Genomic DNA, 144,179 nt, shown 5'->3' with positions numbered 1-144,179 from the left:
ACAAAGAAACCAACCCATCCCAGAGGAGTAGATGCCAGGAAATTATCAAATTGAGGACTGAAATCAATAAAGTAGAAACTAGGAAAACAATACAAATAATCAATATAACGAAGAGTTGGTTCTTTGAGAAAATTAACAAGATAGACAAACGTTTATCCAAACTTGCCAAACAGCAGAGAGTGAATGTGCAAATTAATAAAATTAGAAATGAAAAGGGGGGTATAAAAACAGACACTGAGTAAATCCAGAGAATCATCAGGTCATACTTTGAAAACCTGTGTTCATCAAAATTTGAAAATCCAAAGGAAATGGACAATTTTCTGGAAAGATTTCACTTAGCAAAATTAAATCAAGAACAGATAATCGATTTAAATAGACCTATTTAAACCCCTAATGAAGTAGGTTAGGATAACTTTTAACAGATAGATGCCAGCCAACAGCAAGCCAGAGTGTGCCAAATGTAGCAAGGCAAGAGAGTGACCATGTGCCTTGTCTGTCCCTTTAAACATCTCCCACGTCACCCTGACATCACCTTGACCATACCCTGATGGGTGTGGTAGGGCACACCTGTAGCCTGTCCTTAGGAGACAGGGTTACGGTGTCTCCCTACAGTCATCAAAAGCCTCCCAAGCAAAGAAAGCACAGGTCTAGATGGCTTCAGTGCAGAATTCTACCAGAAATTCAAGGAACAGCTAGTAACAATTCTCCTCAAAGTATTCCACACAATAGAAGCAGAAAGAAGGGTCATTGCCAAACTCTTTTTACATGGCTTCAACAGCCTTGGTACCTAAGCCACACAAAGACAAAACTAAGAAAGAGAACTACAGACCAATATCCCTCATGAATATTAATGCAAAAATATTCAATAAAATACTGGCAAATCAGAAAGGATATGTGACAGGTAGGGTTTTATTGGGGGGATGGTATCGGAGGAGGGGAGGGAGAGGGAACTGCGATTGACATGTAAAACAATCTTTTTTCTAATTCAAATAAAAAATCTGCAAAAAAAAAAAATACTGGCAAATTGAATCCAAGAACACATCAGAAAAATCATCCACCATGATCAAGAAGGCTTCATCACAGGCATGCAAGGATGGCTCATCATATGAAAATCCATCAATGTAATCCACCATCTAAAAAGACTGAGAAAGAAAAACCACATGATCATCTCACTAGATGCAGAAAAAGCCTTTGACAAAATCCAACACCCCTTCATGATAAAGGTCTTGGAGAGATCAGGGATAATAGGAACATGCCTAAACATAATAAAAGCAATATACAGTAAGCCAACAGCCAACATCAAACTAAATGGAGAGAAACTCAATGAGATTCCCCTAAAATCAGGAACAAGACAAGACTGCCCACTCTATCCATATCTCGTCGGTATTGTCCTTGAATTTCTAGCTAGGGCAATAAGACAACAAAAGGAGTTCAAGGGGATACAAATTGGAAAGGAAGAAGTTGAACTTTCACTATTTGCAGATGATATGATCTATGTAAGTGACCCAAAAACTTTACCAGGGAACTCCAACAGCTGATAAACACCTTCCACAAAGTGGCAGGATACAAGATTAACTCAAAAAATTCGGTAGCCCTACTATACACAGATGATAAACGGGCTGAGGAAGAAATCAGAGAAACATTACCCTTTACAATTGCCACAAACAACATAAAATACCTTGGGGTAACACTAACCAAACAAGTGAAAGACCTGTATCTTAAGAATTTTGAGTCTTTATAGAAAGAAATTAAAGAAGATACCAGAAAATGGAAGAATCTCCCATGTTCTTGGATAGGTAGGATCAACACAGTAAAAATGGTTATCTTGCCAAAAGCAATCTATAGATTCAATACAATCCCCATCAAAATCCCAACACAATTCTTCACAGACCTTGAAAGAACAATTCTCAACTTTATATGGAAAAACAAAAGACCCAGGATAGCCAAAACAACACTGTACAATAATCAAACTTACCAGAGGCATCACCATCCCTGACTTTAAGCTCTACTATAGAGCTATAGTCCTGAAAACAGCTTGGTATTGGCACAAAAATAGACAGGCAGACCAATGGAATTGAGTTTAAAACCCCGATATTAACCCACACACCTATGAAAACCTGATTTTTGACAAAGAAGCTAAAGTTATGCAATGGAATAAAGAAAGCATCTTCAACAAATGGTGCTGGCATAACTGGATGCTGGCATGTAGAAGACTGCAGATAGATCCATGTTTATTGCCATGCACAAAACTTAAGTCCAAATGCATCAAAGACCTCAACATAAATCCAGCCACACTGAACCTACTAGAAGAAAAAGTGGGAAATACCCTTGATTAAATTGGTACAGGAGACCGATTCCTGAACAGAACATCAGTAGCACAGACACTGAGATCAACAATTAATAAATTGGACCTACTGAAACTGAGAAGCTTCCTCAGGAAAATGGGAACCAGTTTACCACAAGACCCAGCAATTCCACTCTTAGTCATATACCCAAAAGAAGCACATTCATACAACAAGGGCATCTGTTCAACAATCTTCATAGCATCATTATTTGTAATAGCCAGAACCTGGAAACAACCTAGATGCCCCTCAACTGAAGAATGGATAGAGAAAACGTGGTACATTTACACAATGGAGTAATACTCAGTGGGAAAAAAAATGGAATAGTCAAATTTGCAGGCAAATGGATGGAACTAAAAGAAACCATTCTGAGCAAGGTAACCCAGTAACAAAATGACAAACATGGTATGTACTCACTCATATATGGATTTTAGACATAGAGCAAAGGATTGCCAACCTACAATCCAGAAAAGCTAGGAAACAAGGACTCTAATAGAGACATACATGGTTACCCTGAGAAGGGGAAACAGACAAGCTCTCCTGAGTAAACTGGGAGCATGTGGGGAGGGGAAAGGGAGCTAGGAGAATGAAAAGGGGAGAAGAGGAGGGGTGTGGAGGACCTGAAATGGCAGGAAGTTTGAGTTGGGGGAAGAATAGAGGAAAGCAAGATAAGAGATACCATAATAGAGGAACACATTATAGGTTTAAAGAGAAATCAGACACTAGGGAAATGTCTGGAGATCTACAAGGATGACACCAACTAACAATCTAAGCATCAGAGGAGAGGCTACCTTAAATGCCCTTTCCCTGATAATGAGATTGATGACTAACTTATATGCCATCCTAGAGCCTTCATCCAGCAGCTGATGGAAATGGAAGCAGGTACCCACAGCTAAACACTGAACTGAACTGGAATCCAGTTGCAGAGAAGGAGTGATGAGCAAAGGGGTCCACACCAGGCTGGTGAAACCAACAGAAACAGCTGACCTGAACAATGGGGAGCTCTTGGTCCCAGACTCATAGCTGGGAAACCAGCATGGAACTGATCCAGACCCCATGAATGTGGGTGTGAGTCAGGAGACCTGGGAAATCTATGGGGCCTCTTGTAGTAGATCAGTACTTATCCCTAGCATAGGAATTGGCTTTGGGAGCCTATTCCACATATAGGGATACTCACTGAGCCTAGACCCATGGGGGAGGGCCTAGTCCCTATCCCAAACAATATGACAGGCTCTGAAGACCCCCTGTGGAAGTCTTCACCCTCCCTGGGGAGCAGAAATTGTATGGGATAGGTATGGTGTTAGTTAGGGGTGGGCGGGGGTTGAGGGAAGGAGAGGGAACTGGGATACACATGTAAAACAATCTTGTTTCTAATTTAAATTTTTTTAAAAAAATGGAGAAATAAAAAGCTGGCAAGAAACAAGCCAGGCTAAGGCTGGGTATTCATAAGTAAGAATAAGACTCCATGTGCATATTTATTTTGGAGCTGGGTAGTAGACCCCCACAAAGACTAAAAAAGTAAAAACAACCAACTACACTTTGGTGTACCAGCATGGGGCTTACATATCCATCTAGAGCCTTAGGAAGCTGGAAAGAGAGAGAGAGACCAAGAGAGAGAGAGAGAGAGAGAGAGAGAGAGAGAGAGAGAGAGAGAGAGAGAGAATAAGAGAGAGAATAAAAGAGAGAGAGATAGTTCCTTTACAAAACCCTCTTGTACAGCAGAGCACTTAAACAGAATTTTTCACATTAAACAGAAACAAAACCTAAGTAAGATAGATCTGCCACAACTCAGGGCACTGGCCTTCTGTAGCTGGGGGTAAAATGCCATTCATAGTCAAAGGCACCTCCCATCAGCCCTTGAGATTTAAGCTTGGCTTTCAGGGACTGTGAGGCTGGTAGAGCCACCAAATATAGCTGCACAGAGGACCCAGCTGTAGCTTATCAGTTTAAAGTTTGCTCACATAGGTGGGCCTGACCTCTCCCGAGGTGAGTGTACCCTCTGCTCCTGCCTGACTCCTGCCCAAGGCCCCCATCACCCCCTGATCTCTCTGGACCTGCAGCGAGCATAGAGAGTACCCGCCCAGACAGGGAGGACCTCCCTGAGTCCAGAAACACCTCACCCGTCCTGACCCCTGCTGAGTGAGGAGACTACCAGGAAAGGCAAGACCATCCAGAGCTGCAGACATTGAAGTCTTGGCCCACACATGGCACTGGGTGACAAGAAGAGATTGAGAGACCTCACCTGCACCCACTGGAAGAAGAGATGGGAAGAAGGCAGAATAAGAACACACTCAACAACAGAAAGACCAATGAGACACCACAGAATCTAGGGACTTCACACCAACAAAATCTGAAAAGCACAACACAGAGGAAGAAGAGACAGACCTAAAAATATAATTTATGAAGGTGTTCGAGACCCTTAAAGAGGAAACAAGAAAATATCTTAAAGAAATAGAAGAAAAAAACAAAAAAAATTCAAGGAATAAGTAATTCTCTTAAAGAATCTAAAGAAAGCCCCCCCCCCAAAAAAAAAAAACAGAAAGGAAAAGAAAAGAAAGCAACCAAACAAGTGAAGGAAGAACTGGAAACAGTTCAAGGCATGAAAGTGGAAATAGAAACAATAAAGAAAACACAGAATGAGGGGATGCCAGAAATAGAAAGGCTGGATAAATGATTAGGAACTAAGGATGTGAGTATAGCCAATAGAATACAAGAGATGGAAGAGAGAATCTCAGTTGTAGAAGACTCACTAGAGGATATACAGTCTTCACCAAAGAAAATCTCAAGTCCAACAAATCCCTAACACAAAATATCCAAGAAATATGGGACACCTTGAAAAGGCCAGACCTAAGAATAATAGTTATAGATGAAGGTGAAGAAATACAGCTCAAAGGAAAACATATTCAACAAAATCATAGAAGAAAACTTCCCCCACCTACAGAAGGATATGCCTATGAAAGTACAAGAAGCTTACAAAACACCAAACAGACTGGACCACAAAAAGAAGTCCCCTTGACACATAATAATCAAAACACCAAACCTACAGAATAAAGAGACTATATTAAGAGTAGCAAAGGAAAAAGGCCAAGTAATATATAAAGGCAGACCTATAGAATCACACCAGAGTTCTCAATAGAAACTTTGAAATCCTGAAGGTCCTGGATAGATGTCCTACAAACACTAAGGGAACGTGGATGCCAACTCAGACTACTGTACCCAGCAAAGCTTTCAATCACTATAGATGTTTGCTCAGGAAAATGGGAATCAGTCTACCTCAATTCCTCTCTTGGGCTTATACCCAAATAATGCATGTTCATACAACAAGGACATATGTTCAACCATTTTCATAGCAGTGTTGTTTGTAATAGCCAGAACCTGGAAGCAATCTAGATGCCCCTCAACTGAAGAATGGATAGAGAAAATGTGGTACATTTACACAATGGAGTACTTCTCAGCAGAAAAAAAAAATGGAATCTTGAAATTCACAGGCAGATGGATGGAACTAGAAGAAACCCTCCTGAGTGAGGTAACCCAGTCACAAAAAGACAAACATGGTATGTACTAGCTCACATATGAATTTTAGACATAGAGCAAAGGATTACCAGCCTGCAATCCTCATCACCAAAGGAACTAGGAAACAAGAAGGACTCTAAGAGAAAAACGCACGGATCCCGGAGAATGGGAATGGGCAGGATCTCCTGAGCTAATTGGGAGCATGAGAGTAGAGGAGAGGGAGCTGACAGAATGAGGGAGGAGGAGGAGAAGAGTGGAGAGGAGGAAATGGAGGAGCAGAAAGGTTGAGTCAGAGAAAGAATAGAGGAGAGCAGAATGAGAGATACCATAACAGGGAACCATTATAGGTTGGAGGAGAGATCTGGCACTAGGGAAATTTCCACAGATCTACAAGGATGACACCAACTGACAATCTAGGCAGTGGTGGAGAGGCTACCCTAAAATGCCCTTCCCCTATAATGAAACTGATAACTGCTTTATATGCCATTCCTAGAGCCACATCCAGTGGCTGATGGAAGCAGAGGCAGACACCCACAGCTGTACACTGAACTGAACTCTGGAACCCAGTTGCAAAGAGGGAGGAATGAAGATCAAAGTGGTTGGGACCAGGCCGGTGAAACCCACAGAAACAGCTAGCCTGAACAAGGGGGAGCACATGGACCCCAGACTGCTGTCTGGGAGGCCAGCACGGGATGGATCAGACCCCTGAACATGGATGTCAATGAGGAGGCTCGGCACTCTATGGGGCCCCTGGAAGTAGATCAGTATTTTTCCCTCGTGTAAGAAAGGACTTTGAGAGCCCATCCCACGTGAAGGAATGCTCTCTAGACCTGAACACATGGGGGAGGGCCTAGGCACACCCCAGGATGATGTGGTGGACTTTGGGGAGCCCCCATGGAGGGCTCTACCCTCCCTGGGGAGCCAAAGGGCAATGGAGTGGGTGGGGGTATGGTGGGATGTTGGGGAGGGAGGAGAAGGAGAGGGAGAAGGGATTGACATCTGAAGCAAGCTTCTTCCTAATTTGAAAAAAAAAAAAAGCTTGCTCACATAGACAAAAAGGCTAAGAGATATGCCTTAGATCCAGACAGAAAAAAAAAACCCTCTAAACAGATTACAGTGTGTTTAACAATGTCTATAGGCTTACAAAAAGAAAAAGGGTATAAGTCATAGAAAACATAGTTTAAAAATAATAAAGTCTTTAAAGAGAGAGTGAAAGAATATAAAAGAGAAAAGGCATGCAAGATTGGAAATATACAGGGAATCTTGATCCTATAAGTTATTGTGTTGACTTTTAGTTTTTGGATGCTGATAAGCAAACAACAGCTGCTAAGAGACATGGGATTGAAAGAAGGAATGATGAAATAAACCAGCTTAGATATTTTAAAAATATCTTAACTTTAAAATGGAAGGAAAAAATGCATTTGTCAAATGGAAGTCAAAAATTCTTTGGAGAAGAGGTTTTGCTTTTGTTTCCACAGGAAACCAGAGGCTATGGAGTCTTCCAGGGTAATATGGATCATGTCTGATCCAGGAGGCTTCCTGAAATTTGACAGGTGATGTCTATCAACAAAGGTTATAGCTGATCTTCCCAGGACTTGGCGAATATCTCAAATTTTCTCAGGGACTCTTAAAGATGTCTTTGCCCACAGATAACAGGAAGCAATCAAGAGAACATGATGCCTACATTTCCAAGAGGTGGATGGGTGGTATCTAGTTGTTTGGTTATGATTGTTTGTTATCATTTAGGGAAATACAAAAATATTGGATATTTGTGCCCATGCAGCTCATTTAAAAATATAAGATAAAGTTCTTGTTTTTGAAAGCTATCATTATAAGCTATTTAGGATAATCAAGAAACACAGATTAGTAGTCAGTCATTTATAACAATCAGATTTATAGATATGTTAGTTATGTTTTCAAGATCATACAGAGATATATTTTGGATAGATAGATGGTCTTTAAACACTTCAGAGCCCTGTAGAATCCCAATCCTGTGAGCCAAAAATGAACTTTCATTCTTGTACATTGTCTATTATAGTTGGTTGTTGTTACTCTTGTTCCTTCCCCTAGTACCTATGACCTGCTAATAGCTCATCTGGTCATAGCTACTAGGGGAGGGAACATTATTTTTTTGAGGGTGTTCCCACTGGTAGGTATCCTGTGTTCCAGTGGATGGCTCCTTTTTTTTTTTTTTTTTTTTTTTTTTGCACATAGGGACTTCGTTAACCAGATTTAGTGATTACTTTTTAAATACAAAGTTCTTATAAACACCCTCTCCCCCTACAAAAAAAAAAACCCTCTCCTAAAGGAGGAAGTCTTCAACCACAGAGTGGGCCATGTGTACAAAGAAAAGGAAACTAGGCTTCTTGATAAGCATGGTAGTGAGGCTGGCAGACAGCAGACAGCCGGGACCAGACTTGTCCAGCACAATGGTAAGTCTGGCAAGAGAAAGCTGTGGAAAGAACCCAGGCGGCCCTGAGGGTAAGTGACCAAAGGACCTATTTTTAAAGCATCTGCATCAAGGTGAGGGACACCATAAAAGGCTGGAAGGCTTGAGAAAGGGGAGACTAAGATGGTGACTAGAATGGTGGTAAAAAGTTTCAGTGCAGTCAGGATGCTACAATGAAATGCATAAGCAACAAAAATTCACTTCTCACACTGAGGAGAGTGACAACCTCAGATGCAGGCAGATTAAGCATCTGGTGAAGGCTGGTGAGCCAGTTCATAGATACCATCTGCAAAGGCACTGCTCTCATGACCTAACCATTCTCCAAAAGCTCTACGAGGCAGAATCTGCCTGCTACTGACATCACTAGGAGCAGGGGTGTCAGCATATTAAGGTACACACATATTCATCTCTGACATGCATGATATTCCAGGCCCTTCATGAGGCAGGGGACTTAGGAGTGGGTGTATGCCTTGTGGCGTGCATTATAGCTCCTGTCTCAAATGTGATCTTAAAAGTTGCTTGGCCCAACAGATAAATCTAGGGATAGTGAGATTTCCAGTGCTCTGTGTGGACTGCTTCCAAAACCAGGCAGAATGCTTCAGTCTTGCCAAGAGATGAACTGCCCTATCCCAAGGGAGGAGAGAATAATCCTTTATTCTCTCACCGAGAAATGAAAGCATACCCAAGGCCATGAAGACCTGTTTGCTAGGACGCCATGACCCCTTCACATTCCGGTCCCAGCCAAGGAATGGGGCAAAATCTGCTGCTTAGCTTTCTCATAGTTTGTAAAGTAGTTTTGCATTCAGATTTTGAGAGAAATGCCAGACATTGCACTTGTATTTATTTCTTAAATTGTCTTCTTGTTTAAGATTTGACTAATGCAAACATTAGTACTGAGAGAAAACTGTGCTAAATGATGAAATCTGAGGAACAGTGTCACTTTGCAAAATAAATTAGTATGTTCTCAGTGACTTATCAAAAATGAAGATTCAGATTTGTTACCTTTCTCAAAACCCATTTTCATGTCAAACTCCAGCTAAAGATGGTTATACCATTCTAGAAGACTTACCATGTTTGAGATTACTCTTGCTGTTGTCAAGATGAATTTCAGGACATGCCCACGCAAATGTCTGAGCAGCAGAGAAGCCAGTTTAACATCAGCAAGAGTCCATGGCTGCTTCTTGTCAATGGTGACACAAGACAAAACTGTGAGGACAGGCAACACCTAGATTGAAGCTGACACCACAGCCTCTATACTCTGCACCATCTGAAGCCTTAGGTTAATGTAAATAGTGAAACCCCTCATTTTGAAAGCATCCCAAAGAGGGAAAATATTATTATAGTCTTACATTATCTATTGGATTAAAAATATGATTCAAATATTAATTAAGTGAAATTGCCACAGGCACTGTAAGATACAGTGAAATATTTCTGCTGCTGAAGAATCCCATTCTCATGACACTGGGAAGCTTTGGCCTCCATGCTCTACCTGCTGTGGGTTAGAAGTGAAACTTCCCCACAGGCCCATGTGTTCCAATACCAGGTCTCCAGGACATGGTGCTATTGGGAAGGTTTTGGAGCATTAAAGTAGTTCACCTGGAGGTGGGCTTTGGGGCTCATAGCCTAGCCACACTTCCTTCCCCATCTCTGCTCTCTGCTCTACAAACATGTGAGAAGCAGCCTCACAGTCCCACCGCCATTCACTCAACTATAAAGAAATACACCTTCAAATTCAACCCTTCTCCCTCAAATTGTTAGGTGTTTAAATTACTTTTCTATTACTGTGAAGAGACACCATGACTAAGGCAAGTTAGAAAGAAGACGTTTAATTGGGGGCTTGCTTACAGTTCCAGAGGGTAAGCCTGTGACTCTCATGATGGGAGGCAGACAGGCCTGGTGCTGGAGCAGTAGTCAAAACTTAATTTTGAGACGACAAGAAGGCAGATAAACAGAGAGACACATAGAGAAATGGGGGACATAGACACAGAAATAGAGAGAGACAGATAAGACAAAGCTATCTGGTACTGGTAGGACTCTGGAAACCTCAAAGCCCACTCCTAGTGACTCACCTCCTCCAACAAAGCCACACCTCCTAATCCTTTCCATACAGTTCCGCCAACTAGGGACCAATTGTTCATATATGTGAGCCTATGGAAGCCATTCTTGTTCGAACCACCACATTAGGTATCAGGTCACAGAAAGGAGAAGAGCAGTCAAATACATGTATGGGTTATTGTTACAACTGGAGTCTAAGGAGGCCAAGACCTAGGAAAATGAAGCATGAGATGTAACAAAAAAGCAGCTGGACATGCTGAAACAAACCCCGTGTCTCACGTCACCAGTTAGTTCTGCTAAATAACACATCTTCCCAAAGCCATTCATCACCAGCACCAACTTGAACAATGTCCTAAGAAATATGTTAACAATGCTGACAAGTTTACAGTTTGAAATTCCTCCCATCAATGTTTATAACAGGCTCTATACTATCATGATATATGTGGGATTGGGGCTTGGTTTTCTCATACTGAATCATATAATTTCCCACCAATTTTTCATAGACCAAGATTTCATTTCACCCTCCATCTGAGGGTAGTTGTAGATAAGCAGGATTTTCATACATCCAAGGACAGTTTGGCAACGTCTAGAGGTTTGTTTGTTGTCACAATAAAGGGGATTTTCCCAGGAGGCAGCAGGTAGACACTAGGATTCTTCTAAACACCCTACAGTACACCAAAAGACCCCAGACTAGTAACTATAGACCCTAAACGTTACCAGTGGTGAAACTAGAAACAATGAATTTAAAACCATGGTTGTTAAGTCATGAGAATATGTCTTAAGTCAATTGCAGCCAAAGGAATCTAAAACAAAAGAACAAGGCTTATTTCAACTACATATCAGTTTGATTTGTTTTTAGAATTTTGTGCACAAGTACAATGTATTTACATCATTTATACCCCTAACTCCTCTCATGTCCTCTCTTATCCCTTCTGGAATTCATGGCCTCTATACTTATTTTAGTGTGTGTGTGTGTGTGTGTGTGTGTGTGTGTGTGTGTGTGTGTGTGTGTGTAGCCTACTGAGTTCATCTATGCATATGTTTAGGGTTAGTCACTTAGGAACAGATAACCTAATGGGGTTTGTCCTACAGAAAACTGCTTTTCCACCGTGCCATGGCCATTGGTTCAGAAACTCTTCATCTAGGGATGGGGACAAATATAGTTTTCCCCATCCACTTAGTCATTTCAACCAATGTGATCTTTATACAGGAGACCATATTGTTGAGATTTCATAGACATGGCATTCCTGTCGTTTTAGCTCATCCATGTTCTTATAATTTAAGACTGTATTTTTCCTAACATTAAGTATATATTTCCACTCACTAAATATTTTTATAACGTTAATGTGCCAGGTACATTGATACAGACATAAAATTAAAGGACGTGGAGGCTACCCAGAGGATGTACAGACCCAGAGAGGGGGAGTCTGGGCAAAACCCCAGTCATTTTTGTGCAATGTGTAAGTGTTACAACAGATTCCCAGAGAGGGTCAAGAAACCGGCTGGGCCAGTCAGAGGAGGCTTTCATGACAAAGAATAAATAAGTAGAACATTTTGAATATTTAGGAATTGTGACTACAGTTTCAGATGTATGGTATGCTGGGAGAGTTCCAGCTCACCAGATTTCTAATGTGTTTAAGGGTTGAGGTTTTTTCTAATATGTTCTTATGATCCTAGAATTCATTCCACAGTCATTCACATGAACATGGGCTTTTATCAAACATGAACAAATTGGGTGTTCTCTATAGTCCTTGTGACTAGGGTCAAAAGTTTGACTTAATGCCTTTTTTTCCTTAGGAAAATGTCCACTCCCATGTCACTCATACTATGTGAGTTCAGAGAACTATGGTGATACATCTGCTAATCCCATTTTAATAAAAATAAAGATCATAGTTTATTAAAATGTCTTTATTCCCCAAGGAATTTCTCTATCTAGATAAGTTATGTAACCTTTATTTTCTAAATAGCAACACTTGGCAAGTGTACATATATTTCTTCAGGATCAGTCCATAATGAAACAGTTCACAAAATATCTGTTAAAAAAAAGATAAACATGGTATGTACTCACTCATATATGATTTTTAGACACGGAGCAAAGGATTACCAGTCTATAATCCACACTGCCAGAGGAGCTAGGAAACAAGGAGGACCCCAGGAGAAGATTGCAAAGATTGCATAGTCCATCGAAGAAGGGGAGGAGGTCAAGAAACCCTGAGCAAAGTGGGAGCACGGGGGAGGGGGCATGAGGAAGGAGGTGGGAAGGGAAGAAGGGGAGGGGGGAGGAGAACAAGAGGACTGAGACAGGGGAGGAATGGAGGAGGGCAAGAAAGGAAATGCCTTGATAGTGAGAGACAGTACAGGAATGGAGAAAAGTCTGACACAGGGGAAATGTTAGGGGATCCACAGGGATGACCCCAACTAAGAATCCAAGCAGTGGTGAAGAAAATGCCATTGATGCCCTTCCCCTATAATGGGATTGGTGTCTACCTTGGTTACCATTCCTAGAACCTTCATCCAGTAGCTGTTCCAAGCAGAAACAGGCACCAACAGCTAACCACTGAACCATACTCCTGGAATCCAATTGTGGAGAGGGAGGAGGGATGAGCAAAAGAGCCAAGATGGTGCTGCAGAAACCCGTACAAACAGTTGACCTGACCTACTGAGAGCATGGAGACTCTAATCATAAAGCTAGGGAAACAGCATTGTACTGAACCAAGCCCTCTGAATGTGGGTGCCAGCTAGGAGGCCAAGACAGTCTATGGGACCTCTAACAGTGGAGCACAAATGGACTTTGGGAGCCCATTCCCTTTGGAGGGATACTATTCCAGATGCAGCAAGGAGGCCCTAAGCCCTCCCCCAAAGGATATGATGGACATTGAGGCCTGTGGAGGGCCTCACTATCCCTGGGGAGGAGTTGGGGGATGGGTTGGGGGGTTGGTGGGGAACATGGGAGGATGGGAGGGTGAGGGAATGGGGGGATGGATATGTAAATATGAGTAGTAATTAAAGAATAAAAAAGAAAAAGAAAAAAATCTGTTAAGTAATAGGGGTCAGGCCTGGTACAGAATCCTTGAAGACAAAGGAAAGAGATCTCCCCTCCAACCCCCTCCCTTCCTTTTTCCCTCTCTCCCTCCCTCCTTCCCTTTCTTCTTTCTTCTCTCCCTTCCATTCAGCTGATTCTATTCAACACTTTGGAACATGTGCATCTTTCTAAGTTTCCAACCACTACCTTAGCAAGGCCACTAACATCCTTCCTTCTTCCACCCCCTAGACAGCTTCCTGACTGGTCCTCCAGTATTCTCTATGGGTTCCGATAAGGTGGTACAGATAGATGTGCATGGTGGGTTGCTGCCCCAAGTCCCTTCACTGCTCCCATGGGACCCTGTCTCTGTCAACCATCTTATTCCCCTCTCTTTTGTCCTTACAGATGCCCCCCCCAGTAAGTTTCTTATACATGAAAACTTACTTTGGTGTCTACTTTTGGTGCTTCCAAACTAACACTGGGGAACATTCTATAAATGCCATTAAGGAGTTGGTCAGGTCTTCTCTCCTCTCCTCCCTCCCCCGAGTCCCCTTCCATACTGTTTCCCCCCTGTTCTTCTTCTCCCTCTCTTTCTGACAGAGTCTCCTCCTCCTTCTGTAGTTCAAGCTGACCTGGAACTTTGTATGAACTCAGGCTGCCCTTGAACTTTCACTTCAGCTTCTGAGTACTGAGATGCCAACCGTGTATCACCACACCCTGCAACTCCTGGTTTTCCTAAGCAAAATTTTCTGCTGGAATTTGTATTCAACTCTCTAGTAAATAACTTCAAGAAATGAGTTCTCCTTCTCCTGCTACCCCTGTATTTTTAGATGTAGAATTCTGTTTCCTAAGGCTCTTCTCATCCACAGGACAATAAACATGGAAGAATAGACTCTACCATCAGGGTTCCCACCCAAAATCAGTTTCAAAATCAACTGACAACCAGGAAAGCAAAGGGAAGCTTTCTGACCATGGTTCTGTGTGGTCTCTCTGTGCGCAAAACTGTGTCCCTCCCCTTCTTTAGTTTCAATCTTAATAGTGTTGTAAATGACCTATGAGGGAGGTGGAAGGCCTGTTCCCAAATACAGCCCACCCCAGACCAGTCTGTGTGGTCTTAACAAGGTTTTAAGGTCACTGCCCTTGCCCCCTTGGCTTTGTGATTTAACAGGAAGTGATGTTTGGGGCTTAATGGAAATACCTGTAAATGAGAGTCCCACTGTGCTAACTACTTTCTGTGTGAGCTACAATTAGATACTTGTTTTAGTAAAAATATTCTCAGTGTTAAGTAAGAAATAATTGGGGTTTGTTGTCTCAATTCCATTTCTTTATTTAAAATTGGCAGGTAAAAGCACATGTGTTTATCCTGTTCAATGTGATGTTATGAATCACATACACAAAAGGCAACCATTACCTGGTCCACCTAGCAAGCATTTAGTGTAGTCGCCACTGAGGACCCCATACCATCTAGATCATGTTTTGTTTCTAGTTCAGGCTGGCCTCTAACTACCTGTGAGCCAGGGATAACCTTTGTCTTCTGGCCTTCCTGTGTCTACTTCTGAGTACTGTGGATGGAACCCAGGGCCTTTTGCATGCCAGGCAAGCACTCCAAAACTGAACTAACCTCCAGTCCTATTGCAAGCACCCTTATACATGTCCTGCATTACCCCTCCTTACCTAGGGATAGTTATGACAGCATCAATACACTGCCTTTCCCAAAATGCCGATCATGGAAATTGGTTTTTTGAGGCTTTAGTTATGTCTATGGTTCAATACATGAAGAAAGCACTTGGATTAAAAATGTGTATGGAAGTGGATAGAAAACTAAAAATGTTTTGACATCAGAACATCTTGGGGTCTCCTAGAGAGGGCTGTGGTGTTCAAAACATACATGAGTTTATTACGTCAAAATGTATGAGGTCCATCCTATCCCTGCTAGAAACTGTCTCCCTAGTCATGCCTCAGGGATGAGCTCACATAGCCTAAAACTGATGGGGAGGACTAGTCGAGTGACCCCTCCCTGCCGAAGAATGACCTCTGGCTCCCTCCATGGAGTGTTCTGCTGCCAGAGCCCTCAAGACTGGAGATCGTTTGATTTTTAAGCACCCGCCCCTTGTATGGCTGTTTAACTCTAGCCCCTGCTTCTATGGCTACATGAGAGTGTTTACTGTTAGCTCCTGCTTCCGTGCCAAACATTGCCAGACCCAAACTGTGGGTGCAGTCCACTATTGTCATCTGCCCTCCTCCAGCGTCAGTTGTAACTCATCAGATACCGAGCTCAGGGTGGCTGTGAAAAGCAGGTCTCAGCTTGAATTCATTTCGCAAGGGAAAGGTTGGATTACATCCCTGGTGTCTCCTCTGCTAAGGCTAACACTTCCAAGTTCTTGCTAAGTGTTCCTGTTTGTGTGACACACCACAAGCCCTGAGCCCACATGGCCCTTCTCTATGAAGGCCTCCTAAGTTGTAGTTTATCTTCAAATCTATTGCATATTATCATCCAGTGGCAGCAAGTCTCTGCTGTTTACATCCCAGGGCCTCCTGGCATGTGCTGACTGCTAAGCAGAACCTAGAATGACAGGGACAGAGAGCTAGAGACACAGGAGACATCTTCCCTATTGCTCTCTGGAGTTTGGGTCTCATTTCCACATTGATGGACACAATAAACCCAAGTAGGGAAAATGACCCAAATCAAATTGAAAAGATTTCAGTGCTTGGTTGATAGCACTAATCTGGAGATCAAGGCATTTGGAGTTACTCTTGTTGGTGGTTTCCTTGCAATCTTGAGGCTCAGTGTAACACTTGTATGTAATTCACTAGCCTTCCTTTTCCATATATTCCAAGTCAGTTCCATAAGATTGACCACAAGAGGTTGTCTGGGAACATAAAGGGAATTGTCTCCATACTATAGAATATGTATTTGTTGCATAAAGTTTCTTTTAAAAGTTTCTGTTCATTTTCTTCATGGGCCATTGCAGCTTGGCCTCAATATTTACTTATATTTAAGTATTTATCACTCATTTCCCTCTACTAAGGATCTGAGGCCATGGCTTCATTCCAAGAACATGAGGTGTCTCAGGGCACACAGGGCTTATTTTCTCTGCAGATGTTGCTCATTCTTTATGTGTTCCCCAAAACTGAAGTGTGTGGTTATTCTGAAGAAACCGCCAGCCCTTCTTCTTTTGCCACTTGTGGGCACATGCTGACAGAGCTCTTGCTAGGGTGTAACAGGGAGTCAAGGAAAGGGCCTATAAAAGGGCCTATGCAGACATTGGCAAAGTTAAGATAAGTGTTCATGGGGCTGGAGAGATGACTCTGGTGCTAAGAGCACTTACAGCTTTTAAAGAGAACCTAGGTTCAGTCCCTAGCACCCATCAGGTGCCTCATAACTTGCTGTAACTCCAGTTCTAGGGAGATCTAATGCCCTCTTCTGGCCTCTGCCAGCAGCAGGAACACACTTGTATACATACATGCAGGCAAATACTCATACACATAAAATACAAACAAAATAAATACTTTCAAAAAGAAAAGATTGCCAGAAAACAAAGACTGACTGAACAAGCATGTTAAGAACTAGAATATATCCGCTCTATCCACATTCATTTACCCGTCACTTGGATGCTCAGTGCTCTTCAATGTTCCTTTTCCCTAAGGAAACATTGACATTCCTAGCCTGCAAAGACAAGGGCATTCTGGCTTATTGCATTTCCTAGGATATCTTTCTATTCAAGGGAAATATTATAAACTATAGAAAACCTTACAACCCTAAATAATAGCAACAATAAAAGTGAAATAAAGTTGTGCATGCAAACCCTAATGTCACAGTGAGTCTGAGAGAGTCCTTGAGAGCACAAGAGTGTGACAGCAATGGGGGAGACCCACAAAGCAGGCAGGCTCACCTCCTGGTACTAGAGTTTCAAGGCATATGAAGCATCCATCTTACCCATCAATACTCTTAAAATTGGTTCACAGGTGGGAGAAATTGCACCTATTTGCTGAAAATCCACTTACATTCCTCACTATGGCGTTATCTCCTTCAGTTATAATTTGCCTTATCCATCAGCTAGAGAGCAAATCCCACTCTTACACTCCATGCTGCAACCTTGTGTATAGACCTGTAATTACCATCCACCTTAATCAACCATCTATTTGCTGTCTTAAGCTAATTGTGAAGGGGCAGGCAGCATGTCATATCCCACTCAGCTCTCAGTGCCAAACACAGAGCTGGACGCTTGATAAGAGCTCTTGGGATACTGCTTTGATGTAATTGAATTAAAGGTGGCCACAGTGGCAGTGGAGAGAGTGAGAAAGGTGCCAACCCTCCTTTGTTTTCCTTTCTCTATCCTTTGAAGAAAATTCAGACCGGGGTTCTTAGAATCATTAACCTTCATTTTCCCATTGGCAGTCAGAGCTAATGCCAGTTAAGTTTGCAGAGATGTGAATATATTAGCCACAAACATGGACTCCTTACAGTTCACACAGGAAAACCAAGGCTCTGTCCTGGTCATCACAGCTTGAATGAGCCACTCTGGGTTTGTACCAGTCACCAACTGCTCCTTGTCCCTTCAGACAGAAAAAATAGATACATGGCCTATAGCTGTCACAAATTACAGTGCTCATGCTACCAAGAATAGTACAAGATGTTCCTTCTTTGCTTAACAGCCAATCAGCCTAGATATGGAAAAGCCATTAGACATCTCTGCTGAGTTTCCTTCTGTCTGCTTTGCCCCTCACCCTACTTCTGCAGGAAGATCTCTAAGTCTCACTAGTTCTTTTCCTGAGTTAATTATGGCAGAGGGCAGACACTGCAGCTGATAGGAGACAATGGTGCACTTGAGCAGATCTTGCCATTAATGTCTTCTCAAAACTCTTCCATCCTCAGTCTTCCATAGCTTAGTTTCACCTATAAGCCTAATTAGAGCCAGCTACTACTTGCTTTATTCACGGGATATTTCTGAAGCAGCCACTCACTGCAAAGATGAAGCTGCACCTGTAGCCACTGCAAGCAAGGGGGGAGTGTTAGTATTCAGGCATCTGCACTGGCCTGTCCTTGGGTTCTGACAGGGTATGCCCTCAGCTGCAGCCACTAAAAGAACCACCTGTGCATTTTCACCATGTTCCCTTTTAAAAGGGCCCTGCCCACCTCCCAGCCTTCTCTCTCTGGTTCTTTCTCTCCCTTTGTTACCCTCTCCCCTCCCCTCTCTCTCCCCTCTCTTTCCTCTCTCCTCTCTCCTGCTACTCCTGTCTCTGGAGGTCAGTCTCTTTCCTTCCTTTTCCCCCTTTTACAATCGCTTTCCCCAATTTAAAAAAAAAAAAAAAAAACCTCTTCTCTCAAGCCACTTTTCTTACATTACAACAGGAAGCAAACATTGTCCATGCCTCCTCTTCACTGTGCTCATTCGTTCCTGTTTCCTAGGCACAGAGAAGTAGAAGATCATGGCAAAAGGGTTGAGGTGGTTCCAGAGGGCCCCTTGCTACTGATAAGTAGGAACAGCACCTGCCTAGTCGCTTACACGCTGTTTTGTAAGTGCTCCCTTGGCTCAATGCTCCTGTATTGTCCACCACTTCATTTCCATATCCAGTAAGGTCTTTGGATTAGAATTTAGAATGGGGGGGATGGGAATGGGATCAGAGATCATTTTCTATCAGTGAGTCTCCATTCTTGCAGCAGAACTGGGCAAAGCTGATTTCCTACAGGCTAATATTTTCTTCCTAGATTAAATAAAATCTTTTCCAAGATCAATGTCTTGATTTTGCTGTTGCATCTCATTGTAGCATTCTTCTAGCAACTCGCTTTCTAGAGAATTTACAAAAGAAAAACAAAACCCTGCACACTTAAAGATAACTAAGCATCTGTAGTAAAGCCTGTAGCCTGCAGGAAAATTTTCCTACTGATGTCCTAAATTCCATGCAGAGTTTTATGGTCTTGGAACTCCAGGACCTTGCACCTGTCTATCTTCAGGGGCCATAGGCTGATATCCTGGGCAAGGAATGTACCTGCAAGGATGGACAATGGCGCCCTCTAGTGACTCACTTTGTCATGGTGCCGTTTGTTCCTGTTCTCGCTAGGTAGAAAGACAATTTGTTCTTTTCCTAACTTCATTGCAGATAGACAGGAGCAACTTGACCTGAGTCTGAGGATGACTTCAACACTCTCCCATTTAGAGAGACTCTTCTTCTGTCATTACATTCTGGCATTCAGAAAGTACTAGTCTTTGCTTTAAATGAGCTGGGCTTTCAGTCTGGTTTTAAGAACAATGGTTCGCCTTCTTTTCTCTCAGCCTCGATGAGGGGACCTCTGTGAGAATGAAGTAAAACTGTGTGTGAAGAAGAATGGCACATCAGAGAAAACAGGATCCAGTCGGCGGGCATTCAGTGCCCGGCCAGTCTTTTTGTTCCTTGCTCTAGATAAAGGGACAATTTAATAGTCAAATAGGACACAGATGGTGAGGGGACACAGTGACTTTAATAATTCTGTTTCATATTGATTCAAAAGTTTGTCAAGGAAAGCTGAACATTCACTTTGCACATTTATCAGATTCTCTGTGTGTCTTTAACTGGACCAGACAGTGACGGGTCAATGGTGGGTGTGGCCACACCTTGCCCAGGACTGCTTGATGTGCATAACCTTGGCCCTATATGCAAGCTCCAGTCTCACTTCAGAACCCAAAAGATGGATCCATGAGGAAATGGATGGGGTGTCACTAAATCTCTTTGTTTTTCCCAGTGTCACCTCATTGGATAAATCTTTTTCTGCTTTCCACCATTAATTTGTCCCTACTTGGATGTTGAGGATGGGAGTTAAACCTGCCTTGGGTTACAGGCTATGAGCCCCAAGTTCTGTGGTCAGTGGCAAGCTGTTAAGCCCCTTTCAATAGTGAAGAGAAGAGAATCCACAATAGACCAGACTCAGCCTAAGGCATCTCTCAGGGAACAGGGCCAGGCTGTTCTTTGTGTATCAGCATTATGTTTAGGTGTTTATGTCCAACCATAACAACATATTGTCTATTTAGTCCTAGGCAAAGTGATACAAAGCCAGGCTTCTGTCTGGGGCTCATGCTTCTGTGGCTTCAGGATGTCATGGCCCCTCCAAGCTACAGGTTTCCACCAGGGGCTGTAAAATTATGTGTGAGGGATGAACTGCTTTTCTTGCCCAGGTAGAAGCTGAAGATATCACAGTAGTTTTGCAATGCTGCAAAGACCTGCCTCAACACCATTAAACATGCACCGGTCCTTCTCCAGCAAGAAAGGCAACTGCAGCCATATGGCAGTAGCATTCTGATTCCCACACTTGCTCGCTCTCTCTCTCTCCAAGCCTCTGCTCTTTTCAATGGGGCCTGCATTTCAATTCCAAAGTTACCACATATTCTCTGTGTGGCTTTGATCTGATCAAACTTGACTGTTGTCTTCTCTTCTAGAAAAATAACATCCACGTGATGGAGTTCTCATGAAGATTTGAATAAATAATGCAGATGGAGGAAGACCTACCACAGACTCTGCCTGTTCCCTGTGTTTAACAGATGACAACTGTTATTATTTCTAAATATTATGTAACTTAAAACAACTTTTTAATGGCAACAATTAAGTGATTAAAATAAACTAGTTAAAAACATCAGGTCTGTGGAGTAGAGTGCTGTTATGTAAGTGTAAAAAACCCAAGTCTGAATCCCAGACACACAGGTAAAGAAATCTGGGTGTGGCCATGTGCGTACCTGTAGCCTCAGTGCTGTGGAAGGCAGAGAGACGATTGCTGGGGCTGACAGAGTGCCAGCTCGACTCCAGGTTCAGTGAGAGACCTCTTCAACAGGACAGAGAGTGACAGAGGAGGACATCTGATGTCTGGTGTGCCCCTCTGTCCTCTCAATACCCGCACACTGATGAATGCCTCTGCACCTCTATAACACACACACACACACACACACACACACACACACACACACACGCGCGCACACACACACACACACACACACACACATTAAATCTGAGCACACAAGCCTTCACAAATTATCTTGGTGCCATCCAACCCATTAGTGGGAAAACATACCATGAAGAAATGATGGGTGGATGGCCATTGCTCAAGTCAGGCCTTAACTATATTTGCTGTTCACACAGTTGTCAGAGACTCATCTCAAATCCCAGGATTATGAGCATTGAAAACCTGAGGGTGACCTCAGACAGTTACAGAGCCAGTCTATGTCACAATGCCCTGAACTGCTAGACAGACTGTACCAGGGCACACCCTGCTGCTCAACTGCCCACCCAGGCCCTCTTCTTGCCCAGATCCAGCTAGATGGACGGCTGCAGTCATCACCCATGCATTACCACATGGTGGTGCTAGAGAGTAAATTGGAATGCAGCCTATCACTGTAGTGGGTTCTCATTAGTCTAACCACAGCTGTATACCCTGAAATGTTGGCTTAAGACAATTTCTGTAAGTAAACCGAAGATATTTTAACCATTATTTCATTTAAAAAAACAGTTTTCTTGGCCTGGCGTAATGACTCGGTGAGTAAAAGGCCCTTGCCATCGAGCCTGGCAACCTGGATTCCCACAAACGGAAGGAAGGAGCGAACCAACTTTGTCCTCGAACCACCCACTTACCGCGGCACATGGACACAGTGTATGCACGCATTCAGTAAATAAACTAATGTCATAAGAATTGAATCCGTTTTCTTTTTGACAGAGGGATTCTGAGGTGGGTTCTCTGCTGGTTTTATTCTCTGACAGAACAAGCAGGACGATGAGGCATGGAGGTTTCTCATTCGGCACAGAGCTGTCCCCTAACTGCTCTAGTGCTGCTTTCTAACAGTTAATCAGAAAATCAATCCCTCAGTTAGGTCCAATTTCATGGCCTGCTAGTGGCCAAAGCGCCCGTGTCAAAGGAAACACAGGAAAGGGGTCAAGGGAAAAGGGGGCAGATTCAGCCAGTCATTTGAAAGAACTTGAAAGGGAGATGAGATCACAGAGTGTGAGCAGGGCCATGGGGGACGCAGGGACCTCACTGTGAGTGGGAGATCCGGCAAGCTGGCTCTCCCTGTATCACACAGAGCTGCACTGGGGTGCAGGGGTGGTTAATGCCTACATGAGATCAGGCAAGGAGGGCTGAGCCTCCAGACAGCAGGGTAAGAAACAGCAGGCACTCAGCAGCAGAGCTGCACTGCCTTAGCTGACATCCATGTCGTGCTTTGCATGCCAGTGGAACCACAGCCTTCAGTGGCCTCCTCCTCCTCCATCGTGTCCAATGAACCGTGGCCCTCCACCCCTGGCTCTCCAGTTCCAACCCCGGCACACCTGTGCCTCTTCCTGGGAAACTTTTGCTGAGGCTTTCCCCTCCTGGAACCTCCCCACTCTGCTTCATTCATTTCTCTGCCACCGTCAGATACTTTTCTACTTAAAACTGGAACTCACTGGCCCTTCTTCATTCTTCCTTGTAGCAAAAAGTACACATTTCACTTACGGTGAGTCTTCAGCTTCCTGGCTTCCTACCCCATGGGAAGGCAGAGGTTTCCCTTGCTCTTGGTCTCACCTGGGGCAGCATCTAGCAACAAAGCACTCGAGCATATTTTGGGACCCCAACTGAGTCAGGCACTTGCCACTCACAGCCCACATCTCTGGTGGGGACAGACGCTCCAGGGAACCTTAAGTCCCAAGCCTGAGGAGTCATACAGGGGACCAAGGTAGTCAGGAACCCCAGCCTGGTGGCAGTGTCTATGTGAATTCATCATTCAGTAGTTGACTTTTACAAATAGTCCATATGGTTGTAGGAGTGATGACTAAGCTAACTGCCATTGAGACTCCAGAAACGTCAGAAATACAGCCCAAGATAGAAATAGATCCCCTCTAAAAATAGCAGCTAGATGTGGGTTGTAAGACTACTATGGACTTGGGAGATAATGACTACTCACAAAAATGGATGTGTTGTCTTCTTGTGTCTCTAGCCCTCTGCCTTGTGTCTATCTCCTTGATCAGCATGCATCTCACCCCGGCGTTTAGTAACCCACATATATGCCTCAAGTCTTGTCCTGGGATTGTTTAATAAAATATATGCAGATATATGTCTCAAACCTTGTTGTGGGATTGTTTAATAAGAAGTATACAGCATCTCAAAACTCACTTGGGATATCTTGGGGAGACAACATATAGAAGCAGATGAGGCCTGTTTCCAGGCAGTGGTGCTCCGGCGTGCAGCTCTCTGAGACAGGCCTTCATATATGCATTGTTTAATCCTCACTCCAACTACAGAGGAGGCAGGACCTCAGAGAGGTTCACCAGTTCCCCTGACTTCCCAGCAGGAGGTTAGTGGCAGCACAGGGGTTTTCCTTCCAGATCTTTCTCTCTCCTTTTCTCTGAACTACAGCAGCACAGAAACAGCAGGCCCAACCGCTTCCTGTCTGTTCCTCCAAGGCCTTGTCACAGCCCACTTGACCTGTGTCACCGTGACCTCCACATCTGGATAGGAAGTGATGTGGTCTGCCCAACAACCACATACAAAGGAAACAGCCTGCCTCTGGCCAGGGTGGTGCAGAAAGACAGAGGCAGCTGCCAGAGCATTGGAAGTACGTGCCCTTCATGAAGCTTTGGTGCCCATGAAGCCTGAGGGGGACTTACCGAGATGCCTCTGCCAAAGTATTTGGCCAGCAGGTCTTGACTTGATCCCCTTTGGAGTCTTTCTCTGCCTGGGACCTGGGATCTAGTTTCTCCTCCGAGCCTTACTGGGGTGACAAGTCACACCAGACCATTCCTTCAATAAATACATCCATTTGTTAAAAAATTTTTGCGTCTACTGGAATTTGCTGAGACCTCTGAAAGTGCCTATGAAATAACTCATAGGTCTCTTGGGGTTATGCAATGATTTTATGGTCACCATGAGAATATGGATTCAGAACCCAAGACCCTCCAAGCGTGCCTCTTGCTACCCTGTATGAAGTGTGTACACAGGCTCTTGCATAATCTTAGGCTCTCCAATACCTCCCTCCTACCCCTCAGGCCAGACACTGCTGTGATTTTATTATAAAGTGGCCAAAACAAAATGACCCGGTATTCTACTCCTTTCCTTACACTTACCCTCATTAGTTCTTACACCTAGATCTTGTTCTTCAAAGGTTCACATGACTCTTTCCAGGCCAGGGTTAGTAAGCCATTGAGTTATAATCCCTTTAAAATGGAAAGAAAATGCAGAGTGCCCAAATGGGACATGCTAACAGTAAAGCACATTCTGACGCTATCAACCAAAGGAATACAAGTAACTGTGCAGTCAGAGCAGAGTCCTTTCCAATGACCTCTTAGCCTACTGGACATATTTTTGACATGTATAAACACCTCTTCCCCTCATCCTCAAGCATATATGTAGGGTTTCTCCTGGGGGGCTCACAGTGTTTAATAAGCTGCATGTCTCAGAATTCTAGTAGCACATGAACCATCTTTATTATTGTCACGATTTTAAATGAAATGACTGAATAAGCCATGAATTCCTTGCATCAGTTTAATTAGGAGTTTTGATAAGCCTAGAATGGAAGCGAACATCAGACACTGGCCTTGCAGGCCAAGACGCTGTGAGGACAGTGCTACTGCAGTGAAGTGAACTGATCATGCATGTCTGATGGATAGTTTTGTGACCCTCCCTTAATGCTATAAAATACTCAAAGGATGTAGTCCTGATACAGGACTGCAGAAGGCGGAATTCAGAATGATTCAGATTGTGTTATTGATCACAGGCTGCACCAGACAGATTAATGTTCAAGTCTAAATTCTAACTCCCAGCATAAATTAATCTCTTTAAGAAATTGCCACAAGCACATAGTGCTACAACTTCAGACCTGAAAACCCAAGAGTTAGGGTTTTTACACAAAAACCAAACTTTGGATATTTTTGTATATGAGATACTTTTATCCATCAACATCAATATTGATTCATCCAGACTGAGGAATATTCAAAAGTCTCTGGGGACCTGGAAGAGTCACGTACAGATTTCACTATGGAGCTTCACTGAGCTAAACCATCAGGAAGATGTCAAGGTGTCAATAAAAAAACCTTAACTAGATTGCATGGTCACGCCTGACTTCCTGGAGATGAGTAAGAAACATGATGAAGTCCTGGAACAGACACCATCCCGGGGAAGTAACATGCTGAGATGGGCTATGTGAAGAACAGGCAAAATGCATAGAGCCAAGGTGTGGCCCTTCCCACTGGTGATAACAATGGAGATGGGATTGCACTGCTGAAGCAACCAGGTAGGCAGCAATCTGTGAGTTAACAACAAACATGTGACATGTGTCAGTGAATTACTGTTCTCTGGAGCTGAGGGATGGCTTTCTGACTGAACAGGAGGACAAAGTGAACAAATTAAATGATCATACTTCAAGGGGGACTTGAAAACACCCCAGAGTCAGCCCACTGGCATCTGAGCAATGTCCAGTGTGTCTTCTAAGAAAGAAGAAACCACAGACTGTAGCAGGAAATGTGAACTTAACAGAAGCTGCCCAGATCCCCTTCTCCACTGAGGGTCCAGAAGACTCTCCCTCAGAAGCACTCACAGCCTCCTCAGGGAACAAGAGCCCTGCACCTCACTGGCTGCCTCTACATCCGTTACAGAGAAACTACTTACACTTTGTCTCTGTTACTGACAGTCATACCCAGAACATTCCCAAAAATGTCACAAGCTCCCAATAAAAGTTTTATGAACAGGATGTAACATAGTCCTCATTCCAACCAACCTTCAGATGCCATTATGCATTATTGGGATGAAAATAACAAAAGCACCTTGAAATCTCCCCAAATCCTGCTCAAATGTGAGTCATCTATTTTTGAAGGATGACAGGCATGTGGCCTGAAGGCCAGTCTTGTACTCAAGAGACATGACTCCTCTGTCATTCTTCTCTACTAATTCCAGCAGGGGCCTCAGGCTCCTTCTTAACTCAGAGCTCCTGGCATGACATAGGAGTTAATCAGAGAAACGCTAAGTCAAAAATCTGAATAGCACTTGGTTTTATGAGGCTTCAAGGAATAGGCCAAGAAAGAATGGAAAGGGGAGTTTGTTGATCCCGTGTTACTTTTTTGAGGCAGGGTCTCATGTAGTTCAAGTTTGCTTGGAACTTACTGTATAGCAAGGATGACCTTTTAACTTCTGACCCTCCTTCTTCTACCTCTCAATTCTTAAATCATAGCCGTGTACCACGGCACCCAGTTATGTGATGCTGATGTTCAAATCCAGAGCCTCATGCACATTAGGTGAGCAGTATACCAATGGAGCCACCCCCAGCCCTAGAAAAAGAATTTTTTGAGCTGCATCATTTTTGTAGAATTGCTACCACTAACTGAAGACTTACTATGTCCCAAGTCTGAATCTAAAACACCCAAACTTGTCTTCCACATAATTCAGTGCAGGAGATGGTGTTAGTTCTCCATCTATACATGTGGGATGCTGTGGATCAGAAAAAATTAGGAAAATGGCAAAGAATGCACACCTGAAAATTGCCAGAGTGAGGATTTGAACCCACATATTATGGCTTTAGATCTATATTATGAACTGTTAGACCTTGATGATCTTAGAAGAGGAGATAACAGTGACTAAAGAAGGGAGTAAATTATTGAAATAATAAAAACTAAAGGGAAGGAACAAGTGTGAAGAGAAAGAAAGTATATATGATGTCACAGACAGCTTGATTGGCAAATGTCTTGGCGCACATATACATGTATGTATAGGTAGTCCTGTTTTTTATTACATATGGCAGATTATATGGATATGTGCCTGTATACTCTTCCACAGGTTAACAAATTATACCAACAAAGTGGACATAAGTGAACCCTTTTTAAGATACAAGGAAACACTCTAAAATTTGACCTTTTCCAATTATTCTAGTGGAAGTCCATCTTCTGAAGAGAAGAGGAGGGTAAATGTCAGACAGCAAATCAAAGACTACTGAAAAGGTTAAGGCATAGCGAAGGATCTCCACACTGCTTTAGACCAACACATGGTAATAAAGAACTTAATTTATTCTGATTAAAAGTTGTTCTTGTGGCAATATGAGAGTCTATTTTCATGGACAAAATTAGAATCAAATGCCAGTTAGTGAAATTCAAGACTCACTTCCTGAATGTCAACATCAAGGTTTTCTCTAGAGATTTAGACAAACAGCCATGATGTTCCTGTGTTTCCTAAAGGGCATGTTCATCCACCCACTCCTGTACACTCCCACCACAGTCTATCAACACACCAGAGCATGTCTGTCCACCCCCTTCTGTACACTCCCCTACCCCCTTCTGTACACTCCCCTAACCCCTTGGTAAACTCCCTCTACAGTCTATCAACAGATAAGGATAGCCCTTGCTCCCAGGTGTGCATGAAAACAGAGAGATTTTTGTACATACATATGAGTGGTCTGAATTTTGTGTCTGCCTCCCAAATTCACATGTCAAAATCCAAACCACAAGGCAAAGGTGTCTGTGGAGGTAATTGTGGGGGTCAATATGGATTATCAGCTTTACTAAATCTAGACACCTAGGACACAACTCTGGGCACACCTATGTTGGAGTATCAAGATAGGACTGAGGCAAAAAGACCCACATCATTTCATGTGCTGGGATCCTACGTTAAACATGGAACAAAGTGAACTGAGCATCTGACATTCATCTGGCTCTGCTTCCTGACAGCGGATGAAATGAAAACAGAGCCTATGGAAAGTATTAGTTCAAGGGTTGGTGCCCCATGAATGCAATTAAGCATCTTGTGAAAGAGACCCCAGGGAACAGCATGGCCCCACCTACCATATGAGCACACAGTGAGCAGGGGCCATTCATGAAGCAGGAAGTGGACTCTCCCTGACAGTCCAATTACCCCTCTGCAGAGTGTGGAAAATGCATCTGCTGTTTACAAGCTGTTCACCTTAATGATATCATTTAGCAGCAGCCCAAACAGAGTAAGACACACCCCATGTAATATTATAATTCCTTATGATGTATTATTTTTAATATAAATATTTGACCTCTTCCCCTTGCTATCAAGCAAGATGACCTCCAACATGCCATCTTCAAACGAATTTGTAAAATAGGAATCGCCCACTGGTTATCTACTCGCGGTAATTATCTATAGAATGACATAGTATTTAAAAAGAATGACCATAATGTTAGATAGCATAAACTTAGTTATACACAATAAAAGTTGATTACAAAAATTGGGAGCCTGTTTTATTGTTATTATGACCAGCTTCATTCTGAGTGTGTGTATGTGGCTCTTCAAAATTGGTTCTGCTGGGATCTGGAACTAAAAGGGTTTAAATAAAATTTGCAGTTGAAGATGATGAAGTTGAATAGCAAGTTACTGCTTTTGAGTATTATGTGTAGTCCATGGACATGGCTGTTTGTAACAAGACCTAAAATCCATCCAAAAATCAGTGCACTTAAAAGCTGGAAAGATTTGAAAAATGGAAAAATGATCTCTGGAAAGTTCTACAGATACAAACCCTGAATAAATGAGAAAAGTCAAACAGTCAAGTGAAGGATTTCACACATGTAGACACACACATATGTACTCACACACTCACACAGAAATGCAATGTAAATACTTATACTCATAACACACACACACACACACACACACACACACACACACACACACACACGATTCATTTGCCTTAATAATCCCAGTTTTACAGACTTCCTTGTGTGTGAGCTGAGCACACCACAATTGAAAGTAAGGACTCATGCTATGAACCTCTTTAACCATCTGTGTTCCTTCATGACTATGTGTTTTTCAGAGGCCATTGTCTACTTCTGACCTGAAAGGGACCTCAGGTGTGGGGTATGGCCCACAATCACCTCATCAAGAGATTAAACAACCCTGTCTTGAAAAACCAAAAAAAAAAATTAAACAATATGAGACTACACCAGTCAACGGAGACAACCTATAAAGGTGAGAGACATGTATGTTTTGCTCCTGACCCTATCACTTCTATTTGCAAGTTATTTATTCTTCTAAGACCTCCTGGGCTTTTTCTCATTTCCAAAATAACTATATGGTTTTTATGAGGATGAAGTTTGAGTGAATTAGATAATGATGTGGTGATTTTAGCTGTCAAATTTACAATCTTGGATCATCTTGAAAGAGAGTCTCAGTGAGGGATTGCCTAGATCAGACTAGTCTATGGGCATGTCTGTGAGAGGTTATCTTAATTATGTTTATTAATGTGGGAAGAACCAGACTACTGTGGGTGGCACCATTCCCTAGTGTGGTTCTAGACTGTAGATTAGAGAGAGTAAGCTGAGTGAGAAATGTGTGTGTGTGTGTGTGTGTGTGTGTGTGTGTGTGTGTGTGTGTGTGTATTCTCTTCTTCTGCTCTTGACTACAGATGTGGTATGACCCACAGTTTTAAGTTCCTGCAGCACTGGCTTTCCGCTGTGATGAACTGAGTCTGGAAACTGTGCACTAAGACAAACCCCATCTCCCCTTAAGTTGCTTTCTGTAGGGATGTTTTTGTCACACCAAAGGAAGTAAAACTAAGATAGATACCATGTGTGAGAGCCTAGCATAAGGTCCATGCCCAGTAAATATTTCTCTAATTGTGTGACATCACAGTTCTCCATTTAAGATCAGATACTGAGTGGTAGATTCTGGTGAATTGTTCCCCATGCCTAGTGCATGAGCTAGTTTCTTGTTGCTGTGATTTTAAGCCACTGATTTTAAGAAGCAATGTCATGGAGGAAGGATTTATTTCAGCTCATGGCTTGAGGGAGTCATTCTATCATGGCAGGAATCTCATGCTGGGAGGTGGCTTCTTGCCAGTTTCAGCATGTGGTTGAACCCTTCATGTCACATCTGAGGGGAATGAGAAGCAGATACTAGTAATAAGGGCAGACCTATACACTTCATGTCTTGCCTTCCAGTGACTCACTTCCTCCAGCAAGATCTCACCTACGAAGATTCTACAACCCCACCAGATGGCACAGTGTTTTAGTGACCAAGTATTCAAACCAACAAGCCTGTGTGGGATAGTTCACATTCAAAACACAACATGTAGTAAAATCATACTAACTGTGTGCCATTTCTCAGAGTCAGCCATGAAATGAGGGGGCAAAGTCATGCATGAATATGCAACAGCTTTTGATCTGCTCACTGGCGGTAAAGCCCCTTTACGAGGTGAGGAGAGGGCAGGGCTAGGCAGGAGGGAACAACTGTTGGTTATTTCAAACTTCACTAATCACTCCTCCAGGTGGTACCCATGTCTCCAAGTGGGATAGATACATTCCTACTTTATTTTAGCCAGTGAGTATGTCTGGGACATGAATCATGGTCTTCGGTAATGTGTGTTTATAGAAACCAGTGATCCTGAGATTTTTGCCATGTTGAGGGTCAGCCTTTCGCAATATGCCTTAAAAAAGCTACAGTTGGAATTTTAAAACTTGTCATATATTTTGGTGTCTTTGTTTTAATGTTCCAACTGAAGGGAAACTAGAACAAGTTCCTATCCAGCTACCCTCTGAGAAAACTGCTAACATTGTGACATTCATTCTGAATCATATAGCAGGAGGTGCTTACAGAGGTACCTTTTACTGGGGAGTCACAGCCATGCCACTCTCCTCCTGGGAACCCATAGCCATGCTGCCCTCCTCTTGGGAACCCACAGCCATGCCCCCCTCCTCCTGGGAACCCACAGCCATGCCGCCCTTCTCCAACGTGCCTTTTCAGATCAATCTACTTGGAGACTAGGAGTCTGAACATCTCTTCTGGAGACCTCTGCAGTCCAGCCTAGTCTTTGTTCCACAGTCCTTGGCTTGGAAGCCAATCTCTGCAACAGCGCAACACACAAAGTCTATGGATGTTGCATTACTTTAACTTGAGGATAGCACAGTTTGGTATGAGGTTGTTTTGGGGGGGGCTATTTTTCACCATTGCTAATTAAATATTGCCACACACCATTTGAATACGGACCTCTGCTTTATCAGTGTAATTTATCAATAGGAAACAACCACAAATATCAAAAGCACTGAATATAAATTTTCAACTGTGTGCTCTGAGCTGCTTCGACAGATGTCCTTTGATTCATCCACACTTGGTGCTGAGCAGATTTTCTGTCCTCTCCATCCTTTAAGGGAAGTCAGAGATGTCCTTCTGCTGAATTCAAAGCAGCATTGCAGTTAAGGGCAGGCACCCCCTGAAGTTTGAGTCTTTGGCGGTAACATGATGCTCCTTCATTGCTGTTTGTTAGTTAAAGATGCTGGATTGCAGCATGGATAAGTTCACAACAACCACTTAGTGAATGGAAATGAACACAAAAACTTTGTTCACATATTTGGGAACAGAGTAGATCACACTGGGGGTAGTGAGTGGGTGTCTGCAAATTCCCACATGGCCACTGATAGTCAAAGGCAGAATATCAGGTTTGTCTGTAATTGCCCTTGGAAATGGCACAGAATTGTGCTGTCACTGAAACAATAAATTGCAGTGTTTGGGACATTGCCACTATTGTAACAAAAAAAGTTCTTATTGAATAGTAACTTTTGGTTGCTACTTAAAATGTCGCAATTAAGAGCTTTTGAGTGTTCACATTAGCTTATGAAAGTAAGCAAGCATGTGCATGTGTACACACACAAATTCACATACATGTTCATTTGTGTGTGCATGTGCACACACACACACACACACACACACACACACGAGAGAGAGAGAGAGAGAGAGAGAGAGAGAGAGAGAGAGAGAGAGAGAGAGAGAGAGAGAGAGAACTGGACTGTGTTTCTGGCCTTAGCTGAGAAAAGATGTTTCTATTATGAAGTGTAATATTTTGAAACAGATGAGGCAGAAAATTGAACATAGGCATAAGCTTATTTTGTTTTGATTTTTAGACATGATCTCATGTAGCCCATGGAATCTCACTATGTAGCCAAGACTGACCTTGAATTCTAAACCTACCAAGTGTTGGTATACCAGGTGTTCACCACCACACAGGGCTCTAAACTCATGTGGACAGGCAGTATCAATTATATTACGTAGCTAGATGGTGGTTATGGTGCTCTTTAAATAGACGATTTTCCTCCATTTTCCAGGTTGGAAGTCTCCAACAGGGGAAAAAAGATGCCTGAATTCACTCTGTAGAGGAAGCCACACATGGAGCAACATAAACCTGCCCCCTGGCATCTGAGGCCCATCCCCAAACAGACACAAGACATTGACACCAGCACAAGAGTTACCCCCCACCCACCCACTGCAAGAAAGCTATCAAGAGAACAAGCTCCACAGAACTGAGCAGACTCCTGGACACAGCCTGTAATCTTTAGCCTCAACAGTGCAATTTAATCACCAAAAAATGTTGATAGTAGGACTCTAGATGATCCAAGTCATCATTAACATACTGTTTATCATTGGCACTTAAAAAAATATATCAGAAAATAATATGGCTTCAAGCGGAGAAATAAATATGCATTTTCCAGGGGCTTCGCATTATCTGTGGCTTTCCTCCTCTTTGGGTCCTAAGGACAATCTCTCTCCAAGTTTTCGAATAAGTTCTGCTAGATCTTCTGTATTCTGAGACTTTTCTTCCAGAAGCTCGTAACGGAGACTTGAGATGTCCTGTTTGATTTCCTTCAGTTCCCCTGTGCAGAGGGAGAGAGGAGAGAAGTCAACCATGACTACGTAAGCAAACTAGTGATTCCAGGGTGGGATAAAGAGAGTCTAGACTGTATTCAGAATCTTTTCAAGGGAAATCACTTCCTGATCAGAGAAGGCTTCTGTTGTCTCAGGTGGGAAAAGTAATTACAGCAGAATTTTAATGATCTGGAGAATATTGTGGAGGTGAGGAATAAGTCTCTTATCTTTCCCAGGCAACTTCACCAAGGATCCCGTAAAAATAAGAATATTTTATCTAGTCTGTGCCATTTGTAGACAACTTGTTCCCTAGCATTTTGTGGACTTGGTGGCTTCTATGTAGGATAATATTGTCAACTGGACAAGATCTAGAAGCACCTTGGAGACTGATTAGCATCTGGACCAGTATGGAGTAACCTGTTAGGGCTTGGGGTCACTGGTGTGGGAAGATGCACTGAAACTGTGGGCAGCACCATTCCCTGGCAAGAGTCCCAGCAGAATAAAATGGAGAGTGGGCTGAGCACAGCCATTCACTTCTTTCTGCTCCTTGGCAGCAGACAAACAGCTGCCTCCCATTCCTGCCACACCACTCATTCACCAGCATGGTGGACTGACCCCTCAAACTGTCTTTCTCCAGAAAGGTGGACTGTCCCCTCAAACAGTGAACCAGAATAGACCCTCCATTCCTTAACTTGCTTTGTCGAGCAGGTTGTCTCTGCAGTGGGAAAAGTTATTAATACAGATGGAGAAAGCTTATTCTGTATGGCCTCCTGAGGCTCATCCACCATGCCCAGTTCTCTCTCACCTCTACATCAGGACACAACCCTGGCACACACAGGAAAAGCTTTGTCCTTATGCTCAACTCACCTTCGTTCACTTCATCACTCTCCTTATCGATTTGGGCCTGCAGTACATATCTTTTAATGAGTCTTTTCATAATTTTCTAGACAGAAAAAGGAGAAATCCATTTCAGCATTATGTTCATGCAAATATCTCATTTGGAATAGGCTTCTGGTCTACCTATCTTTAGAAGTGATGGTCATCAAAGTTCAGGTTAGATTTAGTACACAAGGAGTATGTATCTCCATATTTAATTTTCTTTTTTTTTATTTAGAGAATACTTTATTAGTTTTTGTAATCAAACCCACGTAGATGAGACCTTACATATTTAATACACTGTGTTACCCCTATACAAATGGGAAAAAAATAAGTTCAACATTTCTAGACCAATATGGCTGTTAATTTCTTTTTTAGAGAGTATTTTATTAGTTTTTTTAATCAAACCCATGTAGATAAGACCTTACATATTTAATACAGTGCATTACCCCTGTACAAATGGAAAAAAAAATAAGTTGAACATTTCTAGACCAATATGGCTGTTAATTTCTTTTTTAGAGAGTATTTTATTAGTTTTTTTAATCAAACCCATGTAGATAAGACCTTACATATTTAATACAGTGCATTACCCCTGTACAAATGGAAAAAAAAATAAGTTCAACATTTCTAGACCAATATGGCTGTTAATTTCTGTACAATGCCAATCAACATGGTAAACTGGGATACTTTTTTCCAAAGTTGACAGCACAGCTAAAGTTTCCAAAAATTCAAATTATATATATATATATATATATATTTATATTTATATAAAAAGACCAATAATAGCAGTATGTTATGCATCAATAGCAGCAACAGCTTTTCCAGGTTCTGCAGTCATTTGAACAAAATTGTAGAGACATCCAGCACACTCCATTTTTAAAAAAAGTAAAAAGCAAAAGTAATTACAGAAAACAGCACAGTTATTCTTGTGGTACTTGGCACAATTTTTTTCATATTTTATTTTTCTTATGAAAGCAACTGTCACATTACTTGGGCTAATGAGCCAAAAGTTAATTCCCAAAAAGAGGAAGACCAGAGAGTCAACATCAAATATGTTGTGCCTCTTCTGGTATTATTTGAAAGTAGAGCATGGACTTCCTGTCAGATGGGTCAAAGGTCTGTGTAGAGCTCTTTGAGGAAGTAAAGAATTAAACACTGTCCAGTTGTTTATGTCTCCCACCCTTCCAAGAATTGCAGCCACTTTAGATTGTACGGTTGCTTTAAGAACCACCAGTTTCAATGTAATAAAGTTTCTCTAGTTCCTTGTTTTTGTATAACTATAAATATATATTAAATGCAATTTAAGAGATGCAGCAATTTGTAAACATTTACCATATAAACCCAAATTAAAAGCTGATTAATATAGTTCTGGTAAAGAAATTCACATAAGGATCTAGTTTAGATGTGTATGTTTTATGTTTTAAGTAGTGTTGCTTACAAAAAGCAGGAAAGGAAAGCTTGAGTGTCTATGAATGGAGAATTATTTTTAAAATTATCATTTATTTCTACAAAAGGATACATCCATTGATAGTCATAGGTGTATCTGTTGCAGAGTGAAAGCATACACTATAGAACTATTATACACCTTACTATTAATTCATTTGTATAATATGCCACACATATTATAGAATATCAGCATATATAAAATCATACACATGCATACACATATACTACCAACAGATGTAATATTCACAAGTAAGCCATCTTTATTTCACAGTGTGAGACTGTGAGGTAAATTGTGCTTTTCAGTTTTATTTTTACTGATTTATTTTTAGTTTTAATAATGCATATGTATGTATATCTGTGTTCAGGTATATACACAAGAGTGTAGGTGCCCTTGCAGGTCAAAAGAGGGGTTCAGATACCCTGGAGCTGGAGGTACAGGAGTTGTGAGCTGCCATGAGGATGATAGGAACAAGACCTGGGTACCCTGTTAGAGAATGTGTGCTCCTAAGTTGAAATATTTCTCCAGCCCTTCTTTCTTGTTTTGTAAGGTTAGGCTTTTATAAAGAACATACGCTCTAAGCTTTACTATTATCTACATACATATTCCACACTTAGCAAGTACCAGGCATATGACAGTTATACCATAAGCAGGTGTTAAGTGTATACATCCTTCTGATATTTAAAACACAGCCTGATATTTTATTTTAATTTAACGAAGTGCAGAGTTTGAGATCCTAAACATAGCAAATGGCTATCCTTGTAGCTTGAAGTTTGTGCTTACCTGATATTGTCTTGGAGGGCTACTGAAACTATTTAAGTGGAAGTCTTCTGAGCTCCTTATACTTGACTGTTTGTGTGCCAGCTACAAAAAGAATTAGAAATCCTCATTTAATTCTCACTGCAAGCAATGTGTGGGAGATTATTAGTCACATGGGTGAACTAATAGTGTGGTGCATTCAAATGAACATATCTATGCATAGAGCCATTTGTCTTAATTACTTACCATTCCGTCTTATGAGATACAAGAAATGGTCCTGCAAGGGTGTTTAATTACTCTGTTGCTACTGGAGATTGTGTGTGGAGCCTCTCAGACATGGTGGCTCTCATTCCGATGTCCTAAGGGTCATGTTTCAGCCTTCCAACAGTTAGATGTGTGGTAGAAAGAGAAGCAAATATGCTGGGGACTTTAAGGTGCTGATGTCAACAGTCTGCTGGTGAGAACCCAGCCACTGTCTGATTGCTGCCCTCACACCTGCCCTGGAGTCTCACCAGAAAACCAGAATTCAGGTGCCATGCAAGCTCTGATGAATCCCTTTCAATTTGGGGATCTGGAGAGTGTCCACTCTCAGTTGTACTCTTTGCTAAAGTGCCATTGCTGCAGCACTTTTTAAGAAAGACAATGAATTTTGATAATATGCAATACATGTGATACCCAACAACATTAGCATCCAAAGGGCTGACTGAGAACTCTTTAATGCATTGTTTCTAGAAGAAAAATGGATTTTTACAAATAAACGTAAGGACTTGAGCAAAACAGAATACTTCTAAATCTGTATATCACAGGGATAAACTGTCTTCCAATGGAATAAAAACTCTCCAACTGTTTGGGAAGGCATTCCTGGTTTACATTTCCTGGTGACATTCCAGTGCCTATCAGGAAAGTTACTTGCTTTAACTTCCATGTAATGATTCTCTCATACCAACATATTGTTTTAAAACAGCAGAGAAATTCTTATCTAGTTTGTGTTGTAAATAATGTGTGAGATTATTAGTTACATAAGTGACCTAATATGTACTGAATGTGAGTGTATCCATACACAAGGGAGCCATTTTGAGTCACATACCCTATTAAGTAGAATGCCCACACATCTATCCCTGGAGGGAACATGCACCAAGGGTCTTTTGCATGGAGGGAGCTGTCAGACTCCAGATATTGAAAGAAGAGCATAAATCACATTGGCCCAGCAAAATGCCATCAACAGGCAAATGAACACAGCAACACTGGTGAGAATCATGGAGACCATGTGCAATTTGAAAGCACTACTTTAAAAAAAAATCTCCTTTGAAATTTTCAGCAAAATATCCATACTCTTGTTGACCTTTAAAATCATTAGGATACTGTGCTACTATTTACCAAATTAAGCAAGAATATGCAGTAAGGGTAACTGAAAAGCAGACCTGGTGGGAACCTGGAGACAGGTGCTCATGTGGCTTTGTCCCCCCTCCCCCTCCACTCCCATTTGCCCCGTAACCCTAGGCAGGACTCTTAGCCTTGAAAACAAAGGGTGTGGTCAATGTGATATCCACTGTCCCTCCCTAACTTAGGAAGTCACAAAATTGTCAGGAAGCTTCAACACATTTTTGTAGTATTTTTGGACACAATGGGAAGCCTGACTTTTCAAGTGCATTTTGTTTCTGAAATCAGCACAGCATGGGCAGCTCAGGTTCAAGCCAGCTTCCACCCCTCTACCGCCCAAGTTACAAGACAGCATGGAGGTACAGGGAAGCCTCACAATCCAAGGGAAGAACCTAGATAGAAGGAATCCTTTGGATTCCTGACTTTGGTTGATTTACTGCTCAGAGAGCTTAGGGACATGGTCTTTCTTGTCTTAACCACCCAGTACAGCAAGCAGACAGGTGGAAAAGAGACAGCAAAGTGAAAACTTGTGTGGATTGGAGCCATGGTCCTGCATACTCTGGCATGTCAATCCTCTCTGTGAAGGCAGGCCAAATAGATAATCTTTTCTTTTAACCCAATATTTTGTGACTGTGAAGTGGGTCATTTTCACATTCTCTCCAAATCAATGGCCATTGTGTTTGCCATCCCAGTGCCTAAAATCTTTCCATCCTGTGCTAGCGGAATTGCTAGTCATATCACTGAGATTTTACCTCAAAGCCTAAGTTCTCTAGAAAAGCTTTCCCTGCCCACCTCATGAGAATGCACAACTGAGCTGGCCAGGCCTTTTGTTTCTTTGTAGTTCAGGACTGGCCACGATTTTCACACTGGATTGGAGGCTATTTTTGTAGGTGTCTGGTCTTGGCAGAAGTTTATTCCAGGCTCCCTTGTGCCAGTACTGGCATATAGCAGGTACTGAAATATTGTTGACTTGTGTAAAGAATGAGATGGTGGGGGCATTTTTGTCACCAATGGGATGCATTGGTGTTGTGGAGATTTTGTTAGGTTGTACATGTGCAATATGAGAGCTTAGCCAGGTAGCGGTAGCTTAGCTTCATGGTAAACATGTATTTGAAACCCAGGGAATCATTTTAAGGTGTAAGCAGACATCTTGAAGACTGTAATATAATGGTTACACAGAGATGGTAACAGTGCCAGGAGGGAATGACTACTGGTTTTTGTGTGGAAAAGCATAGACATGGCTTTCTAAGGTGCTGATCTTAAGGCCTTGGGGCCCAAAACTGTGGCACGGTCCTCTAAGTGCACACCAGAGGGACAGAGTCTTGATTTCTCAGTCACTGCAGTATCAAAATCAGTATCATAGCTTGGAAAAGTCTTCAGTGTGGGCAGTGTCCTATGTATTACATATTTAGCAGCATGCCTGGATCATAAGCCCTAGATGTTGATAGCAGCCCGTATCCCTATGTAACAAGCCCAAATATCTCCAAATCAAATGTGTCCTTTTGGAGGGTTAACAGCAAAATTATTCCTGACTAGAAACCAACTAACAGGCTGATGGTTCATGAGTAGGCAGATATTAATTCATGCCAATTGTTTTGTGGTTATTCTACTTGGAAGTATCAGGATTGGGGTACAAATATGTTATTTCAGAAAAATAATATTGCTATTTTTTCAATACATCATAGCAACTCAACAAATCATTTTGTTTTGCTTTGTTTTTAATTGAATGTAGCAATGAAATAATGTGTAAGAGGAAATGTACCCAAAGTGCAAAGAAGTATTGTCACCACTTGGTGGCACAAAATCCTAATATATCATCTGGCCTCATGGCCAGCTGCTCAGCCAGCTTAAAGTCTAGAGAGCTGGGGCAGGATGTGTTTGCCCTTTAGCTCATACAAGGGAATTCAACTGGCAATCTGAAGAATATTTAAAATTTAGAGATGTGGCCTCAAAAGAGGCACAAAGGGCTGGATGCAAACTTTATCCTTACTGTCTGTAAATAATCACTTTCTCCAGTTCAGAATGAAGCCTAGGCTGCTCTTAAAAAAAATATACTGTATTTTGTGCAATTTTTGGACAAGATGGAGATCAAATTCATATGTCTACAAATGCTAGGTAGGGGCTGTACCATGAACTACACCCCAAGTCCATTCTACAATCTTAATACCTTTTTTTTCCTTTATCTGTTTTATATTTGCATTTTTATCCTAGAGACAATACGATATCATGGGAACATTAAATAAAATATTTATTTTTAATTTGGCGATGGAAGTAAGCTCCTGTCTTCAAAATGCCTTGCCTTTCTGAACATACAGACAATTCCGGAAGTCTTTCTTGTCCTTATGAGGGTTAAATTGCCGGGACCCCAGGAAAACACACAAGGGCATAAGAAGGTGGAGGTGATGTACTCAGTCCTCATGAAATACAGGTGTGAGATGGTGAGATGGGCCACAGCGTGCACTGCTGGTGAGGCCCCTGCTTTAGAAGTAAGAGGCTGTGAACTCGGCTTCCAACTGTCACTTGTTTAAGGCTGGAATTTAGGCAAAGTACTTCACCTCTCAGAGCTCAGACACCTTGGATGCAGAACAGAGAGAATAATATTACAAAAGAAAGGGTGTATGGATTCTGCAGCTTGGAATGGTAAGCATTGTCAATATCTGTTATTATTATAGAGAGGCATAAGCATCTGCTATATAGTTTAAAACTGTTCGTAGATCTAGGGCTCCCATATCCAGCTCCCTAGAGCTTAATAAATACACACATTTTCAGGCCCTGCTATCATATTTTAATGTAGAAAGGAAGTCATATTGAGAATTCTCACAAGATCAAGAAGAAAGATTAAGCATTTTATCTGCTTGCTTCTTTGGATGATTCATTTTTAAGTACCTCCTACCCTAAGTAGTAGTAAAACCACAATTTCTCGATATATAACCATATAGTCACTGAATCTAGGGCAGAGCAAACTACCCCAAAGGCATAAAACCCACTGTGACATCAACAACTTGTTCTGGAACAGGAGCAGAGCAGGAATTTAGGACATCACTCTGAATTCATACAAGTGTAATGGTGAATGGCAGAGACTGGTTTACACTCTTCTTTTGCACTGTGTGTCTGAAAAGCTAACACTAACCTCCATCAAAGCCAGGCAGCATTGGAAATAGAGGATGTGGCAAAAGATGGGAAGGCCTGTTCAGTATTAAAAAGAACTTCTACTTGGCTCACTCTGTTGATTTTATGGTATGCCCAGAATAAATAAGCAGACAGCATTTTCATAGCTAACTAAACACTGCAGCATTCAAGAAGTCAGAAGAGGCCTTGGGTTAAACACAAACTGTCATCTTAGAGACTGACTTTATGAAAAAGTCCAAGCCAAGCTATTAGGTAGTGAAGACTGAGCTGTGGAAGTTTTAATCTGTTCCTATAGGAGAACAACATGTTCCCAGAGGAACCTCATTCAGCAACACTGGAAAAAGGTTATTCTCACTATAAGGGCTGGCTCACAACCAAAAATATTCTCACTATAAATGGCTGATTTAAAACTATTTTTCTCAAATAAAATCATTTTAAACCAGAAGCTCACATGGTAAGGAAAATGGACATTTGTGTTGATTTAAGCATCCAGGATGCAAGTGTTGAAAACAGCATTGGAAGTTTGAGATGTATCCAGAATTACATGTATGAACAAATAGTGGGCTTTATTATGACCCTGGCACATGTGTGTTATGTACTGTGCTCATTCTGTCCCTCATCACCCTCTCTCACTCTCCGTCCATACACCTCTCCCCTCGACACTGAGGGGTGGCTGGTCTGTGAAAGAGGGAAATGCATGAAGATTGTCTAAAAGAGACAGCTAGCCCAATGGAGTCCAGTCCAATTCCTGTATCAAGACTTCATGGAATGGCTGGGGGGGTGACAGAAGCACCTAAGACCTAAAGAACACAGTCACAGCAAGGGAGTAACAGGATAGCAAAGATTCTACAGCTAAAAGATTACCACAAAATGACCAGACTCTGTCATGAAGAAAGATAGGAATGCCTCATCTCTGTGGCTGCCATAGTGTACAACCTCATGAAAAGGTCTTCTAGCTGTTAAATGGACATCAGAATCAACATCTCACCCCAAACTCCACAATTGGATCAACTAAGGCAAACTTATGCTGCCCAGACACCACACCCTCTTCTTGGTCCTGGGATTGGTTACTGTGCCAGGATCAGGATGATTTCACCAGGAAAAGGAATGAGAGGAAGTCACTAACACAGAAGTAAGAAGACATACTTCCCACCATGTGCCTTGCTACATATTTCTTTTAGTCATCCCTTGAGACTGTAGTAGCTATACATAAGGGTGGTGGTGGTGGTGGTGGTGGTGGTGGTGGTGGTGGTGAGTGTGTGGTGTGGTGGTGGTGGTGTGTGTGTGTGTGTGTGTGTGTACTACCAACCATACCCAACATATGCTAATGTTGGTGTCATTTCTCAATTAATGTATGCTGGCTCCCAAATGGCATGATGATTTTCCATTATCATTACTGTTTTTCCACTTGCTAATTCACTTATTGCCAATTATTTTTTCCAGATACACCCATTTACATTACTCATCTGGACTCCTTTCATTTTCTGTTCGTACCCTTTCTCTGGGACTTTTAGGCCTAGTCCCATTTCTGATTTCCTGTGTGACGGTAACTGTGTGCTTGTGCTTGTGTTTGCAGTGGTAATTAAAATATTAAGTAGCTGCTATATTGTACTCTGCCTCAGCTATTGTCATAAGCACTTTATCTGCACTAACTGATTGGATGTTCCAAATGCCTCTGGGATAGCAGTGCATTTGATGCCTACATTCTACAAATGAGGAAGGAGCCATCAAGGTAGTATATCTAAGAATAACTCCTACAGCCATTCAGTATCATGAGGAAATCCCTTGCAAAATATTCAAATATACTGTGTCTTTAAACTGTTCTTGTCATAGCATCACCACAAGTCAAGGAGCAAGAAGCCTCTGATGAAAAGATAGTAAATACTTTGGAGTTGTGAGCCACATACTATCTCTTCCATATTCTTCCCTTGTTTTTTTCTACAACTCCTTAAAATGTAAACACACACACACACACACACACACACACACACACACACACACACACACACACATACACACACACACCTACGTCAGTCTGAACAAAAACAAGTTGGAGAGCAAGCATAGCAGAGGGGAATTCTAGGTGAGTCCTTTCACTTTCCTCCTAACCAACACACCAGTCTCTCCACAGAGAAAATGGACCTTGTCGCTCTCTTAAAAATATTATTTATTCCACTCTATGTCTCCCCTACCTATACCATTTAAAATGCCTGGTGTTTCAGTGGCAACAATTTGAATAGCAAGACTCTGCCAATTCCCCACAGTACTTAAGGGTGACTGCCTTGGGGGCTACAGGTTATTTCATTCCCAGCCCCCAAAGGCCCAAGATGCAGCAGGCCTCATGGGTTCCTAGGTGTGACACACACACACACACACACACACACACACACACACACACACACACACACACACACACCTCCTTCCACTACCATCATTCCTGCTTGGGATTCTGTTCCATGAAAATTCTTCCCGATGAAATTACTAATCAGAATAGGGCTTCTGGCCCATGTCCTCTTATTCTAGACTTGTCCATCAGGTTCTGATTTAAAGTAGGAAAGGGTTGACACACTTGTGGCTGAGATGGTAAGAAAGAAACCCGTGAGTCTGGGGACCATGGTCACACAGACCTTAAGTATATATGCATTCTGGTATGAGACATAAAATATTCAGTTAAAAACAGAGCTCAGTTGTCTCCTTTGCTTCCCTAGGGTGGTCGCACAATGCATTTCTGGGCAACTAGAATAGCAGAAGTGATAGAGGTACTTTTGGGATTCAGCTAGCAGGCCACACTTATTTGTACGAGTTCCTCTTTCAGACGTTAGCAGGGAGTGTAATGACAAGAAGTGAAGCTGTCATGACAAGAAAACTCCAGGAGAATCTCAGCCACTCACCCTTAACAAGCTCCACACACTGTCTCACTGGGGCAGGCAGGGTAAATGAGAGGAGAAACAAAAACAACGGCAGTGTGTCACCCATCATGATTTGGGGGTTTTATTATGTGCACCTGAACAGGGTGCCTTCCTGACAAACTGTTCTCCATATTCATTTTGTTGAGTTCTTTTTGGTGTCTGTGGAAACCCTGTGACTTATAACTGACAGAGAAGGGAGTAAATATCTTATCACTGAGGATTTGTTGTCTCCAAATTAGGACGCTGGTGTATCTTCAGATACCTATCTCATTACAAACTGTACTGGCTACAACATCTATTGAATCCTCAAAGTACCTTTGCAAACATCTTGATGCCTAACAGATGCCACTGGCTGTGTGCTTTGCACCTGAGCTTTGGCCCAGTGAGCATACCCTCCAACCCAATGCCTTCTTCCACTCACTAGCTTTGTACATCAGTTTGCATCAGTACCTACAAATTCATAGTTAACACACTGCTTACACGTACACTAATTTCCTTTTGCAAACGGACACAAGTGCAGTCTCAATTACAGTCTTTGAAAGTTGGTACAACAGTTTTTAATAGCATTAATATGTCTGCTACCTACTTCTTTTTGGCTTTTGAAAATGTGCATTGGTGGTTTGCCTGAATGCATGTCTATGCAAACCCATGCCTGTGGAGGCCAGAATAGGGCATCAGATTCCCTGGGAATTACAGAAGATTGTGAGCCACCATGTGGGTGCTGAGAACTGAACCTAGGTCCCCTGTAAGAGCATCCCATGCTCTTAACCACGGAGCCATCTCTCCAGTCCCTGTTACTCATCCTTAATGTTGTTTGCAAATACTGGTCTTTTTTTCTCTGACAAGGTAACTCCAATCCTTGGCAATCCAAGAATGGCTTTCTATTTTCAAGTATTATCTTACCTGATTTTTGTCAAGTGGAAATTTTGAAAGGTCTTCACGACTTCCCAAAATTCCAAATTTCTTTTCTTCGTTTCTCTTTTAAAGATAAGTATTAAAGTTAGTCCAGTGGCATGGCCAGTTTTTACTCTATTCCGTATTCCAAAAGCTACCCTGCTCTAATTCCCCAGCAAGTTTTAATGAAAGAAACATATTCTTTTTGAGTTTTCCTTTTGGCAAGTTCTTTAACATTTATTCAAACACTAAATTTCCCCAGGTTACAATTCTAATCAAATCTGACAACTGTACATTTAATTATATTGAGTAAAGGAAACTGTCTTTAACCCACTGACTCCTGTAAACTGGCCATCTGGAGGGAGGCCATAGCGGATGCTTCCCCCAAATTTCTATGCTCAATCATTTATTTTATTTAATCTCTGCAACACAGATGGAATTTTGATTCCTATTGCTAATGAGGAAACTAGAACCCGAGTAGCTTGCCCCTGACTTAAAGCCCTTCACCCTTGGTGCCAAAGACAGCACTAATTGAAACACAGTTTCCTAACATCCAATGACAGGATCTTAACCTTTCAAGTTACCTCAAATCAATCAGTCCAATGGCCCACCCAGTTTAGGGAGGAATGGCTTTGAGTTTTTAATGTCAAACATTCATAGTTTACTGATTGATATAATTTCAGGGGAACCTTGCTTCCTGAGGTTATCCACTGCTTGGCTGGGTAGATCTTATCATTATAATTTGTTCTTTCATAAAATGAAAATTGAACTATTTATGACTTTTGTTCATTGACTTACTTCTCATTTTTGAAGAGACAAAAAAAAAGCCTGTAATCTTTAACCAAAAGTGAATGTTCTCAAAAGATTCTTGTTCTCTTCAAATTCCCTTTTCAGAAGAAATTGACAGCTCCATCAATTATCCAAATACACTCAATGCATACCTGTCCCCACTCTGATCCATCTCCATTAAAAGTAGCTAGTAACACTCCTCCTTGGTTGATACTTGGCAAAGGTCTTGTGCAGGGAATGCCAGTCTCCAATCCTATGCCTACACAGCATTGTATGTGTGTTTGAAATATATGTGAACACACTGAAAGCTTCCTACCCCATCATCTGAGTGCTACTCCTCATGTGCGCTTTCTTGAGATCACTTTGCCTACTGAGATTATTACTTCCAGCCAGTAATCTTAGACCTTCCTTCATCGAGCACCTTGCTGCAGACACTGGCCTCCCACGGTGTGTGTAAGCAATCATTCCTGAACTCTGCAATGCAGATGGATGTTCCTATCAGCTATTGATAATTGTTGACACTTCCTAACAGTGAAGTGAGAAACTTGAGGCACCAGCAGCACAATAGGGTCCCAAATGCTCTCACTTTCATTGTCTTATGCCAGGCAATGCATTAGTTTGTTACATTTCATTTTTCTTATACTCTTTCAGGTAAGAAATATCCTGTGTGCCTTTTTAAAACTGTCACCAGACCAAGGACCACCATATATGCTGTTACTAGGAAGGAGAATGGAAGGGCATGATTTATCCATGGAAAGCTTCTTTAAAAGGCTATGGATCAGTGGTTACCATGATGAAAATGATTATGATCAGAGAGACAAATGATCAAGCTAATCACCTTGTTCATCTCTGCATCTTCATGGAAGCCTTTCTTATGTCCCTGGACCATCTCAGACATCCATTTCTTAAATTTCAATAGGAGATAGAGCAAGGACTTTGGACTTGGCACAAGATTGAAGGGCACAGGAAGTGTTCTTCCCTCCTCAAAGTAGGAAAACCACAATTTGGCCCTTGCAAACTTCCACTCCACATCAGCATCATCCTGTACAAATAGACACAACTGTTCAGCACAGAAATACAGAATTATCAGGTTCTTATAACACTGTGTGGATAGATAGAAGAGGCAATGGCTAAAAATACCCTGATTCTCAAGACTGAAAGCCCCACAGTACACTCAGTCCATACATTCTTTCTGAAGTCTGCTTCAGATTTTACCAGGCTTCCTGGACAATTGCTCTCAAAACTCATACCTGTCTATAAATACTATGCAAGATATCAAGTGTGTGAAACTTGTGAAAATGTATTCTTTATTCATTCAGGAGATTTCTGGAATACAAACTTACACAGTCATCACCAACTTGAGAAAGATTAATTCTGAATGGAACTCAAAAAATGATTCGAACAGTATATTATTTGTAAACAATATATTTTTCCTATGTTGTTGTTATTTTGAAATAGAGTCTTACAGTATAGTCCAGGAAGGTCTGAAACTCATGTCAATTGATTTGCCTTAGCCTCACCAGTATTGGGATTACAGGATTAGGTCACCATACCTGGCTGATAGCAATAATTGCTGACTAAATGTTAATTTATCACTAGGTACAGTGGCACATATACTTGGAAGATAGAGGCTGGGGAATCACAAGCTCAAGTGCATCCTCTTCTCGGTAGCAAGCTCTAGGCTAACTTGAACTACATGACATGCTATCTTAAAAAAAAAAAAACTAAAACAACAAAGCACCACAAACATAGATATTCATCTTGATATAGTATTTCAGGTTTTAAGAAACAGTAATAAATTAGACCCTTCTGGTCCTTATACTTTGCTGACTCGCCATACCCCATTAACACTGTTTAAAAGCAAAGTTAAGCATTCCCAGACCAACACTGATCAAGCAAGTGCAGAAAGTGCGAAATAACAAAGCAGCTAGAGTATGCTTCATTCCATTGATAGCTGATTCTTACAATACTCGATATGTGGATATGGACTATAAGAACACACAGATTTCAGCCAGGCGGTGGTGGCACACACCTTTAGTCCCAGCACTCAGGAGGCAGAGACGGGCAGATGTCTCTGAGTTTGAGGCCAGCCTGATCTACGGAATGAGTGCTAGGCTGCAAAGCTACACAAAGAAACCCTGTCTTGGGAAAAAAAAAAAAAGAACACATGACTACATAGATACATAGATTTCATACCTCAATTTCCTGGAATGAACTGTTGATCATCGCAATTAACATATTTAGCAAAACAATAACCATTGTGACATTATAGACACCGTACAGAACATAGCCAATGTTCTCAATGAACTTGTGATTGTAGTTGATGACCACTGACTTCACTTCAGAAAGCCCAAATATAGCCCAGAACAGTGTCTTAAAACTTTCCTCAACTCTGGGGGGAAATAACAGAAAGACAAGTGTGAGAAAAAGTATGAATACATGATAATAGCATTATCATAAATCTGAGTAGTTTCAGTATCCTTGTAAACTATTAGATATTCATGAGAAAATTATTTGCTTGTCTGAGTTTTCAATTTCCTGTCTGTAAAATGGGCAAAATAGCAGTTCTAGGTTCATTGCAAAGATGTGACATTGTGTATGTGAAGCACATAGCTTAAAATTTAGCATTGAATAGACACTCACTAAAAGCTATGTGATAAGTTCATAACTATAGACGTTGGCATTTAAATGATTGATGGATTTGGTGATGGAAAAGTTAACTGAATTGTTTAATAGCAAAAATACAACTTGTTGCTGGGTGATGGTGGCACATGCCTTTAGTCTCAGCACTTGGGAGACAGAGGCAGGCAGATCTCTGTGAGTTTGAGGCCATCCTGGTCTACTGATCAAGTTCCAGGACAGCCTCCAAAGCTACAGAGAAACCATGTCTCGAAAAACCAGAAAAAAAAAAAAACTTGTTAGAGTCATTTTAGTTTTTGGTTCATTTGTACTTACAGTCACACAAAAATAAGTAGGAAACAATGATATATATCAGGAAACATGGGAATATAAACATAGACAATGGCACCAAAGTACTTGGCATGACTTAGGAAGAATTGTGATGCTTTAGGCATAATTATTTGTCCAGAGTTAAGCCCATGTGTTTAATTCAGTTGGTTTAATATTCTCTTGAAAAAAATGAACTTTAGAAGAATATGAAAAATATTAGGTTCCTCTTCAGATGCGATTTGTCATATGACATAGATGCTCTGATATTTAAAACATCTATTCAGGCACATTTTATTCAAACTGTATGTACGAGTGGAAAATGTAAGTCATATTGTTGTCACTGTTGCTACTTATAATCTGCTCGATGGTAAGTTCTGGGAAACTGAAGTAGAAGAGCTTTCGTCACACCCAGTGCCCCAGCAGTCCCCATAAAAGATGAAGGCATGGGATTTAGAACAATGGATGCTGCTTAGCAAGCAATGTCAGCACTTATGCAACATCCAGAGCATTGTTTAGCTTTGTGAATTTCTTTTTTGTGCACTGTCAATAATAATTGTATGTGTAGGAGGGATTTACCATATAATATGGCTCTAAAATGTTATTTGACTTTCTATTAGGAAGGTTCCTATATGTTGGTCTTCTTACAAGTCACTCTAAAACCTTTCCATCTTGCTGAAACAGACTTAGAGACAGTGTCTGCATCAAAGCCTGGACCTATGAACCTGAGTGCTATTGAACAAATCTCCCATTAATCTGCAAATTCTATCATCAGAATACCTAGGACCACATACGTTGTAAAGGCTTCATTCTGCTTTGCACCAATGTAGTAAGAATAGAGGTTGAACATTCCAATCATAAAGGCTACAAACACCATGATGAATATGACCATGAATTTGAAGATATCTTTTACTGTTCTTCCAAGTGAAATCTGCAGAGGTCCAAAGCTTTCATTTGCTGGTAAAATGTAAGCTATTCTGGAGAAACTTAAAACCACAGCAATGGCATAAAGACCTTCAGAGATGATTTGAGGATCAGAAGGGTCCCACTTTATCCTGGCTAGAAAAAAAAATCAGAGACAAGGATTACAGTTATTCCTAGGGGTTGCTAATTTAGGTAAATTCTTTTCTGAGAATAATAAATATATAATCAAGTGAAAATCTCCATTCTGAAGAATTTCTCAAGTGTCTGCCACATCTTCTGATTTGATTGAGGTGGTTTGTTATGAATTCTCAGTAGGATATAATTCCTAACCTGTAAAATTTCCTGTTAGACCAGATGAGCAATTCTCCCTATTGATAGCTGTATCTCCAACTGAAAGAACTTAGACAAAGAACCCCTCTTAGGTTTATTACTTTCTCTCTACAATGAGATAGTACTGCTCCCATGGCTCTCATCTGCCCTTGAAAATTCAATAAATTCACATACAAACAGTGCTTAGAAACATCTGGTACTTACTAAATTATAGCATTTATCACTCAATCTTGAACTATTACTACAAAGTAATGGCATTTGGTGCTTATATGATCCTTGTTATTTAAACTGACTAGAAATACTTTTTATTGGTCAGCAAAGCAAGTCTATTTTTTGCCAAGAAATTTTCTATAATTCATTAATAATTTCTTCTAGCATTATTACATTAAGCCATCAAAAAACACTTAAGAGAACATTATGAAGAAAAATGCAAAACAGTGTGTAAGAAAGGAAAAGATTATTATAAATTTGCATTTTGTTATTTTCAGAGAAGTGGAATTGGGAAAGGATATAGCACAAAACTTATGAATAGGGTTTCTTTTTATAGTGTTTTGAGTATTATCTGTAAGTAGATATCTTTGAATATATTTTAAAACTCCTTAAATAAAAATTTAGGATTGAAATAAATACTAATATCTATAATGAAGAGACTTTAGTGATATAGACATTAAGCCATAAAGTAGCCAGTTGAACATTAATAGATGTATTTTTCCTAAGCCAAGTTTCTTTGGGAGGGGTGATTTTCCTTGGGAAAATATTGAAATTTATTTCCATTCCTTAGTCAGTTTTCACCTAGAGAAATAAATAGCTCCTCTGGCTTGTTAACCTGGCATGCTAACCATGTCTACTATGACCATGGGGCTGGCATCACCCTCTTTCTTGTGGGACTTTTCTTGTCCCCACAGAGCCATCCTTCAAGATCAACTACTTACAGCCACCACCATGCCACCCCTCATTGAAAACGCTGCTCTGGCCTGCTGCTATCTGAAAACTGGATGCTAATTCTTAGAAATTTTGAGACTCTGTCTCAGGCATCTATTTGGCTCTGATTCATGACATCTGCCCTTTTACTGGGTTTAGAGGTGATGACTGGGTCTCCACTCTATATTCATTTGTTTGTTTTATCTCTCAACTCTTTCAGTGCCTGAGAGCCCTCCTGGAAACTTCAACAAATCATTTACTTTGATACAGTTTGTATGTATTAAAAGGAATACAGTTTGTATGATACAGTTTGTATGTCTTAAAAGGAATAACATTCAAATATAAACTTTTAAAACTCATATGTATATGGGTATGTGTTCAAAGTCACATATGTTGACATGTCATGTTGATTAAATTAATATAAATAATATATCAATCACCTCACATGCTTTTTCAGTGTGGAAAGAACATTTAAAATTTACTGTATCAGCAATTTTCCCTTGTGTGGTACACTATGGTTAACTACAGCCACCATGTTTTACAGCAGAACACCAACATTGTGGTTTGCATCTAACTATAGTACTTTTTTCTCTCTGACCCATTCCTCCCAACCACCATTATACTGTACTCCTATGAGACACATGCAAGTGAAAACACGAGATTTTTCCATGCCATTTTTCCTTCAAGTAGCATGTTTGTCATGTTTTTGCAATAATCACCTCCTTCTTATTAAAAGTCATGTCATTTCATCATGTGTACATAGTTCACATGTGAACTTTGCTCTTTCTCTTTCAACATCTCACAACTGTTGAGCATGTTCAGTTAAACAAATGTCTGATGTACTCGTGCCATCAACATGTGATCTGTAAAATGCTCAGACAAACCATGTGTTAGGAAGCCATATTTGATCCACTGTCACCACTCAGAGCTGCTCTTCCAGAAGCACTACAAATGGAGTTTGTCCGGGTCTATGCATCAAGCAAACACACATGTGAGTTTTAAAAGCAAAAGAATTGCTTCCTCTGCCCTGCTCAGGACAATTGAAGCTGGGGGACTGCTCAAGGCAGATCCCAGTTCAGCAGGATCCAACACACACACAGACATCCAAGTTCCTGGTACCAGTCCTGCCTCCATCCACCAGACGAGGTAGGCTCGGACATGTTTCCTACCAGCCTTCCTCTAACCTGCTCTGGGACACCTGAGGCCTGGGGACAGCTCACAGAAGATCCCAATTCAGCGAAATCCAACACACCCAAAGACTGCCAAGGCCCTGGTACCAGTCCTGCCTCCATTCTTGGGAAGAGGAGAGACATCAGAGTATTGGATCAGTTTGGACCAATGAGAAGGGAACCTTGTTCCCATACCCATGAGGAGAGGAAGAAACTATTTCTACACCCACTGGAAGAAAGGATGGGAAGAAGACAATATAAAAACACATTCAACAACAGAAAAACCAATATGACACCACTGGAGTCTAGGGACCCTACACCAGAAAGACCTGAACAACACAACACAGATGAAACAGAAAAAAATGACCTTAAAAACATCTTCATGAAAATGATAGAGGGCCTCAAAGAGGATATGAGAAAATCCCTTAAAGAAATGGAAGAAAAAAAAAGACAAAAAATACAAGAAATCAACAAATCTCTTAAGGAAAACCAAGAAAATACAATCAAACAGCTGAAGGAAACAATTCAGACACTTCAAGACCTGAAAACTGAAATAGAGACAATAAAGAAAACACAAACTGAGGGAATTCTGGAAATAGAAAAGCTGAGTAAATGATCAGGAATGACAGATGCAAGCATAAACAACAGAATACAAGAGATGGAAGAGAGAATCTTAGGTGTTGAAGACACACTAGGAGAAATAGACTCATCTACCAAAGAAAACCTTAAGTCCAATAAGTCCCTAACACAAAATATACAGGAAATATGGGACACTGTGAAAAGACCAAACCTAAGAATAATAGGTATAGAAGAAGGTGAAGAAACTCACCTCAGAGTTGCAGAAAACATATTCAACAAAATCATGGAAGAAAACTTTCCCAACCTAAAGATAGACATACCAATGAAAGTACAAGAAGCCTACAGAACACCAAATAGAATGGACCACAAAAAAGAAAATGATACCCTCTCCACATAATAATCAAAACCCCAAACATACAGAATAAAGAAAAAATATTAAAGAAGAAGGTCAAGTAACATATAAAGGCAAACCTATCAGAATTACACCTGACTTTTCCATGGAAACTCTGAAAGCCAGAGGTCCTGGATAGCTATTGGATACCTACACTAAGAGACCACAGATGCCAGCCCAGACTACTATACGCAGCAAAGCTTTCAGTCAATATAGATGGAGAAAACAAGATATTCCATGATGAAACCAGATTCAAACAATACATATCCACTAATCCAGCCCTACAGAAAGTCCTGTAAGGAAAACTGCAACCCAAGGAAGTTAACTACAACCAGAAAAATATAGGCAGTAGATAATACTGCTTTGCCAACAGCCAAAACAAAAATGGGGTGGAAATTTACATACAATTCAACCACCACCACCATCAAATCCAAAACAAACAAGAATGAACAATCAATGGTCATTCATATCCCTCAATATTAATGGTCTTAAATCACTAAGAGTTAAGGGTTGAGAAAAGATTTTCCAATCAAATTGACCCAAGAAACAAGCTTGGGTAGCAATCCTAATATCTAACAAATTATATTTTAAACTAAAATCAATCAAAAGAAATGAAGGAAGTCACTTCATACTCATCAAAGGAGAAATCCATCAAGATGTCTCAATTCTGAACATCTATGCCCCAAATACTAAGGCATCCATTTTCTTAAAAGAAACATTACAAACTTATAGTGGGAGACTTCAACATGCCACACTCACCACTAGACATGACCTACAGACAGAAACTTACCAAAGAAACAAAGGAACTAATAGAAATTATGGCCCAATTGGTTTTAACAGACATCTATAGAACATTCCATCCAAACACAAAACAATTTACCTTCTACTCAGCGCCACATGGAACATTCTCTAAAATTGACCACATACTTAGCAACATAGCAAACCTCAACAGGTACAAAAAAATTAAAATAACCTCCTGTATCTTATCAGACCATTATGCTTTAAAGTTACAATTCAAAAACAACAAAAATTGCAGAAAACCTACAAACTCATAGAAATTGAATAATGTACAATTGCACCATTCCTGGGTTGAGGAAAAATAAAAAAATTAAAGATTTCCTAGAATTCAATGAGAATGTGGACACAACATACCCAAACTTATGGGACACTTTGAAAGCAGTGCTAAGAGGAAAGTACATAGTACTAAGTGCCCACATGAAGAAACTGGAGAATAGTCACACAAGAGAATTAATAGTACAACTGAAAGCTCTAGAACACAAAGAAGCCAACAAATCCCGGCAGAGTAGATGCTAGGAAATAATCAAATTGAGGGCTGAAATCAATAGAGTGGAAACTAGGAGGACAATACAAAGAATCAATATAACAAAGAGTTGGTTCTTTAAGAAAATCAACAAGATAGACAAACCTTCATCCAAACTTGGCAAACTGCAGAGTAAACATGCAAGTTAATAAAATCAGAAATGAAAGGGGTCATAACAATGGACACAGAGGAAATCAAGAATCTTCAGATCATACTTTGAAAACCTGCACTCCTCAAAATTCTAAAATCTAAAGGAAATGGACAATTTTCTAGATAGATTTCATTTACCAAAATTAAATCAAGAACAGATATACTTAGATGTACCTATAACCCCTAATGAAATAGAAGCAGTCATCAGAAGTCTCCCAACCAAAAAAAGCCAAGGTCCAGATGGTTTCAGTGAAGAATTGTACGAGAAATTCAAAGAAGAGTTAATACCAATTCTCCTCAAAGTATTCCACACAATAGAAGCAGAAGAGTCATTGACAAACTCATGTTACAAGGCTTCAATAACCTTGGTCCCCAAGCCACACAAAGACAAAACTAAGAAAGAGAACTACAGACCTATATCCCCCATGAACAGTGATGAAAAATTACTCAATAAAATACTGGCAAATCGAATCCAAGAACACATCATAAAAATCATCCTCCATGATCAAGTAGGCTTCATTCCAGGCATGCAAGGATGGTTCAACATACAAAAATCCATCAATGTAATCCACCATATAAACAGACTGAGAAAGAAAAACCACATGATCTTCTCACTAGATGCTGAAAATGCCTTTGACAAAATCCAATACCCCTTCATGATAAAGGTCTTGGAGAGATCAGGGATAACAGGAACATACCTAAACATAATAAAAGCAATATACAGTAAGCCAACAGCCAACGTCAAACTAAATGGAAAGAAACTCAATGAGATCCCCCTAAAAACAGGAACAAGACAAGGCTGGCCTGGCCACTCTCCCCATATCTCTTCAATATTATCCTTGAAGTTCTAGCTAGAGCAATAAGACAACAAAAGGAGATAAAGGGGATACAAATTGGAAAGGGAGAAGTCAAACTTTCACTATTTGCAGATGATATGACAGTCTACATTTGTGACCCAAAAATCTCTACCAGGGAAATCCTACAGCTGATAAATACCTCCAGCAAAGTGGCAAGATACAAGATTAGCTCAAAAAAAAAAATCAGTAGCCCTACTATAGACAGATGATAAACGGGCTGAGAAAGAAATCAGAGAAACATCACCCTTTACAATTGCCACAAACAACATCAAATACCTTGGGGTAATGCTAACCAAAAAAGTGAAAGACCTATACCGTAAGAACTTTGAGTCTTTAAAGAAAGAAATTTAAGAAGATATCAGAAAATGGAATGCTCCTATGCTCTTGGATAGATAGCGTCAACATATTAAAAATGGCAATCTTGCCAAAAGCAATCTACAGATTCAATGCAATCCCGATCAAAATCCCAGAACAATTCTACACAGTCCTTGAAAGAACAGTTCTCAACTTTATATGGAAAAACAAAAGACCCAGGATAGCCAAAACAACCCTGTACAATAAAGGAACTTCTAGGGCATCACCATCCCTGACTTCAAGCTCTATTATAGAGCTATAGTCCTGAAAACAGCTTGACAGGTATTGACACAAAAATAGACAGGTAGACCAATGGAATCAAGTTAAAAGCCCTGATATTAACCTGCACTCATATGAAACCTGATTTTTGACAAATAAGCTGAAGTTATACAATGGAATAAAGAAAGCATCTTCAACAAATGGTGCTGGCATAACTGAATGGTGACATGTAGAAAACTGCAGATAAATCCATGTCTATCACCATGTACAAAATGTAAGTCCAAATGGACCAAAGACCTCAACATAAATCCAGAAACACTGAACCTCTTAGAAGAGAAAGTAGGAGGTACTCTTGAAGGAATTGCTACATGAGACTGCTTCCTAAACATAACACCAGTTGCACAGACACTGCAATCAACAATTAATAAATGGGGCCTCTGAAACTGAGAAGCTTCTGTAAGGCAAATGACAGAGTCAACAAGACAAAAGGGCAACCAACAGAATAGGAAGAGATATTCACCAACTCCACATCTGACGGAGGGCTGATTTCCAAAATATGCAAAGAACTCAAGAAGCTAGTCACCAAAACACCAAATAAATCAATTAAAAAGTGGAGTACAGAACTAAATAGAGAATTCTCACTAGAGGAATCTAAAATGGCTGCAAGACAATTAAGAAAGTGCTCAACATCCTTAGCCATCAGGGAAATGTAAATCAAAACAACTCTGAGACACCATCTTACTTCAGAATGGCTAAAATAAAAAAAGAAAAGAACAATGACAGTTTATGCTGGAGAGGCTGTGGAGAAAGGGGAACACTCCTCCACTGCTGATGGGAGTGCCAACTCACACAGCCACTTTGGAAATCAGTATGGGGGTTCCTGAGGAAAATGGGAATCAGTCTACCAAAAGATCCAGCAATTCCACTCTTAGGCATATACCCAAGGAAGCACACTCACACAACAAGGACATATGTTCAACCATGCTCATAGTAGCATTATTTGTAATAGCCAGAACCTGGAAGCATCCCAGATGCCCCTCAACTGAAGAATGGATAGAGAAAATGTGATACATTTACACAATGGAGTACTACTCAGCAGAAAAGAAACAATGGAATCTTGAAATTCGAAGGCAAATGGATGGAACTAGAAGAAACCATTCTGAGTGAGGTAACCCAGTCACTAAAAGACAAACATGGTATGTACTCACCCATATATAGATTTTAGACATAGAGTGAAGGATTACCAGCCTACAATCCACACCTCCAGAGAAGCTAGGAAACAAGTGGGACTCTAAGAGAGACATCCATGGTCCTCTGGAGAAGGGGAAAAGGACAAGATCTCCTGAGGAAATTGGTAGCATGCGGGAGGGGAGAGGGAGCTAGGAGAATGATAAGGGGAAAAGAGGAGGGGTGAGGAGCACATGAGGGAGCAGGAACGTTGAGCCGGGGAGGAATAGAGGAGAGCAAGATAAGAGATACCATAATAGAGGGAGCCATTATAGGTATAAAGAGAAATCAGGCACTAGGGAAATGTCTGGAGATCTATAAGGATGACACAAACTAACAATCTAAGCAACATAGGAGAGGCTACTTTAAATGCCCTCCCCTGATAATGAGATTGATGACTAACTTATATGCCAGCCTATAGCCATCATCCAGCAGCTGGTGGAAGTAGAAGCAGACACCCACAGCCAAACACTGAACTGAACTGGAATCCAGTTGGAGAGGAGGAGGAGAGATGAGAAAAGGAGTCAAGAACAGGCTGGTGTAACCCATAGAAACAGCTGATCTGAACATGGGGTACCTCTTGGTCCCCAGACTGATAGCTGGGAAACCAGCTTGGGACTGATCTAGATCCCATGAACGTGGGTGTCAGTCAGAAGACCTGGGAAATCTATGGGCCCTCTTGTAGTAGATTACTACTTATCCCTAGCACAGGAATGGACTTTGGGAGTCCATTCCACATAGAGGGATACTCCCTGAGCCTAGACACATGGGGGTGGGCCTAGGCCCTATTCCAAAGGATATGAAAGACTCTGAAGACCCTATATGGAAGGCCTCACCCTCCCTGTGGAGCAGAAATGGCATGGGATAGGTAGGGTGTTAGTGGGAGAGGGCAAGGGAGGAGGGGAGTTAGAGAGAGAACTGGGATTGACATATAAAACAATCTTGTTGTAATTCAAACAAAAAATGGAGAAAAAAACAAAAGAATCAACAGGTTATTCAAGTAGATGGGGGGCACAATATGATCTCTGCTTTCTGACACAGGTACAGACAGAAGTGCAGTCAAAATAAGAGGTTTCACTGCAGTCTTTAGAAGGAAGTTTTTGGGTTTTTTTGTTTGTTTGTTTGTTTCCACGATACAGAAGGCTAGAATATAGATATCCTATACTGGCATTTTTTGGATCACTGTCTTATGTGATCTCTCTTAATAACAAGAAAAAATCTGAGGCTAGAGAGAGGGCTCAGTGGTTAAGAGTGCTTACTGCTCTTGCAAAGGACACAAGTTCATTTTTCCAGCACCCATGTTGAATAGCTCCCAATCACCTTAATGTAACTCCTGCTTCCATGGATCTAGCAACTTCTGGACTCAGTGAGCCCTCGGTCTTATATGGGAAATACACACAAAGACTCATTAAAAGGAAAACATAAAAATACATAATTGTAAGGTATGATACAGGGATTCTCAATGGATTTAGTATCTATCCAGTTGATCCCAGAAGTCATGGGAGATGGGTTTTGTGGTTAATGAAGGCTTCCAGGCAGCAGATAAATCAAATGCAGAGGCGGAATTTTTCAGATAATGACATTATTCTTCAAATATAGATGCCATCAATAAATAATTTTGTGTGAACTGGGAAAAAACCTACAACTACTTATATATCCTTCACAAGAAAATACTCACCCAAATTGTAGTATTTGACGTTGTCTCCCAGTGTGACTTTTGTCAAATCCTTCAAAGTGTCATTTGCATCAATGATGCTCTGAGCTTTGGATGCATGCCAGAACGCCATAAATCTTGCAATGAATGACGCTGCAAAGATCGCCAACATCCCAAAATCAAGCATATTCCATAGCTCAAATAAGTACTCTTTGGGGCCTTGAGTCCAAATTTCTTTACATTCAGCCCATATCATGCCTGCATCAGTAAAGGATTAACATATCAGCTCAATTTCATTCTAACTTTAACTCTTCCATAAAGAATAAAACAATTAGAAAGCTCTCACCTGATATTCACAGCTCCATAAATTTTCCCCTAGCCTTCCTCTCCACCCACAATTTTCCAACCCCCAGAAACCCAGTCCAACAATATCACGTTACCTGAAAGCAATCAAAGAAAGTGCATCAACAATCTCAAGTAAAAACCACCACATTTATTCTTTATTTCTAATCATGGAAAAATACTTAGATGTTCATTATAACAACCCAAACACAATATTCCCAACGCTCAAAATGGAAGTGCTCACACTTTCTTAGTGTAATTGTGCAGACATTTGATATGACATCTTATAAAGTATTTCGGTCATGGGAACTACCTGCCAACCTCCAACTACAACACCTTTCTAGACCATGAACCTCAGCTACTGTCTTCTGAAAACCACTTCCACTTTTGCTACTGTGTGCCACTCCCAGACAAAGCCTGAGGAACTCGTAGGACTCCTCTGGTGGGGACTTTGATTCAAAGATTAATGGTCTTCCCATACTTCTCTTTGTATGGATCAAGTTCTGGATACATCTAACCAAAGATGTCTCCTTTCTATCTCCAGCACTCAAAGCATGACACACAGCTGGTGTGACAGCCCCGACCCTCTCTCTCCCCTCTCTTCACAATTTTTTCTCACAAGAAAACTCTTTAATAAAATTGCACTTCTTTTAATGTAAATGTTGTGTGTTCCATCTTTTCACATGTATCCTGGGGAACCAGAACACACACCATAAAGTAAAACTTAAAAAAATGCAGTCCGTGAACAAATTTAAAACTAGCACCTTGAAAAACTAGAGGAAATTACAGTAGCTAATTGTAGCACTAACAATAGTTGAATTTTTTGAAGAAATTATTGACAATATTTCCTGGTTTTTCAAAACTTTCAATGAGCATTGGTTGTGAGTTTTTGCTTCTCCAATAATTGTCTGCAGCGTCATTGGCAAGGTATTTAAACTTTCTAGAATGTAGCTTGCAAAACAAGGATGCAATGTGTACCTACTTTGCAAGACCATAATGTAAAAATAAAGTAAGATGTGTAAAATGCAGAGCACAATGCTCACATGTGTGAGGAAACTATGACAAACACTTGGAGCAATTGCTTCTTTGATTTATTCATAATTTTCACATATGCTCTTTCTTAACTTGAAGGATATTACTTGATTAAAAAGAAGTTAAAACTGCTGTTCTGAGACTCCATCTCCTCCTAGAGCCCCGTAGGGAAATACAATCCAGCAACTCCAACTCTTCTCTCACGAAGAACTTCCTATCCTGGCATAGAGGCAGGCTTCCCCCCTAGCATTCAGCACCCCGCTCCGGTTCCCAGATCCATCTCATGTCTACCTCACATCATGCTAGTAGAGTGGCTGAGGGGCCCTGTCAGATGAAGACAATGACATGGTCTTTGCTATTAATGAGCATATCATATGCTTTTCTCCGTACAGCACATAGAATGTGGTCTTACAGGCAGACAATTTCAATATTCCCATTAAGTAAATTTTGGTTAAGGGGCCATTAGTACTGACTTTCTATGAGCTCTTATAAATTTATAACAAAAATAGTTCAAGACTCACATTCACACCAAAACAATGAACAGGGTGGAAAACCTAAAGACATCAATGTTTTTGGTGTGATTCCCAGGCTTCCCCAACCTTAACAAAGACTACAATGATTCTGAGTCATTCACAGGGACCAAGGGGACAATAGAACTCACACAGTCCAGTAATTTTCGAAGCTTTACCTTCCTCCTCATACCTTTTTGATGGTACAAATTGTATGCTATTGGAGCTGACAAACTACAGCTAACACCCACAGCTATTCAGTCTGAAGGTAATGCACCCCTTGAGTTGTTGCTTAGGGCCTTTGAAATTGCCCATATCTAGTCTGGCTCCTCCCCCATAAAAGAGAATTCTCCTTGGAGACCACACTGCTTAGACAGCACTAGAATGCACTACTTACTACTTCTGAGGGAGGCTTGCTCTGTTGCCAGATTGTAAGCATAGGACTGTTCCAGACCCCCTGAACAAGGATGTCAGTTTGCAGTTCTGGTTAATCTATAGGGCCTCTGGTAGTGGATCACTATTTATCCCTAGTACACGAATTGAATTTGGGAGCCATTAGAGGAATACTCTCTCAGCCTGGACACACGGGGGTGAGTCTAGGCACTGCTCCAAATGATGACAGACTTTGAAGATCCTCCATGGAAGGCCTCACCCTCCCTTGGGAGCATAAAGGAGATGGGATAGGGGTCGGTGGAGGTCAGTGCAGGAGGGGAAGGAGAGGGAACTGGGATTGACATGTAAAACAAGCTTGTTTCTAATTTAAATTTAAATAAAGGGGAAAAGCAAAAAATAAACAAATAACAACAACAACAACAAAAAAAAAAACAACAAGGACATTTCTATCCCCACCTGCCACAGGACAGTAACCACCTTCTAATCCACAACCCTGCCTGTAGACACATGGCTATTACCATGTTGTTCACAGTTTAGCAGCCAAGCCACTCTCAGGTCCTCTCCCACACACGTGCTGAACTCAGGTGACTTATGTCATTAGGGTTACTGAGGTTGGACTCAGCCTCTGGGCTCACCCTCCTTCATGCTTCCCCATACTTCAAAACCACTGAGACTTTTCTAAAACGTGCTCTGAACCCATCGCCAGCCATAGGAAATCACCCGCTGGCCATTTAACCACCCACATCTATCACCCCCAGGCCCCAGCTAGGACAAGCTCATAATATTTCAAGTGGTCCAGTCTTGTTATACATAGTTCCAGATCTGAACATCTAATGCTGGCATGCCTTCTGTCCCTATCCCCCAAATGCTTTGTCTGGGTGGCATGCCTTTACCCTCAAAGCCTTCATTAAAGGGCTTCTCTGCTCCTTCTGCATCTCACCTCACTAATATTTCAATGTACAGTCTGTACTTCTTCCGTGTCTCAGCAAGTCCCCAACTGCAGCATTTTTCATGAATATTTAACTATTGATGTTTTATTTGTTTCTCAGATAGCTTCCTTGAATGGAAAGAGTGCATCCCATTCAATTTAGTACCCTTATTACCCAACGGCAGCTCAATAGCTGTTGAATGTGTTTACTCACAAGTATCCAAGGGAGGCATTTTTTTCACATGCTTTGTATTTAGTGATAATACGTAGGTGTAAGTGGTTTCTAAAGACAAATCAAATCTGGTAGTACTTCAAACTGAGTTCCTCGTCTTTCACAAGCCACCTGAGATACAGAGACACTATGTGGCCAGATGTATGTCAAGGGCTTTGAACAATTCATAGTACATAACAAAGTTTCAATCAAAATGAGTGGCTACTAGCTTTGGTTTCTATTAAATACCAACATAAAATAGCGTGGTTTTCAAGCTTGAAATCAAAGCTATCCCAAATTGCACATGGGAGGTTTCATTTATTGGTGGTGGATTTGATTAATAGTAGCCTGCTGGTTTTCTTGCTTTTGCGGGGAGCGAATGCAATTATCACGGGGCATATGAAGAGACTGGCATTGGGAATAAGGGCACCATAGCAACTGTGTAAGATCACAAAGAAAGTCACAGTGCATGGAATACTGTTTCCTGCTGCATACACTTGTATAACTGATTGTGTGGAAGAATCAGCATGATTCAGGCCAATCACTAAGGCTGCAAAAAGGAACAAGACAGAAAATCAGTCTTTACCTATTACCCAGGATATAATGAGCATCTCCATCCATGAGAAGCAGGATGTTTTCATCCTGAACAGCTGTCTCGCATTATCTGTGCTGGTTTCATTGGGGAGGAGCTTGGTGCCTTCAAATCTGTCAGCTGCATTCATGACGAGCAGCCCCAGGAAAATGGTGAAGGAGGCTGCGTGTGCTACAAACTTCATGAACGGTCCACGCATTATTTTGCCCATCTGCCACAATACGCATCAACAGAAAAATCATAATTTTGTTCTCTCTATCTATCTTTCATAAATATTTGCATACTCAGTGTTCTCCTAAAATAGCCATACATATTTTTATGATTAGTGAAAGAACAATAATTTTTATGCTGTTGTAAAATTTTAGTCATGTTCTTCTACTTGCCGAGGTATCTAATAATTGAAAACTAACTTCTCTATCAAGAATATTTAAATTATTGTGCTGGAGAGATGGCCCAACAATTAAGAGTGCTTGCTGATCTTCCAGAGGACCCAAGTTCATATCCCAAAATGCTCATTAGGTGGATCACAAGCACCTGTAACTCCATCTCTAGGGGATCCAATGTCCTCTTCTGGTCTTCTTCAGGTACTCACACCTATATGGCAGACCCACAAATGCACAGAGATGCATAAATAAAATAAGTCTTTTATGAAAAGAACATTTGAATTCTTGGGGTGTTGCTAATGTCAGTTCAAATGCAGAGGACGCTTTGAAGACACTCATAAGAAGCAAACTCATTTAGTGAGCCTAACGCGGGGAAGAAGAAACAATGAAAACATTAAACGGGTCTGCATTAGAAAGATGAACCCTGAGATTTGTCTCATGTGTGGCATACATGGAGCTCCGGCCTAGGATGATGCTAATGTCTTATGGGTACTGTCAGGGCATAAAAGTCATGAAGATCAACACAACATGTCCCCTGGAGGTCAGGACACAATGGAGGCACAGGCTGAAATGACACTGACATTAAAGGTCAACATTTTAGGATCTGATCCTTTATCATCTTGTTTGCTCAGTGACAAAGGCATTTCTTGCCTTACATGAAAACTGGATTCTTCATATGAAATAGAGAGATGAGACGACCTACTGTGTGACTTCACTATTAGGTTAATTTCTGTCTGAAATGTGCCTGGGCAGAGGGAGGAGCTAGATTATATCTCAAGGCTCTGGACATCCTCTAAAGTGACAAATGAAACCCACCCATATCAGGGATAAGCATATATAGTACCCAGTGATGCACCCATAAAAATACTATTAAACCCACATTTTTGTACATTGAAAAATTAAAAATTTTGGTGATTTTTAAAGCAAGCAGACAAATGAAAGCAAACAAAAAGTGAGTTTCCAACAAGTTGGAGCTGTTTATTTGAATCCTCATATCCTTTATTATTACAGAAAACTGAACAGACTCTAGCTAGTTGGCCTTGAGTTGGGATCCTGCAGCCTCTGCCACTGACTGCTAGACACATGGGCATGTCCCACCACACTTGGATGTATCTCTCTTTAAAATGTGGAGATGGGTATGTCTCAATGGACTTTAAGAATTAAGGAGTTATTATAAAAAATAGTTGAGGCTTCTTTTTGTTTTGTTTCATTTTGTTTTGTTTGGCAATAGGCTAGAAGGGATGGCAGAATTAACATTCACAGACAACAACACACAGCATCCATGTGGGTCACAAGGGTGACAGGAAAGAGCCTGGAGGTGAAGGCTGGAGTGTTTATGGGGCAGCCTTAGACCACCTCTGCTCAGTAGGTGTGGTTAGAGACACAGGAACCCACTAGCTGATCCTTGACTGGCTTTGTTATTTACTTTCCTTAACTAGTCAGGCTGTTGGCCAGGGTTTTCTTAGAGCTGTGTCTATCATGGTGTACAAACAAATTAGATTGAAGTGGATCAAAGACCTCACTTTGAAATGTGAAACACTAAAACTGCTAGAAGAAAACATTGACAGTAACCTACAAGACATAAGTATAAGAAAGGACTTTCTGAACATGACTCCATTAGTCAAGTAATTAAGACCAACAACTAACTATTAAATGGAGAGCATCCCACAGAATGGGAGAGAGTCTTTGCCAGCTGTATACATAATGAAGGATTAATATCCAGAATAAACAAAGAACTCAGTAAACCAAGAGTCAAAAACAAAAACAAAAACAAAAACAAATAAGTACCATTATATAGACTAAGCAGGTTGTGTTTACGTATTTAGGAGTGTGTGTGTGTGTGTGTGTGTGTGTGTGTGTGTGTGTACATATATATAAAACAATTAATGAAAAGCGACGAATCTGAAAAAGAGGCATATGGAAATGTTTGGAGGGAGGAAAGCACAGAGGGAAATTATGTATTATAATCTCAAAAAACATTTTAAAATATTTTTAAATGTGCTAAGGATGTAAACAAAGAGTTCTCCTTAGAAGAAATGGCTAAGAAATAGCTCAAAAATGTTTATCACCCTTAGCAATTAGAGAAATGGAAATTTGAAAAACTTTGAGATTTCATCTCATCCTAGTCAAAATGACTAAGATCAACAAAAGTACTTACAATAAAAGCTAGCAAGGTTGTAGAGAAAGAGAAACCCTGAATCTCTGTTGATGGGGTGAAGACTGGTACAGCCTTTCTAGAAATCAGTATGGAGAACCCCCAAAACACGAAAAATAAATCTAGCATGTGGCCCAGCTTAGCATACCATTCCTTCACATATGCCCGAAGGACTCAACATCCTACATCACAGAAACCTGCTCAGCAAGTACATAATCACCTTATTCACGATAGCCAAGAAATGGAAACAACCTAAATATCATTCAACAGATAAATTGGTAACAAAAATTTGGCACGTACACACAATGTAAAGAAAAATGAAATCATGCTATTTGCTGGTAAATGGATGGATCTGGAAATGATTCTGTAAAGTAATCTAGACCCAGAAAAACAAGAGTTGCATGTTCTCTTTCATCTACTTTCCCTAGCTCCAAATACTTAGATGTGAGTATACAAGATTCAGTAACCACAGAAAGTAGGAAAATATAAGGAAACCATGAAGGGGTCTTGAGAGAGTACTAGCAAAATATGAATAATATGAAGTGAGAAACAGGAAAGGGGTCTCCAGCTGAAGGGGATAGAAGGAGGACAATACAAGAAGGAGAATAGGTGACAAAGGACAAATAACACCAATGATATTTGATGAAGCCTCAAGGAATCATATTGTTTTAATTTACCAAGAATTACACTATATATACAATATATTAGAAATTATGCCGATATGCCTTCTGAGCTGACAATACTCTTTACAAGAACCATAGACTAAGAAAAACCCAAGTAATCAACATAAGAAACTGCTTTTTGAATGCTTAGTCAAGGTAGTCCCAGCTATAGATTAGAGATGTAGATTAGAGAGGGAGCCTTTGGTTGCTCTGAGGGCCTGAGGTGGTCCCTACCACTGAAGACAACCCATGCTTAGGACCCAGGAATTGTATGATTCAAGCTGGATCTGACCTGAAAAGTCTCTTGCCTTAAGTGTAGCTTCCATGGTACCAGAAAATATTGCACAAGCTGCCAAGAAAGGGAAGCAATCAAACAGTCCTACCAAACAGCAATACCTATGGACTATGACAGCTACCAGAGAGACAAGACATCCAAGGTACAATAAATGGCACTCACATGTTGGCAGTAACAATTGTCTAATTAGAATTAAGACCCACTCAGGAGGAGAGAAATCATGCTGGGTACTAGAAACCTGACCAACTTGCCACAGATTTTCATAGATCATGAAATTCAGACTTTCTAGACAGTCATTGTTCCTTATTGCATTATAATTGTATCTTTATACCCACAGAGAAGTGTAGCCCCCATCTCTCATGACAGAAGACTTTCTTTACAGTAAATGGAAACCATCGCAGAAAGCCATTACTGGACACAACACAGAAATCAGCATATCAATCACAGGGAGCCCAGGCCTACTAGATACATTCACATCACAGTTCTGTATGCATGGCTCAGGGAACTTCATGGGAAACAGGCAGACATATTGTAAAGGTCAGAACCCCAGAAAGTCTGCTGTGAAAGAGCCTTTACTAAAAATGGCTGCATCAATAAAAAAAAAAATGTCAATAGACAAAGAACTACAGCCAAGTATTGACTGCTGGAAGAAGGAGAATTGGCCTCCCTCAGGATGAGGCCCCCACCAAAACAGACTCAACGAGCCATATTTCTACATATTTGTGAATATGCATACACATATATGGATATAGCCACATATAAAAGTACGTAACAATAATAAAGAAAAAGAGGCTACCAATTTAAGAAATGTGGGGTCATGGGAAGGGTTCAGGCAAAGTGGTTGGGATAGGTTGGAGAGAGAAAGGGAATGGGAGAAATTAATGTAATTCTATTTCAACCAAAAACATACTTTAACAAAAGAAAAACTATGTCTTCAAAATTAATTTAAAAGAAGTGCTTTTCTCCTTAAGCATTATATGTGATGGCCTGTTGTGGATGGTTCTTCCCACCAGTCTGGTCTCATAGTTGCCTTGCCCCAAATGATCATACAGATGCTATATTAGTTATGAAGCTGTTGGCCAATAACTAGGGCTTCGTATTGGCTAGTTCTGTTTTAATTATTAATCCATAACTACTAATCTATGTATTTCTATGTGGCTTTGGCTTACTGGAGAATGCCGGACCTGCAACTCCTTTTCCTGCTACATTGCAACTGCCTTTTCCTACACTTCCTAGCATTCTCCTCATCTCCTAAACCTGCCTATCTTGCTGCCCTATTGGCCAACACTGTTTTATTCATCAACCAACAAGATAAACATATACAGAAGGACAACCTCAATCAATGGCCTTCTAGGTTTTCATCTATGTGCAACTAAGAGAAAAACAAGGGCTTTGTGAAGATGTGTAGTCCTAAAATTTAATCTATATTTTTGTGGATATATAAGAAAATGTAAAATATTTTAAAGAAAAGCATCAGTTTAACCAACGACACCTCTCACTATTACAATAACTCAGCTCTATGGCCCAGTAATAATGTTTAGCTTGTTGCTAATGAAAAAAAGTTACACACTTTATCATCATGATTCTAAGGATAAAGAACAGCCAATAAAACAGATTTTTAGATATGAGGAAAATGCTTTGACAATGCCTGTTTAACCTGCACTTACCTCGGTGTTTATAAACTAGGGTTGAAAACTGATGTCAGAAAGAATCATAACCAAAGAAGAAGAAATGGTGAAGGAAATTAGATAATTAAAGTTCAATTAAAACCTGATAGCCGTGCAAACCACAAATGGCCTGAGTCAAAGCTTAAGGAGCTAAAAACGGGTTCATGATTTTCACTCACTGCTTACAAGAAAAGAACATTTATTCACCTTTAAAAAATTGTCATGGGACCAATCTCCAAAATATACAAAGAACTCAAGAAACTAGACACCAAAACACCAAATAGTCCAATTAAAAATGGGGTACAGATCTAAACATAGAACTCTCAATACAAGATCTCAAACGGCCAAAAGACACTTAAGGAAATGCTCAGCATCCTTAGTCATCAGAGAAATGCAAATCAAAACAACTCTGAGATAACATCTCACACCTGTCAGAATGAGCAAGACCAAAAAACCACTGATGACAGCTTCTGCTGGACAGGATGTGGAGTAAGGGGAACACTCCTCCACTGCTGGTGGGAGTACAAACTTGTATAGCCACTTCTGAAATGAGATGGTGGTTTCTCAGAAAATTGGAAATCAATCTACCTCAACACCCTGCAATACCACTTTTGGGCACATAACCAAAGGATACACACTCATACCACAAAGACATTTGCTCAACTATGTTCATAGCAGCATTATTCATAACAGCCAGAACTGCTATGGAAACAACCTAGATGCCCCTCACCCAAAGAAAGAAAATATGGTATAATACACAATGAAGTACCACTCAGCAGGGGGGGAACAATAATGACATCTTGAAATTTGAAGGCAAATGGATAGAACTAGAAAAACTCATCCTGAGTGAGGTAACCCAGACCCAGAAAGACAAATACAATATGTATTCATTCATAAGTATCTATTAGACACACAGCAAAAACAAGTCTACTGTCCATAACCCCAGAGAACCTAAAGGACCCTAAGAGAGACATATATGGATCTGCCTAGGAAGGGGGAAAAGACAAGATCTCCTGAGTAAATTGGAAGCATGGGGGGGCAGGAGGAAGGGTAGAAGGGGAAAGGGAAGGAGGGAAGTGAAACAGTGAAAAAATGTATAGCTCATTAAAAACAAGAAAGGAAGGAAAATAGAGAGAAGAAAGAAAGAGATAAGCAAAGGAAGGAAGGAAGGAAGGAAGGAAGGAAGGAAGGAAGGAAGGAAGGAAGGAAAGACAAAGACAAAGAATGAAAAGTCACAGAATGGGTGGTGGTAGCACACACCTTTAATCCCAACATTTGGGAGACAGAGGCAGGCAGATCTCAGTGAGTTCAAGGACAGTCTGGTCTACAAAGTGAGTTTTAGGAGAGCTAGGACTGTTAACACCAAGAAATCCTGTCTCAAAAAAAAAAAAGTTGTCACAACTACATGAGCACAGTGTGAGAATTGGGATAATTCAGATACTTTGTTCCAACTCTTGAAGACTTTGGAAATAGAAGTAGATGCAACTGGTATTATCTAGAATGAACACTGTCAAGAATCCCTAACTCAAAGGAAGAGGGAAGATAGAAGATGTTGAAAAAGAGTATGAGAAGTCAGCAGTTAACTGTAAATCGTATTTCCTAAAAGTTAGATCTACAAGGACTACACCTACTAACCGTCTAAGCAACAGAAGAGAGGCTACCTTAAATGCCTTCCCCTGATAACAAGATTGACCACTAACTTATATACCATTCTAGAGTCTTCATCCAGCAGCTGATGGAAGTAGAAGCAGACACCCACAGCTAAACACTGAACTGAACTGGAATTCAGTTGCAGAGAATGAGGAGTGATGAGCAAAGGGGCCAAGACCACGCTGGTGAAACCCACAAAAACAGCTGACCTGAACAAGAGGGAGCTCTTGGCCCCCAGACTGATCCCTGGGAAACCAGCATGGAACTGATCCAGACCCCATAAATGTGGGTGTTAGTGAGGAGGCCTCAGAAATCTATGGAGCCTCTTGTAGTAGATCAGTACTTATCCCTAGCATAGGAATGGACTTTGGGATCCCATTTCACATAGAGGGATACTCCCTGAGCCTAGACAGATGGGGGAGGGCCTAGGCCCTATCCCAAAAGATATGACAGACTCTGAAGATCCCCCATGGAAGGCCTCACTCTCCCTGGGGAGCAGAAATGGTATGGGATAAGTACAGTGTTAGTGGGGATCAGGGGAGGAGGAGAGGGAGAGGGAATGGGGATTGACATGTAAAACAATCTTGTTTCTAATTTAAATAAAAATTAAAATAAATAAATAAAGTAAATATACCAAAAAAAAGTTTAGTCCTAGATCTACCTATTATCAGCTGCAACTCTGGGCAGATTTTCTAACTTTTCTATGCTCTAGTTCTCTTAGCTGTAGAATTGGAAGTCAACATGAGAATGTACTCTTCTGAAGCTAAGGCATCTGGCTATGAAGTGTGTTTGGGGAGTAATTTGGACTATTACTGCTGTAAGGGACAGGGACTTTAAGTATTGAGTAATGCAGAGCTTTCAAATCTTACACTAAAGTATGGATGGGGAGGGCTAAAAATGACTAAAATTTATTATAGAAATATCTGAAACTGTCAAACAAGAAAATGTAAATTTAAAAAGAATTTGTCATTCCTATAAAAAGTGGCAATGGTGCCAAGGAGGTGACCCAGCAGGTAACAGTTCTCAGGTTTTTGTTGCTCAAACCTGAGAGCCTGAGCTCAATCCCTGGGACCCACATAAAAGTCACAAGAAGGAACAAACTCCACAAAGCTATACTCTGACCTCCTGACACATTCCATGACATAGACACACACACACACACACACACACACAGAGAGAGAGAGAGAGAGAGAGAGAGAGAGAGAGAGAGAGAGAGAGAGAGATGATAGAGGCTTTTCAATTAATTGGAATGGGAATAGAACTTTATATAAGCAAACTTGCACCATAAATATCATTTCTAATAAATCTATTATTAATGTCATCAATGTGTACTTTATATATGGTTAAGTTTTGGTCTCATGTATTATAAGGGAGAAAATTCCATGGTGGCAAACTTTACTTTCATGAGAAAATGCTATGTTTCTAGTAGCCCCTAACCTCATCACTATAAATAGTTAGGACGTTCCCATTGTGTAAGAGACCTTGTACCAGCATCCTAACATGAGTCAGTATGAGGTTCCTCAGCAGCTAAAATGCTGGCAGTGTGCCTAGGTGATAAGGCAACATACTAGGAATGCTGACAAGTATTCTCTCCCTCATAACAAATCCCTAAAATCAGTCCAGCCTGTGTCAAGGAACTGCACTTGTTGCCTGATGCATCTACCCAGCACACAAAATAGATGGCCCATAGACATTTATCATTGAATTATTTCAGTCAGCCTCTCAGATTTGTAACTTACACAGAACTAGAAAAGTGGCTTCAAAAATACAAAGAAAAGCTTGCTACCAATGCAGCCTCTGAACTTAGCTGCCTGTTAGCAGAATGATAAGCTAGTGTTGCCCAGGCTTAGTGTAGGGGACCTGTAGGTCCAGCTATGGGGCAGTTTCACTGGAGGATTGTAAGTTCAAAGCCTGAACGGGCAACTTGGTGAGATTCAATCTCAAACAATTCAAAGGGTTAAAGATGTAGCTCAATGGCAAAGTGCTTGCCTAGCATGTCCATGGCCCTAAATTCAACACCCAGTCCTAAAAGGGAAGTCTTCAGTCTATTTGAACTTTCACCAGAAAAGCAAGGCCCAGTTTTCACCAAAGCCTTGGCAAATAGTTTATGCTTAGAAAGCAGGTGATTATTGGTGCATATCTCCAGCGCACTTTCTCCCTAATATAGCTATTCTTTACTGAAACAGGCCTCATGGTAGCATTTGCATTCTTGTCCTCTGTCATACCTGACAGAGGTATGACATACATACCTTATATGCATACAAAATATATCTTTCATCTAAAAAACTATCTCAGGATAAACAAAGAAAGGAATAATGATTGAATTTTAGGGATCCTTTGATAGATGAGCTCAATAAAACTAGGACTTCATTTAAATGTATAATATGTGTGTCTATTTGCTTAGAGGAAAAAAATAAGGAAAAAACTTAATAGAGTGATATTTTATTTCACACAAAATAGTGATCATATTCTGTTTCAGGTGAATTTTCTGAGTTTTGTTTTTGTTTGTTTCCCAATATTTTTAGAATATTAAAAAGAATAAAAGTCTAGGGAGTACTTGTCCCTAAAGAAGACATTTATATCACACTGTCACCTGATAGAAAGGGAGAAAAGAGTGTTTGAGCCAGAGACAGTGAATTACTGTAGCCAGGGAATGTCTTCATGATGGGGCCATTGCACACGTGACTGTGCAGCTTGCACAAGACCTGCACAAAACTAGCCAGAGGAAACGTCAGCATGTGGCTGGGTGGTGGCAAATGTTGGGAAGTCCCACAGTAGCCGAAGAACTATTGGCAATTGATAGCTGCTGGGAGTGGAATAGTGCATCTTCTTCAGGGGCGGAGCCACTAAGAGGCTGCAATTGCTCCAGTAGACAGCCTACACCCATGCTCCAGTAGACAGCCTACACCCATGCACATCCTGGCAGCTCTAAATGAACTATGTGGGTTTTTAAAAGAGCACATGAAGCTGGTAAGCCAGAGTGGTGGTGTATATATGAAGGAATGGAGGTGGATTTGTTCAAAATACATTATATGTATGAAATTCTCAAACAAACAGAAAGATTATTTAAACCTGTGTACTTTAATAAGATTATCATTTTGGAGCTAGAACTTTGCTAGCCAGCCTAAATTTCAACTGCAGATGGGTAGCGGGCCTCAAAGACATACCTTGCTGCATGGAGCACACCAGTATATAAGAGCCAGGAAGGGCAGTCCAATGGCGACCGCGAGGACCACAAGAAACTTGACTGCCATGGTCTGCTGCCGTAAACCAGAGAGGTTCTCATACCAGATGGAGAGGAGCTGTTGCTGGCAGTTCGGATGAGCTACAAACTGGCAGTGAGACAGCACACAACAAACAGTTTGATTAAAGACAGACAAAGCACAGGCTATTCTCTAGAGTCTAATACTTCTTTCTATGCTTTCCCATGGATATGTGATTACAATTAAAGAACAAACACAGCACCTCACTAAAGGCATCAATTACAGCATCTCTAAATCTCTTCTGTAGTATTCAGATGTTCCTGTTGATCAGCTCTCCCCTGTGACTATCAGGCTCCCTTTCAAAGCACAGAAAATGCTTGGGTTCTTAACAGTGTTTTGCACAGGTGTTTTAATGAATTTTATATAATCTTTTTAAGCAAGAAAGAGCAAGATTAAGGTCTTCCTAGCTTAGATGTGGAAATTTTGTTAATTTATAAAGATTTGTGTGTGTGCCTGCATGTGTGTGTAAATGTGTGTGTGAATGTCCATATACACTTGTGCATGTGTGCATCCGTGTGTCTGAATGCATTCAGAAGCCAGAAGAGGGAGATCATCAGAGCTCCTAGAAGCTGGAGTTATAGGCAGTTCATTAGCCTTCTGATATGATGCTAGGAACTGGATTTGGTTATTCTGTTAAAAAAAAAATTGTGTGTGCTCTTAACTGCTGAGCCATCCATCTCTCCAGCCTCAAATGACTGTTCAAAGCAAAGCATGTCTTCCCTTCACTGCTCTGGAATGATGTGCTTCTTACAGAGGTAGCATTCAGTACCTGAGCCAGCTCTACCAATCCAGTTCCACTGGGAGCCCCTGCTATCCCTTTTAATCTCTCGATTATAGTTTTTCCAGGATTTGTTATTCTCACATATTTAATTTGAATAATGTGTTTTCCTTATGGTTTTTTATGTTTTATATAAGAGCAGTTAACTCTAGTCAGGACACAAAAACATAACGTTCTAAAATAAAATTTCATATGGAAAAGTTATCAGGTTATATAAAAAAGAAACAAACGAAAAACTTCAGCTGAATCTTATGGATGGTTCACCCCAAAGACAATGAAAGCAATGCCTACAGTTCATCTATCTGTTCAGAATGGCCAAGTCTGAGAACAGTCACTGTGGAGAGGGGTGAGACCTCTGCACACTGTGGGGAGGAGTGAGCCCTCGCTCTGCACACTGTGAGCAGGAGAGAGCCCTCGCTCTGCACACTATGGAGAGGGGTGAGCCCTCGCTCTGCACACTGTGGGGAAGGGTGAGCCCTTTCTCTGCACACTGTGGAGAGGGGTGAGCCCTCGCTCTGCACACTGTTGGACCTGGGAGTTGGATACATCTTTTTGGAGGAAAAGTTACAAAATATTCTGAAATATAATAAAAATAACCTATAAAGTAAAATTTTAGCATATTAATTTCACGTCCAAGAATTATTTGAAGATTTAAAACAAGTAAGCTATTTAAAGATGTCTAGTATGTAAAAATAGTCAAAGTGTCTTAATGGCCAAGGTTTTTAAAAATAGAATAAGCATCATTGCACAGTAAACTGATTACATGAGTAGAACAATACAGTGCCGTCGTGGAAACAATGAAGTGTGGGTTTGTTGACTGGTGTGAGAAGTAGCCCCAGATAAGTCTGTGGAAGAAAACAGCAGACTAAGAGGTAGCTGATCTATACTGAATAATTACTATAAGCATATATTGCTTTACTTAAAAAAATAATATTTTAGTGACTGGAGAGATGGCTATGTGTTTAAGATCACTTGCAGCTCTTTCAGAAGAGCAGAGTTCAGTCCCAGCACCCACATACGACTCAAGCACCTGAAACTCCAGCTCTGGGGAATCCAGCACTCTCTTCTGGTTTCACTGAGCGCACACACACACACACACACACACACACACACACACACACACACACACACACACACAGAGTACATATATATGTACATACATACATACATACACACAAGAGTACATACATACGTACAGAGTACATACATATGTACATACATACACACACAAAAGAGTACATATATATATATATATTAAACATATTATATATATAGTACAGACATGCATGCATGCATACATACATACACTTAAAAAATCTTCATGCCTTAGGAAAGTGGTCAGAGGAGTAGGGAAGCACTGTGTAAAAAAGAATCTAAGAAGTATTCTACAAAGACCGTGGAAGGATTCAACTAAAAGAAGGAATTGAAGCCACTGTTCCAAATTGGAAACCAGCAACGGATAGGAAAACGGAGGTGTCTGAAACAATGTAACTAAGTTTGTTCCCTTCATACAGAAATGCCTTAGGGTTCCATGTATGGAGTCATTGTTATTACCGGAGTGAAGCCTCAAAGTGCGTAGGCTGACTTTTTGTTTTTTGTTTCTGTTGCTTTTTCTCCAGACAGGGTTTCCCTGGGTTTTAATGACTGGCCAGCCCTGTGTTCCGTGCCTCACTGGATGCTTCCAGTTCCTTGAGATGCCTGCTACTGCACCTGCCAGCTCCATCCAACCCTGTCAGACCTTCGTGATCATTTGCATATCCACCCAGACCAACTGAAGTAACGACCTTACTTTCTTTACTTCATATTTAATGGCAAGTTTTAATCGGCTGAGATTCGGACGGCCGAGGTCCCCAGGCTGGCGAGTCTCTGCGTCCCCGTTTAGGATGGCCTCTACTTCTTCCGTGTTTCTGCAGAGATCCAAGAGACCAACCACAAAATCTTTGCACTGCATGGACAGCTTCCTGTAGTCATTCTAGGGAAGACAGGTACAGTTAAAACAAGGACAAACTGGCTCGTTTTGCCATGCTTGGCAGAATTTTTCAGATAATTGAGGGATTATACATTCCAAACAGAAAAAAATCAAACTTTACATTTGCAACACCTGATTTGTTTTGGTTTTGGTTTTGCTTTGAGAGAGGGTCTCACACTGTAGCTAGGCAACATGAAATTTACTGCTCTCAAATTACAGCGATCCTTCCCTTTAGTTTCCCAGGTGCTGTGGTTAGGACAATAGACCACGTCCAGCTTAGTTTCACTGTATTTTATTTTAAATACATTTCTTTCTGTTTTAGTTGTCTGCCCCCTGAAGTATTTTATCACCATGAAGATTTTTCTCAAGACTCAAAATAATAATATTTGTCCAAAGAGCCACCAAAGTTATTTTGAAAGATTTTGTGAGATTTTGAAAGATTTCTCACAGGTCGCCAACTGACCTGTGAGAAATAGCCAGCTGTCTCCACAGCACGACTGCAGTGCTTTGCATAGATCCTGCCCTATATGGTCGAATTTTACCATTAAGTATAAAATATGCACTTGACAGAACGTTGGCAGCTGTGTGCTGTGTTGACAACCCTGAGACCTGGAGCATTTAGAAAGATGTCATGAAAAGCAAGACAATTACCTGCATCTCCCTTCCTTCCATCCTTCCTTCCTTCCTTTTCTTTTTTTTAGATTGACTCTCGAGTACCTCAATATGGCCTTGAACTCTTTCCTTTTGCCTCCACCTCTCAGGTGTTTGGAATACAGATTATCAACTATCTTTTTAATGAATTGTTATTTCTTATATTAGGAATCAAGCACAGGGTCAAAATATAAAATCTATGTCTAGATTCTGAAAACAGATTCTTCTCTTCAGAGAAGAAAAGGTTTAGTAGTGTGGGGGAGGGGCGGGTGGGGGTGGGGGGTGCCTGTAATCCCAGCACTTGAGAGGCAGAAGCAGAGGGGTGGTGAGTTTCAGGCCAGTGTGGGCTACATAATGAAGCAGCATCAAAACAAAAGCATGTTTAGTGGAGAAGCTTTTACTGTGCTCTCATGCTCTTGAATTATCATTCTTAGGGAAGGAGTTAGAATGCAGGTCATGTTTGAATCACTGTAAGCTGCCAGCTGCCCTTCTGTGCAGCATCTCCTCATGTCTCCACTGGCCTCTTTCTAAGCTTTCTCCCTCCTTATTTTCTTACCCTGAAATAAGGTCATACACACATCACTAAATGTTAACCAAGAAAATCTGTTGTGGTGATTTGAGTGAAAATGGCCCTCATAGCTCAGAGGGAGTGGCACTATTGGGAGGTGTGACCTTGTTTGAGTGGATGTGGCCTTATTGGAGGAAGTGTGTCACTGGGACTGGGCTTTGAGTTTTCACACTCTCATGCCAAGCCCAGCGTCATTCTCTCTTCCTGCCGCCTGTGGAGACAGATGTGGAACTCTCAGCTCCTTCTCCAGCACCATGTCTGCCTGAGTGCCACCATGCTTCCCACCACAATGATAATGGACTAAAATGGACTAAACCTGTGAACTGTATGTAATTCAGTTCCAATTAAATGTTTCCTTGTAAGAGTTGTCATGGTCATGGTGTCTCTTCACAGCAATAGAACTAATTAAGATACCTATTATCAAAATCTGCTGTGTAGCAGGTAGATATAATCTCATTTAATTGTCATATAATTTGCTGAAAGTAAGTAATGTATACCAAAATCAGTCACTCAGTAACTGTTGCCATCCAATCTTGACATAAATCTTTGTGGGCCCAAACTCATTCATTGCTTTTGAGAACAGCACATCATCTCTTTGTCACAAATGCTTTCTTATTTTAAACTTCGAAATGACAGGCAAACAGGGCAGGTTCCATTCCCATGTAGGGCATAAGAAAAAAAACAACCAAAAAAACCTGTTTCCCAGTTACACAATCTTACCAGAAATTCAGATTTAATCAGTTGTTTCTCCATCCTAAAACTCTCATGTGCTATCAGCTGAAAGGTCCTTTAGAAGGTCACGTGAGGAAAACACTGAAAAAAACCTTGTGATTCTGGGTGCCAGTCAACAAGCTCGTATTTTAGCAACGCTGCTCTGGAGCACAGCTTCATAAGTGACGCATGCAAAACAGCTTTGTAAATTGCACCAAGTGACCCTCAAGACCTCTCAGTGACCGTGAAATTGGCCTTCCTTGACCAGCTGCAGCAGAGTGAGAAGGAAAACATTCTGCACACCAGGACCAGGCTAGATGTCATAGTCCTGCTAAGCTAGGCAACTTCAATGGGGGAATACACCTGAAGATTAGGACCAGGGCAGAGTATTGTCCTCCAGATGATGACAGGTACTTGATATACTCTGGGAACAAGTTTCGTCTGGGACTCCCCTGATCTTTACAATAGTAGTCACTAAATGGCACATTGATCACAGCTTTGTCACAGTTGATATGAGAACAAAAGATAAATGGATACTATCCTATGGGAAATGTAAAAATAAATTATATACAATCTCAAGTAAGTACTAAGAAAAGACACTTCCCAGATGACCAGGGTTTATTCTTTTGGTCACACACACACACACACACACACACACACACACACACACACACACACACACACCACACACACACACACACACACACACACACACACACACACTCCTCCTAGTATAACAAACTTCCTGAAGCAGATTGTCCTGGCAAACCTCTTTCTCTAACTGTGATCTATCATGGGCCTAAAATCTGATAGAAGGAGACTTTCTCTATCCATTTGTTTCACACTTCAGCAGGATGCAAAAGGAAAACACATTGTTATGCACACAAATGAGACACAGGCAGAATTTTGCTACATGTGTTTCTTTACAGTTCTGTCTCTCTTCAACAGACTCATATATATTTTCCCATTTTATCAAATTAAAATAATTTGATAATAGTTATGCAATTTCTCACCCTCTCTGTTTCCTACCCTTTCTGTTTACCCTTCACCTTCCCTCCCAAATCCATGGGGCATTAACCCTTGTTGTTACATGTACTAAAAAAATAAAAACATAATTTCAGCCTGGGGGATCAGCTCTGTGTTGCATGTATGTTTCTAGGGCTAAAGAATTTTTATTGCATAACCAACCCAGGGAGCTCATTCCCAAACCCTCTCTCTGTGAGCTGCTTTGGTAGAGTGGTCATTTCCCCATATTGACACTACCAATCCAGGAGCATGAGTGTTTTCCTTTTCAAGTATCTTCCTCAATCTCGTTCTTCAAATAGTTAAAGTTTTCTTTGTTTTCACCTTCTTGATTAGGTTTATTCCTAGAGATGTGTTTTGAGACCATTATGAATGGGAGTGTATGAACGGTCCACTTCTCAGCATGCTTTTCATTGGTATACATAGAAAGGCTCCTTTTTGTGAGATGATTTGAGTATCTTTCCAGACAAGTGCTGTGTCTTACTTCTCTCTTGAATCTACATGAGCTGGCATAGTATGAGGCATACAATATGCAATCGGCACACTTTGCTGGTGAATGTAAAGAAAGGAATATGGAAGGATATAAAGCATGGATGTATCTGAATTCCTGCTTACTGCTTAATAGATATGTGAGGAAGGACACAGTAGCTCATTGTCTGGTCTCTTATAGACTTGTGAGGTAGGATACAGTAGCTCATTTTCTGGTCTAGTGAATGCTATTATGCATGAAGTTAGAGAATCACTTAAAATAATTCATAAATCTCAACAAGAGTACATTTTCTCCTTCTTTAGTCTGGACTTCACTTCTATGTTCCTGGTGCTGTGACTCTGCCTTGTAGGCTCTATCTCAAGGAAGTGGCACCCTTTGTTCCCCTATAAGTTCTGATAATAGTAATACAACCTTAACACTAACTAATACTACTTTTCAACCCAGTCAGTTCTTGGAAGATACTTATCTTTTCAAGCAGGCAAGTGGCCTGACATTTTTAAACATTATACAGCAGAACATAGCAATGATTTAAAAATAGACATCAACAGTAGTTTCTCTGCCTTCTCGTCCCCCCCTTCTGAAGCAGAGGCATCTGGAGGGCCATGTGCATGTCACTCAACAGCCCTCTAGGGAGACACATGGAGCTGGAAAAGCTGCAGAAGAACTTTCTCTTCACAATGAGCGGGTGCTCAGATCTTGCTGCTTAGAGGAAGCGAATGGGGAGCTGAGGGGCATTAAAGGGATTGCTGTATCACAAGCAACCTAAGAGGTTCCCAATGGAGTTTATAGACACGGCTCGTGGAAACATATGGAGTCACCAAAAGGAAATAAGGGCACTGGGACATGTGTTTGTTGACAAGGCCATCCTGTCCTGATCTCTCCCTTTGAACTCTCTCACCCCTGGTTTGACCAGGAAAAACCGTTCTTCTGTAGAATTAAAACAAAATTTCTGGGCTTCCATTTTTGGTTTTTGTTTCTTTGGTTGCTTGTTGGTTTATTTACTGATTTTGTGTCTGCTGCCAAGGCTTAACTCTGATTTTAAGCTTACAATAGTCAAGATTTCACATTATTCTTTAAGGCCTGTTTTCTTAAGTTATTTCATTCCTTTACAAAATAAAATATTAAGTAATAAGATATCTTCATCTAATAATTAATATATTTCTGTAAACCCTGAGGGGTATTCTGTGTCTCCCCACATCCCACCAGCTGCTGAAGAGAAGGCTCAGAGGTAAAGATGAGTGTAGACTGGTGTTAAAATACTATCAGTTCACGTGTGTGGTTAAGTGAGAACCGGGATCATTTTCAACGTTCTTTCCCTCTTCGTTCTCCACCATTGCCAAGGAGCACAACTTTCTTGAGTAAGAGGCCAGGTAGAGTGAGGTACGTAAGGTATCAACAAGGGTGCTCAGGGAATGCAATAGCCCTTCCTCATCCATGGCTTTTACCTTCCGAAGTTTCAGATTCCCATAGGCAATAGTGGTCAGAAAATAATACGTGGATGGACAACTCTAGAAATAGAAATTTCCAAGTTTTAAATCGTGTGCGTATCATGGTAGTCTGATGAATTCTTTCATCTCTGCAGTTTTGCCTCCCCTGTGTCCTGTGTTCAACAATAATGACACCAAGGAGCTACCCACAAGAGACTGGACTGCAATCTCCCAAGGTGCGCAATGTAGAGACCATCTTCTCCAGGCACATGGAATAGAGATGATTACGTTATTGTGTGCTTGTATAAAATACTGAGTTTGGTAAAATGAGTTGATTCAAAGCTGCATATAGTTTAGCAAAGTGAACAATGATGAGGTAGGGGTGGGGAGATAGCTCAATCTGTAGAGTGTTTGCTGCACAGGCTTGAAGATCTGAGTTCAACCACACTGTCAACATGAAAAGGCCAGGCCTGCATGTGCAGACCTCTAATCCCAGAGGCAAATCCTGAAGACTCTGACCAGCTAGTCTAGACAAATAAAGAGCTCCAGGTGAGAAATCCTGTCTCAAAACCGAAGGTCTAGGGCAATGACACAAGTCAGCAGGTAAAGAGCCTTGTCACCAAATCTAGGACTTACGTTCAATCCCCAGGTTATGTGTAATAGACAAAATTGACTATCACAAGTTGGCCACTGGCCTCCATGCACGTGCCATGGAACTTGCTCTGTCTCTTGTCTCTGTCTCTGTCTCTGTCTCTCTCTCTCTCTCTCTCTCTCTCTCTCTCTCTCTCTCTCTCTCTCTCTCACACACACACACACACACACACAAACACACAAATAACCATGACAATGGCTGGATCTGATACCACATCTTTCCCTAGCCACCTCTAGTGAGAGTCTGCTTAAAGTTCCATGTGCCTGCTTCCCTCGCATGCACAAGACTGTCCTGCTTCACTCACATGCACAAGACTCCGTGCTTTTCGCCTCATTCTCAGCCTCCTGCAGTCCATCCATTCTCCCACACACAGCTAAGTGCCGCCTTCGTAAGAATTGGCTGAAGCCCAGTAGGAACTTAAGTGTTTTTCCTTGGCGCTATAGTACAATGTCCAAGCTGGACCTCACAGTCATTCTTTATTTTATGTCATGTTTATTCATGTATGCACTGCCTCTCAAATGTGAGTTGTTTGTCCTTCTGGCCCTATGACATCTGTCACTGTATACTGCACACAGGCACAGTATGTTTTAAGAGAAGCTGAAAATTAGAGGAAAACTGTATTCTGATCCCAGCTCTGCCATTTACCAGTTGTTGAAGTCAAGTCCTACCAAACCTTCCTATCCCCCAGTTCTCAAACAGAATAGAAAAAAATCTATTTGCCATGGCAAATACAAGATATCTAGTAGAAAGTAGATGATTACAACAATTCTAATGTACTTAATGAATGAAACATAAATTGGGGGTGGGGAAAGGGCTCAGTCAATAAAGTCCCTGCTTCACAAGAATTAGGACTTTAATTGAGATTCCCAGAACATGTTGCTAAACAAGCTGTGCACACTGACACATGTCTGTAACCCCAGCAGTAGCTCACACAGGTGGAATCACTGAACTCCGAGTTCAGTGAGAAATCTTGTCTCAAAAAATAGGGTAGAGAATGATCAAGGGACACAGCCAATGTCAGCTGTCAGCCTCCACACACATGTACACGTGTGTACATGTACACGTTTGCACTAGCTCACATGAACACATACACACACACACACACATATCTCTGTAAAACCCCAACATGAACAGTAATTAGCATATCACAGAAACACACCTTTTCTTTGACCTAGCCAACATCATACTTTGACTCTGAGCCTTCCAAATTCTGGATCATTCTTCCACATATAGCTGAAATGGCAGCTTCTACAGAACTTTGCTGAACCCTGAGAGGAATTAGATATGCCTTGCTCTAATACTGTACAACACACTGCTTGCAGATCTACTTAGCACTTGAGCTTTGTGATGTTTCTGCTGTCAGAGACCTACCTTGAACTCTTTCTCAATGTTGGCAAGCACTGCCAACTCATTGCTGAGTTCTAAAGCTGTCATGACTGGATCTTCACTGGATAATGACAGGTACGCTGGACTTGCCAGGCCTTTGTAGGCATTAATCCTGGATCTGGAGTGACTGAATGAGTCATGCTTTTGTTTCTGGCTACATTCTGTACACTTGCAGAAGTAATCATGAGGCCGTTCAATCCGGGCACCCTTTCTCAGGAGTGTGTGTACAATTTCATATTCCTGGCAATGGGCAGCCAGAATGATTGGTGTCACATCATGGGAGAACCGAGTCCCATCTTCATCATAGGCATAAAAGTCATCTTGCTGGAGTTCAGACTGGCTGGGGCTTGTGGCTAACCTCTTGCCTTCAGCAAAAGCTGGATGGTTGAGGATTGCCTCCACTATCCGTACATAACCTTTACTGATAGCTAAGAGTAAAGCATCTCCAACTCGAGACAAGTTTTCTTTTTTGAGCAAGAGCTCTGTAATTTCCAGGTGTTCATTGGCCACTGCCAACTGCAGGGCATTCTGGCCCATGTAATCCACACAGTTGACGTTGAGGGAGTGACACTCCTCTAGCATCTTCCGCACCACTGGGATGTTGCCATATTCGGCTGCATCAAGAAAGCGTTCCTCCTCAATAGACAGGCTTGTCGAGTGGTCATTAAACATGTATGCTGGTCCTCGATTAGCCAACCGTCTTCCCTTCTCACGAAGAACTGTCTGCCGCCGGTGAGTCAGTCTGTTTTCATTACCCCGGCTGCAATAAGACAGAAAGATGATGAAGAAATCATATTAAGAGCATTTTCTTGTGCCAAATGACCTGTCATTCATCTAATGCAGTCCTCAAGTATATTAGATGTTGCCTCAGCATCTCTCGACCTACTAGCAGATAAGATGAAGATGAATTTATTTGTTAATAACTTCTAAGAACTTGTTTTTTAAAAAAGGTAAGGACATTGTAGAGTTTAACTTTACAATGGAGGCAGAGACCTTGGCAATTGCCATCATTTTTTCTTGTGTCATTCACTTAGAGGTATTAGTGAGTATTTCTGAACTGCAGATGGCAAATACTTGGGAAAGGCTATTGGTTACTGTGATGGTTAATTTTAAATGTCAACTTGCCGCAACCTAGAAAGAGAGCCTTAATAAGGGATTTCTAGATTCTTCTGGCCTGTGTCGTGACTGTGGAGGATTTTCTTATTTATAAATTGAGTCAGCTCACTGGAGGCAGTACCATTCATTGTCTGTGAGCCCTGGACTGTATGAGAGTAATGAGAGCTAGCACAAGAACAAGAAAGTGCATTTGTTTCTCTCTGCTCTCATCTGTGGCTGTGCTGTGAACAGCTGTCTCAAGTACCTGCCCCCATGACTTCCTCCTAGTGATGGACTAAACCTGTATTCAGAAGCCAAATAAACCATTTATTCACTAAACTGTTTTTTGGTCAAGGTATTTGTGACATCAACATAAATGAAATTAGAACAGAGAACATGAAGACATTTTAAAATGGTGAACAGAATAGTAAATTCACTCAAGTCTTCAGTATTTACTGAGTCATTCCTATAATAGAATAGTACATTGCTGCAAGAAAATTGATAGTAATATAAATATACTTTTTATTTCTTTAAATCTTATCATCTAGAAGCAGAAATCAGCACACTGTCCCATTATCAGCTGCTTAGCTGTTGTGATGAGCATATAACATGGCCATCTAGCCTAACTCCTGGGAGAGAATGGCATGCCAGAAATAGAAGCATGACTGAGTCAGATGAGGGTGTGTTTGGAAGCTAGTGCTTGAGGTGGGAGTGTATGGGAGCTTTCTTCAACTTAGGAATCAGTTATGTTCTGAGGGAGAACTTTACTAACTAAGACAATTAATGCATGGACTCTGTCAACCTACAACATCACTGGAAACTTAAGAGTCATGATCAAGAATCCAGGAAGAAAGGAAACGTCCATGGTGGAGACATTCCAAAGAGGCTGCTGGCCTCTACTGAGGCCTTTAGCTTATCATAAGAAACTTAGGTAACCCCTGTCCTGATAAAAATGCTGTAAGAAGAAAGACATCCTTTATGGATTCAAATGTTGTGTCAGAAGGTCTTCTTGAGGTTGAGGGACTCTCATTCAGCTGAAAGGTGCAAGCCTTATTATCACCTACTGGAAACCCAAAGAAGAATGGCATTAAAGAATTGAAGATGGACCTGGTTATGGGAGGGTCTTAAATGAAGAAAACAGAGATGATAAATGAGTAGCTTCCTTGTGACATATGTTCAATGGGATATCCTCTTCAAAGACTGCCAACAGGTCCTCCAGTATGAAGAGAGCACCAATTGATTGATAGACTTCACGAGCCACCTTCCCTGAATGTAGCCATGTCTAGAAAACATAATATCCTCTCCTTCTTAGAACTTATCTGCTTTCCCGACAGCGTTGTCTGTAGTAGTGATGGCCACCATAGGGTGGAACTTACTGAAACTTCATCAGTTCCAAGGTTCATCAAGGAGCTTGTACAGTACACTGCCATGTTCACAATGACCTTTCATTTTCATGCATCATCTTCAAAACAAACCAAGACTATGTTTTGCTAAAGAAACAACTTCTTAGTCAGTGCTTCCAGTAAAGTGGTAGATGCCTTACCTGTTTGGTTGGAGAAAATTTTATCTTATCAAAACAGATCTTATTTCTATGAAAAAACATTTCAGACAGTAGACATTAGCTTAAACAGGATTTTCTCTGGTGTGGGTACGAGGAAAGGGGAACACTTACTCACTGCTAGTGGGAGTACAAACAGGTGCAGTCACTATGAAAAGAACGTGGTTGTTCCTCAAAAAGCTAGAAATAGATGCACCATATGATCCAGCCATACCACTCCTCAGAACATTCCCCGAAGGACTGTGTATTCTACTACAGAGATACTTGCCCACCCATGTTACTGCTGCCAAACTCAGCAGCCAGGAAATGGAAACAGCCTGGATGTCCATCAAATGATTAATGTCCCAAGGATTGCTGTGAAAGAGGGGTCGGAAAGATTGTAGAGCCAATGGAGCAGGAAGGAAGTCGTGAGATTGTGTCTCTCAGACATGTCAGAGTGACTACACCATGAGGTCTCATCAACATGGCTGCCTAATAATACCTGACAAGGACAACACCAATTGACATGCTAACATGGGAGTGGAAAGCTCTTGTGTGAAGTTTCAACTCTGGACAAAGAACTGGAGAATGATGGGAGCAGGGAAAATGCTCTTCCCCTCAGAAAGGGCTTCTTCCGTAGTGGTTATCCAACAATGTGGTGGTTTAAAGAAAAATGCCCCATAGGCTCATATATTTGCATGATTGGTCCCCGGTTGATAAATTGTTTGGGGAAGATTGGGAGGTATGGCCATGTTGGAGTAGGTATGTGCTTACTGAAGGAAATATGTCATGGAGTGGTGAGTTTTGAGGTTTTAAAAGCTCATGCCAGGCCCAGCCCCTCCCCTCTCCCTGCCTGTTGTCTATGGATCAGGATGTAGCCACAGCTACTTCTCTAGCACTGCGCCTTCCTGCCTGTTCACCTGACTGCTGCCATGCTCCCACCATGATGATGATGGACTATACCTGTGAAGCTGTATGCAAATCCCCAATTAAATGCTTTCATTCACAAGAGCTGTGTGGTCATGGTGTCTCTTCACAGGACTAGAACAATAACTAGGAGGAATATCAAGTATTCAGCCCGGGGTCATTTATACTTAGATAGCATTATCTAGAATGGGCAAGTTGTATTTACATATTTAGGAATATATGTAAATGTGTTTTCCTGAATAGGACAGGAGTTTCTGGGAAAGGCTTGATTTCTGAGTTAACAAGTTGGATAAGTGAGAAGACCGAGCCATCGAACCAGGTTATATGAACAGCCATCCAGCACCCTCCCTCCAAAATTCATTGTTCTCCTTTTTCTGACTTCTGGAATCTCCTTGTGTTTTCACTAAATGTGTTCTGTATTTACTATTTCCCATGATTTCTGTTATAGATAGGAAGTTTAAAGATGAAGGAAGAGAAAGGTGTCGGGTGAAGGTGCAGTATGGTTTGACAAAGACAAAAATGTAAAAGTGAGAAATGAGATTTAAAGGGATGAGATGGAAACACTGAAAGTGAAAGCCTGCAAGAAAACTTCTCATGAAACAATAAAAAAAAAAACAAGAGTGGGAAAGAGACATAAAATAGAACTGAGTACCAAATGATCAAGAAACAAGTCTCTTTTAGTTCATTTTTAAAATATCTATCTGTTTATTTATTGTTTTATTTGCTTATTTTTTGAGACAGGGTTTCTCTGTGCAGCCCTGGCTGTCCTGGCACTCTTGACAGCCCTGGCTGTCCAGGCTGGCCTTGAACTCACAGAGATCCACCTGCCTCTGCCTTCCAAGCACTAGAACTAAAGGCATGTGCCAGCACCACCCAGCTAAAATATTTCTCTTTAATTTTTACACATGTGTATATCTGTGTGTACATTGCCACATTAGTACAGGCATTCATGGAGATCAGAAGATGGAATTAGATCCCCAGTTGCTGGAGTTACAGGTGCTTGTGAGCCACCTGATGTGGGTGCTGGAATTGAACTGGGTATTCTGGAAGAGCAGCATGCGGTCTTAACCACTGAGTCACCTCTCTAGCCCCAAGATCTGTTCTTTACCCATTAAAATAGGAACAAGTAACTATCCCAGCTTGTCTCGAAGCATTACTTAAAGTGTCTTAAACTGAAGAATGTGGAAAGCCATCATCTACATCCTCATCAACAGGCACTTAGAGGAGCAAGACACCTGGACTTCACCATTTTCTACTTATTATTCAAATAAAAGACCCTCACCAAGCTCAGAATAAGACAATAGTTAGCACAGGGTCAGCTTTTGCTTTTTCTGAAGAAAGAAAACATCTTATCAATAACTTCATCTATTGCTCACTTTTTAGCTCAGTTTCCATAGTTGTATTTGTTCACACAATATGTTTGTTTCTATTGAACTAGAATATGCCATAGTACAGATAAACTTACTCTAAAGTTTAAAATAACAATGTATCTTACTACTGATTTGAAAACATAATGTCACATTCTATTTTGGCAAGCCATTAGTCCTGGGAGATGCCCTCTTCCCCTTTAGCTGTGCCTTTCACACCCAGGCTTCCTTCCTGAAGAAAGTCATTCCCATGGGAACTGAAAGCTGTTCTCCAGGGAGAAGCCACTCTGTCTTGCCCTCATGGCTGTGCCACAAATGTATGTGAAATGCAGTGGCATTAATTTCTGACACATTTTTATTTTAAAAACCTGGCTTTTCATTTTGTCTTTTATGTTGTTTCAGAAAAACTGGAGTATAGAATGTTTCCATATGCATTTTCTGTGGCCTTAGAACAACAGCCAATGCAGGCATGATGAAGCTAGTTCCCAAGGCGAGGGGCAGTGAGGCGCCGAGGGCTGCTCTGTGCTGGAGAAACACATTGCTCCCTTCTGCCCTGCTCATTTCAGCCACAGGGTAATGAGGCAACGGGAAAATCCGGCCTTTGGTTTGCTCTGGTTTGGTTTTGTGTTTGATTTTTGGTCACGAGTGCTGGTTGCTTCATCCCTGACTTTCAGCTGTAAATTCAAAGTAGGGAAAGGAACTTTTAAAAATAAGGAGCATTTCAGCCCTTTCAGGGAACATAAAAGGTGTTAATGGACCACATAACCTCTCTGAAAATGGAGTTTATAGAGCTGTCTTGTAGAATTGATCTTAATAGAAAACACAGCCTGGAACAATCACCTATTGGAAAAACAACTCCTCAATCCATAGCACTGTGTCAATAAGAGTTATTTTCATTTCAACTACAGGGTAATTTTTAAAAAATCATCTTTTTTGTTTCATACTCAGACATTTTTCTCACACACAGATAATTTTTCTATTCATTCAGCAATATTTAGCATGGTTAAAAGTTTAATAATCGACATTTTCATCTCTATTCTAAATATTTGCATATTACAATATGTCAGTAACAGTTCTAGGAAATAATCCAAACTAACCACTGCCTCTCCCAATCTCAGCTCTCAATTAAGTCATGAAAAGCAGTTCTTACATACCTCATTTCCGTGACTCTTTTCTCTGACAAAATAGTGCCTGTTGCCCCAGATAGTGAGCGATGGAATAATCCATCTCTGCTGAAGAAGCCAGCAACGCAAATTAGCTGCTGAACAGAAAGGACTATGTGCTGGGGCCAGAGCATGTGCGGTCCTTTTCTCTACTTCCTGTGCCAAGATGATGTGCTTTTATCAAATGGAAGTGCTCGTGCTCCTGTACAACTAAGCCCCACGTAAGTGCCTTGCTTAGCTTGCAGTTTTTGTTGTTGTTGCTGTTGTCTGTTTTCTGTTTGTTTTTTTTTCTGTAAAATCCTTGTCAATATGTAAACTCAAGCACAAATGTATCTACTAAAGCAAAAGTTAGCAATCTCAAAAGAAGGTTCCATATATTCAGCCTAGGAAAACGGAAATAAAGGGTATTTGGGAGTCTATAATTTATTACATATACAATATTCCACAGAAGCATTAGACTTGGTTTTTTGGAAACTGTTGATCAATACAAGAAGTTGGTTTGCAATCATCATTGTCCAGGATAAATGATAGAATTCAATTTTATTATGATTACAGAATACTAACTCTGTTTTGAGCATGTCTAGCTAATCTCTCTGTGTTTTCCAGTACCTCTTTGGGAGTTGAGGAAGTAATAAATATAGAGTGATGCTTGCCTTGGTCCCGTGGGAGCAGAAACTATTTCACTTCATCAGTCAGTCACACACTCTGGAGAGTGCTGCTCTGTGACTACTTCTCAGTACACAACTGAGAGAACCAAGATCACAGCCTTTAACTCTGAATTAACCCCACAGCAAACAATCACAATGTACAAGGCTACAGCAAAAAAAGGGGCAGGGAAACATAGAGGCTAAGGCACCATGAGGCTTGCTGTACAAATATAATAATCTACACTCTTCTGAGAAACAACAAACCCACTGGGGAGTTTTTAATACCACCCATCAAGAGTTTTTTACCCTTCAAGATAGAAGGAATAGCCTCCCAGGTGCTCTGCTCTTTCTGCCTGAACTTGGCATTGCACAAAGTCTGTGGCCACTCCTCTTGACAATGCATCACCAGATCTGTCTAACCCCATTAGTTTTCTAGATAGCAATTCTTTATTGTGCTCCCACTCAGTTGGGAGGAAAAACACCTGGAAGGTATAGAAACTTGGCTTTTTTAGAGCTACATCCTGTGCATATGCTACTCTCTCTTTTCAGCTTCCAGTTTGAGTTCAGTTAATTTTATGTCTTCTTGAAATGCTCTCTGGTAGAGTTCTGGAGACAGGCATTCAGTTTTAACTATTTTGATGAGTGTTCTTGGAACTATTAAAAATTTTGTGTATGACATAAGCAAAATAGACCCCAATTATGACATCAAAGAAAGAAGTTTAAATCCTTTGCTTCTATTATCAACAACTGCATAGTCCTGTGTATTTCTAGCAGGTCCTTTCCCATTCCGAAATAACATCTACATAAGGCAGTTTCCGGGACAGAAAACGAGAGTGCACTTACATTGGATAAAGTGGGTTTAATGGAGGAACCATTAGGAATGTGCCGAATTCCATCACAGCATAACAAAATGCCTACCCCAGGACAATGAAGGTGCAAGTATAAAGTGACACAAGGAAATGGGCAGTTCTCACAAGTGTGAGTTGCAGAGGTGGCCTAGAGATAACAGCGCTCACTGCTCTTACATTGGGCAGAAATTCAGTTCCTATCACTCCTGTTGGATGGCTCACCACCACCTGTAACTCTGGCTCTGGGGATCTGACACTTATTTCGGATTCTTCAGGAAACTGTGTGCATGTGTGAGTGCATGAGCATGTGTGTACAGGCACACACAGACACATACACACGAGAGAGAGAGAGAGAGAGAGAGAGAGAGAGAGAGAGAGAGAGAGAGAGAGAGAAAGAGAGAACATGCCATTGAGGAATGAGCCAGAATGAGCCAGAGACCTTGACTTCACTCTTCTGTCCTCTGTAACCCACAAGTGCCTCCAAAAGGTTGAATCCAGGCCAGTGCCAGAAAATAAGTAAGCTCAATGATGTAATCTGCACAGGTCTGCATTGATGTTCCCCTAAATGTTGGACAGAGTGCAAGGATGGACAAAGGAGCATAAAGACCAAACCAACAAGAGCAGCCCAAGCTCCATGGTGAAGTCCTTCAGCAGTGACTGGTGGGAGCATGTGCAGGGAGTAAGTGAAGGGAACTTTCACTCTGAGTCACTGGTGTGTCCCCTCTCTGAGCTGTCAGGAAAGATACCTACATTGAAATCCAGCCAAGTCCATTATCTTTTTTTGTTTTAAGTGAGGCTCCAAAACAAAATTAATCCCTCTGAATTTTAAGTTCGTACTCATGTTCACATGAGGCTTTGGATGGACAAATCAGATTCTAACATTGAGTAAGAAGTGGTCTGGTGCTTCATATTTGATTAAATGGCTGTGAAGAGTCTACACCGAAGATGCTAGTTCTCAAAATCAGTCATGACTGACATATCTGGAGCTTGCTCCTGTGGGACACCTAAACAAAGTTTACTGCCCTTTCCATCAAGAGTTAAATAAGAAAAATTTAAATAAAAAACTGAAGAAGTACTTGGCAGAAATTCTAATTCCTCCAGGATCATGACTTCTTGAAATCAAAGTATGTGCTCAAGGTTGCATTCTCTGCTTTAAAAAAATGCATTCTGCTTCTCAACTGCATCAATTAAAGCAGCCAATCTTGTAAGGACATGAGCTGAAGTTCTGACCAATCAAAGAGAAGCACAGATCCCTTTGCATTAGGAATAAAAACCTAGCAGAACCCCACACCCTGCACATACTGGGGTGCTTGTCTGCTTTGCTCAACATGGCTATGTACCCTTCTGAAGAAGTAATATTTCTGGCTTTGAAGAAAACTTGGGATTGTGTGGTCATTTGCTTTGACTCCAGAGCCATTTCTTACATTTTCAGACTTTACCACCAATCAGGTCTAGATCCAAGAAGCCACTATAAAAGCTTCTATATACAGGAAGTTTTGTGTGTCAGCAAATACAGGCACAAAGAATAAGAAGGCTGAACAGCACATTTATTGAAACCAATATTGCAGAATGTCTTTATTCACCAATCAAGTATGATTTTAAACGTGAGTTACAGAATACATTGATTCTGTTACTCAACAGCTCAAATATCTTCCTTTCATGGTGTGTGTGTGTGTGTGTGTGTGTGTGTGTGTGTGTGTGTGTGTGTTGTGCATGATGTGCCACAGCACACATGTGAAAGTCAAAAGACAACTTACATGAGTCAGTTATTTCCTTCTAGAAACATATGAGTTCTGGGTATCAAACTGAGTTTGATAAGCATGGTGCCAATTATCTTTACTCTGTGAGACATTTTGTTGAACTAACTGTTCCACCTTTTGCCAAATATATATACCAGAGTGTTTTAGTTCCTAAGCTCAGCACATGGGAAATGAGACAAGAGATAGAAAAGAGAAAAGATTAAACGTGGTGGCTCATATGCCACTGGCATGATGTGCTGTGTAAGCCAGTGGCAGGCGGTTTTGAAAACAGCTGGTGAGTCAGGGAAAACCTTCTGAGGAAATGTTACTGAACCTAAGGAAGAAGGGGAACTAGCAGAGTGGGCAGATCACTAGAAAACAACAACAACAAAACAGAAAGAAAGAAAGAAAGAAAGAAAGAAAGAAAGAAAGAAAGAAAGAGGAGGGAGGGAGGGAGAGAGTGAGGAAGGAAAGAAGGAAGGAAGAAAGAAAGAATGAATGAATGAAAGAGAGAGAAGGAAGGAAGGAGGGATGGAGGAAGGAAGGAAGGAAGGGAAGGAAGGAAGAAAGAGAAGAAAGGAAGGAGGGAATGAAGGAAGGATGAAAGAAAGAAAGAAAAAGAAGGAAGGGAGGAAGGAAGGAAGGAAGGAAGAAAGAAAGAAAAAAGAAAGAAAGAAAGAAAGAAAACAGAAAAGCCCTTGCTGTATTAGTCAGGAACCTGAAATTTTTCCTTCATTCAGGAACCAGAGTTTCCTTCTTCAAGGAGAAATCTGGTTCCTGGCTCTGTTTAACTAGAGGTCTGGGCCCTGGGTTAGATGACTAACCTCAGTTGACCCTCACTGCTCAGCACCTAGAACTTAAACTTTAAGGCAGAACTGGGACTGTTTGACCACCCTGAAAGCTCAGGATTATGATTTTGGGAATCTGAGTTTCAGAACTCGGGTACTGAGTATCCAACCCAACAAGTTCACAGTCACTTGGGGCTTTTGAGATTCTGATTCTTAAGCTGGAAATCACTCAAGGACTCACTATAGCTAAGCTCTAGTTCTCTGGGATCTGCACTAGGTGCCACTTGGAGGAATCAGGCAAAGCAATGGTGAGAGCATGGAATCCTGGCCCTGAAATTTACTGCATCAGCTGCTGAGCTTCATGTTACCTAATGCAAGAAATGGGGTGGGGGCTGGTCCTACATATAGGATTATTATGAAGTTGATGATTTGTAGAATTCAGTTTAATGGAACTCTACATCATCTACTGTTGACTTCAAAGATTCTTAATCGTGACTTTTCAAGTCCAGTGTCAGACAAATAATGTGAACAGGTATTTGCAAAGAAGACAATACATACATGAAGAAAATGCTTAGCATCGCCAGCATCAGAGAAATTCATAACCAAAGCACAATAAGAATTCTTTGCCTTACTCTAGTCAGAACAGTTATGATTAAAAAGAAAAAAGACTCCTGGTGAGATACAGAGAAAATGCAACATGCATTGCTGGTGGAATTAATAATGTTTCTCAAAAAAGTCAAACATAGCTACAGTGTGATCTAGTGATCCCACTCCATGAGAGAGCTCCATTTTGAATGACACAAGCTGTACACTGTCAAGAAACTGAGCCTTCCAGACATCTTTGCATGATGATCATTGTTAGGGGAAGGAGGGAGAGAGCTTATCACACACTTCAACCATGTTTATTTGCATGCACATGAAATTACTATCCACTTAAGACTTCACTTATCGGAAAAGTGCAACCTCATTAAGCACACACCAGGTTTTAGATCACAGGTCTTTTAATGTCAATTTTCCAGTTATTACAGACTAAATGTGTGAATCTTTACACACTTTCCTGAAACAACTAAGGTCTTCCTGTAATGCATAACTCTAATGTCCTAGACATGGAAGGTTGAGGTTTAAGAAGCATTATAAACAGTAAATAAAACCCAAGGGCTTACAAAAATCAATCCATAGTCTATAAATCTGTCCTCATGCTATTCTTAATATCATGATGTAAGATTCAAGGTGTGTGTGTGTGTGTGTGTGTGTGTGTGTGTGTGTGTGTGTGTGTGTGTGTGTGTGCTTGCATGGGGAGGCACATGTATGGGGGCTATGCTGGCCCGTGGAGGCTGTGGAGACCACAGGCTTGTGGTAGCTGTCTTGTTCAATAACTTCTTCATCTTATTCTTTTGAAACAAGGTATCTCACTGAGCCTGATTCTTCTAATCTGGCTGGTCCATGAGCCTCTGGACTCTCTCTTCTACCCTCTAGACTCCATATCCACCATTTTCATGGGTGCTGGAGAACTGAGTCCTGCTCCCCGTGCTTGCTCAGTGTGATGGCTATTCTTGGTTGGCAACTTGATTACATCTGAAATTAGCTAAATCCACAAATGGAGGGATATCTGCTTAAATTGAAGTAGGAAAAGCCACTGCTAATCCAGATCTTTTGAGCTGGGGAAAAGACACACCTTTATCTGAATCTTGGGGTGGGAAGACACACCTTTAATCTGGATTGTGTGAACTGGGAAAATCCACCTCTAATCTGGACCACTTTGTGCTGGAAGCCTATGTAAAGACATGGAAGAAGGAAGCTCTCACCTTGCTGCCAAGTCCATTCCTTCCACGGTCATTAGAGCCTACATCTTCAGGATTTTAGTATATGCTGAAGACCAGCTGAGACATCCAGCCTCATGGACTGAGAAACTACTGGGTTCTTGGACTTTCCATTCACCATCAGACATTTTAGATTATCCGGACTGAAGTCTGTAAATTGTTCTAAGAACTCCCCCATATATAGATATAGATATAGATACAGATACAGATACAGATACAGATACAGATACAGATACAGATACAGATACAGATACAGATACAGATACAGATACAGATACAGATATAGATATAGATTCATTCTATACATTCTGTTTCTCTGTAGAATCCTGACTAGTACACACAGAAGGCACTTTACTAACTTATGCAGCTCTTTTGGGCAAGAAATTTTTATTCTTTGCTTTTAATTCCTCATTCTATGCTCAAATTTTTCTCAGCCATTCCAAACTCTGGCAACTAGAAGCACAGATGCTAGAGTGAGCAGGCATTGATGTGGTTTGGCTTTACCATTTGTTGACTGTCTGGCTTCCTGAAAATGGGAACTACAGCGTTCCTCTCACAGAAGTGATGGGAGATCTCTGATGTAAGTGTGTGTGTTTATTTGCAAAATTTCACTCACAGCACTAGTGTAATGTGGATTTAATGAAGACAGACACTTTATGAACAAGTAGAAATGTACAATGGCAAACTCAGATTTGCAGATGGTCGTGTTTCATCATTTCAATTTTTTCTTGCTGTGACAGAAATAGTTAAATAACTACAATTTTTAAAGCAATAATGAATTTGGCAACATTCAGCTCTCTTCCTCACCCAAGAATTACTTCACCAGTTATTTTGAGGCCTATTTGTTTCTCAAACGCAGACAAGTAGCAGGTATCTGGCTTTTAGGTTAGACATCCTCTATTTTATAATTAACAAAAAAGAACCTACATGTACAATCACAGCAAAGCAAGAAGACACCCTGCCACTGTGGCACCCCTGGAGGGAGGTTCCTAGCATTCAGAGCAGCCTCATACTTGTGGTGCAGAGCTGGCTTCCTGGAGAACAGGACAGACTTCCCATGAGCCAATCCTGGGATTGTGAGGCGCCACATTGCTGCGCCAGCTGTCTGGGAGGCCAACAATGCATATGTCTATGCATCTACTGCTCTCTACATTGTCCCAAACGCATAGGTTAAAGAAGGTCCTGGGGAGGTTCACCCTCTGCAGGCATATTTCCATGTTATCTTTAGGAGGAAAGATGCCAACCACAGGGTTCTTTATACCATATGACCTCTTTGGTCTGTATTGTTTTTTAAGTTTTATTTTTAACAGGTATGTGTGAATGTATATCACATATGTGTGGGTGCTCTGGAGGCTAAAAAGGGGTGTTAGATCCCCTGGAACTGTAGTTACAGACAGTTGGGAACCATCCAGTGTGGGAGCTAGGAACCCAACTCAGGTCCTCAGTAAGAGTAGCAAATGCTCTTACCTCATGGGTCGCCTTTCCAACCCCTTGTCTGTATTTTTTAAAAACCAAAAACAAAATACTGAATTATGACGAAAGCTGTATTAGTGCAACCAGCCAATAGCTGCAGAGCAACCAGTTATGTTCCTAAGAATGAATTACAGCATCTTCATTCATTCAACACTCGGGGGTCAAAGTACTACTTAAAATGAGATTGGCAAGGTGACTCAATATATATATATTTCTGAGACCTCTCTAAAGTGGAAAGGGAAACACACCATGGAGTCAGCAAAGCCACAGCTTGGGCACAAGACAAAGACAAATCCAGTTGACTTCATCTTGCATGCATAAACCAGAGATTGGGAGGGACTTGTGCAGAACACTGTCTTCTGGACATAACAGGGCCATTGCACTCACGAACTCAGAGCACCAGTGTTTGCCTGCAAAAGACTTAGTCAAGATCAAGCCAGTAAAAAGGGAGCCCAGATAGGGAAGGACTCAAATCCCCAACCCTTAGCCTAGGAACTTCAGCAATTGGCTGCTGGGAGAGGGGTAGTCACTTTTCTTCAGGCAATGGCCCCTGTTAGGAAGATGGTTCTACATCCATGCATACAAAAACAGTAGTGATCAGAGTCGATAGACATCAAGTAGTAAGAGTTACATGAGAAGGTAAAGAGCTGGGAGGAATGGGAAGGGAGTTGGGGGTTGATACAACCAAAAGTTATGTTAAAAAATACACACAACCCTGTCATGAAAAAGACAGAAGTTCTGGCTTTCCATAGAGAAGTTATTATCTTACTCTCTATATGACAAAAACAGCTCACACCACTTCTGTTAACTGTATTACATAGCTGTGCTGGTAAGTTTCGACCCAAACTCTGCCAAAGGTTCCTGTCTCCTCTATGCCATCCTTCATTAAGGCCACTGGTCATGTGGTGCTAGTCACTTCAGTATTTGCCTGCACTGAACACATTTCCACATCACTTCTTTACCCACCAGACACATAAGGGTGTCAGTTCCCGTGGACATGGAGTCACAGTCTTTGGGAATCACAGACTTAAGTGCCAGCATGATACTTGAAAATTGTTCCTTTCAACCTTGTCAAATATCTGTCTTGCATTTTCCTAGAGGGGAAACTTTAATTAGAAGGGAAAGTTACACATGAGAAATCTGGGGTCCAAAGTAGCATGTCTGTGTGGACTAGATGCTTATAACCCAGACCTGCTGACTTACTAGACTTAGAAGTGCCACTCTCCAATAACAAGTGTTTTTTAATTAAATTCATTTCTCACTATATAAAGAGTCATTTTCTCACATCACATATCGAATTTGAGCAACATATTTTCCCAGATAACCCTTAAGTTAATATTAATGATCCCTCACTTGCATTGAGCCAAATAAAAGCAGAATTGTCTTAGGTCACAAGCTAAGGCTAAAACAGTGACATAAACCACAAATATGCCTGCTAGTGGGATATGTATTTTTTGTTGTTGTTAGTTGATTAGTTGGTCTGTCAAATTTTCTTTAGCTTTAAGTTTTTGTTTACATTTTTTCATACAACATACTTTGATCACACTCTCTCCCCCAGCTCTTCCCATCTCCTCCTCCATGTTTTTGTTTCTCTCTGTCTGTCTCTACCTCTGTCTGTCTCTATCTATCTCTCTCTCCCTCTTCCCAAAGAAACAAACAACAAAAAAACACACAAAAAAATCAAAAAAGTACACACACACACACACACAGAGAGAGAGAGAGAGAGAGAGAGAGAGAGAGAGAGAGAGAGAGAGAGAGAGAGAGAGAGAGGGACCATGGACCAACTGTTCTGGGGCATGGGCTGCCTGGAGTGTGGTTGATATACCCAATGTCACTCCTTTGCAGAAAACTGATTTTCCCTTTCTGTCGGATATTGATTGCAAATAGCTTTTCAGTTACTAGTGAAATGCATCCACTTCCTCTTCTTGGTGCTGAAATTTTGTCTGGTTTGAACCTTTGCAGGTCTTGTGCGTGCTGTCACAGTCTCTGTGGGTTCATATCTGCGTCACTCCTGTCATGTTTGGGAGCTGTTCCCTTTGCTCCTGGAATGTTATGGGACACCTAGCTAAGTAGGACAGCCAGATGTTTCTTTCCATTTCAACAAAAAAGGAGGATGAGTGGATAGATGGGAGGAAAAAAGGAAGAAAGGGAGAGAGGGAGGGAGGGAGGGAGGGAGGGAGGGAGGGAGGGAGGGAGGGAGGGAGGGAGGGAGGGAGGGAGGGAGGGAGGGAGGGAGGGAGGAATCATTTTCTTTCTTCAGTCTCCTGTATTTGAAGCAACATGTCCTCTCCTACACCCCACACCTAATAGATTCATGACAAGTTCCACTGAATGCATGAGCACATGCATAAATGTCATGCGGATTGATGCCCAAAAGGAAACATGAGGCTTGGGTTCAATGGAAACATTGTTACAGAGTTCTTCAAAGGGGTAAATTCATTTGTAAATTTCTTCCAGGATGTTTAGAAACAAACAAACAAAAACCCAGAAAACACAAGTTACATAAAACACCAAAAATGAGAGAGTTAATATTAATACAGAGAAAATCTCTAGATGTTGAAAAGTGTACTAGACCATGGACCACTTTAAATCTATGCATTTAATAATGTGTACTAACAAGGAATTTTTAGACAAGACACAGACAACATGGTTTGTGAAAGACTCTAAGAGATTCGGGAGCTAATCCAGGGTCTGGGAGAAAATGTATGCAAGTAGCACACCTGGTGAAAGACATATAGACAGAATACAGAAAAGACTCAAAACAGAAAAATAAGATTTCATTTAAAGTGTCACAGGACTATGGGTGTAATTCAATGGGAGGGGGCTTGTCTACCACACTCAAGCCCATATGCTAAATCACCAGCACCATAAAAAAGGAAAGGGGCGAAGAAAAACCCAAAAAATAATGAATTCAATTATATATATATATATATATATATATATATATATATATATATATGTTTTTCGAGACAGGGTTTCTCTGTGGCTTTGGAGCATGTCCTGGAACTAGCTCTTGTAGACCAGGCTGGTCTCAAACTCAGAGATCTGCCTGCCTCTGCCTCCTCCCAAGTGCTGGGATTAAAGGTGTGCGCCACCACCACCCAGCTAAATATTTTCAACGTGTGTGTGTGTGTGTGTGTGTGTGTGTGTGTGTGTGTGTGTGTGTGTGTGTCTTGTGTATGTGGGTGGGCATGCTTGCCGAGATCACAGAACAACAGTACGGGGTCACTTCTCTTCTTCCACTTGTATTGCAGGCTGTAGGGATGGACCACAGGTTGCAGATTTATGTGGCTAACACCTCTGTGTGTTGAGCCATCTCACTCACAGAAGAGTTCAACTTAAAATGAATATACTTAGCAGATCTATCATCAAAGCACATATGGATAACAAATATCAGCCCTTTAAGAAACACAAACTAAAACTTCTGCAGACTCATGGGATGACTAGAGGTAAGAAGAGTGATAGAATGCTGGTACCATGCTTGATGAAAACTGGGCAACTGGGAACTCTATCCCCCTCCCACTGCCACCTTTCTGCATGGAGTAAGATTCCCAGTTCAATGGCACCCTCTTCTGTCAGTACTGCAAAGTTCAAGCGCTCCCTTGGCCTCTGAGCAGTTCGGGTGGTAGAAGGGGCATTTGCATGCCCTCTCATTGTTTGGTTGTCTGCTGTATTTGTTAAAATGATGCAGAGAAACAGAACCAAGCAGATTTATGGTACAAAAATTACCTATCACTTGTGTGGGCTGAGAAGGCCTACAATCTGTGCACAGAGAAATTGGCTGTGTCCTTCAAGTCTGAGTCCAAAGACATGAGTCCCCAGAAAGCAGAATCTGGAGTTTCCAGGGTGTCTCTGTATGCCTTCTTGTTTTGGACTCTCCACAGGTTGTGTGATGATGCATGCTCACCCTGGGGAAGACCTTCATTCCTCAGTCCACCAGTGAAAATGTTCTCTGGAGAAACCCTCACAGGCACACTCAGCCACAAACTGAGTCAGACACTTGGCAGCCCTATGGCTCAGTCAAGCTGACACAGAATGAACTGTCTGCTGTCTCCCAGGACAGAAACTTTTGTCCCATCTTTGCTCTTTCACTGCCTAAAAGCAAAAGAGCACTTTTAAAGAGTCAGTTGCTTTTAGCCCAGGTGCTATGCCTTTTGAAGAATGCTCATTTAAATCATACATGCTTTTTAATTACCTCTTTATAATTCACATGACAGTCTACCAGGAGACCAGTTAGAAACTTTCCCTAACTTAGGGTCACCCATTCTCCCTGGAAGTGATTTTATATGAACCAAAATACTCAGTTGGCTTTTGTTTCTTGTTTTTTCTTCTTTGTTCCTTGTGATTTTTTTTTCTTATTTAGGGTGGAGAGAAAAGTCAGGAGGGTGACAGAGTGATGCAAGGATCAGATGGGGATTTGACAGAAGGATGGGATTACAATTATTGGGAAGTTTGCTCACCCTCAGTCGCCATGTTCTGCAAGGGCACCCCTCCTCTGGAGCTTCTCTTCTGTGCCATTTCCAAAATGCATTGCATAATGGACCAAGCAGACAGCACCATCACCAACTACGAGAACTTTCTATTCTTTTGTCTTTCTTGTAAAATGTTTTATATTAGTTGCAGTAAAAGTTTAAAAAAGAACCAGCAACACAGATTCCATTAGAAGCTAGAGTCTAACTTTGTGATCCAAACACTATCCTCAGTAGAGAGTTTTAAGAGAGAAAAATCTATATTTTACCTTAAGTTAGATAACAGTTCATTTCCAGATGGTTATTATTGGGTGAAACAGAATAGAAAAATACCTCAAATATTAAGCAATTCAGTGCTTGTAAAAATGTATTCAAAAGCCACCCAGATACTCTGCTGTACTGATAATGATCACTTAAGGGAAGTACATGTAGAAAATAAAGATGACTACATTTTTCTATGACCACAAAACTAATCGAGAATGGATATTGTCATTCTGTGAAAAGTTCTACCCCTTCCTCTAACAACTGGGCAACACATGTCTCTCTGCTAGTCCTCTGGCCCCATATCTGTTGTGGTTATATAACTGTAATGGTTGCCAATTCGAGAAGCATTTATCTTAAAGGAAAAGCCCTGTTCTCAACCAAAAAAACTTGAGGTTACTTAGAAATGGATCTGCATCTGTCTTCTTAGTTAGGCAGCACTCTTGGCATCTAACTGTGGCCCCCATTCATGCTCTATCCCCACAACAGTGTTCCTGTTACTAACTGGGTGCTGCAGGACTGTCCTTGTGAATTTCCCAAGCTATGGAAAGACAGGAGCTACATACTCTGTCAAGCCTCCTTTATTCACTAAGCTAACATGTAAACACACCATAAGATTATGACACAATTCTACAATTCTACAAGAACTTCAGTTTCAAGGTTGGGTATTTCAAGAACATCCATTTTTCAAAATACTGACCACCTACATGATACACATGTATATAGAATTACTCATAATTCTTTGTCTACAATGAGTGACAGGAAAGATGGATGAAATGTCTACTATAGATGGCAGCATTATAAGGTCCACACTCCTTTGTCATTATGTTATAAATTTCCTACAGCTTAGCTACATTACTTTTTGAAGAAAATATTTTTCTTGATACAGAATGATACACTGTCCAGCTATCCCATTCCTGGGGTATCTGAAGAACTCTAAGGTCAGCATACCACAGAAATATTTTCACATCACAACAGCTAAGATATGGTCCGAATATAGAGGAATAGATAAAAAGCAATATATAAATATAAATATATACATATATGTGTGTTACATATATATAATAGAAAACAGCCATAAAGAAGAATGCATTTATGTAATTTATAGGAAAATTGGTGCAACTGGAGATCACATTAAGCTAATTAAGTCATTCTCATAAAGAATACTCTCATAAAGAATAGCATCATATATTTTCCTTGTTAGTGGTTCTATCCATGTATTAAATGAAAATATAAATGAAATTGTCCATGAGAACAAAGGGGATGAGTGTGAAAGAGATGGGTAAAAAAGTAGAAAATGGAAGGAATAGGAAGATATGTTCAACATCCAATGTATACCTATATGGAAATTCTAGACTGTAAGAACCAGAAGTGGTAGGCAACCACGGGGAAACTGTTTCTGGCCGCAGTAAGGCAGCTGCACACATGGAGTCAGAGAAACTCTGAAATTGCCTTAAACATTGAACAGTAACTAAATATGACATCATTTTTGCCCATGAACCTCATGTGTAAGATATATTTTTAGATTTTCAAAAAGGTAAGCTTCAGTGAATTCAAGTTGTTCTTTTCCCCTTTAAAGTGCAGTCATTAAACCAAGCTAGTTTGGGGGATGTGTTATTCCCAAATTGTATTATTCTTTGTATAAATTTCAGAATATCCCTTTTAGGATTTAAAAAAGATATATGTGACTGGGCATTGATGGCACACACCTTTAATCCCAGCACTCGGGAGCAGAAGCAGGTGGATCTCTGTGAGTTTGAGGCCAGCCTTGTCTCCAGAGCCAGTGCCAGGATAGGCTCCAAAGCTACACAGAGAAACTCTGTCTCAAAAACCAAAAAAAGAGAAAGATATATGTGTATGTCTAAGTGTGGATGTGTGCACATGGATGCAAGTGCCCACCCAGGACAGAAGAGGGAGTTGCATCCCCCGGAACTGGAGTTAAATAAAGGTGGTTGTGAGAAGCCTCTTGAGGAAGCTGGGGTGAACCCAAGACTTCCAAAAGAACAGCATGTACAATTAACAGCTGAGCCATTGTTCCATCCCCAAATTTCCAGAGTATTCTGAATATCAAGAGATAATTTAATGGATTGAGTTCTTTTCACAGGCATTTTGTTTGGGCTAAAAGAGCAATGTTTTCATTTTTAAATTCATTGATACACTAAATGGAATTATTTATTTGCCAAAAGGAATTTTAGCAAAATAACTAAATAATCATTGCTGTTATGTTTTCTTTTCAGTTTTGTTCAAATTCATGACAGCAAAAATCCTTTCTGGAATGTAAGAGTACATGATATATTTGCCTGTCTGTCTGTATCTTTAGCCAATGGATAATTCCATGCATAAATGTTTTAAATTTGTATATTCTTGATTATCTTAAAGCACATTATTGGAAAGAATAAAAGATGAATGGAAGAATAAAAAAGATGAATGGGGATCTTGAGATACTGACATTGAAATATGTCTACCATATGTGGGCTGCAAAAGGAATACATCAATACTAGTAAATGACACATGATCTTACTATGAAGTATTTGTTAAATTTTATCTTTAAAATGTAGATATTGCCAGAAGGTGTTGTTATGTCTATCCTATGGGAGGAAACAGATTGCTCTTTAGCCTTACTCTTGGCACACGTTTAACAGACGACATGTAATTTTTACTATATCTTAAAATAAGACGACATCTTATTTTTACTATATCATTAACTCATGATTAATCATGTCAATAAGTATTCTTTGATTCATAGAATTTTGAATAATTGTGAAGTTCAATTTTTTAATTATTGGCTTTATGTGTATGCATGTGTGTATGTGAATGGGTACACATGTTTCATGGCACACATGTGTGATAGTTGGTTCTCTCTTTGTGCCATGTAAATCCTGGGGATGGAACTCAGGTCTTCGGGCTTGGCAGGAAGTGTTTTTACTTACTGAGCCATCTTACCAGCCTACAGACTGCAAAGTTCTTATATACAAAGAAATAATTTCTCTTAAAAGACATTATAAACCATTTGTCATCTAGAATTATTAAATATTAATGATTCCCTGAAGTAATATATTCTGGGAAGTTCAATGATGAGTACAGTCACTTCAGTCAGTAGAAGTATTAGCTACGGACAGGAGTTACTTTTCTTCTTTTAACAGTTAGTAGGCTGAACTTCAGTTGAAAATAAGGACTAGCAAGAACCTTGTCTAAGGAATGGAGCACTTACGTACTCTCAGTACTAGACATGACCAAAGGCTGGAAAAAGCCCCAGGCTTCAATAAGAGCTAAGGATGAAGAGAAGAGTTTGAAGCAGTCCACTGCCTGAAACTTACTACTGCAGATGAGCAAAGGATGATGCATGTGCAGCATCTATTATCCAGGAAGGATGGAGACGTAGAGGAAGCAATGTCTGGTTGAAATGTCAAGGCAGCATCCTGGTGATGAGAGGCCTGCCTGCAGAGCAGGCAGTTCTCCTAAGAGAACTGAAAGATGCTATAGTGTTATTAAATGAATTAAGTAGCCTGGATAAAAGCTTCAGTATGCACTGAGTGGTCTTTGTCCATCAACGCAGCCCTCAGATGCACATGGTGCTTTAAAATCATTTCTCCTATGTAGGCTCATCCAGAAGAAAGGTAAAGTAGTGTGAATATAGGATGCTCTGTTGAACTACAGAATTCTGCTTCACGATGAGGAGAGACTTTAAAAGTGTATTTTCCAGGTATGTGCTGTGTGCAGTCCTAATCATTATTTTCTAACCAAGCACTCAGTTAAGGACAGCAAGGTGTCAGAAGAGGAAGCCCTCTTGCATGTATCTCACATAAGAGCAAGAATTTAGCAGCTATCCATAGACCAAAGTATCTCCACAGGATCCTTGGGTCAAAGAAGGAGAAGGCAAACCTGCAGGTGACAGGACAATGGTGGTTCGCCCAAAGGAATCTCAAAGCACTTCTTGCTTGTGCAGATGAAGCTTAACTGTTTAGTGGTTGCAGTCTATCTTGTGTAACTGGGTTGCTGGTCACCACTAAAGACAGCAGCCAAACCCAGATGATATTCAGAAAGCAAATAAACTGGTGTAGGGCTTTTCCTAAAATGAAAATTTAAATAATATGAATAACTATAAATATGTATAATTATAAATAAATAAAGAAGTTAAAAATATCTAAAATTTAAAAGCCTGTATTATGAAACTAAAAAAAAGAAATGTATTCCTGAATGAAACATAAAAGAAATATAAAAGGGAAAGACCATTAACTAAAAATGGCACAGACCTGTTTTGCCACTATAAAGGACAATTAATAAAATTTAAATGTCTTTACATTCATATATATGCCATTTTATGGCTAATGAATTTTGTATATTAATCAATTATAAATGATGAAAAAGGAAAGTAAAAAGTATGCATAAAGATGTTTAAAGTCTTGAGATTTCAACATAAGAAATAAAACTTCAGAGGAAACCTTGAGATAACTTTGTGATCTTTGGTTACACAAAGATTTGATAAGATTTAAAAACTATGAACCCTTTCAAAATTGATGTTTTGTTCATTAAAATTAGAACCTTCTAGCCAAGTGTGGTTGGTACACTTCTTGAGTCCCAGTACTCAGAAGAGAGAAGAATGCCAATCTCTGTCAGTTTAAGAACACCACGGGCTACATAGTGAGACCCTGAATCAAACAAATATTAGATAGAACCCTCTGCTCTTTGACAAAGATGCAAGAAGAACAAAAGCAGAGCAAAACAAAACACTGCAGAGAAAAATATATACAAAACATTTACTCAGTGATGAGTTTCTTTCCAGAGTCCAAAAGGAGCTCACAAAATACAGAGCATAGTATATAGGATAAGATTAAAAAATAAATACACAGGGATGGCTCACCAGGTAGAGCACTGGTTGATTCCCAACACATGGTGGTTCACAACAGTCTCTAACTCGAGTTCTAGGGGATCTGACACTCTTTGCTGGCCTCCATGGACATGAAACACACATGTGGTACACAGATCTGTGTGCAGGCCAACACACATACACATAAGTAAAAATAAATCTCTAAAGACAAATAAATATTCAAATGCCCCATACATACATGGAAAGACCCTCAACATAATTAGTCATGAAGTGGTTAATTAAAAGTCCTCACTATGTGAGTCTGATGAGATTGCTGACTACCTGGAGCTCACACAGGCTGGTGGGATACAAAATGGTCTATCCACTTTGGAAAGTACATTTTATAATTTCTTATGGAGTTTAAAGCACATGTACCCTTTGACCTATCAATCTTACTCCAAGTGAAATGAGAGCATATTTGCTCAGTGCACTTCATGTTAGTTGGTGTTTGTCTGTCTGTTTGCTCTACTTTTCCAGGGACACATTGGGAACACTGCTCACCCATTCTGCTCTATGAAATGCCTCTCAGGAATGCATTCAATTGTGAAGACCACCTATACATTCAAGTATGAGACCCCCTAAGTCAGTATCTCAGAATGAGCTCTCTGTTGGTCTTTACATGTACATACATGTCCGTAATAATTGAAACAAGCGAAGCATGTGTTTGTGGGGTACACAGACCAGTTTTAAGCTAGATTTCTTGAATCTGTTTATGTGCTTGAAGCTTTTAACTTGCAATACAATGCTCTGCTGACCATACAATGGAATCTCCTGAAGTAGAAAATCATTGTATAAAAAGTTCACTCAACCTTAGCACATTATGACCAGATGTTTTGCCTCACTGCTTAAAGTAAGTAGTTCTAGGCAGATGATGGAGACTTTATCATTTTTGCTTCCTTTTACTGTGTCATCTCTCCATTCTTTCATTTTTCAAGGGATCACAGAGATTGCTCAGTAGCAATGTGTTAAGTAAATCCAGATATAATGTAATTGATTATTAATGTACCCAGAGACCTGAGTTTGAAGCCCACCTTCTCAGCTTAGCATCTGGAAATCTAGGCCTACTCCTTAGCCTTTGTGACTCACAGCTTCTTGACTGACAAGATGAAGATAATGTCACCCATTTGTAAAACTGACACATCCAAAGCACCCATCGTGTTCTTGGAGAAGCAGAAGATGTTGACAAAAAGTTTAGGATGGTTGTGGGAAAACTCTTGATACAGTTCAGCTTCTAACAGGATTCTTTAAAAATAAGTCATTTCCCATCCAGGAATAGAGAGGAAATTGTTCTGATAAAAAAAACTATTAAAAACTAAGAGACGCAATGGGCCAATAGAAACTGGGAAGCTCTTCAAATAAAAAGCCCCAAGTTAGCCAGACTCATCCTGCCAGGGAGACTTAGGATGGAGCTTTGGTAGGAAAGGAGAATGAAGGATGAACAGCAAAGCAGACAGCAGAGGAGAACAAGTTGAGAGGCAGCTCCTGCACATTTTATGTACAGCAAGGATATTGCTACAGGCCTTTAGATAAAGAATAGAATTTTCAATAAACACTGCTGAGAAAATTGGTTTTCTTTATTGAAAAAAGCAAAATTTTACACCTAATAAAATAAACAAAAAAGGCATAAAACTACTTAAATGAGAAAAGCAAAACACCAAGATTCTGGAAAACAATATAGGGGAAATAAATCATACCTCCGAGCAAGGAAGAGTTGCTTAACAAGATACAAAAAAAGTCAACCACAGAGCTGTTCATGAAACCCGGTAGGCTACATTTAAGAGTTTATTTGTGTTTTATTTTTTGTCATTGTCACCCTGCTGGCTCAAAGTTGTCTCTCTGCATCAGGCTCTTCTCAGACTCTCAGGCCTCCTTATCTCTGCCTCATGGGCATTCACACTGGGCATCAGGCTCGCCTCAGGCTCACAGGCCTGCTTGATTCTGTCCCATGAGCTCTCACACTCAGCATGTTCTTAAATAAACAAGACATGGATTTAGAAACCATAACTGCAACACCAAGTAACAAAAGTTTACAATGTTTAAAAAAAAAAAAAGGAGCCCAAAGGGGACAGGATTAAAACAGCAAGCAGAGACAGAGACTGAGGATGGGGGACAGGGACAGGTGCTGGGGGTGGAGGGGTAAATAGTTAGATCAGCCAGAGCTTTTTATTATTTTTATATGTACATACATATGTATGTGTGTGTATGGATTTTATTTGTGTCTGGGTTTGTATGTGTGTCACAGCATTTGTTTGAATGTCAAAGACAGCTTGCCAGGCCTGATTCCCTCTTTCAAATATACGGGTGCCCCAGATAGAACTCAGGTCATCAGCCTTGGTGGTGAATACCTTTAACTTACTCAACTATCTCGCCTGCCCTGTCAGTGCTTTGCATTGCTTTATTTAAAGATTATCAAATGGGCACATATATAGGAAACATGCTCAAACTCTTTGATAAATAAAATTAAAACTATAATTTGATAACATGATATTTCTGAGAGATTTGAAAATATTGACACGCAAAAAGAAATATTTATAATGTTCCTTAGCCCCAAAATTGACACACTGAAGTCCTAAATCGGTGTCACTAAACATGACCTTATATGGACCAGAATTTTAAGAGAAGTCATCAAATGGAGGTGAGATTACTAGAGTGGGCTCTAACCCAACAGGACAGGTACTCTAAGAAAAGAGAGAGAGAAATTTGAGTTTAGAAAGACCTACAAAGGGACCACATCCCTGAGGAGAAATTAAGGTTGCTACCATCTCAGCAATGGATCTGTAGTATCCAGAAGTGGAAGGTAAGAGGGTTCCATTGCAGAAGGCACCCAGTTTAGGATGCCTGGCTTCAGCACCACGCAGAAGACAGGTTTTGTGCAGGAGTTGGCCAAGACACATGCTCTAGTACTACTGGGTAGACTATAAACTGGAAAACAGCTTTGAAACTCAAGTTTAGCATTATCTGGAGAAGCTCTGTTTACAGGAGCTAACCTCTTAGATATCCACTTGGTAGCCTGAATGTGCAATAAAGCTTTTCAAGGGAAGGTTATATTAATTAGTTCTGTCCCATGCAATAGATCCAAGTCAAATACTGCTATCCGGTATTTGAAACATGGTTATCACAATTATATGAAGTTTGTGTATGTATGGAGAGAGAGAGAGAGAGAGAGAGAGAGAGAGAGAGAGAGAGAGAGAGAGAGAGAGAATGTAGATATAGATGTACCTGTGAACATTTTGTACAACTGTACAGAGGTCAGAAGACAACTTTGGGTGTCACTTCTCAGGTGCCTTCTCTAAGGCCTGGAACTTCACCTCAGGTCAAACTAACTGGCCAGAGAGCTTCCAGAGATCTGCCTGTCTCTGCCTCCTGACACACCATGGCTTGGATTACAAGTGTGTACCACTGTGTTCAGCATCTTACCTGGGTATGGGTATCAGGCTCAGGTTTTCAAGCTTCTAAAGCAAGTGGTTTACTGACTGAGCAATCTTCCCAGCACCATTTTTTCTTAACTTTTTAATGCATGTACATGTACATGTATGCACATGTATATAGAGGCCAAAGAGAAACTCTGGTGTCATCCTCAGGAATGCTGTCCTCCCTTGAGATGGTCCCATTGACCTGGAGCCCATCTGTTAGACAGGACTGACTGCACAGTTAGCCTGGGGATCCCCTATTTCTTCCTGCCCACACTGGAATTAGAAGCATGTCACCACAGAAGACATTTTTTAAACATGGGTTTTGTAGATCAAACTCAGTGCCCACATTTATGAAACAAAGGCTTTTATTAACTGTGTTATATCTCCAGGCCCTATGGCTTTCTAATAAATGTAAATAGTTTACAATGGTCTTTATAGCACCTAAAAATAGCATGCACTAAGGCATACAGATAAGAATATCCATATCAGAATTGGCTATAGTAGTCTAAATCTAGAAATAACACAAGTACCTATAATAATAACACACATAGATCAACTATGGTGTCTTTATGAATTGTGAAACTACATACTCATGAAAGGAATAAGCACATAAATTTGGTGAATCTCAAAAATTATCATGAGAGCACATTAAGCAAGGCATGAAAGAACACAAGTAGCCCAATGCATTTGCAAGAAGTCCAAACACAGGATAAATACACAGTGGTAAAAATGGTAAGTAAAAACAAAGAAATGGCCTCAACAAAATTTAGGTTAGGAAGAGGCTTTTGAGTATTGCCTGGAATTCACTTGATGTTAATTAAACTGTACATGTATATTCCTTTTATCAAAAATAGAGTTTTATGTCACATAATACATCCTGATTATGGTTTGCCCTCCTAGTTCCTCTCCACATCCCCTCTCATCTGGATCTACTCCCTTTCTGTCCTTCATTTTAAAAAAAAGCAAACAGGTTTCTAGAGGATAATAATAAATATAATAAGATAAAACAAAACTAACACATCAGAATTGGACAAAACAAACTAACAGGAGGAAAAGGACCCAAGAGAAGTCACAAGAACAGAGACCCACTCATTCACATAGAACCACTGAACTGAAAGCCATAATACAATGCAGAGAACCTAGTGCAGACCTGTGCAGGCCCTGTGTATGATTCCTCGGTCTCTGTAAGTTCATATGAGCTTTGCTCATGTTGATTTAGAGGGCCTGTTTTCTTAGTGTCCTCCATTCCCCTAGTCTTTTACATTCTTTCTGCCTCCTTGCAGAAGTGCAAGGTTCTCTAAGTCCTGGTTTGGGGGTGGGGTTGATAAAAACATCCCACTTAGGGCTGAGGTTTTCAAGGTCTCTCACTGTCTACATAATGCCTGGCTTGGGACTCTGTATTTCTCCTCATCTACTGTAGGAGGAAGCTTCTCTGATGGTGTGCAATGCACTGATCTATGGGCATAGCACATTGTCATCAGGAGTCATTTTATTGCTAGTTTTGTTGTTTGTTTGCTTTTAGAACAGTAGCATTTGGTTTTATCCTAGGTCTCTGGGCTATCTAGGCCCAGGTTCTTGGTCATTAAAACAGTGTTGGGTATGGGTACCATCTCATGGAGTGGTCCTTAACTCAAATCAGATATTGGCCAGTTACTCCTATAAGATTTGTGCCACCATTTCACTAGCATATCTTGCAGGCAGGACACCAGTATAGATCAAAACGTTTATGATTGTGTTGGCATTTACATTTCTCTTTTGGTAGCATGCAGAGTGACCAAAGATGCTAGCATGTAAGGGTGAAGGCTCTCTGTAGGCACGAGTTGGACTTTTCCATGTACAGTGAGTTATGTAGGTACTGTCTTCAGCAATGGGGACTTGTCATCAGTTTGTGGAGAGCAACATATAGTCTTGGCAACAGCCTGGCTTGTTTGGGAATTCCCATGGGGCCCTTTGTTCAACAGCTCAATTAGAAATAACTAAATCCCAGTATTGGAAGCTTCATTTGGTGATAAGAAATGTCCAATTGGGGCTCTGCTTCCCATTATTTGGCAATTTCATTTCAATTGCCTTCATGTATGTATATAGGATGTATGTATGTATGTATGTATGTATGTATGTATTTTAGGAAGTTTCTATTGTATTTGCATTTCCATACCATCCTTAAAATAGCCCTTAATCTTATCTCTCTTTCATTGTTCCCCTTTCCTCCCTCCTCCTCCTCCTGACTTGCCTCCAATCCATCCATAACTATCTATTCTGCTTCCCTTTCTTGCCTAGGTCTATCTGTCCCACATCATCCTTTACTCTATACCTAACTTCTGTGGTTCTGTGGATTGTAGCTTGGTTATCATCAGTTTAACAGCTAATATTCACATATAAGTGAGCACATACCATATTTGTCTTTCTGGGTCTGGGAAACCTCAGAGGCGAGAGATGCCATGCATTTACCTGTATATTTCATGATTTCATTTTTAAAAGATGAGGAATATTCCATTGGGTAAATGTACCACATTTTTATCCATTAATCTGTTGAGGATCATCTAGGTTGTTTCCAATTTCTGGCTATTATTACTACAGCAGTAATGAACGTGGTTGAGCAAATGTCCTTGTGGTAGGATAAAGGGTCCTTTGGGTAAATGCCCAAGAGCAGTATAGCTGAATCTTGAAGTAGATCTATTCCCATCTTCCTGAGAAACCACCATACTGATTTCCATAAGGCTGTACAAGTTTAAACTCCCTCCATCAAATGATGAGTGTTGTCCATATTCCACATCCTTGTCAGCATGAGCTGTCACTTGTTTTTATTGATCTTAGCTATTCTGACAAGAATTAGATAAAATCTCAAAGTAGTTTTAATTTATACTTCCCTAACAGCTAAGGATGTTGAACATTTCTTTAAGTGTTTCTTAGTCATTTGAGTTTCCTCTTTTGAAAATTCTATCTATACCCTAATTTTTAATTGGATTATTTGTTTTCTTGATATCTATTTTTCTGAGTTCTCTATAGTTTGGATATTTTCCTCTATCGGATAGTTTATTACTCATGTGCGAGTGTTCTGTCTTACAATAAATAATGAGAACAAAAATGTAGATTTAATCATTACTCTAAGGCATTCATTATGTTTAGGTAATTAACATCACATTTCTTTCAAATGCATGAGATGTAAACTTAAGAAGTTAACCAGAAATTTTCAGTAGAAATTAAATCCTTGCCTTCTTTTCTGAGGCTGAGTCCCTCAGTTTAAAGATGCAGCCCATGGGATCAATGTCAGAAGTCCTCATAAGTGACCTGGCTGATCTGACTCTGAGTTAGCCGGTGTCCTATTTACAGAGCACACTCGCTGGCATTTTACTGTGGCTGTGTACTTCTCTCTCTAAGCTCTGTGTACTTATTAATGGGGTTTAAAAAAAATGAGAGTCATTGATTATATGGGAAGTAATATTTTTATTTCAGGAAGTTAACAAGGAAGAACTACGATGAAAATTATTATTTAATTAAGACAGAGCTGTAAAAGATGAAAAAGTCAAAATCTGGAAAATTCCTGCTGTAGGGAAGTTTTTAATTCTCATTGCACAATCAAAGAAATTGAAATTTTTACACAATCAAAAAAAATTTGATTGTGTAAATCACAGATGTTGCAGTTGAGTGTGGTTGAAAAGAGACAGATTTTTTTAAAATGAGTATACTACTACAAAATCTACAGAAGACCCGAGGAAAAATACTGACATTCCATCAAAACATTGGTGAGTCTATCTTAATTTATGGTTTTAATTATGTTATAAGTTAATAACTTATTTTTAGGCAATAATTTTTCATAATTCTTTGTTACAATCAACACTTTCAGCTTAACTGTTTTCTACAAATACTAATAGTTAGAAGGCATCAATTTAGCTGTTACCTACTGGTGTTGTTAGAAGGTACTCCACACGTGTTTAACAGGACATATTGGAGGAAAGAGGAAAACAGAGTCTAGACAGCAAAAAATTTCAAAACTGTTGAACAGCCCTACTGTCTCCATTCTCTCCACCCAAATTCTCTTCAAGTTATTTTATCAGAAAGGCATGTTTTATGCCATTGAGCACTTGATCAAAGTTATTATTGCCTTTCATACTGTAAATTCAATGGACAGTTTATTCATTACTATTTTGATTGTGGTACCAGGATGGATGCCCTATCTAGTCTACTTTGACTCATGCCTCCAAAATCCATTTAATAGTTGACTTCAAATGATAAGTCTATATCACCGTGTCTTGATGACTCTTCTGTTCTGAGCTTATATGGAAATCTAAGAAACATTTGCAATTTAAATGTCCAAAGTGGTACTCAGATTCCATTTTCCTTTATTTTCCAGCTTGCTTTAATTTAGCAGATGGTCACCACATTCTGATTTTGAGTAGTCTTGATCTCTTTTTCTCTTCCCAGCTAATATCTATACAACAAGATTCCCAGTGGTCCTGCATATATCTGGAATCTAATCATACAAAATTGTGGTCTTATTACCACCACCACTGCTATGTTCTCCAGCAATAGGTCCCCTAACTGATCTCTAGTGTCTTATCCTTTTCCCCTACTCAGAACTCTATTTTTCTCAAAATATAAAGTGAGACTGTAAATTTGCCTTGGTAAAAGATAGACAATCTCTAGTCATTTTGTATAAAAATCCTTTTACAAGGTTTATGAGGAGAAAACTAAATAGGTAGCTTACAGCTTCAATACACATGGCTCACTCCTCACCATCTTCTGCTATGCCCCAGAGACCCTGCTTTGTTTCCTTGTCATTCCTGGAATACACCAGGCCTCTACCTGGAAAGACACCCCTTCTGTAGTTTCAGTAGTGGGGCCTGGAGACAATCTACTAGAATTTTGGATGGTTTGATCTTCTGCAAGTATTATGCAAGTAATCCCAGCTCCTTCTCCCAGTAAATCAACCCTACCAATTAGCAACTCAAAGAGATTCCCCCAATGATTCAGTTATCTACAAATGTGTCTAGAGTCTATACACATGTTGGTGCAAGGCAGTGTTATATCTTTTATCCAAACTATGTTTTCAAGGATGTTTCAGCAAGCAGTTTTGAAAGATAGAATGTCCCTCTTCTGAGAAGAAAACCTGTCAAGATTCTTGCTCATTGCAGCAGGTTTAAGTAAATTAATCACAGAACTTTTCTATCACACTCCTCTCTGGAAGAATGGGTACCATCTCATCCTTTTGTGTCTCCTTGAGGAAATCAGGGCATGGGGAATGAATCCAGAACTGAAAACACATTGGCTGCTATCATTGCTATAATAGAAACCTGTTTACCTGAGAACAAGAAGTAACTTAGTGTCTCTGCCCAGCATCTGTGAAACTATGGCAGGTTATCTTGTAGGTATTCAAGTAGAAATCCCAGGCTATCCATCAAGATTGACACCACTAACATCGCAGACTTTACCTATATCCATTCATTAGTTTCAGGATCCAGAAAGTTACAACTTTATTTAACAAAACAAAACCAAAGTTAACAAAATCAAAGTCTGGGTCATTTCTAGTCATCAGAAATAAATAAGAAAGAAGGTGGATAAAAGGAAATCAACATTACCCTGTTTGAATTATAGGTTGACCTATATTGAACAAAATCCTATCACAGCCACAGGAGGCCAACTTTCATAACTGTCAGATTGACTTGGCTCTAAATATGTTCATCACCTTCTGTCACAGGAGTTTGTATGTCAAGAGGGAAAAAATGTTCTGGGAAAGATTTGTACCAAATAATTAAAGGACTCATCGGCACATTCTTAATGCTGAACAGAAACTAAGCCAACAAGTCAGACAAGTTCTGCTCTGGGAATTTTTTTCTCATTTTTATACTTGCTTATTATTTGTACAGATGAAAGGGGATACACCATTTAATTCTCCACAAGAAATTCTAAAAGAAATGAAGTTCTAGCTCTATTAAATTGTGTAATTTTATAAAATCTATATCTTATGACAATAGTAAATGTCTCAAACTCTGTGTATCGGCTCAGAACTTCCACATTGCTCTTTTCTGCTGGTGCAGAGAAGACATTTTACCCCAGTGGACAGCATTCAGTCTAACTCTGGGGGCTGAGAATAACAGATGTGAACATGACAGGATACATTTATGAAGGGCAATGATGAACCTCATCGGACTTTATGCAGAGTGGTTTTTCTGTACAAATGGCAGATATAAAATAAAAATATCAGAACCAAGGAATCATTTGTGTGGTTTTTTTTAAATTAGATACTGGAAAATGTTTTTATTCTACTCATGTAAAAGGAGAAGCACCCTTTATATCTGGGTTTGTGGAAATTTCAGAAGTGGATTCCAATGCAAATAGGGGCAGCCTAAAGGAAATAGTGTCCATCCTTCTGCCCTGGCTGAGTCAGGATGATGGACCTGAGCAGGTCTGGATAGCCACAGTTGCTCCAGCATGCAAGGGACATGAGTTATGCCCTGTACTCTGACCCTAATACATTTGTTTCAAATCTTGGTTTTGTTTCTTCCACATTTGACTTTGTCATCCTTCTTCTGAACCTCTGTCATTGCCAATAATCCAGTTCAAACTGCATGAACAAAAACAAACAGATACCCACTAAATCCTATTGCCTTGCCCACCCAACAGTTTAGCCTCTTTTGACACCAATGTTATTCCAAAGCAGTATTACCACCTCATGGAACGAACATTACCCTCCAGGAAAATAGGATCCACCTACACTACGCTCCAAAGAATTTCCTGTGGCTAGCTGAACAAAATTAAGCCCCTCAACATTTCACCATGAGTGAGTGAGGGACCCATAAAGGCCTCACCCCTATCTTAGGAACTACTAGCTAGTGGTTGCTGGGGTAAGGGTGTCGTTTTCTCCAGTTGCATAATCACTGGTAAGTTACTGTGTTCTAGCAGATAGCCTGTTCATGCTTAGACAAAAAATTCCAATTAAACTCAGGGGGCAACACACAAAACTAAGACATGAAAACAGGGAAGGGGACTTGTTGAGAAGAAAGGCTCCAGCTGGAGGGGGAGCAAGAGAAGAGATGTGGGCTAAAAAGACTAAAATTATTGCATAGATATTTAAAAGTATGAGACAATCAAAGAGCACTTAAAGAGGTCTCCAGGGTATTTTTGCCCTCTGTCAGTTCACCTGCAGACGCCTCCACATATACCTGCCATACCGCTAAAAACTACCCAGCATCACTGCGCCTGTCTAAAAGGCCTCTGTTCACCCCTTTTGGCTCCACAGTCAGAGCAGAACCCTCAGGAGTCACTCACTCCACAAGCACGAATATGAGACTCACCACACTGTAGTCAACATTGGGAGGGAACCTTGTTAAGTGCCTGCCTCATATGAGACACTCTTGCAAGTATTCATAACTTAGAGTGAAATGTTGGAAAAGTATATATGTGGGCTGTGCATGGAATAAAGAATTGGAAATGCTGCTAAGTTGAATTTAGGTGGAGGTGAAGTCTAAACTACATGTGACCAATGCAAGTGATTCTATAAATAAGCAGGAATCAACATGCCAGGCAGACAGACCAGAGTGTGCAGGGCGATGGGTGTGTGAGACAGCGTGCTGTGCCCTGTGCGGTTTCACCAAGAAGAGCTGAAAGAGGAAGCCTCCTCTTTCTACTTCTGCCTTTTCATTAAGTGGGGAGTTGCAATGAAGTGGAGCCAGCATTTTAAAGTTTTGAATTTGCATACTCTTGTTTATAAAGCCTTTGTTTGCATCAATGCTATGCTTGTCGGATTGACTGAAAACTTGTGTTTATTCCAAAGCTGAGCAACAGTGAAACTGCGCCTGTTACAGAAGGAACAACAGCCTGGTTGTGCTTAACTCTTTACCACTTCCCAGACCTGCAAGAATCTGAGTAAAACCTGTGAGGACTGGGAATATGGTGGGTGAATTTCCCTAGCAACAGTAAGGGGCATGGGTAGCCACTGAAGTCCCCTCCCAGCCCTGGCCTGTTTCAGGTGGTGGCTGCCCAGAACCAAGCAAGGAGAGGAAGCAAATCAGAGCAAATCAGAACAAGGAAGCCAAAGAACAACATGAAAACAGCACATCAACCAGAAGGTAATGAGAAATGCCTCTGAACTCCTGGCTGAAACAGATAGCCATTGGCCTTACAGAACTAGGCCCCTCCCCCACCAGCCCTCTCCCCTACTCTGGTCTGCTCTCCTGTCAAGCACCTGTGCATCACCCTTTTGACTCCTTCCTTTCCTGCCTTCCCTAAGCTTGTCTTTTTCTCAGTTTTAAAGTCTGGAAACAGCCATCATGGCCCCACTCCACAGTTCAGATTCTTTCCAGGTTGGACTGAACAGTGCACACTGTCAGGTCTGTGTCTCTGAGCCCACACTGTGCTAGGCCACAGGAACACAGCCAACAACAGAGGAACTGCAGATTTAGTGCTCATTCTCTGTCATGTGACTTATGTACTAACTCCCTTTTGGTGAAATAAGCCTTTTTCCTCTATTCTTCAAAGGCAGGATGCTTTCGGCTTGGGGTCAGCCGGTCATGATCCATATGAGGGGGCTCTGTATTATTTATTCCGTTCCAAAATATCTTCCTTTTCAACTCCATGACATGGCATCCTACTCTTTCACCAAGCACTGGCCCTCTCCACCATTCCATATCTTTTAAAGGCTTCCTCTTGGCTCCCATAACTTCCTTTTCCTGTCTGGTAAGGGGTCCTGTGGGCTGTGTGTTTGCTCATGGTCTGAGCTTAGAGAGTAGTTAAGTTGATATTTTCTGTTCACAGCCATCACTGTGAGTCATGGGCTTTTCCCTATTTTAGAATGAATACCCCTGAGCTTGTGGTACAGCCTAATGACACACAAACTTATAGATAAACACATTACATCTCTCTGGGAGAAGTTAGCATGGGAACATTGTGGAATCAGATGCAAACTTTTAATATAAAACAAACATCAAGGAATATTTGTGCTTACAGCAGGCTGTACCAGATTTCTACAAGAGTAAGTCATTTTTATTCTGCAGTGGGGGACTATAAAGCATTAAGAATTTTATATAAATAAATTTTCATTTGTAAATCTTCAACTTGTTCTACCTCAGTGAGTCCTCTGGAATGGTTTCCCATGAAGTTATGAATATGGACTTTTAGCTTTAATAATTATGACCTAATGGGGACATTGCTTAGATGTTTTTCCAGGGAACTTGGAGAATTTCTTGGTGATATGAACAGGACTTTATCAAGGTGATGTTTTAAGATTTACTTCTCCTTAAACTTACAGTTATCTACATTTAATTCAATCTGTCTTTTTTTAAAATTCATTCTAAAGTGATGGCTCGCCATCTTGTGAAAAATGAACAGCTCTCTGCCCAGCACAAAAATAAAAAGAACCCTGTAGAACATGGGGATGATGTGACTTTGCTTTTCTTTGAATCGATGGAATCACAGATTTCATTATGTTAGCCTTTGAGAGACCATAATTTATTCAACCTTGAATTGCAGTCTCATGGAAACTGACCTATTGCTCATTGTAGGTCTTTAAAAATTATGGGCTAGGAGTTATATCTGGTCTATTGTCCTTTTGGATCATTCAGTGTTTGACAAATCAGAACATTCCCCATATGGAATCTTATTTCTGGCTTCTCTTTTAACAATGGTAGAATTGAGGAACACAAGGCTCTAGTGCTCCATAGCAATTATTGATCAAAGCCAAATAGAGATTGCAGTGAAGGGCAGCTTCAAAAAGTCAGTATGCCCCTACCTTTTCTGTCTTTACATTGGATTTCTTATTTTTTCAATCGCCATATGAATTTGAGTTGGCGAGACTGATTTGATCAACTGTCCACGCATGCAAAGAGCATATTTTAGATATCACATTGTTCTAAAACTTATGAACGTATACCAAGCCCTAGAGCCTGACCTCAATATCCACCCACCTCAAACATAGAGTCCTTGTACTGCAGTGTCTCTCCAGAGCGTGATGGGAGCTCTAAGAAGAATCCATGTGGAGCTCAGAGAAAGCAGAAGAAAGGAATCTGGGGGCTGGGGGCAATTCTGATAGAAACAAGGCAAGCATAGCCTGTTTCAGGGAAGAGAAGAGCTGCCCAGCAGGGGTAAAACACAAAGACTGGAAAAGTGAGGAGAGCTGACTAAGACAGCAGTCAGTCGGCAGGAGCCAGTAGACTGCACTTGTTCCCCTTGGAGCATCTCATTGATTTGATTGTTGCCCATGAGTCAATCACAGAAAGGAATGTTCTATTCCATTATCCTGTCTCAATGCATGAACATTTTTATTAACTTAATGAATTAGATTTTAAAACCTCTCTAAATGCATCATGTACATCTCCCCTTTGATATATCATGCTCACAATGATCAAGTTTGTTCTGTTGACTACAAGGTACCCTTATAAATGTCAATTACGATACCTGGCTGCCAACAAAATTTCGACATTTTAAGTGTGTTCGGCAGTTACGGGACATTCCATCCTACCGCATAACCTCTGTTTGAGTAGCTCATCTTTTACATAACCCGTTAAAGAAGTTGATAGCAGCAAAAATTACAAAGTCCTAAAGGCAGTCTCTTCTCATTTGTTATTTCTGGTTCAGGACAAAATGTGTGAGAACAGAGAAAAACAGTCTGATTTAGGTTAAGATAAACACTCATAAATTCTACACACGAACTCCTTACAAGTCTTTCATTTATGCAAAAACAATAATAATATTTATACAAATATTTATACAAAAATTAAAGATCTGGACAAAATCTAAAGGGAGAAAAGGTTTTCGCCATGAATAGACAATGGTATGAACTGTGATATACATATATATGTGTGTATGTGTGTGTGTGTATATATATATACATATATATGTATAAATTTCTCTCCTTTAATATAAGAAGACTACTACTTTCAGAAAGTTCTAAGGCTAAATTTAAATACTTTAAAACATAATAATAATAATGTTAAATGGAAAAATAAAGTATAAGTAAGATTGTCATCATTGTTTCAAACATGTATAACTGCATAATGTATGAATAGAAAGATAGGAAAGAAAGTATATATATATGCTCATTATATTATGTACATATATGTGTGAATATAAGCTTTCAATGTATACATGCATAGAAATATATTAAGGGATATTCATGAAAACTTATTTGAAAAATAACATTTTAAGTTTATGTAATTCTTATTAGTATATCCACGGGGGGGGGGGACCTTAGGTCCTGCCCCAAATGATGTGACAGACTTTGATGATCCCCCATGAGAGGCCTCACCCTCCCTGGGGATTGGATGGGGGTGGGATGGAGGGCAGTGGCGGGGGCATGGGAGGAGGGGAGAGAAAGGAAACTGGAATTGGTATATAAAATAAAATTGTTTTTGATTTAAATAAAAATTTATTTAAAAAAATTAAATTCTTATTAGCATATCACCTGGGACATACCCCCAAAGGCCAGAGGCATGTCAAATTACAAAACAACGGAGTTGATTGTTTGGATGAACAAAGAATACTTGAAGGAAAAGAGTGTCTGGAGATACTACAACCTCAAAGCTACTTTGATCTTGGCTGTTTCTAGTGCTTGTGTGTCTTCTTCCTCTAATTCTCCTGAAAAAATAATAAAAGAAAGAGTGAGAGAGCCTGTAAAAATAAAGAGTGCAACTAAAAAGAGAAATATGCAAAGGATTCTGGGTTGGGGGAAGCTACAGGAAGTCACCCAGTTTAACCAGACTTGTGAGAATCTAAATGAGAATTGTGTACTTAGTGTTCAGTTGGGGACGTTCCATTCTTCAAAAGAACTATGACCTCATCCTAGATCCCAGAATTTTCCCAGGGTAAATCTCTTTGCAAACCATGCTGTCATCTTTTTCTCTTTTCTCTTTATTTTTTTTTATGTATTGCACCATATGAAAATGCCTGTTTCTGTAAAACTACCAATTTTAGAATACCATTATAAATTAAGACATAAACAGGAAATGGCCTTTCTCCTTGTTTCTGACCCCATTGATCTGAGTTTAGAACGTAATATAAAATTCACCTATTTACCCAAGAACATGGAGAGAGCATCATGGCTATGTACCCTGGCATCAAACTACTTGGGTTTGAATCCCAGCTCTGGTGATTGAATACATGACTTTTGAAGGATTACCTCCTAAGTTTAGACTTTCTTTTTCTCATCTGTAACATGAAGAGAACAATAAGCCTACTTCATAGGGTTGCTATGGGATATTAAAAAGTTCGTATGTACAAAATGCATAAACTATTGCCTGGTACACAATGCATCCTTTAGTCATGTTTCCTCTTCCAGGTCCTCAAGAAACTGATCAACATGCTGGCCCTTGTGGTTATCTCAACCACATAACAAAGGAAATTGCTGAAGATTAAATAAAGGCAAAAGTTTAATTTCTCAGTTTTACTGTCCTATTTCAAGTCTTCCATACCACAAAGGACTTCCATATTGGGCAGGGCAGATACAGAACTTTTCCATCATTGCAGGGGGCACTACCACATGTGTTAGCAACTGCCAATAACCATAGATGGAACAACAAAGACCCACAAGACAGGAGTTCGAATGGGGCTGTGATAAGGGAACTGCAGCTCCAAAGCTTTGTAATTCACTCTGGAACAGGTGTCACATAAATCTCTTAGAGCTTTTGATTCAGTAATCTAGGACAGGAACTGGTTACTAAGGTTTCCAGTAAGTTACTAAAGGATCATCAAAAAACACCATTAAGAAGCCCCACCCAAGGTGGTGGTCTTTACTCCTAGTGTAGGCGTTTGTGGGGGAGGGGAGTGAAGTCTGTGAAAGAGGTACAATATCCACATTGTTTACTAAAATTTCTTTCCTAGTTTTCTTCCCATCAATTGTCCCACTGGTTCTCCTTCCCCATCTCCCATTTCACCATCTCACTGCTGTCACTTTTATGAAACTCGCTATCTTCCTTATCCAACATTGTCTAGTGCACAAAGGTCTCTCAAGCAGTGAACGTCTCAGCTCAAACTAAGACATCTTTAACTAGAGCAGCAAAAGTCTCTCGTCCACCTTTTCAAAAGACACATTTCCAACAATCATTTAACAGTGTATAAACTAGTACTGATCAAATATATGGGGTTTTGACCAAAGCAGTCTTAACAGTAGAGGCTCCCTGCCCCAAATCAGCATTAGGTCTCTCATTAGAATCTTTAGCAAGTTTCTTAATTTCCACACACATCAGATCTTCATCTCAAAATGCAGGTGGTGATAAATTCCTTTGAGAAGTGCTGGGAGCATTGAATAAGTTCATATGTGTAAAGTGCTTGGGACTGTACTAGGCACATAAGATATGCAGTGTTAGCTATTGTTATTTCTGTTACGTTGTTAATTATAGTAAATCATGTCAACATAACTGGTTAGGAGAACTTGTTGCTCTTGCAGAGGACCTGAGGTCAATTTCTAGCACTCACATGTGGTTCACAATAATCTATAAGTCCAGTTCCAGGGGATCCAAAACCAGCTTCTGACCTCCACAGGCACCAGGAATGCATGTGATACACCTACATACATGCAAGTAAAATATCCATATACATAAAATAAAACAAATAAATCTAATTTTTAAAAACAATTCTAAGTTTTAAATTTTATGTAGGCCATTTTTTGAAACTTTAATGAAACACCTGCGAGATAATAAACTCTGTGTAAAAAGTAGTAAGAAGAGCTTTTGAATCTTCTGAATTTCCTTTCCTCTTTACACATGGAAATCATATACCCACTTCCCACACGCTCACAACTGAGTTTCCCATGGGGTTCAAAGAAGTTCGTGTAAATAAACCAAAGAACCATTCAATTTTAAGGTCAGCTAGAAAATTCAAAGCGCAAGCCCCTTAAATTTGGTACAGATTCTAAAAGATGGTGTTCCCCTATGACCTTATTATTCCTCCTTATACCTTTAACACACCATCATCATATCTCATTAATTCCAAGATACGTATTTCTCCTATTTTCCTTTTAAATATATTTTTAATTGAAATTAAATTATATCATTTTCTCCCTTCCTTTTGCTCCATCCAGCTGTTTCTGGGTTCCCTCCCTCCCACCTATCCTATGTCCCACCTCCCTCAAGCTGATAGCCTCCTTTTCCTAGGTTATCAGTTACATGCATATCAGTTACACACACACACACACACACACACACACACACACACACACACACACACACTGCTGAGTCTGTCTTGTTTTGTTATATATGGACGTGTTCAGAGCTGGCCACTGCCACGAAGAACAAGTAAAGGGACCCAATGAATCGATGGTGATAATGAGGTACATACACACAATAGACTATTATTCAGTTGTAAAAAAAGAGTGACATAATGAAATTTGCAGGTAAATGGACAGACCTAGAAAAGATCATATTGAGTGAGGTAACCCAGACCCAGGTAAAATGCCACATGTTCTCTCTCATCTGCAGTCCCTAGTTCCAAATCTTTAGATATGCACATACAACATGGAGCAACCACAGAAACCATGAAAGTATAAAGCAACAACAGGGCAGGGCAGGGGCGGGGTGGGAATCTTGGGAGGGAAAGAGAAGACACCGGTGATATGAAATGGGAAATGAAAAAGTGCAGAGGGGCTCCCAGACAGGAGAAACATCAACAGGAGAAGGCAGCAAATAATACCAATATTTGATGAAGTCTGAAGGAATCATAGTATTTTGTGTTTAGTAGAAACTATACATAATATGTATAAATATGTATTTATCTACACACACATATGGCAATGGTACCCAAAAGAACCGCAGACTAACCAAAACCCCAGTATCAGGCATGAGAAATTGCCTTTCAAATGGTTGGTTAGGGGACTCAAAATAGTATAGAGTGTTGACATAGCGCTTGGTTTACTCCCAGAGGTTGAGTAAGCCCCTACTGCCGAAGACCCCACACTTAGGTTACAGGACTTGGATGATCTGAAGAAACTCTAACCTGAAAGCCTCCTTCCTGCAGTCTAGCTTCTGTAGCACTAAAAAACACTTTGCAAGCCAGTTCCATTCAGCTGCAACACCTGTGGATCACAATGACTAGTATGGCAGGATATGCATAAAGGAGCAAAAAGTAGCACTCACATGTCCTGGTAACCAACAACTCTCTAATTGGTCTTCACCCACTCAACAGAAGGGAAGTTATAACTGGTAATGGAAAGCTAGCCAGCTTCCTGGAGTAGGTGCAGTCATAGGCCTTAGAATCACTATTTTGCTAGATCAGCACAATCCCTTACTACATTCTAAACTTTATCTTCATACCCACAGATAAGTGTAGCTATCACCCCTCATCAAAGAAGCCTGTCTTTACAGCAGATGGAGATCATTACAGAAAACCACAACTGGACATAATTGAAGACCAACAGTTTATGGGGTTCATACTGCTGCTTAATGAACCTGGCCCAACCCCAATAGATACATCTATGTCACAGGCCCTGCATCTATGGTTCAGGGAACATCATGGAAGAGTGGGCAGAAAGATTATGAGAGCCATAATACCAAGAAGTTTGTTGTGAAACTGTCTCTCCAAGAAATGGCTACACAAACAAGACCCGAACAGTGGCAACATCGGTGGACACACAAATGTGGAGGGGAAGTTCCTCGGAGTCTCACCCCTGGACTGAGAACTACAGATAACTGATGACTGCTGGGAGAGTTGGCTTCTCCCAGTGATGAGCTCCTTGTTTCTCTTAGTTTAGCATCCCTAAAACTGCATATGTCATATATTGTAAGTCTTCTTGCTATATCTCTGTTGGCTGTCAATCATTGCCATGACATAGTTTTAATCACTAGTGCATGTATGAACATTAAAGGCAATAGCTTCCAAAGGTTCAGCGTGGGTGACAGAAGTTCAGAAATAAATCCTAGAAACAGTGTGAAGTATTCTTTTGAGGCATAAAAAATAAATAAATGTGTGTTTGTGTGTGTGTGTCAGGGACTGTAGGGAGTCCATAAGGAACAGCAGCAAATCCGGTTCCTTAAGCAGCAAATTCTGGAACTATATAATTATGAAGTCAGTTTAATTGCATAGCACAAATCAATTGCACTATTTGAATTCTTTATAAAAAAAAAAAAAACTATTCCAGGGGCTGGAGAGATGGCTAAGTGTTTAAGAGTACTTGCTGCTCTTGTAGTGGACTCCAGTTTGGTTCCCAATGCCCACATCAAGCAGTTCCCAACAGCCTACAACTCCAGCTGCAGGGAGTATCCTACACCCTGTCACTGTCTCCACTGGCGTGTGTGTGTGTGTGTGTGTGTGTGTGTGTGTGTGTGTGTGTGTGTGTGTGTGTGTGTATACGTGCATACATACACACAAAATAAGAAGAAGAATATCTTAAAATGACGTTTACACCAATGTTCTGTTCACCATTTAGAGCACCGCTGTGTAGAAAACAAGGGCATTGAAGATTCTTTTTTAATTGGAAATAATCTTATTTTATATATCAATCCCAGTTCCCTCTCCCTCCCATCCTCCCATGCCCCCCACCAATCACCAGCCCATCCCTCTTCTGCTCCACAGAAAGGGTGAGGCCTTCCATGGGAGATCATTGAAGTCTGTCACATCATTTGTGGCAGGGCCTAGGCCCTCCCCAGTGTGTCTAGGCTGAGAGAGTTTCCCTCTGTGGGGAATAGGCTCCCAATGTCCATTCATACACTAGGGAAGATTCTTAGTTGAAATGGACTCAAGAGAGTTGCTTTCTGGATGTGAACTGTTCATGATCCTGTAACAAATTTATTTTATGTGTTCCTAAGTTATAAATAAGACATATCCATATAAATTTAGGCATAAAAGCTGTTTCAGCAGGTATGAAATAAAAATATAAAATACTGTTTTTTGAAAATACATGAATTAGAAGGGCAGGCTACAAATTACAGCTGTTGAGAGTTACAAATTACAGCAGTCCTGGTTTTCAAAGACAATTGATGGGGAATGTTCTTCTGTGTATATGTTTGTCTTCTCAGTTGATGAATAAAACACTGATTGGCCAGGCAGGATGATAGGTAGGACTAGGAGACATGGAGAATTCTGGGAAGTGTAGGCAGAGAGGAGTTGTCATGTGATCCCAGGAAGTGGCGTAGCTGCCACTGGCTAACCATAGAGTTCTGGAGTTCTGGCCAGATAGGCAGGAAGTGACATAGCTGGGCAGAATCACAATATAAGCAGGGACAAACAGGAAATCGCTCTCTTCTCTGCGAAACACTGAGCAGTTATCATGTAGCAAGCAAAGGAGTTGCAGGTCCGGCATTTCCCAGTAAGCCAAGACCATGTGGAAATACATGAATTAATAGAAATGGGTTAATAATTAAGACAGAGAAGCCAAATGGAAACCCTAGTCACCAGCTAATAGCTTTATAACTAATATAACATCTGTGTGCTTCTTTGGGGCAGAGAAGGACTACAGGACCTGCCGGGACAGAAAACTTTTGTAACAGACAGAATTCAAACAACAACTGAAATAAATTAATGACTTTTTCATCTTCAAGTAGTGACGAGCCCTGAAGGCAACAGATCCTAAAGAAGGTATTCCCCCAGCACTATGTAAGTGAAGGAATTTTCACACAGCCCAAAGACTAGGCAAATTTCTGTTTTAGGAAAGCTAACATTGCAGTAAGAGGGGTGAGTTTTATTTGTAGCTGTTTAACTCCCTGAGAGAAGTTTTAAACTACCTCTAGACCTCACCTCATTTCCAAATCTTATGGTAATTTGGGTAATTTGGAAGTTCATTGTGTTAGCAAGCCCTATAGGAGGCTCTCCCTAGTGTGACATGCATGTTTTATCCTGGTCACATCAGGACAGGGTGTTCCATGCACTAAAATCAGAGCCTCAGGAATGAAATCTGCCCTGAGTAGGCAGTCAATCTTAACATAGCCATAGACTTGATAGCTTTCTGGCAGTATGTGCCTGTGAGTAAATACTACACAAACTTTTTGTTAAAGGAAGCAAATCTGGTTTTGGTTTTGAGGTGTTTTTGCTTTTGTCTTACTGATTTTTTTTTTTAGTTTGTCTTTGTTGTTTGTTGTTTGTCCTGGTTGTTGGTTTTGAAAGGAAGAGAAAAGATATGAAGTTGGGTGGGAAGAAGCTGGCAGGTGTTGGAAGAAAGGAAAAAAATAATCAAAATATACTTCATATATTTCAAAATATATAAAAATTGAAAAAGTATGCAAATCCCACAATAAACTTTAGTTTCACACTGTTTTTTTTTCAAAGATTCATTGTATTTTTTAATTTTAAGGGGTAAGGTATGTGCCCATGTAGGTGTAGGTGCCCATGAAAGCCAAAAGAGAGCAACGGGTCCCTTAGAGCTTGAGTTATGGCTCCCCTCTGTGGGGCTGGGAACCACACTCCTGTCCTTTCAAAGGTGGAATGAGCTCCTAACAGTCAGGCCATCTCTCCAGCCCTCACATACTGCTGTACAAGCCAGTTTCTCTAACATAAACTATATGATGGCACAGAAACAATTTATACACATTTTAGAAAAAGAATACTTTATGTCTGTAATTTCATTTTTATTATTTTATTTTTAAGATTAAAAGATAAATACTTCATTTTTCCCTTCCCTTTCCTCCTTCACAAATCTTCCCATATACACCTACTTGCTCTCTTTCAAATTTATAGCCTGTTTTTTTCATAATTGTTATTGTAGTCATTTATGCAAATACCTAAATATAATCTTCTCAGTCTGTATAATATTACTTATATGTGTAATTTCAGTGCTGACCATTAGATATTGGATAACAATTATCTTCCACCTGAAGGGGCAGGCGCCACAAACAAGGGCAGTAGTAATAACCTGTGTATGTTGGGAGTTTCTTAAACAACCCTGTACCAAAAGAGGGTTTCTCTAGCCTAGCTTTGGGAATTTTGTTAGGTGGCCTTTGGCTCTTAGAGAGAGTATTGTCGACACAGATAAGAAACTTTCATTAAGCTATATATGTACGGTTACACACAACGTCTATAATATTTAAAGAGTTATCATCAGTTTGTGGATCTTGGTTAAATTTGCAAGTTATCCACAGAATACTTATTTATATGAGTCTTTGGTTCCTTCCTTTATTCCCATTCTGACAACTGAAAGCCGTGTAATGTTGGACACGGCCATCAACCTCTTATCTGTGGGATTTTTTCTTATCAGTAAAATAAGAATTTTGAATGCTCACACCTCACATCTTTTATTCAGTTTGAATGACTTAGTACCTCTGAAGCATAGAAAAACCACAATAAATTCTCCTTACTAGACATGATCATATCTTGCCAACAGAGATGACTAGATAGATTCAGAAATCTATTAAAGGATGGGAGTATCCAGGTTGACTGTGTCCTTCAAAGATGAAGAGCACCTTGATAGAAAGAGAAAGCAGAGTCAAAGATGCCCAGTGCTGTCCAGATTTCTAGCATTTTTCCTCCTGTCTGTCTTCTCTTCTCATCTTGGTATAACTTGGTTATAATAAGCCTAGCACAAGGATCTTGGTTCAATATGTCAGAGCCAGCATGTGGATCTCCAAATCTATAGTATGAAGGAAGAAGCAGAATGGAGGGATAATGGTTTGTTGAGCCCCTTATATGGGTACAAAGATGATTGTGTGGGGTGCTGAGAGGGTAAAGGATGCTGCCAGCCCTTCTGCACATGTGGTCCAGATGTACTTTTGAGATGTACTGGGTCGGGCTTGTGTAAAAACCTACCAGCCTTGTAACTTCCTGCTAGTGACTTAACATCTATAAATTTCAGCATTGTTATTTATAAAACAAACATTAAAAATAGACAAGTAACTGCTTTCAAGAGACAATTACATTTGTACAACTAGAAAAAGACTTAGTACAGAGTGGGTATCCCAAAAATGTTAGATCCTCAGATGTATGTAAATATTTTGGATTAGTGGTCTACAGAAAGAGAAACATGTTGCATTGTATATAATTCTTCTTAGGCCTTTCTCCTCTTCCTGGAGCTTCAATTAGCTGAATTACAGACCAGTTGTGTCACATCCATGTGGTATGGGAGAGTTGGGACACTTGTTTTTGTAAGAACATGATTTGACAAACTGCAATGGATTGAGTCTTGAGAAGCATACCAAATTTTAAATGCCAGAGTTTAATTGAGATACCGTGAATAGATGAAGATACTCCCTTACATTGAAACCAACAGAACACTCCTAAACAAAGAGCAATCACAAATGGTAATTTAACTCACTGGATCCAATTATATCTAGCATTTTAATGAACCAGAGGGAAAAAAAGAGTGATCTCAACAAAATGTCCCTTTTTATGATTTTTACTGTCTAGAAGACAAATTGCTGAGAAGTTACTTCTAATGACTTAGGGAAGATAACTGTGTGGAGAAAAATGATGCACTGTTTTCTTAGAAGTAAGCCACACTCTAAACAAAATGAGTGTGAACCTTTAAGCACATCTGAGGATCATTGTGTGTCTGTCATGATGAGGTCAAAAGTGAGACATTCTGCGCTGTAATGGTTGGGGCATGGTGATTCTAAATGAGGCTGGGAAACCAAAAACCAACAGTGATTTTCACACCTGCTTTTGCTTTGAGAAGCAGCTTCAGAATATATACTTTTACCAGCAAATAATGGTTGATATTCATCAATATTTTTATATCTGCATCAGGGTTTTATCAGTTATGCTGTATACAAATTGCATTTTTAATTGTTCAATTAGGATTTTTTTCAAGAATTATGTTTTTCAGCCAGATATGATGGTACACAACCATAATTTCATCAATCAGCAGGTTGAAGCAGAGAGTTCAACCTACACTACTTTGTGAATTCAGCATTAGCCTGGACAACCCAGTGAAACTCTCAGAAATAAAAAAAATATATTTTTTCATGGATAGATGATCTATTTGCCTGCTTTTAAGTTTAGGATTAGACTTTAGTGTTGATAATGTCATTTCAAAGGACATAACAGATATTAATATTCTCACTGAATTCAAACACTACCTATATTTTTTCCCTAATAAGAAATAGAAAATAGAATTAAACATCTCTCTTTAGGGGTTGAAGAGATGGCTCAGTGAGTATAGTGTTTTTTCTGAAAATGTGAGGCTCTGAATTCAGATCCCCAAAACCCAAGGCAAAAAAAAGAAAAGAAAAGAAAAATGAAGAAAGAAACAAAGAAACAAAACCAGGTATGGCTGCATGAACCTGTAAGCCCAGCATCAGGAGGTGGAGACAGGCTGATCCAAGAGCTCACTAACCAAGCATCTAGCTAAAAGACGAGCATATGGGTCAATGGGTCAGTGAGCAGCCAGTCTCACTGTGAGAGTCAGTAAGAAAAAGGGTCCTGCTCTGTCCTCATCTGCAGTCAGGTGCAGGCACCACATGTAAATCTGCAGTCACACTCAGTCATCACGCATACACTACACACACATACACACACATACACTCACCACACATATACCACACACACACAACACACATATCACACACCACACACACACACACACACACACACACACACACACACACACACATACACCACACACATACCACACACACAACACACATATCACACACACACACATCAACCACACACATACCATACACACACCACACATACATCAACCACACACACATCACACACATACCACACACATATCACACACATCACTCACACACACTATACACACACAACACACACATCACACACAACACACACATACATCAACCACACACATACTACACACACATCACACAACATACCACACACACACACATCATACACACCACACACACACACACACACACACACACACACACACACACACACAGCACCCCACACCACAGAATCCCTTTGGATTTTTTTCCCTAAAGTTGAGAATCAATGATGTTACCCTTTAAAAATATTTTGTCCATAATTATGTTCTAAAAGATTCTGTCAGCCTTGAACACTAACTGCATGAAATGTAGTGTTCACAATTGGAGTGCAAATGATGTCTTTTATATGGAAAAAAATAAAAACAAAAGCATGACTCTCACAAGCCACAAGTCACCTATGGATCAAAACACATTGTAGGAGAATTTCCATTGTAAATATTTTAAAATTTAAATTCACTTCAAGTACTTGTATTTTCATTAACTTTTAATTTTGATTTCCTTTTGTCTTTCCTGGACATTTTACAATTGAAAGGACAGACTTTATATGTCTGCTTTATGTGTCGTGGCAATACTGTACTTCATGAACATTTTGACATTTCTAGAAATCATTACCGATTATGTCTTCAAATGTTGGTGCTTCCTTCTTGTTCTTATTATTTTCTTCTTGTGGAACACTTACCTTCTTGTTCTATGACTCTTAATAAAGTCTATTTTGGGGGCTGAAGAGATGGCTTAGTGGTTGGGGCACTGTGTGCTCTTCTCAAGCACCCAGACTCACTTCCCAGCACCCTCATGGCAACTCAACAACTGTCTGTAACTCCAGTTTCAGGGGATCCAACACCCTCACACAGACATGCATTCAGGTAAAACACCAGTTCACATAAAATAAATCCCTAGTTTCTTTTTCAAAGTCAGGGTTTCTCTGTGTAGTTCTGGCTGTCCTGGAACTTGCTTTATAGACCAGGCTGGCCTCAATATCACAGAGATCTGTCTGCTGCATCTCTAAATTTGAATACTAGCATCAGTTATATTATGGACAATCTGCATTATATTCTTTCCACTTAGTATTTTTCATCAATTATTATAGTATTTGGGGTTGGGGAGGGCAGTGATGTAGGTCAGTGGGTTAAGGCAGCTGCTGTCAAGCCTGACAATTTGAGTTCAACCCCTGGGATCCACATGGTGGAAGGTGAGAACTGACTCCAAGGAATTGTCCTTTAAACACATGCATACACACACACACACACACACACACACACACACACACACACTCATACACACACATATATACACACTCACACACACAAACATGCACACACTCTCACATACACACATACACACACTCACACACATACACACTCACACACATACATACACACATACACACACTCACACACATACTCATACACTCACACACATACTCACACACATACACTGACACACACACACATGTTCACACATATACACTCTCACACAAAAAAAAATTTGTAAATAACAATTTAAAATAGAATTGCATTGTTTTCTTTTATGGGCATATCCATAACCATAACCAATAATTATGATTTTAAAAACTTTTTAGAATGTAACTGCATTGCTTTCTTTTTTGGATGTTCTGTCTGTCACTGTTTTGTACATGTCCTGTCCCTGTCCCTGTCCCTGTCCCCGTCCACTCTCCCCCACCCCCACCCCCACCCCCCACCCCGTTCTCACTCTGCCATCCTGTTCACTGTAGGGTGGATTCTGCTGTTAGCTCACTCTCTCCTAGTTAACTATTTCCTGTGTGCTTGGTCACTGGCTGTAGTGAGCCTATTTTTAGCTGGCTTGATCTTGGATGAATCTCCTGAGTAGTCAACATGGACAGGAAGCCTCCTTCTTCATTCTTTAGCGTTTTACTATATTAAGAGCCCAAGGCTTGAGGATCTGTGAGTCAACTAGGCATACAAAAAGGAAGAGCTTACACAGTGTGCAGGCCCTTGAATTGAAATTACTAGGGGGCCTAGTCTTCTCCTTGGCATTCCCCCAACTCTGTGCTGGTGATCATCTTTTTTAGCCTAACTTCTCAGTATTACGAGAAGTTCTGGTTTCGTTCAAGATATTTCTCAATTCTAGTTCTCTGCCTCATTTGCACGTAAGACCTTTCCCACATTATACTATCTCCAGCATCTTTGCTCCTAACTCATAGCAATCACTTTTAATTTTAAGCAATTTAAGCAGTGTTGTTGTTTTATTTCATGGTACTTTTGAACAAATCCAGGACCTTGGATATGTTGGTGAGCATCTTACCATGGAGTTATTTCCCAGCAACCTAATTAGTAATGTTTTCAAATACTTTAAAGTATATTATTATGATGTGCTGACTACCACAAGGTAATTTTACGTTTATCTGCTGGGTATTCATGTGCTCCACAGCTCTCATACAGAAGTCAGAGGACATCTTTCTAGAGTCAGTTCTCTCCCCTCTCTGCCTACACCACAGCATGGATCCTGAGATCAGTGGGCAAGTGCCCTTACCCACTGAGCCCCCCTACCCTGTGCTACAATAAGTTTTTACTATTGTTTTAGACTCACGTAATCAGGTTACCTGCAGCTTTAGTTTGTCATACTTTGCCAATATTCACAATCTGAACAGTAATGAGTAAAAATTGAATAGTTTATTACTCAATGATCAATGGAACTAAATCAATCAATCTCTACTCCTTTGGAAACCCTTAACATGTATGTACATATCTGAGAGTCTCTCATGCTCAGAGTCACAGACTAGAGACATTTCTTTAAATAAAGGAACTCCAGGGCTCTTGGCAGGATATGGGACTGTCTTGTTATTCATCATTCAAAATTGATTATAATAGAATGTAGCATCTGCTTTCTAATTAAAATTTAGGAAAAAGAAATTGTGGGTCTTTCTTTCAAAAGAAATATCTTTAAAATATTCACACTTGACTTACCAAGATCTGAGATTGTTCAATTGGTCTTCCATGAGATAATGTGCCACAATCCATGTAAAAACATTCTTTTTTATTAAGTTTATTCACCTAACATGTTCTCTCAAAAACATTCTTTTAAAGAAGACTTTTTAAAGAGAATTTCTTAGTGAGAGTGGGTGAATTTATATCACAGAAATGACCACTTACAAAACTCTGGACTTACAGGGGAATCTCACTGATTCAAGAAAATAGCCATCCTGAATCTAAGGTGTACCAGTGATTGCCACAATTATACCAGTACACATCCCACTCTGGAATGGGAAACAAAAAAATCACTCCCATCACAAGTTTAAATGTTCATGGAGTGCTCATTTGTACTCTGTACCAAAGGGAAGTAATTTCTTTCAGCATTTCCTCCTGCATCGTTTTATCCAACTGTAAAATTTAAAAACTTTGTCAGGGAATACATTGAATGAAAAATAACCCTGAAGTCTTTGGGGAATCATAGACTTAGAGGAGACAAGCTTTGATTCTGGCATTTGGTTCACTCTCAACATGACTTAACAAGTTGGCCATCATCAACTGAAGCTTGTTGCCATATTTCCCCGCATCCTGTTTCTTACCTATCCTCATTGGGATTTCTAACTGAAGGAGAAAAGTACTTTTGCTCTAAATAGTATATTTCTATTTAGAGTTCTCTAAAGATATAATTGCATATAGATTACTATATAATGGTAATTTAAAGAACTTCATGGCTTACACAATAAATCACATTGGAGGACATTAAGAAAAGTGTTCAAACAACTTGGTATTCTTACTTTATTTAATCTCACTGATGATAATAAAAACCATAAAGTTTAAAGCAAATCACTTTCCTTAAGACAAAGAAATCAATTAGAATAGAGATTGTCAAGTAAAAATGCTTAGCCAATGAAAATCTAATTTTTTGAAGATGCAGACAGTTATATCACTTAATTTAGCCAACAGGTAATGTTGCTAAATAGCATTAGAACTTAGTGAGAAACAAGGTCTCCCTGGGCTACCCAGACTGACCTCAAACTTGAAGCCTTGAAACAGCTAAGATCATAGCTGTGTATCACCTAACCCAGCTTCAAAGCAAATTTGTGAACAGTTATGTTCAGAATGGCAGCATTTTTTATCATTTTTTCTTGTCATGCATCTTCTTGCTTTTAGTGTGTACTCTGTCAACAAGCAAATATAGAATCACTAGAGACTTAGAAATGCAGACTTTTCAGTTTTGCATAAGACCCAGGGAACTGGAGTCTTATCAAAACCTCTGGGTGGTCGGTCATATGCCCACCAAACTGTGAGAAGTCTGTCTGTCCTAGGAGATGGAACTTTCTCCAACTGGGAGATGGCTCAGTGGGGAATAGTGCCTACTGTACAAACCTGAGAACCCAAGTTCAGACCCCCCAGCACCCAGGTAAAGCTTGGTTCAGTGGAATATGTCTGCCAGTCTAAGGAAAAAGTCAGTGAGAGACCCTGCCCCCAAAAAGGTGACATGGGGAGCTGTAGGTCCATCTCTGGCCTCCAAGCACCATCATGGGCAAGCACACCACACACACACACACACACACACACACACACACACACACACACACGAGCACAGAGATACATATCATCCCTGTACACACAGATGAGGGGTGGGGAAGGAGAAGGCAGGGAGAGACAGATTTATAATTGGACAGCAAATATAACATTGACAAAAATGACCTGAAATCAGCTATTGACGGTGGCTGCAAAATATGACTCTTACATGTACAATGCTGTACTGTACAACTTAAGAGGTGAATTTTACATTGCCTGAATTATATCATAATTTTGAGGAAATGAAAAGAGGATATAGGTTTTCATAGATGCTTTTGGCTTGCACAGCAGATGAATGGAACCACTTCCAACCTTTGTTTTCATACTGGAGAAAAATGTAGATGCCCCATTTCCTGGGGCTGAGTTCTCACCAGGAAAGTAAATGACAGAAGGCTTTCGTTCATTCAGCCCTGGTTACTGCCCCAAAGCCAGTCTCTGTCATGAGAGTCTACCAGCCCCCAGGAAGGGATAGAACCCTTCCTCCACTAGAAGGGGTCACCCAACTGAGAAAGACTTGCCTAGGAAACAGCTTGAGATGGCTGTGACAGACCAGGAAACCTGGGTACTCAGTCAAGCAAAGATTAAGCAAAGGTGCAAAGAGCCAGAAATACTATCTGCCTGCTGCACAAGTGGTCACAGCCTGCCCGCGGGGAGTGAGGGGGTGGCGGGGAGGGACGACAAGGGAGGAGTGGAGACTTTGTTTCACCATTCTATTGTCTGCTGTCTGTCCCTCCCCACCACACACTGTCACCAACCTGCAACTGGAAGCGCGTTGTTCGTTGTTGCTTTTCAATAAGGGCTCCTGGTTATTGAGAAGCCACTAGTAATAAGCTGATCCCTAATTTTCTGTTCCCTAACAGGCTCACCAGGGTCTTGCCACGGGTACAAACCCCTAAATGGGTCTTTTTCCGGGTCTTAATCTCAGCTCCAGAGTGAGAAGGAAGCTGTCCGGGGCATATGGGACAGGTCTGGCCTCAGAACTTCCCTACTTACTTTCTCCCTAAGAATCCCTGCACCAGACTAGAGGACAAGAGCAGAGCTAGAGAGCGCTCTGTGTGGGTTCCGACGCCAAAGTGCCTTCAAAGACCCTGAGAGTTCAGATCTCTGCCACACAGACAGAATCACTGGAGCGAAACTGGAACCCCTTCCGAGTTCAGATCGTGCCTGTTGAGCAGTGCTGCAGGGTGGCAGGGGCTGTAAAAACTGACCAAACAAACAGTCTCCTGTGATGACAAAACGTCAGGTCCCCTGTGGTAACCTGACATCCCACCACATGTGATGGAGCGGGAAGCCCGCAGGCTCATTCTGAGGGTGAGCGCACTCCTTGAGTGCTCACCGGCAGCCAGCCCAGTCCCACACGCGCGCACGCCCCTGGCTGTCTGGATGTCTGAAGAGACATCGTTGGTGGGACGCGCGGCACCCACTCCTGCAGCCCATGTCGCCCGCGCCCGCACTTACAAGCTGGGGTAGTAGCCATAAGGCGGCAGCGGGAGCTGCGGGCAGCTGTCGTCTCCCAGCTCGTCCATCAGCAGATAGTCCTGGCTCTCGTTGCGCCGCGTGCCGGCTCCAGGGGCAGTCAACGGAGAGCCGCCCCTCCGGGCCACGAACCCGGGGCTCTGGCTCATGGCACAGAGCCCAGCCGTGGTGCACACCGCTCCCGCAGTTGGTGACCTGGGGAGAAGGGGCCGTGTCACCTACCGAACTGGCCCAGAGCAAAGCGATGCCCGGGAGGAGAAGATGAGGGAAGGGATGCAGACGCCTGGCTGGCTGGGCTCTGCCAGTGGCTTTCCTGCCCGCAAGGATGGCAGTAACTACTTAGGGGGTTGGGGGGCAACAGCCAAGGGAACCTTGACCTGAGAGCATCTGGACCGCGCCGACAGGCGGCCGGGGCTGCCAGGCAGAGGGCACAGGCGGGGCCTGGGAGGCAACCGCTAGGGAGAGCAGCTGAAGAGTTACTATGTCAACCGCGACTCCCCAGCCCTCGCCTCCCGCCTTCTCCCCCTACATCCTCCGTCATGATCCCCCACCTTTAAAGGGATCGAAAGGACCGCCCAGAAATGCGCGGACCCCTGTCTAGAAGCCACAGCTTGCAGGGCCAGAATAAACCTAAACTAGGCGGAGCCAGGCACGCTCTTTATTTGGGGTTGGGAGGGCTAACTGCTCCCAAAGCAGGCTTATTAAGTAATGTCAAGGGAGGGCTTTCTAGAAAGTTTCTTTTAAGTAATACTCAGAAGACAGGATCCTCTTCTTCTTCCACTCCGCCTTCGTTTTTTGGGATGTTTGCTTTCCTGTTCCCAGGCTCCGAAGTATTTGGACTTCACTTTGAAATGAAGAAGGGTCTGCGTTCTCACCTCAGAATGTTCCTAATTCCTGAGAAAACCAACAACAAAACGGGCACGTTCCAATGAAGCCTGCTTGCTTTAGGGAAAATCCTCCCTCCATCATTCAAATGACTAGTGTGTTTTCTCCGACGTCTTAACTATTTTAAGACTTGCAAAATCTGATTAATTGGCATACATTTATTTGACAAGTTATAACCTTCTCAACAGGAACGGATAGAAATTATCTCAGAAGTTTTAGTGCTTATTGCAAAAATATGGGGACATGAATTGGGCTCTCCAGAATTCATAAAACTGTCCTCTATAGTGAAGTAGTGAAGGATGCTGGAAAGGAAATAAAAGGTTCTCTGAGGCTGACTAGCCAGCTAATCTAGCAAAACAACACGCTCCAGGCTCAGTTGTGCCTCAAAACGTCCAGTGCAGAATTCTCAGAGAAAGACAAGTTAATTGATCTCTGACCTCCACATGGGCATTCAGAGACTCCCTGTACCTGAACTCTTCACACACACACACACACACACACACACACACACACACACACACACACACACACACCAGTATATATAGTAGCTCATTTAAGAGAAGTCAATTAAGAATCCATTCATTCATTCATCTGTACTAAATGAAGGACAAGCATATAACAACAATTATTTTAGAATTCAGGGCCTAACAAACAGTTAAAGCACCTGTATGTCACCACAGTAATCTCATGAAGGAAATACCGTGGTTAAATAAGCAGTGTGTCAATCACACCTCTAAAGCCTGCATTTGGAAGCCTGAGGCGGAAGATTGGAAAAGGTTGATGTCTAACCTGGACTATATATAAGTTCCAAGTCAGCCTGGAACATAGAGTCAGACTCTGACTCAATTGGAATATTGAGTCAGACTCTGCCTCAATATATATATTTATTATATATATTATTATTTAATTATATATATATAATTAAAATTCGCAGAAATAAATCAAGTTGATGTGGTAGTCCCAAAAAGATGACTACAAGGTGCCTGAGAAGCTGCTAATTGACTTGAGACACAGATGGCAAGGAGCTAACCATGAAATAGCAGATATGCATTGGACCTGGGTTGAAGAAAGAGTTTTGCATCCCAGAAACCAGTAGACAATGAATGAGTGCTGGGAGTCACAGCAATGCCAATCACATTGAAAGGCAGAAGGGCCAAAAGAGGCTATAAACTTTTTTTTTAAGTGACTTTGCCAAACACTAAGGGGGATAGAGAAAAGGAAAAGATCCTGAGGACCTAGCTTTATGTTTGGCATATGTCTTTTGGATATAAGATGTTGCCTCTAGAAGGCTCATATGCTACAAGTATTGGTATCTGGAGTAGGAGAGATGACTCAGGGCTTATGAGCACATGCTGTTCTTCTGGAGAACCAGGGTTCAGTTCCCAGCACTCACATTAGGTGTCAGGGCCCAAATCTGAATATGATATTTCGGGTACAGTCCTCAAGCTCAATTCCAGGAACTCAAATCTCCCATTGTCTTTTAGATGTCAGCTTGTTACTACTAGATGGCTTGGCCACAGTGGAGAATGGCTTCTAGCTTGTGTAACAATAGATCTATGCTCCTGGGTGGACCCACACCCATCATGGGGGTTGGTAGGACATGCCTGGGGACTAGTGATGGACTAGTGTGATGTGCCTGATGTCGAAAGGCTGGTACCCTTGTAGAATGTCTGAAGGCTTGAGTACATGCTTCTAGGACTGTCTCTAGGGTTAAAGGAAATATTTGATATCAGCTCTATACATGATAATAGATGTCTTCTGCCAGCACCCCCACTTTTGGAAAGCTATTTAAGAGGATGCTTGAATAAACTGTGGTCTCTAGTAATGGCTGGGAGCCCTCCTGAGATGACAGGATGTCTCTGTCTCATCCTTAATGGTGTTGGGTAGTTAGAGCTTCCTGATCCACACTCCCCCACTCAGGGTCAAACCCGGGGCTGTTCAGCTGGTTCCAATCACAGCCCCAAAGACATCAGTCCAGAATAGATGGCCTCTGTAGCATGGGACGGATACAGGTCGGACCCTGGCAATTAGGCAGCTCACAACTGCCTCTAACTCTAGATCCAGGGGATTCAATGCCTTCTTCTGCCTTCTGTGGGTACTGCACAAATATTCATGTACACAAAACACACACATATACAAATAAAATGAAATTATTTCAAAGCTTGCTAATCAATGTGGCATACAATTGGATCATGAGGCTCTGGCCTGGTGTGTGTGTGTGTGAGTGTGTGTGTGTGTGTGTGTGTGTGTGTGTGTGTGTGTGTGTGTGTGTGTCCCACTGATGGACTTGTGACTTGAGAGGGTTACTGGTAGGTGTTGGAAACTTCAGATGGAGTGGAGTTGGAAGAAACGATGCATGGGAGGCATGCCACTGAGGGTATATCTTGGACCTGCCTCCTTCCTCTCCCTGCTCTGCTCTTTCTTCTTCATGGCCACCATGAGGTAAGCAGCCTTTTCTTCACTGTAAGCTGAGAAAGATGGAGCAAAGCTAGCACAGACTGAAACCTCTCAGAAGGGAGCTAATGTGAGTCTTTGCTGTGTTCAGTTGTTCCTCTCTGGTATTTCGTTACAGTGATAGAAAGCTGACCAACATACCACGGATGCAATGAGTAAGTAGACAGTAGGGATGAAAGAAATAAAAGGTTCTGACCAACAAAAGTCATGTCTACCCTGGAAAACTAACTTAAAGCTGCTTCCTATCAGTATGTGAAACCATGATTTAAAAGTGTTCCTTCTTCATGGATATTACAAGAAAAAAGATTCTGTTTGAAGTTTCTTGGTTTGTGGTTGTTCTAGTTTGTTCTCTTGCCGTAATAAATGTTGTGACCAGAAGAAACTTGGGGAGGGGAGATATTTGACTTACACTTGCACATCAGTCCATCATGGAGAGAGTTCAGTCAGGAACTCTAGCAGGGACCTGGAGGCAGTAAATGAAGCAGAGGTGATGGAGGAATGCTGCTTATGGCTTGCTTTTTTTTTTTTTTTTTTGGTGGGTTTCTCATACAACCTGGGACTGTCTGCCCAGGAATGTTACCACCCACAGTGGACTGGGTCCTCCCACACTGGTCATTAATTAATAAAATGACCCCAAAAAAACATGCCCACAGGTCAATCCAAAAGAGAAAATTCTTCTCCTGAGCTTTTTTCTGCTCAAGTGACTCTAGTTTGGGTCAATTGACAAAAAAAAACTAAGCAATACAGTGATCACCGTTATCTGTAAGTACTCAACAGCATTGAAACTTGAATAAATTAATAAATAAATGTTTCATTTAAACGATGTCCAGGTGATCTCATTAGAACACCAATATGGGAAACAATGGAGTTGTTGATGTAACATTCAAACATATTCTACTCAACTGAAATTCTGTAAGTTGAAATAAAGTTGGAAAAATCCATGTTGGTTGTTGAAGTGTTGAAGTGTTTTTGCTTTGAAGGAATTTCCAGGGAATTTGTTTTGTTGTTGCAGTTAGTTGAGCTGTCTGTGCCTTTTCTCAATACTGTTTTTCATTCACACATAACAACCTTCACACTGAACAAAGTTCTTAAATTTATACCGTGACTTTAATTTATCATTTGATTGGACAAGATAGCAGTTTTCCTCTCATTTGGAATATAGTCAGCACTAGACCAATATAAGGGCTTTTCTGTGGTAGGAGGACAAGGGTATATAAATGAGTCAAGGGTTCTGAGAGTTTTATATGATGAAGTAGAAGACCATGTGATGTTTGGGTATGAAATATCCCTACAGGCTCATATGTTAGGATGTTTGCAGTCAGCTTATGGGCTTTGGGGAACATGATTGCATTCTAGAGTCCCTGACCTACTCAGTAGGTTAACTTCTCAATGGATGCAAACTGATGGCATCATTGGGAAAAAGTGAAAAGTCAACAAAGAAGCCTGGTTGAAGGGCACTGTCTTTGGGGAGTCATGTATTCTCCAGTCACATTCTTGTCTGCCTGCTCTTTTGGTCTGCCATGAGATAAGCAGCCCCTGCCATGTGCTTTCGGGATGCTCTACCTTATTATAGGAATGGAAACAACAGAACAAGCCATGACAAATGGATTGAAATCAATGGCACTATGGATGGAAATGAAACTTCCTTCCCCTTTAGTTGTTTGAGTACTTCATCCCAGCAACACAAAGTCTGACACAGCAAACAGATGGGAAGTACAAGAACCTAAATTTATTTGCTCTTTTTGTGAGGGTGGAGATTTAGACAGCTCAGAAAGGCTTCAAATTCACAATATCCCTGCCACAGTCACTTTAGTTCTGGGAATACAGCTACACACCATGGCATGTGACTAAGCGTCACTAAGCTGGGTACCACCAGATATCATTTGATGTCTCTACATCATGGAATGTTAATCTTGAGGAGATGTAATTGCTGAGGCAACTCTGTCTCTAATGTCCTGTGTACAATAGTCATGTATGTACTGGTGCTTTCCTGGTTAATCCAGTAAAGAACAAGAGACAATGACTCCCCCCACTCCCCATGCACTTTTGAATCACACGTGGAATACTGAGCAGATCTGGAAGACTGAAGAAGGTAGGAACAGAAACCACTCTCAATATTAAAAACTGTTGGATGAGAGAAGAACATACAGTTCTCAGAGTTGGACATTGTAATTTAAGCATGTAGCTTGTCAATTCTGAAACATAAGGGTGAATGTGAGTGACATGTCTTGAGAAGTAACATTGCCTCTGTACACATATCTGCATTATTTGACTGATGTCACAAGATTTGGTATTGCAGGGGTGGAGAGAGAGTGTTTGCTGTTCTTTCAGAGGATCCAAGGTTGGTTCCCAAAACCCACATGAGTCAGCTCACAACCACTGTAACTCCAGCTCCGGGGTATTTACACCTTCTTCTGTCCTCTACAGGCTCCTGCACTAAAGTTCACATACACATACAATAATGCAGAAGTCATATTTCAAGCTGAAATATGGAACAAAGGACAATGTTATATTATTTGAGCAATTGTTCAGGTAGATAGAAAGATAGATAGATAGATCCTTTTACTTCTGTGTTTGATTTAATATATGGTATACTGTTTTCTTAGTGTGTCTTATCCTACATGATATCAAAGAATAATATACATAATTATATTTAGCTATTATTTTAGGCTCTTATATTTATAATCCCAACTACAAACAATATATGAAAGACTAATTTCTGATTATAGAACCCAAATATAAATGGTCCCAATGTAACAGTAATGATCTAAAAGTTGTTAATATGTTATTTGTGTGAAAAAAAATCTATTTGATCTCAAAGGAAATCAAAGGCCTTAATGTAAGACCTGAAGCATTGAAGCTACTAGTGAAAAATATAGAAGAAATATTTCACAACATAGGCATATGTCTTTCTGGATAGACTCCAACAGCAAATAAAATAATAGTAATAAATGGCAAAGAGACAGTCTACAGAATGAGAAAGTATCTTTTCCAAGTATTCGTCTACATAAAAATCTCAAAAACATAAACATCAAAAGAGCAACTAATGCAATTAAGAACAGACAATTGAATTGAACAATTTTGAAATGCAGAAATGCCAATGGCCAATAGGTACATAAGGAAAATATGTAACTTCCTTAGCCGTCAGGGAAACACAAAGCAGAATTAAACTGAAGTCCTGTTTCATCACAGTGGCAAAGACTGTCTGTCTTCAAGAAAACAAGCATCAGCTGTTTTCTTGGAAGAGGGGAAAGGGAACCCGCAATACCTGATACACTGTTAGTGGCAATGTAAGCTAATTCATGGAAATCAACATGAAAGTCTCTCCAAAACTAAAAGTAAAATTACTACACAGTCTAGCCATACAACTCATGGGTGCATCAAAAGTCATATACATTAGAGATTCGTCCACACCCAGTTCATTGTGATACTCTTTACACCACAAGTGGCAGAACAAAGCCACTTGTCTGCAGATACCAGCCAAGTCATGAAATCAACTAAATACCCCTCTATGGATGAATGGACTTTTGAAATGTGGTATTTATAAATATGTATATATCTAGCTGTGTTGATTTGAATGAGAATGGATACCATATATTTGAATGTTTGGTCCCTAGTTGGTGGAAATATTTGGGAAAGACAAGGAGGTGTGGCCTTATTGGAAGGAGATGTGTCAATGGGGGGCGGGGTCAAAAGCCCACACCATTCAGATTCCAGACCACTCTGTCTCTCTTTCTGCCTTGTGGTTACTGTCTCATTATATAAGCACAGCTACTGTTTCAATATCATGTCTGCCTGCCTACTTTCATGATGGTCATGGAATCTACAACACTCTGGAGCCATGATCTCCAAATGAAGTGCTTTCTTTTTAAGTTGCCTTGATCATCGATTGTTTCTCTTTACAGAAATAGAAAAGTGACTGAAATGCTAGCCCTTAAGGAGAACAAAGCCACTTGTCTGCAGATACGTAAAATGAGCAGTGGCCTTTCAACTCTGAAATGCCTAAACTTGACAACTATGCTATTCTTGTTTCAAATACAACTAGTATGAGTTCATCAAAAATCACAAGTAGATTTGTCTTTGAGAAGTGGGCAGGTTCTCAAAGAACCTCCTGCTGTGACGGGGTAGGAGGTGTTATTTCTTTCCCAATTTCTATTCTAAAACCATTTCAAAGACAAATGTAGAGAAGTATCTAGAAAATAAAAGGAACTCATACTGTTCATATACACTTCTGAATTGTATACCATAAATACTTTATCATTACGTCTCTACAAAAATTACATTAGATATTTTCCAACCCATTTTATAATAAACAGAAAGTATCAAGTCTTTTACCTTAAAAGGCTCAATTGCCTAAGAACAAGAATAGTAAAGTATTGGGCTGGAGAGATAGATTGACATTAAGAGCACTTGCTGCTCTTCTAGAGGATCTGAGTTTGGTTCCCAGCACCCACATGGGGGCTCATAGCTGTCCGTAATTCCAGTTCAGGAGATCCTACACACTCTTCTGAACTCTTTGGGTACCAGATACACATGTGGTGTGCATACATACATGCAGACAGAAAACATACATAAATAAAATAAGCAAATTAAAATTTTAAAAAATAATCAAGGGAACTATCAAAGCCAGCACACTGTATTATCTCATCTGCACATACAAGTCCTATTTTGCAAAATATTCTAATAGTGCCCTTATTAACTACCTTAACTTTTGGTTCAGTACAACTCAGGCTCATAAATTGTCTTTAGCTTCCATGACTCTTTGATGTGGAAGTTCCTATCTTACTCCAGTGCAACACTGGCATTTTTGAAGGGTTCATGCCAACTGTTTTGTAGTTCCCTTTAGTTGATTTTGTTTGATATTTTATCACTAAGTTGAGGTTTTGCATTCTAGATAGAGATATCACAGAACTCATGTTAGAAAGTTTGT

At 40.6% G+C, this 144,179-nt stretch overlaps 1 protein-coding gene across 2 annotated transcripts; it reads right to left on the bottom strand.

Moving 5' to 3' along the window:
• Positions 1–32,804: 32,804 nt before the first annotated feature.
• Trpc6 (transient receptor potential cation channel subfamily C member 6) lies at positions 32,805–136,059 on the bottom strand. 2 transcript variants are annotated; one of them, XM_027415154.2, is made up of 13 exons: positions 135,893–136,059; positions 81,893–82,667; positions 74,820–75,002; positions 72,157–72,321; positions 62,172–62,388; positions 58,195–58,428; positions 48,869–49,133; positions 47,325–47,520; positions 45,967–46,170; positions 44,349–44,423; positions 36,052–36,132; positions 33,816–33,891; positions 32,805–32,956 (listed from the first exon to the last, which is right to left on the bottom strand). In XM_027415154.2, the coding sequence occupies exons 1-13, from the start codon at positions 136,057–136,059 to the stop codon at positions 32,805–32,807; spliced, it is 2,790 nt and encodes a 929-aa protein (XP_027270955.1). The 2 variants fall into 2 exon arrangements, with proteins under 2 accessions (XP_027270955.1, XP_035300271.1); XM_035444380.1 differs by lacking the exon at positions 58,195–58,428.
• Positions 136,060–144,179: the final 8,120 nt, after the last annotated feature.

This window comes from Cricetulus griseus, chromosome 4, assembly GCF_003668045.3.
Source record: "Cricetulus griseus strain 17A/GY chromosome 4, alternate assembly CriGri-PICRH-1.0, whole genome shotgun sequence".
NCBI lineage: Eukaryota > Metazoa > Chordata > Mammalia > Rodentia > Cricetidae > Cricetulus > Cricetulus griseus.
This window is presented reverse-complemented; position numbering and strand designations above follow the sequence as displayed.

Coding starts and splice junctions, on each gene's coding strand:
- Trpc6 (XM_027415154.2), bottom strand. CDS start 136,059: ATGAGCCAGAGCCCCGGGTTCGTGGCCCGGAGGGGCGGCTCTCCGTTG. Junction 58,429..62,171: donor CATTATATCCTGGGTAATAG/GTAAAGACTGAT, acceptor TTACTGATGCAG/GCATGATATGGGCTGAATGT. Junction 47,521..48,868: donor CAGAATGAAGCCTTTACAAC/GTATGTGGTCCT, acceptor ATTTCCCCCCAG/AGTTGAGGAAAGTTTTAAGA.